Here is a 144,179-nt window from a genome sequence, read left to right as displayed (position 1 = left end):
AAAACACCACCCACACATCAAATCGTACTTGCTGTTTCAAAACCAACAACTTTAATGATTACGTAGTCGACTGCTGACATTACTTTCGGTAAGCAATTCACTCAAGTATAAGTCTCTATGTGGTGTACGTAATAAAACGCCGTGAATATTTTTTTCATTTTATTAGAAATTATACCCGGCATGTGACGGGAAAATATACTCCATCTACAATCGCTACCTTCTTCTAATTGGCTGATTTGTCCTTTTCCCAGGTGTTTAAGTGCATCACTGTCGAGGTTGATGCTACGACGGCTTTTGGGGAAAGTGCGTGCGTTACGTGCAGCAGGGACGGATAGAATAAGAATAAGTCACAATATGGACTGCTATTAGTTTCATAAGTGTGCATCGAACGATCGTGCATAATCTCAACTCTAAAGGCGCCGACCCTAGACGTTCTATTTTTCACCAGATCACCAGCAAAGTTATTGCCGACGGTTTCTCTCAGGTCTTTTGTAGATTTTCGTGTACAAAGCAGGTAAGATAAACTTTCTCTGCACTCAGGAATTACTTCAGGGCGTCGATGACGAATAAAAAAAGAAAATGCTCTTTAAAAAAGTCATCGTTGAAATAATATCAGTGCAATCCTTTTATCGTAACTCACCACAAATCCCCCCCCCCCCCCCGCTCAAAAAAAAATATGGGTATAGTATTTGACTTTGATTTCAATGTCATAATCGATATCTCGCACATCTATCACAAACTGTACCTCAGGAATGGATTTGAGATTTGGTCCGCTAACCTCTCTGCTACCAAGGTAGCGTCCGAGTTAACACAACATGGTTCCACAGCAAATAGGCCTAATACACTGCCATCCTAAGTGGTTTATCACAGCCAAGATGAATAGATTTCCTGCATTGAAACCTCAAACATTGTTCTTAACTTTAAAAAGAAAACACGCTATAAATTGTTTATTTCCATTAATTTTGTTACTTTATCATGTAGATTACATTACATGTTGACAGGAACTGGGAGTGCCTGTAATTTACGGTGGACGAGGTTACCATATTAGTGACCCATCTTGTATGGTTATTGTTGAGGCTTCTTTTCTACAACCTAGTATCCAAGGACAAAATATGTATCTTAACATTTACGACATTTTCTTGGAAGAGTCGGGAGTATGAAGGGATCTACTGCTGTCACTTTAGCTGAGGGACAGTCACCGGCAGGAAGGTACTCACGTCTGGACCTTGAGCTCTTTAATTTGGAGCCAAGTATTCCTTTAAGTCCATGTGAACACAGTTAATTGAACTGCCACTGCCAATTTACGTCTATTGAGCAAAATACCCGATGCTGCTCAAAACTCGAGTAAGGGAGAATAAGCTTCCTGTTATTCTTCAGAATAGAATCATTCCTTGTGGGAGATGAGTTATTTGAAAGGAAACAGAAAGCGACTCAGTCTAGTGCAGGCGTATTACTGTTGGGATAGTTGGGTACAGATTAAAGGAAAACCTGGGATTTATAAAATAACGGATTATGCAAAGGCAGAGCTAAGTTAGTACATGGTTGCTGGCAAAGTCGGTATTTGGAGCAATGGCGTTGGGCTCACCGCTTAGGGGGGGGGGGGGGATCCAAATGTTAGATGCTTCTTCTATTTTCTATGGATTTGGGACTTTCCTCGTCGACTCTTCCAGATCGAAAATACTGGATAATTATCCATTGCAATAAAATCTGCTTCATCTCTCATCAACCTATCAGAGATAATGTTATAACAACGTTGTTTCTCTACATTCAGATACAAGTAATGTTCGGACTTCATGCGCTGCAGTTGGTTTGATATTCAGAGCATGATCGGAGAAACAATCCCTACAGCTACTACCACTATTAGCTTGATGTATATTATATTATATATATTATATATTAAATATAATATTTAAGCACGATACTTCATGCATTGTCCACACGCTGTAGCTGGAGATCATAGGAAAAAATAAAAAAGAAACATAATAATTATGTTTCTCTCTGATTTCGATATTCATCCCGATCTCAACGGTAAAAAAATGTTCATTGATTTTTTTTTCTTTCTCCCTCACTACTAAAAAGAATTGTGTCTCATGTATAAAATTATGTTAAAGAAAGTAAATCAAACAAACAACTAAATGAACAAACAATTCTGCTGGCAACGCAGGTTCTGGTCCTAGGTATTCTTATAATTTGCGATTGCTGATGTCTGGAATGCACTTTTTTTCACTAAGCCCCTTTCATCCCTTTCCTTTCATACGATATGTTAATATTATACTAACGTTTCGTTTTAGATAAATTGAACTTCATCTTGCCGAATACAGAGTACATTGTACCTCCTTGGCATGACCTCCATCTTCTCGTATCCTTGAGTGTTTGTTATTTTTGGTTACGTTTTTCGTTGCCAATTCTGTTTATTACAGGGAAGTATATGAGAAATAATAATGTATATTATACGTTGAATTTAAGCTTTAATATTGGAATGTGGATAACATTTCAATAAAAAGTGAGCAGTTACTAATGAGTACCGTGTTGTTTATAGATAGGGGTTATCAGTGTCTCAGCAAAGGAAACTATTAATATGAATTGTTTGTTCGTTAAACCATATTGAACGAAATTTTCACACAAAGACTTCAGTGGTTAAAGACAGATGACAAACCTTGCAATTCATACTAAAAGAAAAAAAAAGAAGTATTAACAGAAGAAAAATGACAAGAACTGATATAGCGATCAACTAAACAATAATGCATGGTACTGAATTCTCTATGTCTGTCTTCCGAAACTAATCAACGGTCCATATACAGTAGGCGTGTATATGCGACATTTGCCTTTCAGTCACTTCATGTGAGCGTATGTGTGGTGAGATATTAGAAAAAAAGAATGAGAAGAAGATCACAGAGAAAGCAAAGAGTCTTATGACAGATGAAGAAATTCGAGATACTAATTCCGAATAATTGATGTTCGGGTGACAGATGGCTCTGGATCAAAGCAATTGACCGTCTGGGAATGTTGCAATTCATTTTATTACTTATTGATTGCATTTAGTTTGTTTTGTTGTTTATCATTACAAAGGCAAGTATACTGTCATTTTCTGAGATGAAATATCTTTTAGCTTCTATTATACAAAGCAGAGATTCGGAATCCTCTGCCATCTGTTCTGCTCAAGCGAGTCAAGTAAAGCAGCTGCACAAGAAGATGTTCCGCGCGCCGTACCAGATCAAGCTGTGTTTGACCTGATTTCGCTTACAGAGATCGTCGCAAGGTTTCATTGCGAACGAGTGCAGACAACAAGCCAGGAACGTCGCCATTGGCAAGGTGATTTGGAAATGTCCGACAGCCGCCGGCGCGAACTAGTCAGCAGGAAAGGGATGTTTTTTATTTGATTTGTTTTAGTTTTCCGTGAGTTCCCACGTGGAATTATGACAGATCCTCGGCCTCTTACAACTGGCCATCAAGCGTCTGGTCGTCGAGGGTCATATGTCCGGCCAATCTAACGAGGAAGCTAGGAGTCTCGATCCATGCGCACTATCAAGGACTGGAGACAGTTAACAAGGGACATCGCGGTAGAATACTTCCTAAGCAACCTAGAACGTATTACGTGGCCATAGCGTCGTCACTGTGATCGACGAGTCAACTGTTTTATCGAATTTGAGAGGAAATAAGAGAAGAGGATATCTTGATGAGGGTGTTGAGACGGGATGTAGCCACACCGTCTTGCAATAGCTTCAACCGTGAGGACCGACATGTAGGCAATACAGTTTAACCTCCTTCCACATGTGGGCTACCATCACGGCACGGTTAACCACGCCATCCCCTTTGTGCGTCCACACACTGGCGTGACAACGAAAAGGGTAGAGGTCATGTGGTCCAGTGCTAAGGATAAATTGAAGGCATGGCGACTACCCACAAAGAGGGACATGGTAGCCGACTACCTCGCAGAATTCATGTGTTACCGATGTTCACAGGGGTTCAGGGGAGATTCGGTTTTTCTTCCACTTCTACCTGCAAGTTGCAGGAGACCTATACCCTTTATAAGAGTGGCAAACACCCACGGGCTCTTTTCAGAACGAGCCAACTAAATTCTGAAGAAAGATGCAGAAGGTTGTTCGACTCTATAAACATAGAGTATTTTCTTGCACTTGTGCTAATCTTGTTTGGATCGCTTCAAACATGAATGAGTAGTTTCAAAGTTGTTTGGCTATAAAATTTTGTATGATTTGGATTGAATTATTGTTGCCATGACAACACCATGGCAACACTTTTTCTACACTCACAAAAAGTTGTCTGGCACGTATACATATAAGGTCATAATATGTCCTAAATTCAAACTCAAAAGCTCAGAAACCGAGAGGGGCGTTCAAAGGGCAAGACTTTATTGGGTTTATAATTTATTATAGAAATGTTTGTGCCAAGGCAACACATTTATCGATACAGATTAAATAAATGTCTTGCACAATTAATACTTTTGTAGTAAACATTGACCACTGTGCCAAATTTTAGCACCAAAACCAGTTATCAAAATGGCTCAAAACTTATCTTCCACTACTTGCAATATATCGAGACAAACTACCAAGAAATTTGGTTGGCTGACGCGATTTACTATGAAAATGAGCTGTTCTGGAATACTTTGCGATCAAAGTATATACCAAGCCATAACTTTGATAGTACGCGAACAACTTTTATCCCGGACGATGTATTCTCCACACTTAGTAGTGCGTACGTAGAACGGCACGTGATGATCAATCTTGCGCTAGCAATCACATTTTTTTGGCAAGGTTCCTGCGATTCACTTCAGCGCAGAAGACCGGTGGATGCTGCTTTGATTTGTCAATAACCGATTATCGATTACCAACAAATAGATAAATTGAGTATATGAATATAAGAACGACCCAAGTCCATGGAAGATCATTTCGAGTAAACTAAAAAAAAACTTCATATTTTTTTTATTTGTCCAATAATATTCCATTTAACTGTGGTGGGAAAGCAACATTGTATATACAAATTAGAACACATATTATATTATGTACAAATTAGAACATTATGACAATTAACATTTACATTAATTGTGGAGAGGCCATTTTGTGTGGTGGACTTGGGTCGTTCTTTGATTCATATGGACTTGGGTCGTTCTTTGATTCATATACATGATATTCTGCTATAGAGATGGGAGAAGGATGAGAGAGGGCGCTATTATATGAATGTAAGAATGACCCAAGTCCTTCTTTCTTACATTAATATAAGATTTAACTCATTCATTTCAGGCACTTCCGGGGGTAATTAGGATTTATCATTTGCACACAAGATGAGTCCATGCATAAGCTACAATTTCCCATGTCAAACTGAATTTGGCCTAAAATTGGACTTGGGTCGTTCTTATATTCATATACTCAATTAATACGTAGGAAACCATCTTCGGGCATGATCTGAGATTAAATGATCGTTGTTTTATTCATTTAATTCGTTGGCAATATTTCGCATTTCCGTCGTCATCAAACTGAAATCTAATTATTGTACCGTTATTTTACACATTTTCTTATACACACTTTAGAGCAAAATTCGTCAGTTAAGCATGATAAGAGCTACGTCTTCCCTTAACACACCATGACTGAGAGGGAAGAGTCGATAGTTCGATCTATATTAATACATTTAGTAGTATATTCATAATATGATTTTTGAAGATAAAAATAGTTACTCTGGAATCAACATTCATTTTAGCAAATTGGAGCAACATTACAGATTGAACTTTCTTCCTTTGAAGCAATGCATAATTGAGGTAATGACCGAGTAGTCGTTCTCATGAAATTAATCTCTAGGGAAAGTGCGAATTCTAATAAACGATATTCATATCTCGAGGGCAAGTAAAATTGATGCTTGCCACATCATCAGCTATTAAGTCTAGGCAGAAATTATACAGTGTTGTATTTGCAACATACACGTGCAGTACAGGCCTATTCATAAATATTAATGAAAAGTATCACATACTTTGTAAATCGAGTATAATTATAAAGACTTTCTATAAAATAATATTACATAACGCAAATTAAATACAAATCAGTCAAAAGTTCCTCAAATTTATATTCCATTATTAAGATCGTGGGCAATGGAATCTACAAAGAAGTAGGTGGTTGTGGTCTCCAGAAATCTCGCGCACACACACACTGCAAGCACGCAAGTGCACTTGGACAAGCTTGCGTGCACAAACACACACAACAAACTGAAACGATTAAAAAAAGAAGGAGACTGTGAAATCACGAAAACCACCGTCATATGGACAGCATAAATAATGACGGTGCCTGCAGTTAAGCGAGAAAAAAAATTTGGAAGAAGACAAGATTGTTAGGAGTTCATTTGAACTTGTGTAGCAACCATGCCAAACAGTCTAAATCAATATCAATTATTTCAAATCAAAGAGTAATCACGTTCAACCAACATGTCTTAGTGCCATGGTTTCCACTGATGAAGAAAGAAAAGTAATACAGATTATTCTTTGACAGCATTACTCTTGCATAATTTATGCATTTTCGGTTGATTTTCAGGAAAATGCAATCGTCACATGAAGACAGCATTTGAGGTTCTATGTTTTGGTTGAACTTCCCTTCCATTTACTTAGGCAATCTTTGAATTATGGTGAATTTGATATATTTAGGTGTTAAACATGCACAGTATGGTTATTGGCTATTGCTTGCGTAGAGGCAAAATTACATGTAAAGTTTACATTGAGATAAACATTTCCATTTTGACCCTAGGGATGGGTACTGGACTTGTTTGTTGTGGCATGTAATTCGGTATCTGAATTGTGAGGAAAACCTCAGCAATGCTTATATAAGTTTACTTATTTCCATACATAAATTTAGTTAGGGTCAATAGTTTGGGAGAATCTTTTAACATTGTAAGAAGGCAAAAATTAAGGTGGTGGTCTAAAAACAGCGATTCGAATCAGCTTTTCTTTTGAACGTGCGTCAGATATGTATTTAGAATAAGATGGATTTTGCAATTTAATATTGGAGATATACAGTTTGATAAAGAGTGGTGGCTCGCAAGTACCCTTGTATAGTAAAATCATTGTCATATTTGGTTTTACCCCCTTTTTATTTGCTTTCTTTTGCACAGAGTACGACAAGGTCAGCAAGAAATATGCCTTTGAATGACAGCGCGTCTCTCATCCTGCTCATTTCAATACACGTAATCATCTTCTTGACTACAATGAAGACGATGTCTACAGAAGATCCATCCAGGCAGTGTAGCATTATCCTTGAAAGCCGGCAGGTATTCTGCATCAGAATAGGACTGTCTTCCGTGCCAAGTCATCTGCCCGACAACACCGAGTTGCTTGATCTGAGTTTCAACCGGATTACCACCTTGCACAACTCGTCATTCTTTATCTACAAACAATTAAAAGTGCTGAGGATTACCTACAACGATATTGGGATCATAGAGAGCGGCACGTTCTTGGGGCTGTCACATCTGAGAGTACTTGATCTATCGAAAAATCCACGTCTCCCGGTACTTCAAAGGCGCATGTTTGCCAGCAATGACCTAACGAGCATTCAGCTAAATTATACTAATGTTGCACATGTTTCGGATGATCTCTTTGGGGCCATGGTCACAACGTCCATACTGACGAACGTCAGCTGGACAGACTGCCACGACGTGGCATTTCTCTTCGTGACACTTTCAAATAACAATTTTTCTGAGCTTTCGGAAAAGTCTTTTGTGATGCAATGCAGCGTCGAGTATCTCGATATGTCCTCAAACCCGATAAGACTCGTTAGCCCTGCTACAATTTCATCCCTAAATGTCCGAAGCCTTGAAATGGACGGGATTGAGTTACCAGAGAAAGAGCTCTATCACCTCTCCCAGGGTGTACGGTCTTCGTCAACAATAACATCATTATACATTACAAATATAGGCATCACTTCCTTACGACCTGGACTAATGAGTGCATTACAGGGAAAATATCTCCGTACTCTAAACTTTGCCTTGAATAAACTTACACAGCTTATCCCAAGAGCATTCGAAAATTTGACAGGAGTCTGTGAACTGAACTTTAAGGAAAATTTCCTGAAAGCAATTGATCCTAGCCACTTTTCCGGTATGTCCTCCCTACAAGTGTTGTCCTTAGAGAGAAACAACATTTCTGTAGTGAATACGAACAGCTGGTTGTGGAATACGAATCTAACAACACTTAAACTCGGGGGGAATAACTTCGTTAGAGTAGGGGCCCATGCATTTAATGGACTAAAGAATTTGAAGATTTTAGATTTATCTCACAGCCCTTTGAGCCCATTAAAGCATGTTTCATTCTCGGATCTACAGTCATTGAATACTCTGTGTTTGGCTTTCTGCACCATTACCAGTAAACTTCAACTGAATGTGCACTCGCTGGAAATCTTAGACTTAAGTAAAGCTCAGGACATCGACCCAATCATGTTTTTTCCTGAGACTCTCCAAAAAGACACACCACTCCTCCAGATAATAAACCTTCAGGATACTGGCATATCATCTGCTTTTCTATGGGATTCCAGTAAAGGTATATCTTCCTTTGAAGGGCTGCAGGAATTACGTGAATTGAAACTTGCCGGTACTCGCATGTCAACTCCAACCGGTCCTATGTTTCGAAACTTGACCAATTTGCGAGAGTTGTCTCTAGATAGAAGCCAGTTGGACGTAACAACAATGCTGCTTGAAGGGCTTTTCAGTGTACAAATTCTCAGTCTGGAAAAAAACGGACTTCGCTCTATTCCCGAAAATTTCCTAAAGGATACCATTCAACTGCGAGAATTGTCATTAGCTTCAAATAATCTACTGTTCTTGTACGGCGATCTTTTTCGAAATATTTTGAATCTCACCCGATTAGATCTTTCGTCTAATTATCTGGTCACGTTGGACATCACAATATTTGAGCCTATACTGCAAACTCTCTCGGAAATAAATCTGAGAGACAATCCGTGGAGTTGCAATTGTTCCCTTGACTGGTTACCTAAATGGATCACAGAGAGGTCTATCAAGCTTGATGAAAATACCAGCTCATCCGAATGTGCTCATCCTGGATCATTCAAATCCGCTGCAGGAAAGCCTTTAATTAATTTTAATCCAGTCAGCGAGTGTGGTCCACAGTTTGTGCTCTACGTGTTGATAGTAGTCTGCGCTTTTTTTTACTACACTTGCTCTGATCCTGATCTACTACAATCGCTGGAAAATCAGGTACGGGCTTTTTCTGTGCAAGATTCACTTCATAGGTTATATGGAAATCGTCGCTCGACAGCAGCGGGCAGATTTCCAGTATGATATGTTCATCATTACCCACGATGAAGACGAAGAGTGGACGGATGATATCTTCCGACGTGGTCTGGAAGAGAATCTGCCTCAATATGACCGGCTAGCCATTGGAGATGAGGCCCTAATGCTTGGGATGTATTACTTGGATTCCGTCAGTCATCTAGTGGAAAGAAGCTTCAAGGTGGTGTTTCTAATTAGCGCAAATTCTCTCAAAAACCACCTGTTCCTTCTTAAATTTCGACTCGTCCTGGATCATGTCAATGAGGTACAGGTAGAAAAGATCGTGCTTGTGTTTCTCGAAGAAATACCGGACGCCGACCTGCCATTTCTAGTTCGTCTCTTCCTCAGTGATAATCGGGCATACCTCATGTGGCCTCGAGATCCTGAAGGGCAGGGCTACTTTTGGGAGAAGCTGGCAAAATACATGACCGTCAACAGAAATTGTAACCCACTTGTTCCCCCATAACGGATGTTTCTGTTCAGTTACTAAAAATCTGAGACGGCATGGTCTGTTACTTGTTTATATAACGCGCAGGGCTGGCCATGAGGCTACAACTCAATCCCCCCCCCCCCTCCCCAATACACACACACGCGCGCAATCATTTTTTAATTTGTTTTGTTTTGTTTCATGCGCTTGCTCCGCCCCCTAAAACTTAAAAAAAAAATAAACGTAACAACTGGAGGAAAAAAAAAGCACAAAGAATATCACTTAGGCCACTACTTTCTTGTTCCGCTTGCTGATTCTTCATGAGTAAGTGTGTGTGCTTGTGTGTTTATTTATTTATTTATTTATTTATATGTTTTATTTTCACAGGGTGGCTCCATCAGTGGGTTAAACACTGTTGTTCTTGGAGGCCCTGCATGAACACATACATACAAATAAACACATGATAATCATACAATACCAACATCAAAATCAAATTTGCAGTATCAAATCTGTATATATCTTAGTATACTTTATACTGATATATATTAAACTCAAAATTTAACAAATATTATGCAACACATTACATCCTCATATCCTTAAATTTCCCCTACCTCAGAAAGAAAGAAAAAAAACAGAAAAAAACAACAACAACAGAACTATACTTGGGCACAGTGGAGTGCCCTCCAAAATTGGGCTGAGAACGAATGTTTAGCTGGGGCATGCCTTAAGTTTATTGGTAAACTATTCCATTCGAGTGCTGCGGTGTATGAAAAAGACCCAGCATTAGTTCGAGTTCTAGTAACTATTAGCCCGCCAGAGACTGCTGATCTAGTCTGGTAGTTGTGTGTATTACAAACTTTCTGAAACAAGAGTGACAGGTACTCTGGAGCGTCCCCATTTAGTGCCCTGTAAACCAGTTTGCACCTTTGAAGCTTCCACCTATCCTCTATCGTGGTCCAGTTTAGTTGACTTAGTACGTAGTCAGTAGATGTACGTGTGTCTACCCCTAAGACTATTCTGGCCATTCGTTTGTGTTGTCTCACAATAATATCTTTCGTAGTAGAGGGACATTTTGACCAGGCGATGCTGCAGTAGTCAAACAATGGAAGAACTAAAGAGTTTGCAAGAAGTTTTAGTGAATTCAGAGGTAGGGATTTTCTCAGACGACTCATCAAACTTAATCTGGAACTTATTTTCTTACTTGTATAATATACATGTTCCTTCCAGTTAAGAGCCGGGTCTAAGTGTACCCCAAGATATTTGTAAGACTTTACTTGCGAGAGTGTGTGACTCTCCAGCTTTATGTTGACAAGATTTGGGATAGCAGCTAGTTTTTGAGGCGTTCCGAAAATCATAAATTGTGTCTTACTAGGGTTAAGTGTGAGGCCATTTTCTTGTACCAAGTTGTTAACAAGATCAAAATCCTTATTTAGATGAAATTCAAGTTCATCTAGGCCTACATGCTTAGCACTGTATATTAAAACAGTGTCGTCAGCATACATTATGACCTTGCTCTTGAAGGTGACACTGGGTAAGTCATTTACCATTATGGTGAACAGTAGGGGTCCGAGGATTGAGCCCTGCGGTACCCCTGACAGTATTGTACCCCAAGTTGACGCAGAATCCCCAACTGTTGTTTTTTGCTGGCGGTTTGAGAGATAATTTGTAAACCATATGAGTTTAACCCCTTTTATTCCATAGGCTGTCATTTTCTGTAGGAGTATTTCATGGTTTACCGAATCGAATGCTTTTCGGAAGTCTAAAAACACCCCTCCAGTAAGTAAACGTTCATCCATGTTCTTATACAATAGATCAGTAAGAAAAGCTAAAACAGTGTCTGCACTATGATTTTTTTCGAAAACCTGATTGTTCGGGTGCCAGCATTTCATGTGCCACAAGATACTCGGTCAGATGGAGGTGCACGGCTCTTTCAAAGACCTTCATTACAACAGAAATAACTGATATGGGTATGTAATCATTTGTATCGTCTGCGTTGCCCCCTTTGTGTATGGGGGTGACACATGCTCTCTTCCATTCTTCAGGGATGAGCCCAGTACGCATTGAAACATTAAACAGGTGAGCTAGATTGCTGGAAATGATAGAGGCAGCTGCCTTCAGCAGTTTTGGATGTATCCCATCAGGACCGGTTGATTTAGACGTTTGTAAGTTTTGTAGTTCCTTTTGTACAAATGCTTCATCAACTTCATGAAAGGCAAAAACTGAATTCACATAATTTCTTTCATAGGGCTTATCACATGTTGCGATGCTATTTTTGTCTTTACAACTTGACCTTGCACCGACAGATATGAAGAACTTATTGAACTCTTCAGCTATCTTTCCTTCATCCAGCTCAGATGCACCATCAATGATTAAAGGGGATGGCTAGTAACCGATCAATGGGAATCAGTGGGAATGCTGGGGGATGATTGTTCCAATCCTTGTGGGGTTCATTTAAGAGTACATTATACATCTACTGTTGTGTTAAAATTATTTGCTTCAGAACGGTCTCATATTCAAGTAATGTGCAGATTAATGCTCCGTCACTGACCAGGCACGCTAACCTGAAAACATTAAACTGCACATTACTTGAATATGACACCATTCTGAAGCAAACAATTTTCACACAACAATAGATATATAATGTACTCTTAAATGAATCCCACAAGGATTGGAACAATCATCCTCCAGCATCCCCACTGATTCCCACTGATCAGCTACTAGCCATCCCCTTTAAAGAATTCACCTTCCTATTTAATTTCTTACAGGGTGTTACAGTTTTGAGAATTTTCCATAATTCTTTGGAGTTTCTACGGTTTTCAACAATACTTGTATGATAGTATTCTTTCTTGAGTATCTTCCCTAAATTATTTACATGATTTCGTATCTGTTTACACTGCGCCCATTGAGCAGGATTGTTTCCAGAGTCTACAAGCTTTTTCAGTCTATCCCGCTCGTGAGAGAGCTTGATATATTCATCATTGACCCAGGGAGTTTTCTTTCCCCTTACCCTACGTGTTACCACAGGAGCAAACTTATTACATATATCGAGGAATTTTTGTTTCCAAACTTCCCAAGCAGTGTTAGGATTTTCTTCCAGTAAAACTGGCGACCAGTCTACGTCCTGCAGGGCTAGTATGAATGCGTTATCATCAAATCGTTTAAATAAGCGGTATCTTATGGTACGAGGAGGTAACTTTGGTTTATACAATCTTCTAATTACATAAACAAGATTATGATCACTGACACCAAGAGATATAGCATTACTTTCCCTAACATTCTGTGGATTGCTGGTAAGTATTACGTCCAAAAGAGTACAACTTGTCTCTGTCATTCTGGTTGGAGACTCAATTAACTGATGCAAACTATTCTGGTTACAGAGTCTCTTTATTGGTTTTGATTCTGTGGTACATAACATGTATAATTTAAATCACCGAGTACAATCAATTCTACGTTTGAGTCTGACACTCTAGAAATCATCTGTTCAATAAGTAACTGGTACTCACACGGTGCCCTTGGTGGCCTATAAATTGTTCGAATAAGTATACCTTTACAGTTCTTAATCTTTACTTCTATCCAGAGGGCTTCAATGCCGCTGCGTTCCAAATCAATTCTACGGTGATAGGATATTGATTCGTCCACGTATACTGCTACTCCACCACCACGGCAATTTCTGTCCAGCCTTTCAAGGCAGAATCCTTCAAAAGCAACTTCCGAGTCCGAGACGGTTGAGTCCAAGTGCGTCTCTGATATGGTTATGATGTCAAAAGGCCGATTGATAAATTTTTCCTTCAAATTATCATACTTTGCGGTGAGGCTGCAAACGTTAAGGTGAGCAATTTTAAGTCCTTTCTCCTTTAGGTGGATAGCACCCCCCGTGTCCAGTAGCTCTTCCCGTATGGGACCTTCCTCGAATTCCAGTGTGGGAGGTAAGTTTGTAGGAGGTAAGTTTGTAGTTTGAACATTTTTTCGTTTCCCCCTTCTAGTCTTGTGTCGTCGGGCGATTCCGAGTTCAGATATTGTCTTCCACAGTTCATGTGGAAGTCGCTGATGCTGGCATATGTTCTGATTTACGTTGAGGCTTTGCAGGTATTTAGTGTCGTAACATATTCTATCTGTTCGCTGTGAACTGTGTTCACTGACGTGTTGTTCACTTTTACCTTTCGAATTGGGACCAGGGTTAGGATGTATGTCACCCGATTTCAAAAGCAACTGGTGGGTTGCAGTAGAGTTTGCGTAGTATTGTATCCTTGCTTTCCCATATTTACATAAGAGTTTGCACATTAGTTCACTAGGCACTTCATGGGGGCTACAGTCAGTCAATGCCTGACAATCTTGGCTTTGACTTATCAAAAGGATGACAGCAAGTACAATTGTGAAAGTTCTATAGAGCTCCATCCTACTTACAGGTGCACAGTGGTTCAGTGAATAGAGAGTTGATAGCTGGTCCCTCCTTTAACAATGCAGACATTCAGTGATTGGCACAGTCATCCTTGCAAGGGTGAGTGGGCAGAAAGTCACTGAAGTATATCCATGTGTTGTAGTATGGCTCCCTGCAGTCTCAACCATACCAAAACATCGAAACTGTAAACTCCAAATAATACTTTCCCTCAGAAATCAGAAGCACTCATGTTGGTCCTGCTTGTTCCAAGACTCCAACATCAAACACCAGTTACAAAAACACAGGGTGACAGCACAAGACAAACACCAAAAACACAGGTAGGACAGAGAGCTTGGAGAGGAGCTGCCTAGGCGCTCACTCAGCTCACTCAGCTCAGAGTGTGTGTGTGTGGGTGTGGGTGTATTCTCGCGGGCTCGAGCGCGCGTGTGTGTGCGTACGTGTTAGATGCGTTCCCTTCCCAGCAAACACATAACGTTTTCAGAACGTTTCCTAAACAATTTTTTATTACTATTATTTTTTTAGTTTCCGTAGGTCGTCGTATAAAATGGACGTTTTACAAACCTAAAGTTGGGACTTAGAATTCAGCACAAAGCACATGGTTTTTTGAAAATGTTTTAAAAACTTCAATGGACGTTACAAAACGACTTAATTATGTCTGCTACGTCTTCGTCATTTATAAATGTCCACAAAACGTTTTAGGTCTGCTTCGTCGACTTCGTCTTTAATGAACATAAAAAAAAAAAACGTTTTTATTTGGTCCGCTCCATCCTCGTCATTGGTTTCTTTATCATGAACATTCATGCATGTTTATGAATATTTGCATAAGTAACGATAAAATTTGAAAATAAGAGGAAATAGATAAAAGACATTTAAATCTAAGATATTTATGCTGCGTTCAAACTTTTTTGCTAAAGATTGTACCTACGTTACTGTTCAGTTATTCCAACTTTTAACTTGTGTTATTAAGAGGAGCGTGATCTAAGTTTAGCAACCTTGTCTTCATGCATTACAACATTTTTGGCGATATATAGAATAATGTGATTTCGATACATCAACTGAAATAGGATGTAGTAGGTATAGGTGATACCACATTACGAACAGCTATAGGGTAGAATTATAAAGGATTAAGATTAGGGTACATAATTTCGAGATTGTGCCTGTATTATCTCATAACTATACTTTTTTATGCCATATTTAAAATAAACAAGACTTTCTGAAAGGTTTTCTGAACGTTCTTGACGGATATGAAAGATTATATAAACATTCTGGAAAGGGTAATATGACTTTTTAGACGTTCTTTAACCGTTTTAAACGTTCTAGACTGTTTTCAAAAGTTTCCTAGACGTCCGCAGTTACTAATGGTCCACAGTGCAATGACAATGATGTAATTACTTCCAACATCAGTGTATCTGTAATGTGATTGGCCAAGAAGAGTTCGTTACAGACGTGTAACTGTTCACCAGTACCTCGGTGAGGAAATATTTTGTCATGCCTGACAATCCTTAATGCCTTAATCTGATAATCCCCTCAATATTGTTTTTCCTCCAGCCATAGCACAGTTATCACGGCACAGTTCTTATACTTCGGAGTCTCTTTTCTCAAAGCACACTTTTTTCAGAATTTGTGGGGCTTTTTTAATAATTACATAGAATTACAGAGACCATTTGAAGTTGAAAGCTTAAAGTCTGCTCTATCAGTTTCTGCCCTTAAATAAACTCAATTTCTGTTTGATGATTTGAAGGAAACTGGCTGCATTGGAAAGCAATACATACAGAGAATAAATAAATCACATCATTAATGCACGAAAATAAATTATGCACGCCAGTGGATTTCTATGCCTGTACATCAGTAATCAGGAGGGTCATGGGTTCGAATTCCAACCGAGTGTGTACGTGATTTTGTTATAATAGCTAGTAGCCCTACTAAGGCACGAAATTATATGAGATTATATTGCTCAATAAAGGGAAACTTAGAAAAATGTCAATACAATTGCCCTGTTAGAAAGAAAAAGCATACGTTATGTCACAAATCCAGCAAAATTATAAGACATAACATCATTGCTTGAAGAGAATTTAAATCACGGGGAATGAAATAAAAAAGCATGTGAGTTTTTTTCTCGTTGTCATCAAAAGTTGAATTAGCACCTTTCCAAACGAAACTTCATATGTGTACAAAATGAACAAGGCTGTATGAAATGAAACCGCACATGTAATACATGTAATATCAACAATATTACACGCAAACTATATTAAACACAACTCTTTCCGTCTGTACGTGAGAACCGAAGGATATGATACAATTATGATTTAAGGAAAGCGAATAAATACATGTGTATGGTTTACATAAAGAATACAACTCACTATGTATCATTATCTGTCATGTATCTTTGACTTGTATTTTGCGCTGACATTTTTACTTTCATTTCTCATGTACATCGAGTTAATATTAAACTATGTAAACATTTTAATTTGTTATGATATTATTTTAAGTTTCCTCAGCCGCGATCTAGGTCGAGAAAGGCCGAAATTTTGGAAGAAAAAAAAATATTTAAAAAATGGTATGTCACCTTGTTCATTATATCTTCGTTTCGTTTCCTACTGAGATATCATTCTTTATGTATGAATACATATTGCATTTTGAGAGGGAGGTGACGAATGTATTCAAGGTGTGGTTTACCTTGAGTGTTTGAGTGTGCGCGTGTGTGCGTGTGTGTGTGTGTGTGTGTGTGTGTGTGTGTGTGTGTGGCGTACTTGCGCGTGAAGACATGATTATACTGCTGCTGCAGCTGAGGATGAATTCAAACTTCCTTGTTACATGTATTCTTGCTGATCATTTTTTATATTGATCACTAATAAGATTATAAGCAAATTAATGGAGCCTCATTTTCTAACTCCTTACGCATCAGGAGTCATACCAAAACTAACCATTCAAATAGATGCTGGAGCAAAGCAGTAAGGTGAACGTCACGATTTCCTCAACCATTAGTTATAGAGCCCACGAGCCATAAATTCCACGAGCTCGGTGCATGCAAATAAGATCCAAGAGTCCAATACTGGAAAATGAGCGGAGTGAGAAGAAAATATTCATGTTGAAGTTTGGTTTTTTCTTCATTTTGGTGACCGTTTTTAATAGCCCTAGACCCTACAAAATGCAAAAGATGCATCAGGCAGACTCAGTTACAGCACCGAAATAAGGTTGAAACCATGAAACTACATGATAATTCAATCTTTTTTTACCAGGTTTATTTTAAAGGGAAATTCGTTTGAATGTCTGATTGATGGCCGTTTCGACAGTGATCTTCAATATCTCAAAAGTCGTAAGGATTCAAAAGTTGCACCATGCAGCTCCGGATTCAGCATCCTCGAAATAAGGTAAAACCTCTAAATGTCTTCCATGGAAATAAATGCAAGATAAAGATGTCTCATATTTGCGGCCATTTTGGAGGCCATTTTGAATACAGTGTATCGCAAAATCCTCAAGGATGCAAGAATTGCATCATCCAGATTTCGATTCAGCGCCCTAAAAATATGGTAAAAATGTCAACAACAAAAAAAAAAACATCGGGGAGATAGCGAAACAAGGTTCAGCCCCTGGCACCAAGACAACAATCATCTCTGACAATATCCAATCAGAACATATCACGCTGTCTGAACTTTATTTGATTAATATTGCATCCATTCTCAATTCATGTTTTAAAACCTACGACAATTAATCAATCAGTCCAATGCCTGGAGATACTTTCGGCAATCAATTCAAAATGTAAGGGGAAGAGCTTGCGTTATGTGTATCTATTAGACTTGATAAAAATAATGGGTTATGAATAATTGTGCGTCGGAAGTAAATCGTTACAAAGTATTTAAAAAAAAGTTGTCGACATGAATATATGTGTAAATAAATTATTAAAGTATTCATTGTCAAACATAATTTCAAACATTTTCTTGAGTACCCAAATAAGAAGTGTAATTATGACTATTGCATTTGATCTTTGATCTCAATACCATAATCGATGTCACGCATATCGATCACACGCCTTACCTCAAGCATTTGAGATTTCTATCACATGGTAGTGTCAGACTTTTGCTAAGCTTTATGTTACCGAGATATGAGCTGTGTAAACACAGCATGGCTCCACAGCTAATCCTATACGCTGTTGACCCTTTTGATTTATGATGCAAAAAGAAAAGAAAAAAATACACATCAAGTAATCATAAATCACAGACAAAACTAACAACTCTCAACTGTAAGTTAATCATGTAGTCTATATTAAATGTCGACAGGAACTATGATGAAGGGTTGTAATTAGGGATGACGAAGAAACCATGCGAGTTGCTCTTCAAGTTTAATGTTCACGTTTCTTTGCTGCAACGTAATGTATATATTAGGGCAACATCCAGTCACCAGAGATTCTTAAACCATTCCGTATGGGAACTTGGCTGCCTGTATATTAAATCAATAGGAATTTTAGACTTCAGCATGGAAAGGGTTAACTGAAGTGTGATGGGAAATGGTATGTTCTTAAGTGATAATTGGTTTATGAATAATGGTACCTGACTGAGAGTGAAACATATTAGTTTATATTGTTGCTCGAGTCAAACGTTTTAAGGTTTTCAAAAGGTAGGGTTTTTATCAAATGTGACCGTGCACCTCAAAACGAACATAAAGTCGCACACCCTGATTTTGCGTGAGGACTGAAAATAAGTGAAATGGGTCAACCTAGCCGAACTTGACTTTTTCATATTTTCTGAAAGAGCGGGTCTTCTTTTACATTATGCTAAAATTTGGTATCATAAAACGGGCAGGAAAGTGTGTTTTTTTAGCAGTTTATCTCGAACGTTTTTGGCAGAATAGTGTGATCAGGTGCGTCTTTCGAATCCCTTTTTCATTTCTGAAAAACCTTGTCCACACTCTTCACTTTCAACTCTAATAACTTTTGAAAGGATAGTGCTACTACTTTGAAAGTTGGCATTAATTATGGACAGAATGTGTTAATGAGGCATGCTTAATTTCAATTTAATCTGATAATCCCTTCATTGTTGTTACTCTGGTGGTTTACTTCCTGTTTTTTGTCCCATTCATCGCACAGCCAGCACGGTTTGGTATTATAAGCGCTTGAATAGACACTGTACTTCAGAGCCTCTTTTCTCAGTTCACACTTTTCCTGAGTTTGTGCTTTCTTTCCAATATTTAGATAGGTTAGGAGAGTCCATTTGATTTGAGTTATACATCATTTTAAAGCTTAAAGTCTGCTCTTTCAGAATATGGTCTTAACTAAAAATTTATATCTGGCGACTTTTTGTTTGTTTTGAGGTGCACTGTCACAAATATACCTCCGACTATAATAGTCGCCGGCGTGTCAACTTCGCATATTCCACTCAAACGCACTTACCCCTCCCCCTTGATCCAATCGATAAATTGCCAAATGTCGCATGTCAGTGAAAACGTTTCTCGTTCTTTCGTCCCTCTCGTTTGTAGCTTGCATTTCATGTGGTGATTGAATAAAAGCAGTGTTTCGAACTGGATTTGCAGGCAAATTCTAAGTTTCTGTCAATGCTTTGCGTGCAAAAGTTATACATTTACCGTATTGTATCTACTGGGCATTTGAAAGAAAAACAATTATAGATTTGTCATAAAACTTACATCAATACAAAGCTTGGCGTTTTCTTTACAATCTTGCTCACTTCGTCTACAATTCAAAATAAATCTGTAAAAGTTATATAAATTTGAAAAACAAAATGTTTTCTCAGCGCATGACTATGTTGGTGTCTCAGAACAATGTGGCACACGATGGGTCAAAGATAAAAAAGAGAGAAACGAAATGTCTACAACAAAACTTCGGAACTACAGATCTCATATCGTCTTCGGATAAGAGAATTTTTAGGAATAACAAACCTTGTCCGAATATAAAACGAACCTTTAGGACAACAAATCGTCCGAATGGCGAACCTAAGGAATAAGTAGCCACAAGAATAAGGAACGTTCGTAATAACAAACTTCAGTTCAGTTCAGTTCGATTTAGAAATGATGAACCTTTTGTATAATATATTCAAATCTTTTATCGATTCCTAAATAATCACTGTATACATGTATTTTCAAACTATAGGTATGGAAGAACCAACATCTTTTTTTATTTTGCTCTCTCTCTCTCTCTCTTTTAAATGTAACATTAAACGAAAAACAATATCCTTTTGTGAGGTTTCTTGCATTAAATATACTGACTATTCTATAAACGACATATATAGGACCTACGTATGGTTTGACAGTTTCATCGCATATTGTATTTGTTCCGTTCAAACGAAATGTCGCTATCACAAAAAATAAGATTTTGCTATAAAGGAGTGCACTTTTTATGGACCAATGTATAGTCTGAAACTAGAGATAGTAGGTAAGAGTAAATAATTATGAATAAAACTATGCGTGAACACACATGTCGGGTAGAGAGAGTTGGCAAAGAGTTGATTTTTTTTTTAATGATGCAATTGAAGGCATATATATAAAAACGTCCCAAGTCCAATTTTTGGCCAAATTTAGTTTGACATGGGAAATTGTACCTTATGCATAGACTCATTTTGTGTGTAAATGATAAATCCTAATTACCCCCGGAATTGCCCGAAATGAATTAGAGAAAACTTATATGAATGTAAGAATGACCCAAGTCCTGGTCATTCTTACATTCATATTATAGCGCCCTCTCATATCACCGCTCCTCTCATCTCATATATCAGCCTATCCTGTATATGATTCAAAGAACGACCCAAGTCCATCACTCAAAATGGCTTCTCCACAACCAATGTAAATGTTAATTGTCATAATGTTTTAAGTTGTATATACAATGCTGCTTTTCCGTCACAGTTAAATAGAATATTATTAGACAAATAAAAAAGGTATGAAGTTTTTTAAATTTTACTCGAAATGGCCTTCTATGGACTTGGGTCGTTCTTATATTCAGACACTACAATGTATGTATATAAATTTATTGTTGTAATACGTAATCATTTCCCTCTTGAACTTGTATCAACATAAATATGCTTTTTGATATAAAATTTCATTTGAATTGAATAGACCTGAAATAGAATTTCATTTGAATTGAATTGGATTTAATTTAATTTAATTTAATTTAATTTAATTTAATTTAATTTAATTTAATTCAATTTAATTTAATTTAATTTAATTGAATAATTGAAACTCTTCCTATTTGTGCATCCTCCCATTAAAACATGGAGACGATCCGGGACACTGGATACGTTCATGATGATAACCAATGAACCAATACAAAGTCATATGATGGTTCCCAATAAGGATGCAGAAGCACAAATCTAACCCTTTGCCAAATATTACAGTCTTGGTACCCTTCAACCAAAGTGAGTATCATTATGTCAGTATGCATCCTTTTCAGAATCGCGTCTTCCCATCCTTGTTTAATATAAGACGTCCGAATCACACACACACACAAAAAAAAAAAACGTGCTTTTGGAGGAAGCACGTCACGGCATCCGTAACAAATAACAGAGAGAATTAAAAAAGAATGATAAAATGAATATAAAACATATATAATGGTCTCTTACAACCAATCTGCGTACTTCGACATGCTTTTTCTCGTTTATTAAAAGGTATCTTCTCAAGGGTCATGTTATCATCGGAAATCTCAAGGCTATGTTCTATCATAAAAATAAGAGAACACTTGCAATGTATGACATTGTTAATGATATGACGGCTACTAATTACCCCTTTCAATCCAGCCATAGATTGTGAAACATCTTAACTGCGTTATGTTATTAGTGTTCCTACAAAATAAATGTAATTCCAAACAAAGTCACGCGAACAACAAGCGCCATCTCTCGCGTATAGGAAATTACACCGCACTGAAGTATTGTTTATAGCTCCAGCCTATTCCTAGGATATCAACAATTGAGTATTCCGTCAAACGAATTAAAATGCAGGAGAGAGAGAGAGAGAGAAACACCGATCATATTGGGACAAACATTCGGTGCTGTCAAAGTTTTTAATCGCTCGAGTGTGTGTGTGTGTGTGTGTCTGCGCGCCCGTATGTATGTGTATTATGCTGTATTCTCAATTGAGTGTGAGGGAGTGTATGTTATGAAGCGGATATTAATTAATTTGATCAAGTTGATTAAGATTGTTTTTTTTCTTTAAGAGTTATGCTGCATTTCATATGATTTTTTAAAAAAGAGTGTGCTCTGCAAAAAAGAAAAGAAAAGTATGTTTAAGAAGAAGGTATTTCAGTAGCACAAGTTGTTGTATTTTTGTGTGTAATGGGGATATGGATTTGCTTGATTATCTTGATCAAGATAGCTTTTTCTGAGAGTCATACAAAATTTCATGTCATTTCTTTTATACAAACATGGTATTATTTGTACTAAAAACCTCAAAATAATTATGTTGCATTGTATTTTGGAAAAAATGATTTAGCAGCACAAGAAAAAAGATTACAGTCGCTTATTTCTCTTTTTTTTCATGTTAATTTCGTTGTTAACGTGAACCTGATATCAAATGAAATTGAAAAAAAGAATATCATAGAACAAAAAGTGTGTCTTTATGAATTATTAAGCGCTGTACCACGTTAGATCATACGTTGGAAAGTTCTGGATCTCCGTAGCATCACTGTACGTGCGCGAGTCGTTTTCGGATCGTGAAGACATTGTACTTGTCACCGGAACTGCAAGACTTAGTAGTAATAAACTCTTTGACCTACTTATTCCAGTCAAGGTGATCTTTAGACGCGCAAAGACGATGAAAACGATAACGCCTGAATAAATAAAGAGGAAGGCGTAGAGGAACTCGATGACCGGGTCGCTAATGATGGGAGCGACGATGAGATACAGGGAGGATACGACAAAAATAATTGGAAGTACAAGAGGGACCTGCAAAGAAAAAGTTTTGAAGGATTTTAATTAAGAAAGAAGTTATTTTTTGTTGATACTCGATAATGACATTATGAATAAGTGCTATGTACTGCAAAATCGGAAAATAGCATTCAACACAGATACACTAAAGCTTTTCGACGTGCACTCATCAGAGTAAAATCGCATGTATGAACAGAAACTGATGTTGTTGTTCTTTTAAATTTGTTGAGCTCTCGGCAATTTGCTCCAAAAAAGCATATTTATTCAAATACACCCTTAAATTAAATTATAAAAACCTACACTACTTCTAACTATCTAAAAAAGAAAAACTAATCACATTTATTCCTAACATTTACAAGCAATATATTTACACAGGAATAAAAGGGGACAGGTTTTCGGAAAAGATGTCACCTGCCTTTGAACAGAAAGCCAGAAATGAAACAAAATAAAGGAAGCGAAGGAAACCATACGGGCGAAATGGCGAGCTGGGATGAGCTGTCAAGGTAAACAAAATTAGCCTTGCTGCCAACCGTTAGGTTGATTAATGCTAGAATGTGGTGAGCAATGGCCGAATTGCCACCATCCAGCGCAGTACACACATTAGGCTGTCTACATGCGCACGAAGGTAGGGAACGCACGTTAATTTTGATATTCCGGATTGAGGCGGGCACATGTTGGTTCATGCGATCTATGTGGTATATCTAATAAACGCCGTGGATATTTTTCATTTCTTAGAAATTATACCCGTCATGTGACGGAAAATATACTCCGCCTACAATTGCAACGCTTTTTTAATTGGCTGATTTGTCCTTTTCCCAGGTGCTTAAGTGCATCACTGAGGTTGATGCTAAACGGCTCTGGGGAAAGCGTGTTCGTTACATGCAGCAGGTACGGATAGAATAAGAATAAGTCACAGTATGGACTACACATAATCTTATAAGTGTCCATCGAATGATGGTGCATAACCTCAACTCTAAGGCGTCTACCCTTGCCGTTCTATTTGTCACCAAATCGCCATCAAAGCTATTGTCGACGGTTTTTTTTTCAGGTTTTTTGAAGAATTCCGTGTACAAAGCAGGTAAGATAAACTTTCTCTGCACTCAGGAATTACCTCAGGGTGTTGTTAACAAAAGAAAAGAAAATGCTCTCAACAGAATTCCTCGTTGAAATAATATCAGTGCACTCCTTGTTATATGGTAACTCACCCCAAATCCCCTCCCCGCTCAAAAGAATATATATATATATATATATATATATATATATATATATGTATATATATATATATATATATATATATATATACATTTCTTTAGCTATGGCTATAGCTATGGCTAAAGCATTTTGACTTTGGTTTCAACGTCATAATCTATATCTCGCACATCTATCACACACTGTATGTCAGGAATGGATTTAAGATTTCGGGCCCTATTTGAGATTTGGTCCGGTAACCTCTTTATAGCTGCTACCAAGGTAGCGTCCCAGTTACCACAGCATGGTTCCACAGCAAATAATACACTGCCATCCTAAGTGGTTTATCACAGGCAAGATAAGTAATTTTCCTGCGTTGAAACCTCGAACTTTACCTGTCTATAAAAAAAAAAACGTAGTACTTACGAACTGTTGTGTGTTACTTTTCATTTTTAGCCTGCATTACATGTTGATAGGAAGTGGAAGAGGTTGTACCTTACGGGCCGAGGAGGGTGCCATCTCAGTGGCTCCTCGATAGTTATTGCTGCGATTTTTTTTTTCTACAGCCTATTATCTAAGGACAACATTCATTTAAGAGTACATTCTATCGTTGCGTGAAAATCATTTGCTTCATAATGGTCTCATATTCATTCGCAAGTCATGTGCAGTTACTGGTTCCAGGCTAGCATGACTGTACAGTGACGGGGCATTAAACTGCGCATTTCTATTACTATACGTCGTTGGCTGAGAAAAAAAAAAGAGTCGTAGGCAATCATGCAAATTTATGTAATTAGTTGAACAGTTTCTAACGAATTGTTCAATTTTGTTGTAATCATTTCAATCCAATAATATGTGCTTTTGTGGAAGTTCATTAGATTAGGTTAAAATGGATTGAAATTAACGAAAATAAACTCTTCTTAATGATTTTACGTAGTACGATCCACCTATAAAGGGATGGTAAATTGAAACAAGGAATTTCCCGTAGTATTACATTGTCAATGTGCTTTGGACACAAATTATTACAGGCCTTGAATAGAATTAGAATTAAAACAGATCAACACAAAATGAAACTATGGACTCATACCTATAAATGTTCAACTATGTAAAAAGTGTACAGTGAAAAGGGAACATGAATCTTTAAGGGTATTCAAATATGTTTCTTGTATTCTTTTTTTTTCATACCTTGGCACAGATATGCATTTTAAGGCCAGCGCCCGCCTCGTCCTGTTCACTTTTATGCACGACCTCATCTCTTTCTCTACAATGAAGACGGTATGTGCATCAGATCGATCCGAGAACTGTGAAGTCGACCGGGATTCTCGCAGGGCGATGTGTATGGATATGGGGCTGTCTGCGGTGCCGGATTATCTGCCTGACAACATTGAGAGTCTCAATTTGGGATTAAACCATATCACCGCCTTGCACAATGCATCATTCTCTACTTACAAACAACTACGTAATCTGGTTATTGACAGAAACAACATTTCAATTATAGAAAGTGGCACGTTTTTGATGCTGTCATTTCTGAACATTCTAAATCTATCAGACAACCCACTCCTTCCGGTGCTAAGAGCGGACATGTTTGCAAGCACTAACCTCACGACTATCGCTTTAAATGGTAATAACCTAAAAAATGTTTCTAGTGGTCTTTTTAGGGCGTTGGTTACAAGCTCCAATCTACTCTTGAGTGACAACCTTGTGGAGAACGTCAACTGGACCGACTGTCATAAAGTGACATTTCTTTCTGTGTCACTTTCAAATAACAAGATCCTAGAGCTTTCAGAAAAGTCTTTTGTGATAAACTGCAGTGCTAATTTTCTCGATCTGTCCTTCAACCCTATACGTCTCGTCAGCCCAGCCACAATTACCTCCCTCAAGATCCGAGGCCTTGCTATGAAGGGAATACTTCCAGAGGAAGAACTTCATCACCTCTTTGAGGGTGTAGGGTCGTCGTCAACAATAACATCTTTACATATCAGAAATATAGGTCTCACCTCCGTACGACCCGGACTCTTCGATGCATTATATGGAAAAAAGCTTCGTGTGCTAGAGCTTAGCTGGGGTAAACTTCAACAACTCATTCCAGGAGGGTTCGAAAATTTAACAGACGTATCTGAACTCTCCCTTATCCAAAACCGACTGCGACATATTGAACCCAGCCACTTTTTCGGTATGACTGCGCTGCAAGTGCTGGATCTCAGATGGAACAGTATATCTGTTCTTAATTCCCACAATCGCGTTTGGCATGCAAATCTCACCAATCTTCTCCTCGCGTTGAACGACTTTGAGCAAATAGGGACTCACGCATTTAACGGACTGAATAGTCTGAAGGTTTTAGACTTAACTCAGAACAATTTTAACAAACTCACAAACTTGTCTCTTTCGGAATTAGAATCGCTGAATACTCTCACTTTGGTCGGCTGCTCTTTCACAGGTGTAATTCATCTAAACGTGCACTCGCTGAAAGTCATAGACTTTGAAGGAAGCGATCGAATCCCCCGAGATATGATTTCCCCCGGAATATTCCAAAGAAACACTCCTCTTCTCCAGACGATAAACCTTTGCGATACTGGGATAAACGCCGAATATCTTTGGGATTATGGTGAAGGTATATCTTCCTTTGAAGGTCTACGTGATTTACGTGTGTTGAACCTTGCATTAACCGATATGGTATTTGCACCACCTGTTCTCTTCAAAAACTTGACCAGTTTGAGAGAGTTATACCTTGATAACAGCAAATTATCTGTAAGGCCTCCGCTGGTTAATGGGCTTTTTAATCTACAAATTCTCAGTCTAGAATACAATGAGTTACAAGAAATTCCACACAATTTCTTTAGCGATACAACTAAACTGCGGGAACTGTCATTGGGTAATAATGATCTATCATTTTTGCACGGTGACGTGTTTCGACACCTTGTGAACCTAACCCGATTGGATCTTACATTCAATCGTCTCGTCACGCTTGAATTCACAACATTTGAGCCTATAATGCAAACTCTGTCAGAAATTAGTTTGGCACAAAATCCATGGATTTGCAACTGTTCCCTTCAATGGTTACCCAAGTGGATTGCTGAGAAGTCTATTAATGTCGAAACTAGTTTTGGAACTGTATGTTCGGACGACGGTTCGATCAAGTCAGCTGCAGGAAAACTGTTGATGGACTTTGATCCAGTTAGAGAGTGTGGTCCGCAGTTTATACTGTACTTCTCAGTGGTAGTCAGTGTGATGTGTACTACACTAGTTATAATCCTGGTCTATTTCAATCGCTGGAAAATCAGGTACGGGCTCTTTCTATGCAAGATCCACTTCATTGGTTATCGGGAAATAGTCCCACGACAGCAGCGAGAAGATTTTCATTACGATATGTTCGTTGTTTTCCACGACGAGGACGAAGAGTGGGCAGATGAGAATTTTCGGCGTGATCTGGAAGACAATCTGCCTGAATATGACCGACTTGCCTTTGGAGATGAGGCCCTAAGGCTTGGGATGTACTACCTGGATTCCGTCAGCCTACTTGTGGAAAACAGCTTCAAGGTGGTCTTTCTCATCAGCGCAGATGCTCTCAGGAACCACATGTTCCTTCTCAAATTCCGACTGGCCCTGGACCATGTTAATGAGGTCAAGGTAGAAAAGATCATGCTTGTGTTTCTAGAGGAAATACCGAACGCCGAATTGCCATTTCTGATCCGTCTATTCCTCAGTGATAATCGAGCGTACCTCATGTGGCCACAAGACCCCGAAGCGCAGCCCTACTTCTGGGAGAAAATAGCAAAATACATGACCGTCAACAGAAAATGCAACCCACTTGTTCCCCCATAACAGATGTTTCTGTGCAGTTACTAAAATTCTAAGACTGTACCGTCTGTTACTTGTTTATATAGGGGCATCAAACCTGCGGGCAGAGGACTGGTCTTAAGGCTACAGCTCTACCCCCAAGAGCGCCCCCCCCCCCCCACACACACACACACAAACTATCACATTTGCTTTGTTTTGTTTTGTTTTGTTTTTTGTTTCTTCCACTCATGTCTTCCCTCCCCTCCCCCCACCCACCCCCCCCCCCCAAAAAAAAAGAGAAAAACAAAACAAAAATCGCACAAAGAATATTACTTACGCCACGACTTTCTGGTTCCGCTTGCTAATTCTTCCTGTGAATGTGTGTGTGTGTGTGTGTGTGTGTGTGTGTGTGTATTCTCGCGGGCTTGCGCGCGTACGTTGATTGTCAGATGTGGTCCATTGACCTCGACCACAGTCCTCCGTCTCAGAACCGTCTGCAGCCCTTCTCATCCTAAAAAGAAGTTCCGGGTAATATGACATTATACATGAATTGGAATTACGATGACAAGGATTTAAGCTATGTTCTTTCAGACAGGGATATATTCTATCATGACATTTCGATTGCCATATCAAATTCCTGGCATAATAAAGGTGCCACACGATAAGCTTAAAGCAAATCCTTTTTGCATGCAAATTTTTGAAAAATTGGTGAGAACACTTAGGTATTGAAGAAAACACTATTTGCAAACCTCCTGTAAATTTTGAACTCAAGAGGGTCTTTATTTGTTCAGATAAACACCGTTAAGATTTGAATAATTTTTTTTTCGGACTACGAAAAATTACAAATCTAAACTACTAGTCTAGTTTTACAGACCTGTGTGATGCACTTAGTTGCACATGTAGTTCATGTAGTGGTGTGTTGTTATGTGCCATCGATAACAAAGTAAGAGAAGCTAGTGAATTCTTCTTTTCTGACAGCTTTAACATGCATATCTTTTGTTCGAAGTAAGTATTATATTACAACCACAGGAGGATTAATGTATGCAGCTGTGCCTAGTACACAGAATACGTTACGGTGAGCGTTTGGTGCATTATTTGAATTTTAACGGCTAACAGCCTTCAAATATCACAGAAATGTTATAGTTTTACAATAGTCTTGTCATTCTGGTGGAATTATCATGTTCTGTGCTATTTCGGAAGGAATGCAAAAGGGATGGACCATCTTTAATGTCACTCGTTCATTCCTGCACCATGCATTGATACTTATGACACCAGAACGTCAGTCTTCTCTAAAGCCCCGTATAACAGGCCACAAAACGCAGGTTACCCTCGGGGTAGCATCGGGCGAAGATTGTTCCCGGGAAAGATTGTTCCTGTTAAGACGCAACACAGTGAACAAACTTGGGGTAGCCTCCGGCGAGCCTGCCGGGGGCTAGCCCGCGAAGTTGTCTGGTAAGACGCTCGCGGGTTGATTCTTCCCCGGATTCGTCATGTGACCAGCAATATTAAAGTCAGGTGACCTTTTGCTGTGTATAATCCCGGCCAGGCACGGTGTCTTCTGCACAGCGTCATTATAGCGTTTGTGCACTTCCTATACAGTTGTCACACTCGTCAACTTCTGTGGGTTGAACGGTGTCGTAGAAGGCGTGCTATGATTGTGAAACATGTGCCTCAGCTTGTTTATGTTTATAAGATTATATTCTTCGTTTGATATGCAAGAGATGAATGGTGTTGTAAGATTATAGTGTTTATCTGTACAGATGTGGATAATGCGCGTGTGCACATGTGTGTACGTGTTTATGCGTGTATGTGCGTGTGCGTGCGCATGTATATGTTGATAACTATGCTTATCATTTTACAGTAATACATTTTGTATGGAAATTGGAATGGACTACTGTATTTATCCTTTTGATGCTGTATATTCTTATGTAATCGGTATTAGTCATTGTTGAAACGTTCATACGATGTAATTTATATGTTATCAATGTGATGCATTATAATTTAGCCTTTGTGCTGCTACTACTGTGCATGTTTGTTTCAATAATCCATTATCAAATCAAAACAAATCAAATCAAATCAATGACTTATAGATTCAGTTAGCATGGAATAGACGTTCATCTTGGAGTATCCTTTCTCAAAGCGCACTTTTCCAGAAGATGTGCTTTCTTTTCAATAATAAAATAGGATTTCACAGACCATTTCAATTTTTAAGTTTAAAGTCTGCTTTTCCAGTGTCTTCCCTTATAGGAGAGGCTACTATGTAATCCCGTGAGATTTTTGTGCCAAAATTGATTTTATTAGCTAACTTTGTCAATTTGGGGGTACTGAATCAAAAAAACTTTGGTTCCATTTTTTCCAACCACGTCTTCAGCCGCCATTTTGAATTTCAAAATGGCCGCCATACCAAACTGTATTTTGACCCATATTTCATAAAGTGAGCATTGTAGAAGCTTCAAATTTGGTGCAAAATGCATGAGTGTGATGTCAGACACTCTGATATATCTTTTTCTGATATTGTGGATTGTTTTGATACAATTTGTAGGCTGCCATCTTGAATTTCAAAATGGCCGCCATGTAGCAAACTGTAATTTGACCCATATCTCATAAAGTGAGTATTGTAGAAGCTTCAAATTTGGTGCAAAATGCATCGTTGTGGGATATCAGACACTCTGATATATCTTTTTCTGATATTGTGGATTGTTTTGTACAGTTTGTAGGCTGCCATCTTGAAATTCAAAATGGCCGCCATAACGTTTTTACCCATATCTCACGTTGCAATTGAAGCATCAAATTTTCAAGAATGCACATGCTTGTGGTGTCCAACATACCAGTACAGCTGTTTCCTAATTGTGGATCATTAGACAGGCCACCATGTTGAAATTCAAGATGGCTGCCATAGAAAACATATTATACCGGGTACTGTTGTAAGCGCCTTAGATGAACTTGCAAAAATTGTTCTAGATAGACCGAATTCATTTCCAGGTCAAGCAGAATGACAGCCATCTCTCAATTCAAAATGGTCGCCGTAAATTCAAAATGTAAGGACGAGGTTCCAATGACGTCATCAAGCCATGCTGAGGGGCAAAAACTGCGTATGGGGGGAGTGGGCATACCACTGTCCCATACTTGTGGGCAAGCGTGTAAGCGTTACATCCCATATAGCCAGGCGGGTATATGCGGTTCGCGAACTGCACTCTAAAGCGGTTTGTTTTTGCCTCTCGGGGAACACATTATTTTGCATCGTGGAACCTCGTCAATGATTATATTTCAGCCCAGTCAATAAAATATTTGTACAAAAGTAAGCATTGATACAACTGAAGGTGATCTTCAAAAACTTGATGCTGCCTCAAGAGAATGAAGACAAACAAGGAAAAGTCTCGCAATGGCCAATGGCAAGAAATGACATGGTCACCCTAACAGGCATCCCATTCACAAGCTTGTTTGTTGGCCACAAACTGAAACAAGATTTGCTAGACACTAGATCTATTTCTGGAATAATACAGAATGAATAAGGAATGAGTAGGCTTTTTCCTGATTGCCTTTAAGTGGGTCATCTTCAATTATTAAGACTTCCAAAATGCTTACTGCTGTACAGCCAATGATTCTAACACAACAAAGGAGCAATAATAGCTCGGTTCTGTGGCGCTTTGCATGCATCAGAATTCCTCCACAATTTAGAAGACCATCACATGAGGGTAATCTAAAGAATTGTCACTGCCTTGAAGCTGATGAATGTGGTGTTTGGCAATCAGCTATCGGAAACATTCAAGGGGGATTTTTCTCGAAAGAGATGAAAAGGGAAGTTTTCATGTTCTGTACTAAGAATTTGTATCTAGGAGAATTGAAATATATTAATCTCTGGGATAGTATGAAAAAGGACAGACATTCAACTCGTGCAATTAAAATACACCATGTAAGATTGGATCCAAAGTCATTAAGCTTAAGAGGATCACCAACTTCTCATAACATTTCTACTGGCTCTACAGTCTGATAGACCTTTCATTATCCAGTCATTGCTGAACGATACAATTATCGGAAGGTATAAGTTCTATTAATTCCACAATCACTCTTCATCTCATAATTTCATGGCCTTCTCCTCATTCTCACTAACAAAGGTTCATTTTCCATACCCATGCCTTAGAAACCCAAAAAACTGAACCATATAATCAGCCTGAAAGTTGAAATACTGAGCAGTCATTTCCATCTGACACAGAGACCACATCACGGAAAGAAAAGAAACAAAGGGTTCATGAAAGATGCCATGGGAGCTGTCACCCGTCACTCACAACGAGGAAACGGATAGCCTCATTCCATTGTATGTAGATGCTACTTCAAGAGCAACGGGAAAATCAGAGATATTGATGATTATTACGTAGACACTGACATTTCAATTCTCCTCATGGATCTTGTAAGTTTGCTTTACTTACTGGATTGCATGATATCTGCTCCATCACTGGAAAAGGAAATGATAAAAGTACAACTGACATTATTGAGAGATTATGTTCTGCAGTTCGTTGCGAAAAAAAACAAAGGTCTGCTTTTTCATGCCTTTTACTGGTGCTGGCTGAAGTTGAAAATTTGAGGATATCTCAAAGAGCAGATGGACCAAGATATCTAAACCTGGAATCATGCAGAATGTGCAATGACACAGTCTATGCCTTCCAGAAGTTTGGCGTGGATGCGTATGACTTCAACCAGGACAATCTCCCGCTCTACCCTCGCAGAGTCTTGATAAAACAAATCCAGAGAGCAAAGCTCGTAAACTCTCACAACCTACAAGTAATTTGTGCCTCTACTACAAGGAAATATGATATTTACATTGTAGTTATTTCCAGAGGGTATGCATAAAATGTTCAATTAAATGCTTTGAGCTTCCTACACCAACGGTGGCCACAGAATTCATTATCATGCTCAGAGCAAGAAATGCAAAAGTCACTGTTTCTGGAAGAATTTTATAGAACCAATTCTCCCTTGTGTGCAGCCTTAAAGGGGATGACTAGTAGCTGATCAGTGGGAATCAGTGGGAATGCTGAGGGATGATTGTTCCAATCCTTGTGGGATTCATTTAAGAGTACATTTTATATCTACTGTTGTTATGTGAAAATTATTAGGTGATCCGAGTATCCTCTCATATAACCTTCTGTATCTGTACTGATTCTTTGTTCTTCTTCTTCTTTTTCTTCTTCTTTCTCCGCAAAAGTTGTGTGTCGCTAATCTCAGAAAGTCCTCTTCCTATCAATGTCAAAATTATACCATACATGTATAATGTCCCAAAGACGATCCTTCAAATAAAATCATAGTGATTAGTCGACCATGACGTCACTATGATGTCATTATATGAAAAAACATTCTCAATCAAAACTCTTTAATGGAATGAAAATTTTCAATGAAATTTACGTCACATATATTTCAAGTCAAGCGCATTCTACTCATATAATCAAAATTCATATTTTCTCTTCAAACGTGCGCGTACGCGCGCGTTGAAATATTTGTATGCTCAAATCGAGCTCAATTTTTTTTGCACACGTTTCAGACCAATTGGAGCATTTTCTGAAAAATTTAAAAAATTGGACGGGCGCGTACGCGCGCGCACATATACGCACGCACAGCTCATACGCAATAGAAATTTCTCGTCTTTTCACACTTATCAGATGCCTGAAATGTCAAGGAATATTTCTACCAAGTTTCAAGTCAATCCGACTCAATATGACGTCACACGAGCCCGTCAAAGTTGAAATTCTGCGCGCGCGTCAATGGCGATATACAGTGCAACAATGCAAAAAAAAAAAAACCGCCAATATTAAATCCGATTTCACTCGTCAGGATGGACAATGACCCCCAATTTTCTTGACATATTCTGAAAGCTGATGAGTTGTACATGTCATTTCATGGGTTGGCGATGCTGGAAAAATGATGAAAAGATATCAAATTTCTTAATGAAGTAAAAAAAGTAAATTGTCAAAATGACGTCATCAAATTTTAAGTTCACTCAAGCGTATCTCACTTATTCTTTTGTTGATTTTCGTCCAAATTTCAATATGTTGTAGCTTATTAAATGGTCTTTCAGTAATATCATAACAACATTTTGATTGGATGACGGCATCACCTCGTAAAAATGGATTAAAAGTAACATTGTCAAATTTGACCAGTTTACGTGTTATCTCTATGGGAGTGCAGTTTTTCTGAAAATGTAAACTGACATGACTATCTTTATCGAGCACTAGCTCACTTATGATTCGGTGAATTTCTCCCATATTTTAGTATGTTGTAGCTGAGACTTTGGGCTATTGTAATAAGTCCTTCGTTTTTCAATACGGAGTCGGCATCACGTCCAAAAACTTGGTTGAAATTAAAGCTTATCTTCGATGTATTGAAATATTTCTTCCTTTCTGCAACCTTCTTTGCAATAACTCAAGAAAAACATATCCTATCACCACCATATTTTGCACATGTTTAGTTCATGTCACGTACATTATTTCACAAACTAACAACTTCTTGATCAGACACCATCTTGGGTATGTAAATTAGGGTCAAAGGTCATAAATATTTTATCCTGTATCTTGGTGAATACATGTCCTATCTTTCCCATTTTTTAGCTCACTTACCCTTCGGTGAATTTCTTCCAGATTTTAGTATGTTGTAGCCAATTTAATACTCTTTAAGTTTTGTTGAATCAAAGTTTTAATCGGATGATGTCTTCACCTCGTGAAAATAGATATAATGTAACATTGTCAAATTTAACCAGTTTACGTGTTATCTCTATGGGAGGGAATTTTTCTGGAAATGAAAATTGACATGACGGTCTTTATCGAGCACTAGCTCACCTACTCTTCTGTGAATTTCTCCCAGATTTTAATATGTTGTAGCTGTTTCATCCTGTATCTTGGTGAATACATGTCTTATCTTTCCCATATTCTGCACACGCAAAGACCATGTTACAAGAATCATTTCACAAAATAACCACTCTTTGCTCAGATGCCATCTTCGGGGTGCAAAGTGGGGTCAAAGGTCAAATAAACTTCATTCTGCATCTTTGATAGTGTATACGGAATTCGGTACCCAAGATGGCAGGTCTGACTCCCTTTTCAAAATGAGAATCCAAACATCACACGACCAATGTCCCTAATCTCAGGTGAAAACTCGAATCATTGATTAAAAAAAAAATCGGATCACCTAATTTGTCAGTCTTGACAAATTCCGGGTCTAGTTTGCTTTAGAACGGTCTCATATTCAAGTAATGTGCAGATTAATGCCCTGTCACTGACCAGGCACGCTAACCTGGAAACATTAAACTGCACATTACTTGAATATGAGACCATTCTGAAGCAACTAATTTTCACACAACAATAGATATAATGTACTCTTAAATGAATCCCACAAGGATTGGAACAATCATCCTCCAGCATTCCCACTGATTCCCACCGATCGGTTACTAGCCATCCCCTTTAAAGTGCGGTGACTTCAAAAACATATGCAGGGAATCAGCCTAGAAGACATTATCTATTAAAGTGACTATCCCATGAATTTTTAGAATGTAGGGCTAATGTTGTAAACTCTACAACGAAATCGTCTAAATAGGGCAATTAGTCACTCAGACACAGTTATTAAGAGGTTCTTTTAAAATTCATTTGTTTTGACGTCAGAATCACATGATTTCCCATTCACAATTTTTACCCAAACGCAATGCTTTTAAAGGAATATTTTCCATGGCAGCCATTTTGCATTTCAACATGGCAGTGTATACCTACAGGACAGGAAGCAGTCCCGCCTACGCAATTCACTGAAGTGATTGACTTACGTTATGAGTGTTCCAGCATGCTTGGGTTTGCAGTTAAAGATCTTACAGCACCAAATATGGTCGAAATCCATCTTGAATTTCAAGAGTGGCGGCCAATGCGAATAATCCATTATTACAGAATGTACAGGCCCTATGTGTGTTTTTTAAAAGAATGTATACTGCACACCACCATAAACATTCATATGTCTAAAAGTTGCTTGTAACCAGAGATATTAGCTGAAAAGCAGCCATTTTGAATGTTAAGATGGCCGCCTTGATAGTGATCTGCAATTTAAGGGAGGGAAAAAGTGCATCTGAATGGTCAACATCATGAACCCGGTTTATGCCCGAAATATGAACTTTCTTTATTGCTTATACAACATGAGATATGGGTCAAAATATACGTTCTGGTGTGGCGGCCATTTTGAATTTCAAGATGGCCACCTTCAATATCAAAATGAACCATCGTTTCAGAAAAAGATGTTTCAGAATGTCTGATAGCATACGCATGCTCTTTGCCCCTAATTAGAACCTTACACAATGTATGCGATATGAGGTACAGGCCCAATTACACTTTTAATTGTGGCCATTTTGAATTTCAAGATGGCCGCCAATGAAAATGATCCATCATTTAAAACAAAATGTATAGCTTGTCTGACATCACAGGCATGCTTTTTGCCCCAAATTTATACTTTCCATAATGCTTACAACCTTAGATATGGGTAAAATATATATTTAGCAATGGAGGCCATTTTGAATTTCAAGATGGCTGTTAAAAGACTGTATCAAAACTATCTACGGTACCAGAAAATGGTGCATCAGAATGTCTGACATCATAAACATGCTTTTTGCATCAAATTTGAACCTTCTATGATGCTCACATTATGAGAATTGGGTCAAATTACAGTTTGCTATGGCGGCCATTTTGAAATTCAAAATGGCGGCTGAAGACGTGGTCGGAAAAAATGGAACCAAAGTTTTTTGGATTCAGCACCCCCAAATTGACCAAGTTAGCTTAAAAAATCAATTTTGGCACGAAAATCTCACGGGACCCATTATTTCGACATAGCAGACTGTACTATTACCTAAAATCCATTTCTATTTGATGATATTGATGGAAACTGGTGGCATTGCAGAGTAATGCATACAGAGCATAAATAAAGCAATAATGCACTAAAACAAATTACGCACGCCAGTGGATATCAATGCCTGTACATCAGTAATCAAAATTACTTGGTTCGAATTCCAACCGAGTGTCTACGTACCCGTGTGCGTGAGCATGTATATGTTGATAACTATGCTTATCATTTTACAGTAATACATTTTGTATGAAAATTGGAATGAACTACTGTATGTATCCTTTTGATATGATGCTGTATATTTTTTATGTAATCGGTATTAGTCATTGTTGAAACGTTCATACGATGTAATTGATATGTTTTCAATGTGATGCATTATAATTTAGCCTTTGTGCTGCTACTACTGTGCATGTTTGTTTCAATAATCCATTATCAAATCAAAACAAATCAAATCAAATCAATGACTTATAGATTCAGTTAGCATGGAATAGACGTTCATTTTGGAGTATCTTTTCTCAAAGCGCACTTTTCCAGAAGATGTGCTTTCTTTTCAATAATAAAATAGGATTTCAGAGACCATTTCAATTTTTAAGTTTAAAGTCTGCTTTTCCAGTGTCTGCCCTTACCTAAAATCCATTTCTGTTTGATGATATTGATGGAAACTGGTGGCATTGCAGAGTAATGCATACAGAGCATAAATAAAGCAATAATGCACTAAAACAAATTACGCACGTCATTGGATATCAATGCCTGTACATCAGTAATCAAAATTACTTGGTTCGAATTCCAACCGAGTGTCTACGTAATTTTGTTATCATTGCTGGTACTCAGAACCGAAATCCTTTTGTGTTTGTATTAGTCAATAAAGGGCATTTTATAGATTTTATAGATGCAATTTATAATTTAATGTATTGGACTGTTAGAAAAATATGCATGCGTTTTGTCACAAAATCAATAACATTATCAATTCTTTAAAATGTGATGTAGACTTTTTTTTTACGATTGATAATACTATCATTGTGTGAAAACAATTAAAAGCATGTGAAAAAATTCTCCTTGCTATCCACAGTTAACTTAACACCTTTTACTCAGACCCGAAATCATTTGTGTTTGTTTAAGTCAATAATGGGCATATGAGCTCCCACGTGGAGACTATATATATATTATACATATACACACACACACACACACATATATATATATATATATATATATATATATATATATATATATATTTGATAATTTTGTTTATATCTCTCTAAGGTTTCTAATGTTTGTTTTATGTTAAGTGCTGTCTAGGGCAAATTATTTGTACAGGTACCCATTTTCTCTCTCTTCTTTCTTTCTATAAAAATTATGATAACAACAACACCTTTTGGAAAGAAACTACATTTATAAGGCTGTACGATATGAAACTGCACATGTAATACATAAACATGTAATATCAAAAATACTACACGCAAACTATATGAAACAGAACTCGTTCGGTATGTACGTGAGAACCGAAGGATATGATGCAATTATGATTTTAGCAATGCGAATTAATAGATGTGTATGGTTTACATAAAGAATTACAACTCAATATGATTTTGCCGCACCGGATGCCGTTTAACTTCCACCATATTTGAATCATTGGACGTCGTGTTTGTTTGATCTGTATCTTACGCTGACACTTTTTTCTTTCATGTCTCATATACATCCAGTTATTAGTACATTTTGTCTCCATTTTAATAGTTATGATATTTTCACGTGTACACCGCCGCAAAAATTCGGAATAAATGAAAAAATGGTATGTCCCCTCGTTCATTGTATCTCCGTTTCTTTTCTTATCGAGATATCATTCTTTATGTACGAATGTATACTGCATAATAAGATACTGAAAAGAAGAGGAAATTATTCAATGTGTGATTTATCTTTAGTGTTTGAGTGTGTTTGTGTGTGTGAGTGTGTGTGCGTGTGTGTGTGGCGTGCTTACGCGTGAAGACATAATTATATTGCTGCTGCAGCTGAGGATTAATTCAAACTTCCTTGTTACATTTATTCTTGTTGATCATTTTTAATATTGATCACTAATACAATTATAAGCAAATTAATGGAGCCCCATTTTGTAACTCCTTGCGCATCAGGAGTCATTCCAAAGCTAACCATTCAAATAGATGCTGGAGCAAAACAGTATGGTGAACGTCACGATTTCCGCACCAATTAGTTATACAGCCCACGAGCCATAAATTCCACGAGCTCGGTGCATGTATCAGATCCAAGAGTCCAATACTGGAAAATGTGCGGAGTGAGAAGAAAACATTCATGTTGAAGTTTGATTTTTTTTTTTTTCATTTTGGTGACCGCTTTTAATAGCCCCAAACCCTACAAAATGCAAAAGATGCACCAGGCAGATTCAGGTACAGCACCTTCGAAATAAGATTACAACCATGAAACTATAATGATTCTATCTCTTTTTTTTACCAGGTTTATTTTAGAGAGAAAATCGTGTCATATATATAATTTTTTCTATAGAAAAAGGTGTATTTCCAGATAGTCTAAAAGAAGCTAAAGTTATACCAATATATGAAAAAGGAGAGAAGAGTATCATATCAAATTATAGACCAATTTCTATTCTCTCTGTGTTTTCTAAAATATTTTAGAAACTTATTCATACTCGTCTTATGTCTTATCTTTCCCAAAATAATATATTATTCAACAAACAATTTGGATTTCGACAAAAATACTCCACTTATATGGCATTATTAGATTTTATTGACAAAATTACAACTTCTATTGAGAACAAAAATCTGTTAGGACTTTTCTTTGATTTGTCGAAGGCTTTTGATTGCATTGACCACACTATATTGTTGAGTAAACTGCAGTTTTATGGTATAAGAGGTACAGCCTTCAATTGGCTTAAGAGTTATCTTTTAAACCGTGTGCAGTATGTAACATATCATGATTTTTCTTCTCCCCGTGTGAATGTAGATATTGGTGTACCTCAGGGGTCGGTTTTAGGTCCATTACTTTTTTATTCTTTATATAAATGACTCATGGCATGCTAGCAAGTATTTGGAGTTGATCTCATATGCAGATGATACTAGTTTGTTTTGTTTTTTTCATGTAAAGATATACAAAGTATCAGTAGAATCTTAAGTTGTGAATTAGAGAAAGTTAATCAGTGGTTCATAGCCAATGAATTGGAATTAAATGCAGACAAAACATCATGCATGATATTTAGACCAAAAAATAAAGTAGTAAATACTGATGATTTTGATGTTAAGATTGCTGATTTTAAAATTTCAGTCGTAGGTTTTACCAAATTTCTTGGAGTTATCATTGACGATCTTTTAACATGGAGATATCACGTTCATGAAGTATGCTGTAAAGTCTCCAGAGCAATAGGTGCAATCAATAGTATACGTGTAATCATGTCCTCTGAAATTCTTTTAAAGTTATATTACACTTTGATTATGGCTCATTTATCTTACTGTAACGTAGTTTGGGGAAATTGTGCAAAGTATCTTATAGAGATTATTTCTATCTCACAAAAGCGTGCAATCCGTATGATAAGTAATAGACCATTTTTTAAGCCACACACGTCTTTTATTCAAAGAACATAATTCATTGACGATTTTTGATGTGAACAAATTCTTTCTAGCTGTTTTTATGTACTCATATATGAACAACATTTTGCCAAGGTTTCTTGATACTTCTTTTATTCAAAACAAGAATAAATATAATACTAGACAGATTGATAGATTGTATATCCCAAATTTTAAGTACTGTATTTCAAGATACACTTTCAAATATATGGGACCTGTTTAATGGAATGATTTACCAAATGCGATGAAGTTGTCTAATAGACTTTCAATATTTCAAAGAAGTTATAAATTTTTTCTTGTACATAAAGATATAAGATAACTTTCAAGTTTTGTTCATTGTATAAGCACCACACTTTGATGACTCCTGCCTTCTTATATGTATAGTGTTCTCTCTGTCGTATAGTTCTCTATTTCTATTGCATTAATGTAATCTATTTTAGCTGTAATACTTGGGATCAGCCATAGAAAGACCAATGGCATATGTTGATCCCCCACAAATTGAAATTATTGCTTAATGTTATGTTTGTTTGTTGTGTAATTGTAACAGGTTCAACATTTCATCTATTGTTCCAAGTATCGTTCCCAATATTCTTTGTAAATGCTTTTTATCAGGATGTGGGAATAAATGAAATGAAAATGAAATGAAGATAGATCAGAGCTAATCTTATAGTATGCTGTTGACCCATTTGATTTATGATACAAAGAAATAAGTTATTACCTTCCCACGAACATTACACAGCAACTAATCATAAATCAGAGACGAAACTGACAACTCACAACTCACAACTCTATAAAGTTAATCATGTAGTCTATATTAAATGTCGACAGGAACTATGAAGGGCTGCAATTAGGGATGACAAAGTAAGCCTATGAGTTGCTTTTGAAGCTTAACGTTCACGCTTCTTTGCTGCAGCGTAAAACAATTAGGGCAAATTTCAGTCACCAGAGATTCTTAACTCATTCCGTATGGGAAACTGGCGGCCTGTGTATAAAATGTATAGGGATTTTAAAATTCGGCATGGAAAGGGTTAAGCGGAGTGTGACTGCAGAGGGTAACTGCGGTTGGACTTTACTTGTGGTTCATGTATATTAGTGATTCTTCAGTGATAATTTGAGGGTTATAAATGTTGGTACGTGATGGAGTGAATCATACCAGTTTATATTGTCGATCGAGTCAAATGTTTAGACGTTTTCAAAATGTAGGGTTTTTATCACATATGTTAATAAATAAACCCATATCACGGGTTAATCAAGAACAGATAATCCATGTAAGAGCTATTCTTCTTGTAAAAGCATCCTTCTTTTAGATACATTGCACTCCCAATATAACACGGTTATAACGAAGTAAAACAAATAATTAGTGATTGCCTATGAAAACATGTTAAAACCATTCTTCTGTGAATATTGTAAATACGTTGTATTATAATCTATATCATTGCAAGGACTGGCCTCGACTAGCCTGCACGCTATTGCCAGTTCTTTTTTTTTAAACTATATTTCAACTATCCATTGTTGTAACTTTGTTCACGATGCTTGTTTGTTTGTTTGTTTGTTTGTTTGGTAAATAAATCTTATTTTATTTCATTTCATTTCATTTCAAATCATTATTAAAGTTTATGATACAAAAGTCCTAATAACTAACACGGTTATTGGGAGGTTTTCCTTATAACAAAATCTTTTCTGAGCGCCATTGGCGGAGAAGAAACACAAAAATTAAACGCAGATCGCATAAGAAGATTGATAGCGGAACAAGCATCTACAGAGCGTCTCTGCATGGGCGCACGTCTCATGCCATCTCTGCGTTCACTCCCTGTTGCCCGTCCTCTTTCTAAGGAGAGCTTGTATTATCATGATACATTAATCCGAAAGAGAGCAAGGTTTGTTGTTCAAAAACACACAAATTCTGATAAACCTAGATATTGGATATTAACACCATAAGGAATGTCTTTTATTTCTGTCTTTTCGACACGTAATACTCAATATCACACAAAATATTTTTGACAAACTTAAGTGTAGGCCTAAATGTAATAAGTTACATTAGTGACGATCAAACATCATGTATAAAGAACAAAACATAAGCATAAACAAACTTTAATTGTGCTTGGATGATAGAAACTAACATCGCTGTCGGAATTGCCACGTGGTAGGTTGGGCTGGACATCACGTCCAAAATAAAACCTGAGGAAATGACCGGCCTTATTTGAAAGTGACGTGCAAGAAGGTCGCATTGATCACAAATCTATTTGAAGATGTAAATAGTAGTAGACAGGATCGTGTAATGTGGTAGTACCTGCCATTGCCTGTTCGTGCTGCTGATGGTGTACTCGGGCATTTCTAGCAAATTCAATATCATAGTAGTTGATTTCTAAATATTTTTTTTTTCAAATGATAGAGTTTATTGACTTCTCGAAGCAACACAATTACACAGAGGATGGATGAAATACAAAATTATTACTTCAACACAAAGTCATCTCTTTAATACAAACAATTTAAACACTTACCTGTGTCTTATATGATCTCTAAACATGCTTATGATCAATTTAGACCTCATGTATTACCATCATTATTCAAGAAAATCAAATTATCAGTCAAATGCTGGGCAAAGTAACTTTTTTAGTGTGTTAAAAGGAAATATTGGGACTCTAAAGTCATATTATCCTTTGTAGGAAGGGTGTTCTTAATAACTAGACCAATGAACTGAAAAAGATTTATTAGCTTTAAAAAGGTTGGGCACGTTCAGGTGTAAACAATGAAAACGATGACATACGTATGAATGAGTGTTTTCATTAGCAATCACGAAACACAAAAAAAACCTTTAAAATACAGGTATTATCCACATTTATTGGTAGGAATGAATGAAATATTTAAAGCAGTCTTGAACTGATACAGATTTCAAACGTGGACTGAACGCGGCGTGTAAGTATGGAGGTATGTTCAATTGAAGTGAATGCAAACTAAGTGGTTTGTATTGGTAACGCCATTAGATGGAAATATTGATTGCAAATTTAGTTCTAACATGCCATCAATATGTGTAGAGGAGACGTTTATCACATTTTATTTAAGGAGTTCTCCGATTAATCCCCGATTCTGAATCCTCTTTTTTTTTAGGGGGGGCGATGGATTTCTCTTTTTTTTTCTTAGGAGATATAATTGAGTTTGCTTACAAACAACAAAAATAACTGATTTTAGTCATTCGTTCAAGTCATTATCATAATTTCTCAAATGAAAAATGAAAATACGTTGTCATTGCTGATGATGCTATCGTGTGTTCAGGTGGCTCTTGTCCACATCGTTGTAAAAGCTTTGCAAAATCAGAGAGGGCGGAGAGAGGTGGCGGGGGAAATATCATTTCCAACAACACAATCATTTTGAACATAAGTTTCACATTTACAGTATATGTGTATATATCATTTTTGAAATGCCTTGTACTCTTCCCCCTTGAGCTTGTATCAACAACAGCAATCATGTTTTTTTGGCAATAACATCTCACTTGAATTGAATCGAATCGAAATGAATTGAATATAATTGAATTGAATTGAATTGAATGATTGCTCCTCTTTCTATTTGTGCATCCTCCCATTAAAACATGGAGACGATCCGGGACACTAGATACGGTCGTGATGATTACCAGTGAACCAATACGAAGTCATAAGATGGTTCCCAATAAGGATGCACAGGTACAAATCTAACCCTTTGCCTAATATCACAGTCTTGTTAAACTTCAATCAAAGTGAGTATGTATCAGTGAGCCTCCTTTTCATATTTGCGTCTTCTCGTCCTTGTCATACGACGTCCGAATCACAAAGAGGAGCTTTTGCAGGAAACACGTGACGGCATCTAAAAAATGATAGTGATAAGAGAAAAAGAGAAAAGAAATGAATATAAAATACATATCATAGCCTCATACACCCCATCTGCGTACTTCCACAATATTTTTTCATGTTTACCAATTTATATCTTCTCAGTGATCACGTAATCATCGGAAATCTAAAGAGTATGTTTTATTATTAGAATAAGATCACACTTAATGTAATGTATGGCATTATCAATATGTCGTCTACTAATTCCTCTTTTCGTTTGCCATCCATTCATTGAGTAACATCTTAATGACGTCTGTGTTGGTGTTGCTTTAAATGAATGTTGTTCCAAACGAAATTACGCAAACAAAAGTGCGCCCTCTCTCGCACAGGAAATTACACTGCCTTGAAGTTCTATACAGCTTATTATTCGGATTTTAACAAAGTATTTCCGTCAAAAGGAAGAAAGAGAGAATGGTTGAATATGAAGTTAGTGGTGCTGTTGCTGCTTTGTGGGTAGCGAAAGGTAGAGGTGGGGAGAGTCAGAAAGAGAAAGAGAGAGAGAGACGTAGTTGAAAAAAAATGAGAAAAGTGAAGAAAGGAGAGGAGAAAAACACCAAACTTATTTTGATAAACTTTGTAAATCCACACGTGATGCTTTCTGCGCTGTGAAAGTTTTCAACCGGTTCGTGTGTGTGTGTGTGTGTGTGTGTGTTTGTTTGTGTGCGTTTGGGTGTGAGTGTGTGTGCGTGTGTGTTTTTGTGTGTGGGCTTCAAAAATGTTTAAGTCATTTACACCATAGACCATTTTATACTTTGGGAAGTTTTGGATTTACAGTCATTTAACTCAGCGCGAATTGTCACTTGAACGCAACAGCGGAACATTGTAGTCATAAAGTCTTTGACTTACTTATTCCAGGCAAGGTGATCTTAAGACGAACAAAGACGATGTAAACGATGACGCCTGAGAGAATAAAGAGGAAGGCGTAGAGGAACTCGATGACCGGGTCGCTAATAATGGGAGCGACGATGAGATACAGGGAGGATATGACAAAGATGATTGGAAGCACAAGAGGGACCTGCAAAGAAAAAAGTTTCGAAGGATTTTCATTAAGAAAGAAGTTATTGTTTATTCGATAATTACATTATAATTACAAAGCTTCACGGCGTCGGGAGCACATTTTCTTTCTTTTTTTAAGAACTACTAACCTTTCTTCTTATGTAACTGAAGTTGCTCCGCCTTTTAATAATTTTGGTTAGAAAATCATTGTAAAGTTGTTTTTACGCAATGTGTGCGTGTATCTGTGTGCCTCAGAGTTCAGAATGATTATATTTCCATATAAAGTAACACAAAGCCATATACATAACGCTTACATGAGTACATAATATGTGACCGTGCACCTCAAAACGAACATAAAGTCGCACACACTGATTTTGCGTGAGGACTGAAAATAAGTGAAATGGGTCAACCTAGCCGAACTTGACTTTTTCATATTTTCTGAAAGAGCGGGTCTTCTTTTACATTATGCTAAAATTTGGTATCATAAAACGGGCAGGAAAGTGTGTTTTTTAGCAGTTTATCTCGAACATTTTTGGTAGAATAGTGTGATTAGGTGTGTCTTTGGATTCCCTTTTTCATTTCTGAAATACCTTGTCCACACTCTTCACTTTCAACTCTAATAACTTTTGAAAGGATAGTGCTACTGCTTGAAAGTTGGCATTAATTATGGACAGAATGTGTTCATGAGGCATGCTTAATTTCAGTTTAATCTGATAATCCCTTCATTGTTGTTACTCTGGTGGTTTACTTCCTGTTTTATGTTCCATTCATCGCACAGCCAGCACGGTTTGGTAAGGATTAAGCGCTTGAATAGACACTGTACTTCAGAGCCTCTTTTCTCAGTTCACACTTTTCCTGAGTTTGTGCTTTCTTTCCAATAGTTAGATAGGTTAGGAGAGACCATTTGATTTGAGTTATACATCATTTTAAAGTTTAAAGTCTGCTCTTTCAGAATATGGTCTTAACTAAAAATTCATGTCTGGCGACTTTTTGTTTGTTTTGAGGTGCAGGGTCACATATATATTACGGTACTTTAAATATTTTAAGGGACTTTACATATTTTAAGGAACCTTAACTGTGCTTCATTGCATATCTTTTCCACGCTACCCCTCCTTACTCTTTTTTGTTACAAACCATGCTATAGCCATGTTTATGATCGTGTTTATTCTCTCCTACAATGATAACTATATGGACATACGACGACATAGTATTCACCTTAATCGGTCTTTCGCTATCAGGATGAGTTCGTCGCAACACAAGCAGGGAAGTAACGGTAAGCCCGTAAAACATCCAGACGGCGAAGCTGAAATAGTTGAGGAGCGAGTCGAAGTTGCCCATGAAAATGAGCACGGAAGCTGTAATCGACTGCCAAGATCGAAGAGAAATGATCAGTAGTATGATAACTTATAAACTTTCCGTCCCTTACTCCACAATGTGGGACGAAAACACCAGTCAATAATTGTTCTTCCTAAAACTTCTCATGGGATGTGCATTACTGCCGAATTTTAGAGAAACGACCCATTAGTCTTATCTGTTTATGTACAGACTCCAATCACCCCATTATGGCAATAGGAGTAGCATTAATAGTACCAGTAGTGTAGTAGAAATAACAATGTTGATAGAGACAATACTTTTAATAACGAGGTTAGTGTTAGTAATAATTAGCAAATAATCAACGTTGTGAAGGTGATGGGACAAACTATCACTTCCGAGGCGATCTGGACGTAGCTATCTTTCCGAAGCGCAACTGAGGAAAAATAGCGTACACATTCAGATCGCCGAGGAAGTGATAGTTTGTCTCATTGCCTGAAACTAAAAGTTGATAATTTGCTTTATTTATTCCACATATAGGGTCCTAGAATTTCCCATTTTATTAACCATCTAAAATAGTTTTAGTTGTCTTTAGGTATCCTTATTAGGGCTTAGGCTAAGTGTGCGCGTAGATGACAAAAACAATGAATTTGCTGCGCGCACCGCGCGGCACCGAAGCGAAAGTGCGTTGCACTGTGTACTATCAAGTGACCTAGGTCACATGATAGTCCACAGTGCAACGCACTTTTATTTCGCGCGTACTCATCTTGCGTTAGGACTGTGTGGACTGTGTGGAGATCAGCGAAACAAAGGGACTATCAACATAGAAAGTAACGAACTTTTCTTCTCAGGTGATGTGATTGGCAAAACTACGCTTCATCACGTGGTCAGCTCTGGACCAATCCTATTGCAACATTCTTAGTACGTGGAATATAACAAAAAATGTTATAGAAAGATTATTAGTAATAATAATAATAACAATTATAATAATAATAACAATAATAATAATGATAATGATAATAGTAAGAATAACAATGATGATAACTATATCAAAAACAAAATTATACTTGATACTCAATTTTTCTTGATCCAATGGCAGCCTATAGAGTGTTGCAATTGGTGCATGCCAGGATCGTGGGATAATAAACATCATTCGGCTGGCAGGAAACGAGTTATATCGATTAGTCAAAAGGGATATGGTGAGTTTAAATAAAATTTGGTTAATGCGGATTCAAATTCGAGAACTCCAACTGAAAGTCAAGAGGAATTCCTCAAAGAGGAGCGCCTTGACAAAATTTAAGATGGGCGTAAGCACCACCCTCAACATTTTCTGTTTATGTATTTTATTCTTTACAAAAAAACAAAGGAGGGCACGCCCGGTGCGCTCCCCCCCCCCCCCCCCCCATCTGCACTGGACTGCGCCACAGTAATCCTACATGCAGATAATCGCAATTCCCCCCCCCCCAAAAAAAAAAAAAAAAAAATTAATAATAATAATAATAATAATAATAATAAATAAACAAATAATTATAATAATAATAATAAAAAATAATTAAAAAAAATTAAACATGGAATCGTCACTGCTTACGACAAAAATGATGGCGGGCTGCGGAGTAAATCTCTTGGCGTGAACCATGCTCAGTATCTGGACCATGTGACCTTCTCTAGCCGCAACGAAGGGTAGCCTGGATCAGGAAAAAGAAAATAAAAGAAAGCGAAAAAGAAATGTCAGCGACACTTGAATGAAGTAGATATAATAACGACCTCCAGCGAGGTAAAATCAACACTGAGGGTTGAAAGACGTATGGTAGTAGATAGGAAATATCTCAGGGGTAAATGAGTGATCTAACAACGAAACCAAAAATTTGCCAGATTCTTCTAGGCGTTTCGAGGAGGGGTTGTGAGCACCAAAATAGAGGGCGCTATCCGTCCTCACTCCTCTTTCTCGTACGGAATTACAATCACGTATTGTCCCATGCCTTTGGGTCATTTTTTACCTCCACCAACAGGAAGGGGGAGGTGTTTCTTATAGTGATCATTGGCGTTGGTTTGTCTCCGTGCAAAATAACTAAAACACGTGTACACGAATTTGAATGAAAATAAATTTGTGTAGTGATCCGGGAATTTTTAGTGAGTATTTAAAGACACTCAGTCGTGGCGAGTGGTTTGTGCGGCACGGAGACGAACGCAACACGCTGCCTCCCCCATTCTGTATCAAATGTAGTGACCCCCGAATGAGAATAGCGCTGGCTCAATGGGTCAGCGAAAATACGGTAGGCTACAAGAAAGCTCCCTGTGCTTATCTCCTAACCCAAAATGGCTGTCCCAGCGAGCCACGAGAGCTTCCGAATGGACGCCCACTCTCAGTGCGCATGCGCATGAAGAGAGGCCAAAAGAGCCACGCGTCTTCTGGCCTCTCTCTTCCAATCACCGCAGCTCGCGGTGACAATATTTGTGTATGATGCGTACACACACACACGCACACACACACACACACACACACACACGCCGCAGCGTCTTCTGGCCTCTCTCCTCCAATCACCGCAGCTCGCGGTGACAATGTTTGTGTATGATGCGTACACACACACGCACACACACACACTTGTCTCAGTGGTAGCATTGCGCAATTGCATGCACAAACTTCGGTCGTTCGGAGTTTACGTACCATTAGGGACGGCGATCGGCTGCCTTTAAAGGATGATTGATCTTTTGCAATTATTAGTTCATAAACTTGGGAGTTCTAGCTGCGCATATTTTAGGCTTACATGCGCGCATCAAAGCGAGCGACAATGACCAATGACAATGCCAAGTTACTCATTCAATGTAACCATGACTGGTATCGGGGATATACAATTTGTTATAATCAATCAAAAAGATTATCATTAACAATATTTAAAAAGTATATTTAGATTGTGTCTTCTGTATGTACTTTAATACGCCTAACATTCGAATGCAATCGACCCTATATTGATAAATAAACTGATAGATAGTAGTGCCGTATATATTGAAAGATAGTAAACAAAACAGTGAAGAAAAGACATGGCGACTTCCTAGTCTGTCGCGCAGCTGGAAGCTAATGACGTAACAAAGGTTTCTATATTGTAAACTGAAAAATTCGATGCCTGTATGGGTGGAAATTAGGTGCTGGCTTTGCGGTGGTCTGTGCCTTTCTACTTATTATTCTTAAATAATTGATGTCACTGGACAGTGTGATATCGGTATATGGGTGAATCGTATTCTTCTGGACGGATAACATTATCAATTTCAACTGAAAAGTCAGTTTCCTTTGTGTGGGAGAAATGGACTTATGACTGCATAAGGAAAATTGATTATATAATGAAGCGTTTAACGTATAGTATATATACGTTGTCTGCAGTAACAAGGCGACAGTTATACATGATATGCCTACGTATTTGTGTTTTTTTGTCCGGTTTCTCTTTGAGTTGCTACCGCTTTTCTGCTTCCTGACAATGATCCAAAAGTATTGAAGCAAAAGAGATCTACAATTTAAGTGAATGCATAGTTGACTGCGATTTGAAATGTTGTCCAAAGCCAACGAAGGGGAAATATTTTATGATGCATGATATTCTTTTAGTTTCCATTATTTTCAATTTTCACGTTACAGTCAAGAATTAGTCTATAATAGATGATTGATCAAAGTGACACATATTGTATTGCTCTGATGGCATCATTACTTTCCAACAGTGGTAATAATTATGATTATGAATCACTGAAGTAATGAAAACGTTTATGATTCTGCTATCAACTACATACAGATTTTCTGTCGTGTGATTGTTCAGTGTTTATCTTTTACGTTCAAGTTTGTATAATATAGTAATTTCTTGTTTGACGGCAGCCTATTAAATTCAGGCATATTTGTGGTGTTTTTGTTTTTCCTTACTGTCAAATAAAAAAACAAACAAAACAAACAAAGAGTGCTGTAGCTCTTCCTTGCATCAATGAAAGTGAAACCGAGGCTTGCCGGGTTGAATATACAATTCTGAAGTGTTTTATTGTGCATTATGCGATTGATGCTCGTGTGTGTCCAGGCAATATATGTGTGGTTACCGCATGCTTCTTTGAACATTTTCTACCCGTTTTCAATACAGCGGAATGCCTTCTATTTGTGATTGTGCATCACAAAACAAACAACAAACAAAAAATCGCAGACACTGATTTTTTTTTTTTTTTTGTCATAGCCAAAATAGGTGAGATTGGTCATCCTGGTCAATCTTAAATTTTCCATATTTTCTGAAAAAGAAAAACTTCATCTACATTATGGTAAAAATTCTTATCATAAAACAAATGGAAAATTGTGTTTTTGCAGTTTTTCTAGAAAACCTTTTCTTGCAGAATAGTATGATTAGGTCTGTCTTAAAGTCCCCTTTTCATTTCTTTAAAAAAAAATCAAACACTCTTCACTTTCAACTCTAGTAACTTAAAAAAGTGATGCTACTGCTTTGAAAATCAGTATAGGTCATGGGCAGAATGTGTCGATAGAATGAATAATTCAAGCTCAATTTGATAATCCCTTCACTGCTTATGCTGCGGAGTTTTACTTTTTTTTTTGATCTCAATCATTGCAAGGCTATCAAGGCTTGGTAAGATTAAGCACTTGAATAGACCAAGGAGGTACTAGGCGACCTCTTTGAATAGACCTTGTACTTCAGAGCCTGTTTTTCTCACCAAACACTTTTCCATGCAGAGTGTGAGCTTTCTTATCAATATTTAGATAGGTTAGCAGAGTCTATTTGAAGTGGGTTGTGCATCATTTCCAAGCTTAGAGTCTGCTTTTTCAGTATCTGTCCTTAACTAAAATTCTATGTCAGGCGTCTTTTTGTTGGTTTTGTGTTGCAGGGTCACATTTCCCCTTGTATTAAGGGACGTGTTTGGGGCAAGCTGTTCCAACAGTTCTTAGAATCTAACAAACTGCAGTAAGATTTTATCCCCATCCCAACCCTCATCGCCCTTACAATTCTTCTACACATTGCGAGTTGTGTATCCTATTAGCACTATGTATGTGTTATGGAAAATGTGATTTTTAAATTCATCATTAAATATCAGAGGGTGTTCTTTGCTGACAACCCGGAAATGATCATGCCACTCTCTCTTGAGAATAGTCTAATCAAGAGTACGATCTGATTGATGGACGCCACACTACAATTGCCTAGCAACAAATGGACGTTAAGTATCCCATTAACATTCTCCAATCGAAGCGAAAGTAAAAGATATTCAAATTCTCGAGTGCTCTTATCGTAAACATGATGTGGTCACTGTTGATGGAAAGATTTTTGGAGCAAGCTGCACATAATATGTTCCTCAGCGGCAATTCTTTACTTAGAAATGACATATTTTAATAACTTTCACGGTATAAAGGCTAAAGGATTACCGTGCATAAAACAAAATGGAAATTGGTAATGTATTTTTTTTTCATTTTCTTAATGAAACTCATTGTTTAGGATCCATAGCCTGGTTGTACCATTCTGTCTGGATCAAAGCTGCGTCATGTTTAACTTTAGTTTACCGAAGAAACCACGCAAGCAGGTAGGATACAAGAGCTAATAATGTTTTATCGGAATTGGAATCCGAAAAAAATTAATATTATGCGGTTTTAAAACAACTTCCACTTGGTTCTGACAAAAATGATATGAGTCATATAAGCTGAAAGCCACGTACATTAAAGGAGAAGATGCTGAAATGGTGTCACGCATCGCAAAATCGACCAGAAAAAAAAATCTTCACCTTTTCAAGTGTGTCTGTGTGTATTTTCCTCTTTCTTTCCCTTTTTTGCGTTTTGGTGCAAAAGTCAAATGAAGATATCTGAAGTAGAGGTATCGCCATGTTGGCTCTCAATGTAATATCTTTATTGGTGAAACAATGTGAAACTTTCATATATTCTTTCATATTCTTCATTTTGAAAGTGTATCATAAACATATGCCAGATTGAATTTGGAAATCATCGAATACAGACGAATACACCAAATGAGAGAACTAATAGCCCCTACAGCTATATGGAATATGAGGAATGAACGCCTTTTTAGAAGCCTTAAAGTCATAATTTACCATTTGCAGATGAAACCTAGCATTAGTGCTTCAAAATAGTTATAAAATGTGAATTAGGAATAAGAATAACCAATGTCAAAATTTGAGCCAGTATAATCGATGTTAAATACTGTTAAATATACGAAATGTGAACAATAGTTAGTTATATTATACAAATATTTACAGACTAAACCGTCTACAGTTATACAGTTGATGAAACAAATAGTGATATCTCCTAATATTTTAGGCTTCATTGCAGAAATTTATATGGTAGGATGTTTCATGATACAACTAACCTACATATTTGCATCAAAAGTGATATCCTGAATATTTTTTTTTTTCATCACTGCTCCCAAACAAATTGCCAAAGGTAAACGAGACCTTTAAATTCTGACATGAAATTCATCGTCGTAAAGAAAAACAGAGTGAAATGTATACGTTGGATGATTATAACACAGGGATGGACATCACATGTCAGTACAACGGAGAGGCATGATCATGATGATCAGAGCAACAGTACCATGAATCACTAATAATATGCTACACATAATACCATAACTTCCTTAATTTCAATCCGATATTTGTAATTCGTCTACAATCCTGTGCCTTTAATCTTATTATATTGTTTCATGACAGCCAACTTGGTACAATAATGGTGAAGCTTTACCCATACTGTTCAAGGAAACCGGCGCTGATATTATCTTAGCGACACAAGGCTCATGAATATCTGAGAGAAAACGATGTTTAAGATAGAAGCGATGCGTCACCGAGACTGAAACAATACAATAATGAATGAGCTTTTGTTCTAGCCTTCGATCAAGGCGCTTTCGATTGACCTCTCACTGCGTGCCAACTTTTCATCCTCAGTCTGAGATGAACACTCCACTTGCCTCAGAGGCTGAGGATTATGCTGCCCGGGAGAACGTTTGGTATCGAGACTAGTAACATAGTAATAACTTCTAGTACTATAATTTCTGCATAATGTATTGTTTGGCCTCTTTGATGTAAAATGCAATTTCCCATCGCTTACAAGCCTCACGTATATAGACCAACGATATCATGTTTTGAGGTATCATGGATTTTTACCGACAATCTCGAAGTTACAATGAAAATTTCAGTTTGGAAAAAGGAATTACTTTTAACGGACTTAAGTGCGTATTATGGATGGCAACAACAGAGAATATAAAATGGACTATAAGTGCAAATGCCACAGGAATATCGTGAGTTGCATAACGTTTTCTTATTGACTGATCATTTTCGGAAAAACAAAATATACAGCTGAAAAACGAGATATTCGGAAGAGAGCGCCAGCTTCGGTAAACCATTGTTGGCATTCTATAAACAACCCTGAAGTAATATATGATCATTTTTGTTTTGTATACATCAAGGTCATTTCATGTAAAATAATGCTTTTTCTCTTTTGACGCTGAAATAATACATAGAGCATGGAATCGACGTTGACGAAAACAAATAAGGGATGCCATTGAACAATGATACAAAATGATATGTATAGGTGAAAGGTAAAAATTCTGATGTTAGATAAACCTGAGAACCACGGCATTATTTCGGGGTTTCGGTTAGCAGTACGTTTTTAGTTGTATGTTAGGAAATAGATGAGGCATTTCTGGCTTCAAAGGGGAGGATATAAAGAGAGGAAGACACGGATAAATGAAATGAGAAAATACATTGACTGCCAAAGGTTGCAATACTAGTCTGCGGCAAGTTAAGTTTGGATTAACGCTGATATCCACGCTTGCCATTCAATGGAATCACATTTCCAGTGCACAACAACATTATTGTATTATTTTGCCTTTTCGTCGTGCTTGATTAATGATTCCGTGTTTCAAAATGTCTGAAAACCGGGTTTTTCTCCTCCTTACATAATAATCCAAAGAGCGGCGAATGACGTCCTTGCCGCGTCGTCGAGTATTCTAACACACAGAAGATCCATAGTTCGCAATGAGGTCATAATGTGCATGCTCAAAACGCGCGCATTTTCCCATTCATAACGTATAGACGTGTGCTCGCATTGGCCACCTGTCGCAAGTAAGGTAGAGAGGTAAAGGCAATTTTTCTGAATTTTCCAGAAAAAGAATATGCCTTCAAGCTAATGAAAGCCATATGCGCCTGCACTACAGCATCATTTGAAATAACTACCCGGTTGGGTCGATAACGTCTTGAAGTGATTGCCCACTATGTCACAGTGTTCTGGAATTCATTAAAAAAGGCATAATATTAACGGCATTTTGCCTGGAAGATCTTGATGTGCCAGTGTCTGTTGACCTGCGGCCGAGAATCACAGCTTTGATCGGAAATCTCCTCATTATGCACGCTTTGCGGCGAGGATTTATTTTCCTTTTATTGATATGATTGCCTTTGGGCTCTTCTTTTATGATCTTAGCGGTCATTCATGAGAAGCCAAATAAAATTGTCTGACTTAGAAGATGCATTCAAAGAGGGGACGCCGGCAGGGGAATAGCCGCAAGCAGGGTACTCGACGGTAGTATATGCTCTATATAGGTCAGTGTGAATGCAACACATTCTATCAGATATTTGTAGATTGTTTCTCACTTTGAATAGTCATCGTTATTTCTAAAATGAAAGAAACACTTAATGTCTTAACCCTGTGCAGAAATAACGCAGGGATAACAAGCTGTAACCATATAGGAGCACAGTCATTGCTATAATAATCTACGAGGAAAGACACATTTATTTTCTTAACTCTGTGCAGAACGACTTGGGATATGATAAGAGGTAACCTTACCGGAGCAAATTTGAAGACATTGAATTAATATTTCAGTGGATAATATCTTATGGGATTAAATTATTAATCCTAATGTGAATTCCTTGGCTAATGTTTAGACGCCACATTACGCCACATCGCCGTTTTGTGGTTTTCTATTGGGACACTAAACTTGTGGCTTAAATTGTCAAAACTGAATAAAAGCACGGACCGAAGACAATGTTTTATGTAGAAGTCTATTTTAGTAGACCAACTCGTAAGTTTTTAGAATAATATAAAAAATGCGAAATAAGGTCATGATTTTATGGAAACGTGGTTTACTAGACCGATAGCAGCACAGAAAAACAAAAAGAGCAGTACGTTCTAAGGGTCGAAAGAACATTCTTGTGCAACAAATATAAGATTAAAGTTTTAGTAGGGTATTTTTTACAATGATTATAAGGAGTGCAGCGTCGGTGATACACAATTAACCACGAAGGGTACCGGCACCAGTGTGCGTGATGCTATTGATTTACGACAATATTCACGATTTCATTTTTCATATTGATTTATCCTCAATAAATTGAATAGAGGTAATAGCAATACCCTATCTAGACCCTAGTCGATTTCACTGAAGGGAGGATCCAAAAATCAGAAAATTGGTTGTTTTCCACACGTTCACAGAATTGAGACAGCGGCCTGTGTTTGCCGTACCGCGGCTCGCTGTGTAAAACACTAAGAAATAGTCAGAGATCACGATGACGTCATCATGTGAGCGCTGAAAACGCGCGTACTTTCTCGTTCCTAATATACAGGCGTGCCCGCATTGGCCACCTGACGCACACGGAGGGGCATATCAAGTTCCTAATTTCCCTCAATTAACGCCTTTTTTCCGAGCAAAATCCCTGATAAATAAGACTCTGAACTATCACCTAAAGCCCCAGTAGTCAATGTCCTATCCGCTGTACTGATGTGGAATATATATTTATATTAAATACGTTTGGTATATTAAAAGAGAATTTAAAACAAAATGAAATCAGCCAGCTTTTCTTGTCAATCACGCTGGTGTGCTCATGTACACAACGTCCGGCCAGGCATCAAAATTTTTCATAGAAAACCGTTTACGTTTACCTTTAGGAAGTAGAAAAGGTCTTTTCCCGTATTTCACTGTAATTTAAAAGGTACTATTTTACAAGTAACTTCGTCTGTAGGGCCAGACGAACTCAGAATTTCTCGGTTATAGAATTTAAAGAAAAGATGACGCTGACAGGGAAGTAGCCGCAGTCATGGCACTCGACGGTAGTACCTGGTCTAGTCATGTCATTAAAAAGAAGCAAACTCACATTAAGTTTTAATTATCACCTTACACCTAATCACCTTATTACCCCCCCCCCCTTTTAAATCGACCAACTCGTAATCGCTTGGAATAATATGAAAAAGTGTGAAATAATAAAGTCATGATTTTAGGGAAGCATGGTTTAATAGACTGATCACAGCACTGAAACAGAGAGCAATACATTCTAGCTAGGGGTCAAAGGAACTTTCTTGTCTATCAAATATGTGATAAAAATTTTTGTAGGATATTTCTTTTTACAAAGATTATAATTGAGTGCAGCGTCGGTGGTGCACAATTAACCACGAAGGGTACCAGCACCAATGTGCGTGATGCTATTGATTAACGACAATATTCACGATTTTATTTTTCATATTGATTTATCCTCAATAAACTGAACTAGAGGTAATAGCAATACCCTATCTAGACCCTAGTCGATTTCACTGAAGGGAGGATCCAAAAATCAGAAAATTGGGTGTTTTCCACACGTTCACAGAATTGAGACAGCGGCCTGTGTTTGCCGTACCGCGGCTCGCTGTGTAAAACACTAAGAAATAGTCAGAGATCACGATGACGTCATCATGTGAGCGCTGAAAACGCGCGTACTTTCTCGTTCCTAATATACAGGCGTGCCCGCATTGGCCACCTGACGCATACGGAGGTGCATATCATGTTATCGTTTTCCCCAAATAACACATTTTCCGAGCAAAATTTCTGATATAGAAGACTCTTAACAATCAGCTGAAGCCTCAGTAGTCGTTGTCCTTTCTTCGCTGTACTGATGTGAAATATATTTTTAAATATTGTTGGTACATTAAAAGAGAATTTAAAACAAAATGATAATAGCCTGCTTTTCTTGTCAATCACGCTAGTATTCTCATGTACACAAACGTCCGGCCAGGCATCACAATTGTTCAAGAAAACCGTTTATGTTTACCTTTGTGAAGTAATTTCATTTTCTTTTGTATTTCCACTGTCATTCAAAAGGGCTAACTTAATAAGGAGCTCGTCTGTAGGGCCAGACGAACTCAGAATTTCTCGGTTATAGAATTTAAAGAAAAGATGACGCTGACAGGGAAGTAGCCGCAGTCATGGCACTCGACGGTAGTACCTGGTCTAGTCATGTCATTAAAAAGAAGCAAACTCACATTAAGTTTTAATTATCACCTTACACCTAATCACCTTATTACCCCCCCCCCTTTTAAATCGACCAACTCGTAATCGCTTGGAATAATATGAAAAAGTGTGAAATAATAAAGTCATGATTTTAGGGAAGCATGGTTTAATAGACTGATCACAGCACTGAAACAGAGAGCAATACATTCTAGCTAGGGGTCAAAGGAACTTTCTTGTCTGTCAAATATGTAATAAAAGATTTTGTAGGATATTTCTTTTTACAAAGATTATAATTGAGTGCAGCGTCGGTGGTGCACAATTAACCACGAAGGGTACCGGCACCAATGTGCGTGATGCTATTGATTTACGACAATATTCACGATTTCATTTTTCATATTGATTTATCCTCAATAAATTGAATAGAGGTAATAGCAATACCCTATCTAGACCCTAGTCGATTTCACTGAAGGGAGGAACCAAAAATCAGAAAATTGGGTGTTTTCCACACGTTCACAGAATTGAGACAGCGGCCTGTGTTTGCCGTACCGCGGCTCGCTGTGTAAAACACTAAGAAATAGTCAGAGATCACGATGACGTCATCATGTGAGCGCTGAAAACGCGCGTACTTTCTCGTTCCTAATATACAGGCGTGCCCGCATTGGCCACCTGACGCATACGGAGGTGCATATCATGTTATCGTTTTCCCCAAATAACACATTTTCCGAGCAAAATTTCTGATAAAGAAGAATCTTAACAATCAGCTGAAGCCTCAGTAGTCGTTGTCCTTTCTTCGCTGTACTGATGTGAAATATATTTTAAATATTATTGGTACATTAAAAGAGAATTTAAACCAAAATGATAATAGCCTGCTTTTCTTGTCAATCACGCTGATGTTCTCATGTACACAAACGTCCGGCCAGGCATCACAAATTTTCATAGAAAACCGTTTATGTTTACCTTTGTGAAGTAATTTCATTTTCTTTTGTATTTCCACTGTCATTCAAAAGGGCTAACTTAATAAGGAGCTCGTCTGTAGGGCCAGACGAACTCAGAATTTCTCGGTTATAGAATTTAAAGAAAAGATGACGCTGACAGGGAAGTAGCCGCAGTCATGGCACTCGACGGTAGTACCTGGTCTAGTCATGTCATTAAAAAGAAGCAAACTCACATTAAGTTTTAATTATCACCTTACACCTAATCACCTTATTACCCCCCCCCCCCTTTTAAATGGACCAACTCGTAATCGCTTGGAATAATATGAAAAAGTGTGAAATAATAAAGTCATGATTTTAGGGAAGCATGGTTTAATAGACTGATCACAGCACTGAAACAGAGAGCAATATATTCTAGCTAGGGGTCAAAGGAACTTTCTTGTCTGTCAAATATGATAAAATTTTTTGTAGGGTATTTCTTTTTACAAAGATTATAATTGAGTGCAGCGTCGGTGGTGCACAATTAACCACGAAGGGTACCAGCACCAATGTGCGTGATGCTATTGATTAACGACAATATTCACGATTTTATTTTTCATATTGATTTATCCTCAATAAACTGAACTAGAGGTAATAGCAATACCCTATCTAGACCCTAGTCGATTTCACTGAAGGGAGGATCCAAAAATCAGAAAATTGGGTGTTTTCCACACGTTCACAGAATTGAGACAGCGGCCTGTGTTTGCCGTACCGCGGCTCGCTGTGTAAAACACTAAGAAATAGTCAGAGATCACGATGACGTCATCATGTGAGCGCTGAAAACGCGCGTACTTTCTCGTTCCTAATATACAGGCGTGCCCGCATTGGCCACCTGACGCATACGGAGGTGCATATCATGTTATCGTTTTCCCCAAATAACACATTTTCCGAGCAAAATTTCTGATATAGAAGACTCTTAACAATCAGCTGAAGCCTCAGTAGTCGTTGTCCTTTCTTCGCTGTACTGATGTGAAATATATTTTTAAATATTGTTGGTACATTAAAAGAGAATTTAAAACAAAATGATAATAGCCTGCTTTTCTTGTCAATCACGCTAGTATTCTCATGTACACAAACGTCCGGCCAGGCATCACAATTGTTCAAGAAAACCGTATATGTTTACCTTTGTGAAGTAATTTCATTTTCTTTTGTATTTCCACTGTCATTCAAAAGGGCTAACTTAATAAGGAGCTCGTCTGTAGGGCCAGACGAACTCAGAATTTCTCGGTTATAGAATTTAAAGAAAAGATGACGCTGACAGGGAAGTAGCCGCAGTCATGGCACTCGACGGTAGTACCTGGTCTAGTCATGTCATTAAAAAGAAGCAAACTCACATTAAGTTTTAATTATCACCTTACACCTAATCACCTTATTACCCCCCCCCTTTTAAATCGACCAACTCGTAATCGCTTGGAATAATATGAAAAAGTGTGAAATAATAAAGTCATGATTTTAGGGAAGCATGGTTTAATAGACTGATCACAGCACTGAAACAGAGAGCAATACATTCTAGCTAGGGGTCAAAGGAACTTTCTTGTCTATCAAATATGTGATAAAAATTTTTGTAGGATATTTCTTTTTACAAAGATTATAATTGAGTGCAGCGTCGGTGGTGCACAATTAACCACGAAGGGTACCAGCACCAATGTGCGTGATGCTATTGATTAACGACAATATTCACGATTTTATTTTTCATATTGATTTATCCTCAATAAACTGAACTAGAGGTAATAGCAATACCCTATCTAGACCCTAGTCGATTTCACTGAAGGGAGGATCCAAAAATCAGAAAATTGGGTGTTTTCCACACGTTCACAGAATTGAGACAGCGGCCTGTGTTTGCCGTACCGCGGCTCGCTGTGTAAAACACTAAGAAATAGTCAGAGATCACGATGACGTCATCATGTGAGCGCTGAAAACGCGCGTACTTTCTCGTTCCTAATATACAGGCGTGCCCGCATTGGCCACCTGACGCATACGGAGGTGCATATCATGTTATCGTTTTCCCCAAATAACACATTTTCCGAGCAAAATTTCTGATATAGAAGACTCTTAACAATCAGCTGAAGCCTCAGTAGTCGTTGTCCTTTCTTCGCTGTACTGATGTGAAATATATTTTTAAATATTGTTGGTACATTAAAAGAGAATTTAAAACAAAATGATAATAGCCTGCTTTTCTTGTCAATCACGCTAGTATTCTCATGTACACAAACGTCCGGCCAGGCATCACAATTGTTCAAGAAAACCGTTTATGTTTACCTTTGTGAAGTAATTTCATTTTCTTTTGTATTTCCACTGTCATTCAAAAGGGCTAACTTAATAAGGAGCTCGTCTGTAGGGCCAGACGAACTCAGAATTTCTCGGTTATAGAATTTAAAGAAAAGATGACGCTGACAGGGAAGTAGCCGCAGTCATGGCACTCGACGGTAGTACCTGGTCTAGTCATGTCATTAAAAAGAAGCAAACTCACATTAAGTTTTAATTATCACCTTACACCTAATCACCTTATTACCCCCCCCCCCCTTTTAAATCGACCAACTCGTAATCGCTTGGAATAATATGAAAAAGTGTGAAATAATAAAGTCATGATTTTAGGGAAGCATGGTTTAATAGACTGATCACAGCACTGAAACAGAGAGCAATACATTCTAGCTAGGGGTCAAAGGAACTTTCTTGTCTGTCAAATATGTAATAAAAGATTTTGTAGGATATTTCTTTTTACAAAGATTATAATTGAGTGCAGCGTCGGTGGTGCACAATTAACCACGAAGGGTACCGGCACCAATGTGCGTGATGCTATTGATTTACGACAATATTCACGATTTCATTTTTCATATTGATTTATCCTCAATAAATTGAATAGAGGTAATAGCAATACCCTATCTAGACCCTAGTCGATTTCACTGAAGGGAGGAACCAAAAATCAGAAAATTGGGTGTTTTCCACACGTTCACAGAATTGAGACAGCGGCCTGTGTTTGCCGTACCGCGGCTCGCTGTGTAAAACACTAAGAAATAGTCAGAGATCACGATGACGTCATCATGTGAGCGCTGAAAACGCGCGTACTTTCTCGTTCCTAATATACAGGCGTGCCCGCATTGGCCACCTGACGCATACGGAGGTGCATATCATGTTATCGTTTTCCCCAAATAACACATTTTCCGAGCAAAATTTCTGATATAGAAGGCTCTTAACAATCAGCTGAAGCCTCAGTAGTCGTTGTCCTTTCTTCGCTGTACTGATGTGAAATATATTTTTAAATATTATTGGTACATTAAAAGAGAATTTAAACCAAAATGATAATAGCCTGCTTTTCTTGTCAATCACGCTGATGTTCTCATGTACACAAACGTCCGGCCAGGCATCACAAATTTTCATAGAAAACCGTTTATGTTTACCTTTGTGAAGTAATTTCATTTTCTTTTGTATTTCCACTGTCATTCAAAAGGGCTAACTTAATAAGGAGCTCGTCTGTAGGGCCAGACGAACTCAGAATTTCTCGGTTATAGAATTTAAAGAAAAGATGACGCTGACAGGGAAGTAGCCGCAGTCATGGCACTCGACGGTAGTACCTGGTCTAGTCATGTCATTAAAAAGAAGCAAACTCACATTAAGTTTTAATTATCACCTTACACCTAATCACCTTATTACCCCCCCCCCTTTTAAATCGACCAACTCGTAATCGCTTGGAATAATATGAAAAAGTGTGAAATAATAAAGTCATGATTTTAGGGAAGCATGGTTTAATAGACTGATCACAGCACTGAAACAGAGAGCAATATATTCTAGCTAGGGGTCAAAGGAACTTTCTTGTCTGTCAAATATGATAAAATTTTTTGTAGGGTATTTCTTTTTACAAAGATTATAATTGAGTGCAGCGTCGGTGGTGCACAATTAACCACGAAGGGTACCAGCACCAATGTGCGTGATGCTATTGATTAACGACAATATTCACGATTTTATTTTTCATATTGATTTATCCTCAATAAACTGAACTAGAGGTAATAGCAATACCCTATCTAGACCCTAGTCGATTTCACTGAAGGGAGGATCCAAAAATCAGAAAATTGGGTGTTTTCCACACGTTCACAGAATTGAGACAGCGGCCTGTGTTTGCCGTACCGCGGCTCGCTGTGTAAAACACTAAGAAATAGTCAGAGATCACGATGACGTCATCATGTGAGCGCTGAAAACGCGCGTACTTTCTCGTTCCTAATATACAGGCGTGCCGCATTGGCCACCTGACGCATACGGAGGTGCATATCATGTTATCGTTTTCCCCAAATAACACATTTTCCGAGCAAAATTTCTGATATAGAAGACTCTTAACAATCAGCTGAAGCCTCAGTAGTCGTTGTCCTTTCTTCGCTGTACTGATGTGAAATATATTTTTAAATATTGTTGGTACATTAAAAGAGAATTTAAAACAAAATGATAATAGCCTGCTTTTCTTGTCAATCACGCTAGTATTCTCATGTACACAAACGTCCGGCCAGGCATCACAATTGTTCAAGAAAACCGTTTATGTTTACCTTTGTGAAGTAATTTCATTTTCTTTTGTATTTCCACTGTCATTCAAAAGGGCTAACTTAATAAGGAGCTCGTCTGTAGGGCCAGACGAACTCAGAATTTCTCGGTTATAGAATTTAAAGAAAAGATGACGCTGACAGGGAAGTAGCCGCAGTCATGGCACTCGACGGTAGTACCTGGTCTAGTCATGTCATTAAAAAGAAGCAAACTCACATTAAGTTTTAATTATCACCTTACACCTAATCACCTTATTACCCCCCCCCCTTTTAAATCGACCAACTCGTAATCGCTTGGAATAATATGAAAAAGTGTGAAATAAAAAAGTCATGATTTTAGGGAAGCATGGTTTAATAGACTGATCACAGCACTGAAACAGAGAGCAATACATTCTAGCTAGGGGTCAAAGGAACTTTCTTGTCTATCAAATATGTGATAAAAATTTTTGTAGGATATTTCTTTTTACAAAGATTATAATTGAGTGCAGCGTCGGTGGTGCACAATTAACCACGAAGGGTACCAGCACCAATGTGCGTGATGCTATTGATTAACGACAATATTCACGATTTTATTTTTCATATTGATTTATCCTCAATAAACTGAACTAGAGGTAATAGCAATACCCTATCTAGACCCTAGTCGATTTCACTGAAGGGAGGATCCAAAAATCAGAAAATTGGGTGTTTTCCACACGTTCACACAATTGAGACAGCGGCCTGTGTTTGCCGTACCGCGGCTCGCTGTGTAAAAACACTAAGAAATAGTCAGAGATCACGATGACGTCATCATGTGAGCGCTGAAAACGCGCGTACTTTCTCGTTCCTAATATACAGGCGTGCCCGCATTGGCCACCTGACGCATACGGAGGTGCATATCATGTTATCGTTTTCCCCAAATAACACATTTTCCGAGCAAAATTTCTGATAAAGAAGAATCTTAACAATCAGCTGAAGCCTCAGTAGTCGTTGTCCTTTCTTCGCTGTACTGATGTGAAATATATTTTTAAATATTGTTGGTACATTAAAAGAGAATTTAAAACAAAATGATAATAGCCTGCTTTTCTTGTCAATCACGCTAGTATTCTCATGTACACAAACGTCCGGCCAGGCATCACAATTGTTCAAGAAAACCGTTTATGTTTACCTTTGTGAAGTAATTTCATTTTCTTTTGTATTTCCACTGTCATTCAAAAGGGCTAACTTAATAAGGAGCTCGTCTGTAGGGCCAGACGAACTCAGAATTTCTCGGTTATAGAATTTAAAGAAAAGATGACGCTGACAGGGAAGTAGCCGCAGTCATGGCACTCGACGGTAGTACCTGGTCTAGTCATGTCATTAAAAAGAAGCAAACTCACATTAAGTTTTAATTATCACCTTACACCTAGTCACCTTATTACCCCTCCCCCTTTTAAATGGACCAACTCGTAATCACTTGGAATAATATAAAAAAGTGTGAAATAATAAAGTCATGATTTTAGGGAAGCATGGTTTAATAGACTGATCACAGCACTGAAACAGAGAGCAATATATTCTAGCTAGGGGTCAAAGGAACTTTCTTGTCTGTCAAATATGATAAAATTTTTTGTAGGGTATTTCTTTTTACAAAGATTATAATTGAGTGCAGCGCCGGTGGTGCACAATTAACCACGAAGGGTACCAGCACCAATGTGCGTGATGCTATTGATTTACGACAATATTCACGATTTTATTTTTCATACTGATTTATCCTCAATAAACTGAATAGAGGTAATAGCAATACTCTATATAAAACCTAGTCGATTTCACTTAAGGGAGGATCCAGAAATCAGAAAATTTGGTGTTTTCCCCACGTTCACAGAAATTTAGACAGCGGCCTGTGTTTGCCGTACCGCGGCAAACAGTTCAAACACAAGGGAATAGTCAGAGATCACGATGACGTCATCATGTGAGTGCTGAAAACGCGCGTACTCTCTGATTCCTAATATACAGACGTGTCCGCAGTGGCCACCTGACGCATATACGGAGGTGCATATCATGTTCTCATTTTCCCCAAATAACACATTTTCCGAGCAAAATTTTTCATATAGAAGACTCTTAACAATCAGCTGAATCCCCCATAGTCGTTGTCCTTTCTCCGCTGTACTGATGTGAAATATATTGTTAAATATGTTTGGTACACTAAAAGAGAATTTAAAACAAAATGATGTCATCCTGCTTTTCATGTCAATCACGCTGATGCGCTCATGTACACAAACGTCCGGCCAGGCATCACAAATTTTCATAGAAAACCGTGCATGTTTACCTTTGTGAAGTAAACAATTTCTTTTTTTGTATTCCCACTGTCATATAAAAGGTGCTGTATTAATAGGGAGCTCGTCTGTAGGGCTAGACGAACTCAGAAGTTCTCGGTTACAGAATTTAATGAAAATATGACGCCGTCAGGGATGTAGCCGCAGTCATGGCACTCGACGGTAGTACCAGGTATAGGTCTAGTCATGTCATCAAAAAAGAAGGAAACTCTCATGTAATTCTCACTGTACAAAGTCACCATTAAATTAGTAGCAACCGTCACATCAATTGCTGACCCCATGTATAAAATAAATTGGTGTATGTAGGTATCAGAATAATATAATAGGTAAACTAATGGTATACTGATGGACACCATACATCATATTGTGTATACATAGCTTTCTTAGATTCATGATAGAAAAATAAATAAAAAGAAAATGGCGGCGGTCGTCCCTGGGACATTACCAGTGAATAAAACCACAAGGGTAGATGATCTGGTATGCGAACTATCAACAATGGACATACATTAAGATCCCTTTTCCTTTTTAATCAGGGCAAAAGTGGTTATGATATTGATAAATTAGTTATTTGTGAATGAAATAAGTGTTGATTTCACAGTTAAATCTTTTCAAACTGTTAAAATCTATTTGTATATACTTTCGTAAAATGAACCCATGAGCGGCGTAGATTTCCGAAGACGCGGCACGGAATACCACACAATGGAGATTTCACGTATTGCTATGACGTCATGATGTGCGTTCTGAAAATGCGCGCACTTTTCCAACTGTAATGTACAGGTGTGCGCTCATTATTGACCAGCCGCAAACGGAAGTACAAGCGGTTTTCTGATTTGTTTCAAATTTTCATTTTTACAAGCAAAAATTTTCATACGAGTCTATTCGTCGATTCGTGGCATCAACAGATTGTTGTCTTTGCGAGTTATCCCTAAGTAGCCAGTATTGTAGTAAACGTTTAAATCAGCTTAAAGATAGTGAATAGTGTATAAAACCCTCATTCTCTTCATATTCCGGTGCTAATGTCTCTTTCTATCTTCAATGTTCCTGCGGCCGTGCCCAAAGCTCAAGTAATATTCTAAAGCTAGCAGTTATTTCAGGGTAATATCTATTTAATATTTGATTAATATCAATGTCTTTTAAATAAATTTTGATATTTCAGATGGGAAAAATCTAAAATACTTTGGCTTTAAGGGGATGATGTAAAATGAGACGCCGGTAGGGATAGGGCCGCGAATATGGGGCTCGACGGTAACACCTTACCTGTCCAGCATACAAGTTCCGTTCATGCCATATACATGATATAAAAATAGATAGATAAATAAATAGATGAATAAATGAATAAATAAACTTTTAGGTTTCCATGTGAACTTATTAAGTCGCCAAAGAATTTCTTTTTATCGATGCTACGTGAACTGGTCCCTACATTTGAAATATATAATACTGCTTGTATACTGCTCGTTCTACTCTTATGGATATCAGACGTTATTGGTTGCGTGTAATCATTGCCTCCTCATAGAAAACACAAATCGAAATTGCTGAGGATAATTCTATGGACACAGAATGGGACAAAAACATGAACTACAAAGGGTAGATGTTCTGGTCTGCGGTGTATCATCAGTGGATCCACCCTGACATTCCATTTATCTTTTTTCACCTACACGTATCGTGGTTATGGTATTGACATTTCAATGATTTGTATCACTGTATTTGACTGCTGGGTATTTTCAAATTTGTTGAAAATTACAAGCAGGCCCTATTTATTTTCTTTAAAAGATTCCCATGAGCGGCGTAGATTTTCAAAGCCGCGGCACTGGACCCTACAATACTATGGGCATTTCATAGAACTCGATAACTACATAAATTCAGTTCAATTCAATTCAATTCAATTCAATTCAATTCAATTCAAGTTCATATTTCTCAATGAAGGAATGTACATCAAATATAATAAAAACATAGTGAATCATAATATCCGGCTTGGATGCACAGTAAATTAATGTAAACATATAAAACATAGCGGTCAATCATCATACGTTTGGTTCTATGTATAACACTAAAGAAATATATATGATGGAACCTACTTAAAAGCGAGCTTGTTAAGCGTAGGTCCCAAATTCTGAACAGAGTGTAAGATAAAGATGAGGAGCACGGATGCAACGTAGGACCAAAATAAAGAAAAACAAAAATGAAAGGCAAAAATACCCGGGGCAATAACAGAATCATCTCAATACAAATAGTGATATACAGACAACCACATTCTGCCGATGTAAGAACAGTTGATTTAGCAATGTTGACAATAGTGTGATAATATGATTTGAATAATGCTGAAAAGAGAACAACTCGACATGCGAGTCCTCGGAAGAGATACGGGAAACCTAAAGAGTGAACATACAAGTACTAACATTCAAAGAAGAATTAGAATTAGAATTACCAGCCAGTATAGCACTGAGATGAATACAACAAGCCAGCTGTTCACGTAGGGTACGAAAAAGTGTACTGGTGTTGAGGAATTTAAGAGCGCAAACAGAGAGGCTAAACTGATTTGAATGACAACAACCAACACAGCACAAATAATCTATGAGTTCTAATGGGGGAGATCGTTCCAGTATTTCGGCCCTGTATACATAATTGTGTTGTTTTTTCGCAAAAATGGTTCGGGTACGTGGTAGGTGATAATCATCACGTTGGCGGGTGGGATAATTATGAATAGAATAATTTCTTTTAAACATATGCAGAAAAAAAAAATTCAGGAAGATCATTTTGGGATAATTTATACATGAATATCCCTAAATTGTAATAAAACAAATCTGACAATTTCAAAATGTTGTTCTTATGGAAAGATTCATCTGTATGAGATAAATACCCAGTCTTATTAATCATTCTAATAGCGCGCTTTTGTAAAAGAAAGAGCGAGTCAAACAAAGATTGAGACGTGTTACCCCATGCCAGTATTCCGTAGTTGAGGTAAGGGGAAATCATAGTTGAGTAATATACTGGTGGGGAAGTAATCTTTCAGTTTGTTTAGAATTCCTGCATTCCTAGGTAAAACTTTGGTTAAAAAGTTGATGTGAGATTTCCAAGATAAATCGCTATCAATATACAGTCCTAAAAACTTAACACTATCAACCTTCTTTAAATTAATGCCATTAATTTAGACATGACCAGGAATAAATTGCAAAGAGTTACTGAACAGCATATTATCATATGTTTTATCAATATTTACTGATAACTTGTTGGCATGAATCCAGGACTGAACAAGTTTCAGTTCGTTGTTTAACATATGAATAAGCGTATAAGAATTACGATGTGAAATAAATAAATTTGTGTCATCTGCAAAGCATATAAAAGAAAGAATCTGTGAAGAATTTTGGAGGTCATTTATGTACAAGATGAATAATAGCGGGCCGAGTAGGGAATTGATTTCAGGAAGGACTCATGACCATTTAAATAAACATACTGTACTGCTTTCTATCAGTAAGATAATCTCTAATCCATTCTAAAGCCGTCCTGCGAATGCCTTAATGGCCTAACTTATAAAGGAAAATATCATGGTCTATCGTGTCAAAAGCCTTCCAGAAATCAATAAAAGCACCGATGGTGTGTGAAGCATCGTCAAGAGCATGTGCCACTTTATCAATAAAAGCCAATAAAGCGTGGGTAGTGCTGTGTTGCTTTCTGATACCGAACGGAAAATTCGAAAGAATATTACAATTAACAAGGAATCTAAGAGTTCTTTTATGGACAAGCTTTTCCAAAATCTTGGAAGTTGAAGTTAAAAGAGATATCAGGCGATAATTATCAACATTGTTCTTTTGAAACCGTTTTGTATAAAGGAACAAATCTAGCGACTTTGATCTTATCAGGAAACTTTCCGCTTGATAAAAATTGATTGAAAATATAGACGACAGGAGAAACTATATCATTTATCACATTTTTAAAAGAAAAATTTAAATACCATCACCACCTGTACTCTTCTTATTAGTCATTTACGAACAACTTCTTTAATTTCATCATCAACAATAGGGACTAAAAAGAAAGTCAGTGCGTTCCTATCCCCTAAGAACGAATGAAAAGGTGTCTGTGTACGCGGTATTTTGCTGGCAAGATCTGGCCCGAGGTTAACGAAGAAGTCGTGAAACACATCCGCCATCGCCCCTGGTTCATCTACTAAACAACGGTCTTTAAAAATGGAATTGGGGAATTTTTATCTTCAGTGAATTTTAAAGCTGTGTTAATCAACTTCCACGTACCCTTTATATGGAACTTACATTTGTCAAACTGGTTGCAGAAATACTGTTGCTTAGCTGTACGTAAAGTAGATGTAAGCGTATTTCGAAAACGAATATAAGAAGATTTGTTTGAAGCATTCCAGGATTTACGGTATCTACAATATAATCTATTTTTCTTATTAATAGACTTAAGGAGAGATCTCGTGATCCTTAGTTGTCTTGGTATTTTCTTATAATTTGATCTAGATCGTTTTATTTATGGTATATAACTATCATAATTTGTTGTTAAAATATTCACGAAAATTTCAAAAGGCGCATTTATATTTCCAGAACTGTAAATAGGAGACCAGTCAACTGACCTCAATCCCTCCCTTAAGTCTATTTATATTACATTCAGACATATCACGAAAACCAGAGTTATGAGTTGGTGTTCTTCTGGTGAAGTACTGGGAAATGAGTGCGAATACTGGGAAGTGATTTGAAAGATCTGATACCAGGTGTAACATCAAGAGATAAATTATAAATAAATATATTATCAATGAGAGAAGAAGTAGCATCAGATATACGAGTAGGTTTTCTTATAATGGGAATTTACGATTTTGACAATATAAGGTTTTGAAAACGAGTGCACTTTTGTACATGTGAAGGCGCATTACTGACCATCTGCATACAGTTAGAGAGAAGCGATTTTTTTCTAATTTCTTTATTATTTCAAGATAAGGTTTTCCATATGTTCCCATACCCGTCGATTCGTCTGAACTTAAAAGATTGTTTTCTTGTATCTTTACCTTTAAGTTGTAAATACTTTATAGTATTCGCCAAAGTTAGCTAAATGTTAGAAACAATAATTATATAACACTGTCATGATACCTCTCTTGTGTGTTATGATAACAAGGGTTTTTTTGTCGATATGAGTTCTAACAGCTGATATCGAAGTAGACGCAAGATCCACGAAGGGTAGTGTTCCTAGTCTGCGGGAAGTTAGGCATTAAAGTATATCAATAGCAAGGACCCATCTTTGAATTATGTAATTTTTTATGAGAGTAATATAAATGCAGGAATTCTATGTCAATAACTCACCGGAAAACACAGTGGGATATTTATAAACCTGAGAAAATTAGAATTTTGCCTCATGTTCAGAAAAATCTGGAAAGCGGCGTACGAATACCGTGCCGCCTCAACAGTCAAAAACACATGAATTTTCGTAGGCTGTGATGACGTCATGATGTGAGTGCTGAAAACGCGCGCACTTTCTCATTCCTTGTGTACAGGGGTGCTCGCAGTGGCCATCTGTCGCATACAGAGGTACAAATCATTCTCATATTTTCCCAGAACTCGCTTTTCAGAACAATAATTCTCAAATAGGTCCTCCCTTGAAACATTTAAAAGTGCAATTACAGTTTGTTTCTTTATTCTTTAATGTTGTGATCCAACTCTTACATTTTGTCAGAGTGCGTAAAAAATGAAAAGAGATAATTTTATATCACCTTCTATTTCCGTTGTCTGTATTATAGTTGTGCTCATGTGTTTTAACTTACGGCCGGGTGTCACAATTTCTAACAGAAAAGGGTATTTCACCCTGGTTGGGTAAAAATATGATTTTCCGTATTTTCGCCATCGTTAATAGGTCAGTATTTTTACCTGGGAATCTGTCAGATGGGCCAGTCGAGCTCAGACATTTTTGAAATTTAGGATTTTATGAAATGACGACGCCGACAGGGACACAGCCGCGAATATGGGACTTGACGGTGTATCTTGTTTATAGCTCGTGATATATGGAGTTTGACTTCTAGTCTTGTCGTTTAAAGATTGGAGCTTGATTGCAATTTTGGAATATTTCTGATGACAGGCCCATTATCCCTTGACTACAAGAAAGGAATACAATGAACTTATGTGTCTGTTAACTGATGCGATAGACCTTGATTCAGCACTGGCTACGAAGTTCAATGGGTCACGTATGCTTCGTGTGTCCTTGATTGGGGATGAATAACTTTTGCTAAAAATATGTCTTTTTGATAAACTACAGCATCAAAAGGAATTAGCGAAGGTGATGGTCGAGATCTTATTTTTTGATCCTTCATTTTTTGCGATGTTTTTTCTTAAGTCATGGCCATAATCTGCTAAAATTTCATTTCCATTTCCATCAACTCCCACTTTTGTTTTACTGCTAACAAAAATGATAATCATTTATGCTGCAGAGGATGTACTCATTGGGAAATGATTCCGTTGGTTTAGATTTAGGAACTATCATTAAACCCCACCAAAAATTTTCGCAGGAAGAAATGGTATACAACTGATATCGTGGTACCATATTATTATTGTGGTAATAAAGTAAGTTCCATTTCATATTCAATAACGTGAAAGTATGAGAACTTAACAACCAAGATCCATTCATGAAAACAATAATGGATTTAACATTAATCAAAGTGTAAGAGTATAATGTTTTATCAAAGTGTCATAGAAGCTCTTTTGCGATGTGTAGGCAAAACAATGCTAATTCCGTTGTTGAAAAGATAGTCCGTCTTAAACACTTTCGAGACTTCCCTACGCGCACGGTCGCACGTCCGACTCAGTCGACGGCGAGCCAACTTCGCATATGCATTCTGCTCAAACCCACAAACCCGACAAAACCGATCAATAAATAGCAAAATGCCGCATTGCAATGACAGCTATTTTTCTTTTCTTTTTTTGCGCTGCCATTCGTCTCACGTTTATACCTTGCACTTTATGTGGTGATTGACTATCAATAATGTTCCCTAATAGATTTGCCTGTAAATTCAAAGTCTGTCGATGGTTTGTGCACAAAACTCATGCTTTTACAGCTTTTGGTTATTTCAAAGAAAGGTGATCATCTATTTGTCATACAATTTCCATCAATTTAAAGTAAAACTTCGCACAATCTCTACAACTTTACTCACTACAAGTCCAGTTAAACAGAAATCTATAGAAGTTACATATATTTGAAAAACAATATGTTTTATCAAAGCATGACTACGTTGGTGCCTCAGAATAATGTCACACACAGGGTGTTACCACGATGGCAAATAAAGAGTTAACAGGATGGTATAGTTTCGATGAGATGAAGGATATTGATTTTAACCTTTTGCGAGATAAACATAAATCATTTATGAATAAAGGGCATACAATACTAAGCGGAGATCAAAGCCTGTTCGATGAATATTGGTTTTAAAATGGCCAAGATATCCAAGAAGAAAGTAAAACAAAGTGGTTCTTATAAAAAGTAGGTTCCCCCTTTAACTAGAATTCTTTTTTTTTCGGATATCTTAGCCATTTTCATACCAGATTTTCATCAAATGAATTATTAATTTACTGTAGAATGTATTGTGTGTTCCTAAATGTTTCATAGCATGTTTCTCCCAACTCGTACAAAGTGGGAAACCTGAAGCCCCATCTCAACCAGAACAATTCAATCTTTTTGAAGGAACAAAAACAAGAAATGAAAATAACTCAGAAATTGAAAAACAGAAAATAATGGAAGGTCAGAAACGCAAAATACGACAAATAAAATATCTTTGCTGGGAATAAAACGTGTGTAATAAACGCTATAACCGAAACAGAGAAGAGTGATGTCCATTCAGTGGTGGTTATCTTTTTGTATAATGCAGATTTGATTAATGAAAATAAAGGCCGATAATGCTGCCACTGCTTTTTGTTTTGCCTGATTGTATGTGTGTATGTGTGTGTGTGTATGTGTGTGTGTGTGTGTGTGTGTGTGTGTGTGTGTGTGTGTGTGTCCAAGGTTCGTTGTTGCACTATAGAGTAGACCGAAACACACACTGGCATTGCAAAGGGTAGAGTTGCCAGTCTGCGGGATGTGAAGATTTCATTAAGCCCATATTTATCTTTCCTCTTCCAGCAGTTCATAACGTGCATGGTGTTATAAAACCTTTGAATATACTGTAATAAAAACACTGTTTACTAGCAGTATTTGATCATCCAGTGCTTTCAAGGGTCCCGAAACTGACAACATTTGTCGAGATAGACCGATTCTAAGAAGCGGCCCACATCTGCCGCGCCGCGGCACTACGTACACAACTCATAGATCTTACGTGTCTCACAGTGACGTCAAAATGTGTGTGCTGAAAACGCACGCATTTTCTCCCATTTACAATGTACGCATTCGCCACCTGACGCTCACTGAGGCTAGACCCAAATGTCACTTTTCAAAGGAAAGTTTATCATAAACGCTTTACATCTGAGCATATTTGTGATCAAAGAAACGTGCATTTATATATACTGTTATAGAGTTATCAATAACTGAATTTCCGTGAGTTGAGGCCCTCCGTAATATTGTGACAGCATGTGATTTTATCCTTCTGTCAAGACACTAGCGCTGATGTTGCAATGACGATACTAGAGTTTTTGCGGCCTAGTTTCCAAATTCATATCAAATACTGCGTGTTTTGATCATACCACACAGAGATATTTACAGAGCTCTTCTTTTTGGAGCTGATGTGAGAGTTTGTTTTAGTGTTACCTTTGACAAGAAAACGAAAACGCCTTATTTCTCGCCAATTCACGGATTTATACGGCGCCACTCCGTGGCAGGGGCGCAGCCGCGAATAGGCGACTCGACGTTGAGATAACAGTCTTGAGTTCGAAGCAAAATCATCAAATCAGACATGTTTTTATCATACATTATATTCATGTAAAAGCAGCAACAGAAATACATGACTCATGTTTATTTCCGAATGATAAAGGTAGGTCGCAAAGTCAAAGAAAACCATGACAGAATAAGCATGATATAATGTTTGAATTTTCATACTGAAATGCATTTTTTTTTTGGGGGGGGGGGGGTGGAGGGTCGCAAACTTTGATGATTCACATATGTATTTACAGAACAAACTACTCTTGTCTGCATATAGGGTATATGAATTTGGGCATAAAAAAGCCTTAACAAGGCCTGCCAATAAACAAGTAGGCATTTTTCCGTTGTTTTTTTTTTTTGGCGTTGCTTTGATATCACCTGGTTTGATGTCACCAGAAACAGAATTATGATGAATGACCGTAACCTTGTCTTGTCATTGATGTTTTAAACCCCTTTTATCTACTTTCGTATATAGGAGGGTGACTCAGTCATGTTACGTTTAAACAATTTTACTTCAATGGCCCTGCTCTATGAAGGAGAACATTCATATGTTGTTGTTGTTACATCATAATTAATAGTTGAGACGTCGTACTTTCCGATTAAACCTTTACTTTAAAAAAAATTAACCCTCTTCTGATGACGTTCTGCAATTTTGTGATGGAGTTCCACATACATTTAGTGTTCAAACACAAGCACAGCTGGAATGATCAGAAGTTGATTTTAGAGAATTGAACCATTTCGCTTAATGTTTCAATTGCCATTGATACGTTTGATTTAAAAAGGAAATGTTGTTTCCTTAACGTGCAATAGAAATCAGTACAGTACGGGGTCTTTCAAGTTAGAAGTGGTTTTCCAGGAAAAGTGCAGCTCACTAACGTGCATTAGACTTGAGAGGTTAATATGAACAATGAACACACGTACATCTACTTACATTATAAGACTCCACAGATTATAAAAAGAAGGTCAGCATAATGACATAATGCATGTGCCTCTTTTAAGGTGTTGTGTACAAAAAGCAATAGGAGACTTGTAAGGTACAGATCAGGTGACAATCATGGCCTTTAAATTTACTTGGGACACTGCTTGCATAGTGCCGATTCATTTTCATGAAAATCGAGGTTACAAAGGTATACTTATTTTAGTAATGCAGACACCATGTTCTGAGTTTCCTTCAATAACGCGTTTACTTGCTCAAGCAGCGTTACAAATGGTTGTGAAATAGGTCCTTACGTTTAGACGGTGATCCTCAATCTCGAGGATAAGCTACCTTCGAGGATAAGCTCTATATGGTGCAGAGCGTCGCACGTGCTATTTCGTTACGAAATCATCGGTCATTTCGTCTGCAAAATGATCCGTTGCGTCACGAAATTGACCGTGTGACACTTGGCGAAATGTAAAACTTATCGTCGAAGTTATAGCTGATCCTCGAGGGTAATGATCACCGTCTAAACTTAACTTCTCATCATTAAGATGCAGAAGACAACACGGAAAGATTGCAGGAGCTACAAACGGTGTATCAAACAGAAACGACGAAGACACTCGGAGATGAATAGCGAAGACAGGCAAAGGGTAATACCCATTTTGGGAACAGACTACCGACTAGATATGTGATAATTTCATAGAACTACATTGTTTAGTGTGAAGCACGAATAACTGTATTTCTTTGGAAGCATTGCATTCCCAGAAGTGAGCATACTATTGCGTAAGTTTCGGATACTTGCAATCGGCGACAAATAAGAATAATGAAAAAGGTCCTCTCGCTGAATTAAAAGCAAAACTCAGCGAATCCTTCAAATGCCATAACTTCCCTACATTTACTCAGACTCATTTACTCGACATTACTAAGATTCTGTTCAAATCTCCACTGTTTGTTTATATTGTACTCATTCTTTTCAGAATAACTGTAACCTGCTTTGGAGCTCACCTTTAATTGGTACAGAACGAAGCAGACGAGCACAAGGTTGTCACGAGGAGACACAATCAATCGACGGGAAGACTGAGAAAGACCAAAGGAAATGGCTGCCCTATATATAGACCCATCCAAATACCTGAGCTTTCGCATCTACAGTATGTCCCCAAAAGAATTACAATCAAAGTTTCGCATTGATAACACCCAATATGATTAATCTGTCTAAATGCTATCCTTCAGGGTCTTAAAATATAACATCTTAGCTCTATTTTGCAGAAAACCCCACTCAATTTGGTTAAGCGGTCACAGAAAAATGAGGAATGTTGTAAAGCATGCCATGAGTCTGATTCTCCCAAGTTTAGCACTTCGGTGTGAATACAATAGACAGAACTTGGAGGGAAGAAATTCTTGGCATCCTCGACAAAATTCATCATTTCTCTTTGACCACTGAAGCAAATCGAATGGGGTTTTTTGTAAGATGTGGGCAATGAGTTATAATTTCATAACCTGAATTTTTACTTGGATTGATTCACTACTTTTGAAGATATTGCGGAGGGTTCCGTTGTACTTTTTTTTTGGGGGGGGCGGACATACAGTACATCAGCGTCTTTTGCGACGAGTGCCTTGTAGAAAAACTCACTTCAAATCAGCAAAACCATTGATCCAACAAAGTTCAGGCATAATACATCTTCGCACTGAAGACTGACGAGCGAATCTGCCAATTATATTGATTGAAATTACACGCTGGATTACTATTGAGTTGGAGTGGTCCGCATGCAGAAGCTAGGTTTTCTACCCGGTGGTGATTGTCAAAAGGCATACCGCACTCATGTTCTCAGTTCGGCTCTCTTTTATACTTATTCAAGTACACACTCTAGGTTCTCTTACATCGCGATAGTCTTAACAAGAGGCTTTATTCAACACAGGACAAAATAGGTAAGAACACGACTTTAAGGCAAGATCAGCGTAATTTGCACTCCGATGTCTCCGAAAGCATCACCATCTTTTAATGAACAGACAATGTTGACACATAAATACTAATCATAGTGGGTAGAGATTGATAAGCAAATGTATGCCATCCAAACTATCAAACTATTTAAAGTGAATATAATTTGAGTTTCCAATATAAAATAAAGTCACCCCCTCAGGAAGTTCTACTACTCCTATTCTCAGTCCCTCCCCCCCCCACCTTTAAGAACCCCGTATTTACTGGGGCCTCAGTATAACGACAGGAAGAGGAGAAAATGAAACAAGCAGAAGTTAAGAATGGGATGTGGACCTTGTATACAGTCTTTTTATACGCCACTATTGCTAACGTGTAGTACACGTACACGGCTGAATAAGACTTCCGTTAAAGCAAAACTGATATTGTGTGAATGATTTCATTTGACAGTGCTTATCTGATGAAACCAAACGACTAAATGCAACAAAAAAAAAATACACAAATAACATGCACACGTATTCATATCTACTCTCGAAAATCAGGCATTCTTGTCAGTATTAATGCGCTATCATCATTTCCCGATCGTTTTCAACCAGATGCCGAGGTGCTTGGCAGCTGTAGTGGTTTTTTTGGCGATGTTAAAGTGGATCCTTTACTATTGAGGAAGACTTCTCATTACACACAAAAGAAAAGAATATAACTTAGCCTGTCGCTATATAAGAATGATGATCATACATGCAATATTTAGGTGCTATGCCTACGTTTTTGAGTTCCAAGATTTATGATAATCAATTCATACAGTGGTACATAGATATTTTGAGGAACTCTAATACGTCACTACAGCCAATGGTAGCGTCGAGCTTCCAGTGCGCGGATATTCCCCTGCCGGCGTCCCCTTTCTATCTAGAACTGAAAATTCAAAATATCCAAACCTGTATGAAGAAATTTTCTTTGAGAAACGACACCTTAACTATTCTCACATGAAATGATGGAAAGGAAATTATTATCTAAACCAACACGAAGTATAACTAATCAGAAGTTAAGTCACAGGGACTAACGAGTGGTCGGAAGTCATGACATTTCGCAGTATCAAAGACTTCAGATTCAAAGGGTAATATGAAATTCTTTGATGGCCTAGAGCACTATCATGAATTTCCAGCTTGCGCCAAAATAAAAAATTGAAAGAAAAACTAACCTTGAAATAGTTGAAGAGATATGCAGAATTAACAGAGTCAAGGCTATTTGCCCAAAAAAGATGAAGTTTTAGGACAAATCAGAAAGTCGCCGGTACCTCCGTGTGCGTCCGATGGCCCATCCGGGCACACGGGTGCATCTTGGAATAAGAAGTTGCGTACGTCGTCAGAACGCGCTTTATTACGTCATCACGAGCTACTGTTCAGTAGTACAACACTATTCAGTACCGCGGCACGGAAAACACCAGCCGCTTTTTGATCTCTTTTCTGCAGGAGGAACATCGTTACTTTTGTCCAATTAAGAAGCGCCAATTCCTGATATCAACATAACTTTTGGTGAAATATTGACAATCTTGACAGTTTATGAAGAATTAGCTTCTCTAGAAGAACCAACATTGGTGTTTTTTTAGACTGTCGGCTAACATGCCGCAGATACGGAGTACGACCTTGGGCGGTCCATGTGTTCGTGTTTGTTCCTAACTTTTACAATTTGTTTGTTTGTTTGTTTGTTTGTTTGTTTGTTTGTTTGTTTGTTTTTTTTCCAGCCTTAAAGGCGCCATTTTATATCAACGTCAATTGGAATTTTACCTTCCAGATGGATGTGCTACCAAGCTTTATAATAATATGTTTGTTGGTGTGTTTGTTTTTTTTTTTTTTTTTTGCTGAAATATATTACGCCACGAGATTTGTCACGTTGACTTATAATTATTTCCTACTGTTTTCGTTAATCCGTTCAGTTGTCTAATTGTGCGTTGTTCATTATCCTCTCCAATTTGAAGATTTCCAAGTCTCTTCTACACAGCATCCACATCATTATTATTCATTCTATTCATATAACAACCAGTATCACACTATATTTGAAGAATATCTATCAATCAGATATCCGGAGAAGTTTGATTAAGAAGAAGGGTCATTGAAAAGCATATCAGGAAAAGTACCTCCATCCCGGACATTTACTCCCGGCTAAATACCAGTAAGTAATAGGGTTAAAGTAAAGATTAAGGTTTTGGTAGGGTCAGGTATTGGGGATTTAAATTTTGGTAAGGGTTAGGATTTTGTTCAGGGTTAGGATTAGGGTTAGGATCATGGTAAGGGTCTGGTGTAATTGCCTAGGGGGTAATTGTCCTAGAACCACTGGAAAGTTTTGAAAGTGACACATTCACTTGCACAGTAAATGACAGCTTATTGATTATCGTCATTCGACGAAAGTTTTCCGATTGTTGTTGTTGTTTTTTTTTTTTTTTTGGGGGGGGGGTCAAATTTTCTGTTAGTCATAATCTTGCAAATGTTGAGGAGGAAAATGATTTACTGTCACCTCCTTACTTCTCTCTTCTGAATGCTATTGTTGTACAATCGTCCTTTAACGGTATTATTTACCTTTGGATACAGTGATTTTAAAAATTTTCAAGATATGACATTTAATACATATGTGTAGGTATGTTGTACCACAAAACATCCTATCATATAAAATTTGCGCGAAAAAGCCTAAAATATAAAGAGATATCTATATTTTTGTCAATAAACCGAAACTATAGACGGTTTAGTCTGGAAGCATTTTATTATAAGTATTGTTCTCATTTTGTATATCTAACAACACTTAAAGGTAGGGGATACCTTTTACAGACCTCCCAAAATGCAGCAAAACATTAAATATGAACCTCAGGGGACTTGTTTAGGCCACTGCTGAGAAATTTGGAAGTCAACAGTTATCTACAATTTGAATAATGCACAAAACTCAACTACTCAGTAGTTCTGTGTGTCAGCCACACTTAAGCCTTTTTGTTGTAGTCTTCTATATTTTTTATCTATAAACACAAATCTAAAAGTATAAAAGCTGATGTAATAACATATAGAGTGCGTGGCAAGAATGTATGTAGAAATGTTTGTAAGTTTTGATGAACTTTCTTTACAAAAATACATGATGGACACACATGCAATGCATGGGTCTGCAAAGCTAGCCTAGTAATGTACTGGAATTTACGGTGAGCCCCGAAAAAAAATTCAATTCAAAATCTAACGGTCAATAAAAATGTACTAAATGTTACCTTCCACTTCCAATACTTTATGGGAGTTTCTAAAATGATACTCTCTTCAACATACCACTGTATTTATCCAACTCTTCATTTAAGGCATGTAAATGGGATTCCCTACCTTTAACATCGGTTTTACCCATTCAAATTTTTACATTGGTTGTTTCTATCCCTAACTCACATTTTAGAACGATTTTAAAGCACTAATGCTGAGTTTTGGTTTCATCTGCAAATGGTAAATCATGCTCTTAAAGGTCACAGTAGGGATCGCGTCCATCCAGCAAAGTGCAATAAAATCTGTCTTGTCGATACTCAGCGATCCTTTCAAAACTGCTTGACTATTATGAAGTAATTGTACATAGTAAGGGGTGGGGTGAATACCGCCTAGACTCGACTCCAAGGCGTTTTCGCCTGTGATCATTTTGGCCTCTTCATCGCCACCGATTCCCAACTTGTTGGTTGCCGAGGGTTGTTATAATCTGAAGAACTTCAGATAATATCTGTTTGCATGGACGACTTCGACCTTTGACCAACGGCAAAAGTGATGATTCAGCAAATCAACAATTCTGTGTCATTTCCAACCATTATGAAGATATTCAAGTAGGAGGCAAATTAAAACGTGCCTAAAATCGTGTTGCTCCAACTGGGGAGGTTGGTGTACTGGAGTCACCTGTTTACTGTTGAAATTCTATATTTTCTTACAAATACCACATGGACGTTCAAACAGTATTTTTAGTTAATAAAAACAAAAGAATCCATTGTGACAGGTAGAATTTGCATGTTTATCATCGAACGAGTGTTTTTTTTTTCTTTTAACAAAGCCTCTCATGTATTCAAGCAATAAATCTTCCACTGAATGGGTAGTGTCTAATTAATGGGAAGTTGCCCATCATGATACTGATACATTAAATGTCTCACCTTGAACAGGAATGAACGTCGTTAAATACTAGACTTTACCAAGAATGAGGAAGTGCCTTAAAAATCTTGTTAGACGACAGAACCGTCTATTCATCCGCTGACTATCGTGTGAATCGGACAGTTGTTAAATAAAAAACAACAACTTAGAAACTCGGAAGCGTGGATGTGTTGCATTAAATGTAAAATTGAATTAAAAAAGACAAAGAAAAAGAAATTACTGATCGCATATCAAATACAAGAAATGTTGCATAAAGGGCCACCTCATCTACTATGCCCAAAAGAAGAAAAGGATGAATTCCGAAAAACAAATGAAAATACGTTGGGAGTCCAAATTGACGACATATGTAGCAGGGGGACGTTCACATTAAGCAAAATGTGCAGAAAGTATACCTTCAAACATTCAAGGGTTCACTAGGAATATTTTCTAAAGGTGAATGGATTTACATTTTTTCTAAATTTCTACCCTGCCACCTAGTTTTCACCACGGCGATGTAATTCGTAGCAATTAACAAACAGTCAATTTTTTTCTCAACTCGAAAAGACCCAAATCAATGGCGGGAAAGTTATTTTGAAAATTGACCTTTATACACCTACCTCTAGTGAGGTCAACTTTTTTTTCGATGAAATACCCTATTTCACAGAAAAACAATCAATCTATTAACATGGAAATAAGAATTTTTGAGATACAGTACACAAAGATGTGCATTTTTTTCAAATATGATTGACAAAGTATGACCTTATTTTTCATTCATTCATTAAAAATGTGTTGTCCGCCTCAGCATAGAAATTTTTTACATTATCTAAGAGGATAGGAAGATTTAAAAAAAGAGAATAGTGAGTTTTTATGTTTCATACTGATCTACCTCTACCTTTATGTTTAACATGAACACAACCTACGATGTCTACTTGAGTATTCTTGACACGTATACGGTCTATTAACCTCATGACACTTTTTTTTACATGTATTTCAAAATAAGATGTTGCAATTTAAAGTATGATTGTATATTTTCATATCTATTTGGCATTATGTTTTTGCTCCATATTTGACCACAATAATTGTAACATTCGAAATCATTTTGGCCACAAGTTATAACGACTGCCACTCCTGTTGATGCCCTGCAATGCCATAATTATAATGTATAACGGTTTGTGCCTTTACGCCCATTGCGGTGCATAATGGTTTATATTACAAACAATGGTATAAACATATCATTCAGGTGAACACACGACATCCATACCGGGATAGAACTGTAGAGGAATAAGCGTGCAATGCATTACATCAGCATGCGTTGCAAAAAGGGAAACGATAGCATATCAAGGTTTCAGGATATGATTGATATCTGGAGTAACAATATAGGGTAATGTTACACCATGAAAATCAAGGGAATGCTGACCCTTAACCAGGATTTCAATTGAATACCGGCATCTCACATAGTGGGTTCGTCGTTCTTTGAGCAAGCGAAACTGATTTATTATAGTGACTGATAGTGATTTGGCCTAACCATAAACCATGCTTCAGATAACTATCCGTAAACTGTATGTAATGTTGTATCTGCGTTCGTGAATTGCAAAAAGACATACGGCTTACATGATCAGAGCGTTACCACTGACAGCAGCTGTAAATGAAAAACATGCGAAACACTTACGGTCTGTGATTGGTAATACCGTCGAGGCACCAGTTCGCGGACGTTCCCCTGCCGGCGTTACATTAACAGAAAACCCATACGTCGGAATATTTCCAAGCGATGTGTGACAGAATTTAGTGGGAATATTACTTCTGGCCAATCATTTTATAATTAGTAGGCAAGAAAAGTGAGATTTTATCAAAACAAGATTGCAAATTTCAGACATCCGAATACACGTTTGATAAACGGCCGCGAGCCTATAAGCACCACCAAATAAGAATCAACGACATGCACGATGAAGGTCAATGATAATTTCTTCCTTTTGGTCTGAAGAAAACTTGTGATGAAGCTTCCAGTAACATAAAAAGAACAAAGAATAAACAAACAAACGAGACTGAGATCAGGCTGATTCCATAAATGGGTGCATGTTTGGATATTTTGCCTTAAAGGTGAACATTTAGGGCAAATTAGAAAGTTCATTGTTACCTCCTCATGCGTCCGGCGGCCAATGCGCGCACACGCGTACAGTAGGAATGAGAAACTGCGTACGTTTTCAGCACGCGCGCAATGACGTCATTGTGGATTTCGACTTCACTGTAGTTTGAGTGCTTGGTGCCGCGGCACGGAAAAGGCAGGCCGTTATTTGAACTCACTGATAGGTGGGAAAATATGGCTATTTTCTAGAATGTCAATAAATGATTCGCAACATCAGTATATGGAGTTGCGAAATATGCATATAAACTTTCTTTTAGACGGTCAAAGAATTTTCTGGATGTTATTCATCATCGATCTTATCGTTAAATGGCACTAAACATGCCGCAGACTAGGAGTTCGGCCTTGATTGTAAGGACATTGATGTATGTTCCCCACCTTAACTATTTTTATGGACCTCAGTTCTCAGTCATTTGGAATTATTCTTAAAAGGTTCACGACGACTTGCTACCCCAAATGTACTTTATAATCTGCAACATAATAGCTGAAACAGATGTGAGGTTTATGCAACGTGATTTGCCATACCTCCGTCAGAAATTTTTCAGATTCTTCCAAGTCTTTGTTTGTTCGTTTGTTTGTTTTCATTGTCCGTGTTTGAAGCTTTTTATTTTGGCTTCTAAAAGAAAACTTTTCACATCATTTTTATACTATTTTCTTTAGACGTTTATTCAGGTAATATCAGACTTAACATTTATTAAGTCACCCTGTAAAATTGAACAAGAACAAAGTACTTTGTTTCTGAGTATTAACGTCTTTCGGCCGAAATGAAAGGACACAAATTTTGTCTTGATTTCAATTATCGGAACACCACAAGTTGTTGTCGTTCTTGCCCATATCCACTCTACAATACAACAAAGAATATTTTGTATCTGATGGTGATCATTCCTGAAAACCCCAATTAAGAATCCCATAAAGGCAACCATCTCTGTACGCAGTCGTTTGAAACTCCAAGGCTATTCATCATTTGGAATACGAAACTGTGCATCTGACGATCATGCCTAGACTCGACATACAGGCTTTTTTTTGTCTTGGAGCCTTCTTTAATTTACACATTGCCAATATTGCCTGATGGTGGAGCTCGCAATAGATTATTTGAAGCTTATATTTTGCTTTCCTTAACGAGTTTTACCTGAGGGCTTTTTTAAAAATGTAAACGACAAACGCATTGTCAATCATCACATGGAGGGATTATTGTGTCAGTATGACTTTTTTCACCAGGGTAGAGATTTCCAGTTTCAATCAGAAGTAAATTTTCAAAAGCTACATTATCTTAAGTCGGTGATAATAAGTAATCTTTTTTTCTTTTCGCAAGATTAAAAAAAAAAAGATTTCACAAATAAAATGTAATATTGCAACAGTTAAATTGTCTTAAGTCTGCGATAATAACTAATCTAGTTGAACAATGAATACTACCTGTTCGTGGTTGTCTAATTAAAAGGAAAGGGGGAGAGCAGATCATAAAGTACTTTGGTTGAGAAATAAATGTAGGTTCAAGTTCATGTTGTCTCTCTTCAAGATATATCAACAAAGAATACGCATATTCTTGCAAAAGAAATCAACACACAGTCAATGACAGTACAGATATTACACAAAATTAAGCAAAAATGTGGCGGAGTAGGTCTAAGGAGAACACTATCTAATTTACTGAATTCCCCCTAAATCTCAGTTTTTTTATTTTGTTTGACACTATAAAAGTATCCAAGGAATACAGAACAAGAACCTAGTAATGCTACACGGAGTGCAGACTGCAGTGCCAGCGCAGTAAATGTAAACGTTTGGAAAGATAAAACGCAGAATTGAATAAAATGAATAGTTTTGGAAGTGAATACTCAAAATGAGCCTGGCCTTTAGTCAGTATTGCAATGTCAGATCAGTGTGAATCCCACAAAGTATGGCTGTACATCATTCTGAACACGGGAAACTAATATCTGAGCCCCGTTTTATCAAAAGCTTAATCGATTCTAGTTTCCTTACCACCCAGGATGCCATATATAGACTTACCATAGAAATCAACTGTATAATAAGTTATAATTCTTCATAAAACAGGGCCCAGTTGGTGCGATGGTATTTCTGATAGTGCCTGTCTACTCTACACCAAATGCTATAAATCTTGCAGAAGTAAATCAAAACCCAGTCATGTTTAGTCTTGACAGCCGCGTGGTTTTTGTCTATATCATTCTGTATCACCTCATCCCCACAGAAGCAGCTAAGATGTCACTTGGTCGCTTCAGTTGTGCTTTCGCGTTGCAGGAGATTTTACTTTTTCGCACGGGAGGAAAGGGCCTTCTATAAGAGTGACTAGAGCAAACTGTAACTTGAAATTGATGATGCAAATGTTATTTACATATAATTTTGTATGATTGCATATTGTTTCTGCCACTATTCCAAAGTATTTGCTGTAAGGTAAATGTATCAGGTGATAAACAATAAACAATGAAATTATTTCACTGTAAATATACATTCGTGAATTATTATTTGATACAAAAAACATCGTTTGATAGAAATACATGCAAATTTGAATACTGCAGGTGGCAAGACTATCTTGCGATCTTCCATATATTTCAACAATTGTTTTCCTATAAAGAATTTTATGATTAACCACTCATATGAAAGGCACCTCTGAAAGATGCGAATAGATATGTTGACTCTCCTACCACAGCGAGGGGTAGCGTAGAGCCGCCTGTTCGCGGATTACCCCCTGCCGGCGTCACCTTAAAATAAAAACCAAGGTTTAGGAGTATCCGAGCCCGAAAAGTGACAATGCTTGTGGGGAAATCCTCAAGAACCATTATCAGATCATTGAAACAAATAAAATACTACATTTCTACCAAGATGAAATTAAATATTTCAAGAAACTAGACCACAGTTGTTGTGCACTGCCGCAAGGTAATAAACATCAACACAAAAGTGATTACAGCCTTGAGTTGAAGGTGACTGAAATGTATGATTGGCATGATCTCAAGAATTCCTTGAGAAATTTCTAACAAAGTCAAGGCAGGAAATATTAAAACGAGCAAACCTTTGTAACAGTTTGTGGTATATGCAGGGGTACATAGGCTAGGCGATTTTCATTCAAAAAGGTGACGTTTCTTGAGAAATCGGAAGGTCGCCTGTACCTCCGAATGCGTCTGGTGGCCATTTCGCGCACTCGCGTACATTATGAATTAGAAATTGCGTACGTCGTCAGAACGCACTTTATCACGTCATTACCAGCTACTGTTCTGTGACAACAGATAACCTTGTGCCGCGGCCCGGAAAACAGAAGCCGCTTTTTGAACTCCCTGCAGCAGAATAAACAACGCTATTTTCTGCAATTTGGAATCGCCAATCCGTGATAGCAACACGATTCATGGTGAAATATTGGTATATCCTCGCTAGTATATGAAGAGTTAGCTGTAAATGGAGACTCAACGTTGATATTATAGTTAATTTTTGCGTAACATGCCGCAGACTTGGTGTGAGACCTTGGCGGTCGTTGCAATCATTTTAGGAGGTTCTTACCGTTTTGTTTGTTTGTTTTTGTTTTGTTTGTTTTGTTTGCTTCATTTTTGTTTGTTTCATTTTCTATCTGAGAAGATGACTGGATAGTACATGATTAGCTGCGCAAGCTGGTCTTCCATGGGGTCCAGAAGATGTGATGAGGACCACTTCACGGGATTATGCACCCTGCTCGATGTGATGGATGAATGAGCGAAGTGGGATTTTTTTTTTTTTTTACGTGCATGAGTTGTGACTCTCTAACTCGAGAGACGTCCATTGTATGTCTTAACCAAGGGAGAGAGTGCTTTGACTCTCACCAGATGGGACGGTATGATTCAACAACAACAACAAAGACCAAAAAAAAAAAGAGAAAAATGATTAGCTAGCCACGAGAATCGATCCTGTGTCACTCTGCTTGGGAGCCAGACGAACTATATAACCGACTGCGCCAAATCACCGCTCTCGATGTCGAGAAATGTCATTTAGAGGGTCATTCAAAATTTTAGAAACAAAATCGTTTGGAAACGTTTCGACCCGAGGGACTTGAGGAACCTGAGCAACCGAAGATGAAGGACACCATTATTTCTGAAGTAATGTTTCATCCACGAGTTTCGCCCGATTGACATACTCGTTTTCCTACTGTTTTCGTAAATCGTGTCAGTGTCTTCAGGCGCTATGTCCATTCTCTGTCCACGCTGCTAATTTCTCTCTCCCTTCTCGACAACATTCTCATCATCATCATCATCATCACAGTACTCATCGAGTATGTTCATTTCAAGACACGGTGCATGGGATTCAATATGTGGAGACATTCATTCGATGCCCAGCGGGGTACATACGAAGAGTTTGTTCGCAAAAACCGATAAGTCCCTTTTTGAAGATTTTGAAGTATGGTCTCTGTCATAAAGTACAAAATAATACCTTTTAAATGATATATTGGTCACTACATATAAAGGTACATTTTTGAAGTTATGGTCAAAAGAAGCAAACATTTTCTTATTATTCTCCTCATTTTTCTTGACCTTTAATCGCAAATATCTCCATCTGGCAAATATCGACTTATCGGTGTTTGCGAACAAACTCTTCATACAAAAACCACAAACAGCATAGGTCAGTGCACCATGTGCGTCAAAGAATGCGCTTATTGGTAACGGTCGACTCTAGTCTGTGTGTACCTTCATTTCATTTATTTTTACATAATTATCTATTTCCATTCTCTAACATGTCCAGGATGGTAATAATGACAATTCACCTTTTTAAACAAGTCGTTTAATGCAAATACAAAAACAAGCAATAATGCACATGTACATACACAAAAGTAATGTTAGTTATAGCCGCAAAAATATACAAGCACATAATTATGAATACACGTAATGTACATTTACATCATTACAAAGATCAGTGGTATAACTTTGATTTACACATTTCGTTGCGGGGGTTCTCGAATATATCCGAGCAGGACCATCCTTGTCACCTTATGATATTCCCACATTACGGAGTCTTCAACAGTCAACATTACATGCGTAGATTATGTCTTTATATCAATTTTCAGTGTTTATTTTAATAATTAGGAATACGTGTCATTTTAGGTTTATGAACGTACCATGTACCTTCTCGATCTTTATCAGTTAAGATAGATACGTAAGGAGAATTTGTTTTAATACTAGCTCAAACGCAAACAGAAAAACTGACCAGAAATTAATATTATTTATTAATGGAAAATTGAGCAAAGAAAATGAGAATCCAGCGGGATGGAATCACCCGATGGAATCCCATTTTCTTTGCTCAATTTTCCATTTATACTAGCTCGTATACTTTCTACTTTTGAAGATTTCTTTGTAGTTACTGTTGGATGATTTATAGTCATGCTTGATTAATTACAGAACGCATCATCATTGTAGAATATACTGAATGATTATTACTGCAATGACTCTTAGTAGAGTTTTTTATTCTCAGTACTGTCTAATGTGTTGGTAAATTTATATTTATATAGTTATATGTATAGGAGTTTGCAGCGTGGTGGGTACGGAAGACAAATGATACATTTGATTAGGAAATTTTTATGTATTTTATGCATGCTAGGAAACCCCACTTTTTCCATACTGCACTCAAAGTTAATTTTTTTTTTTTTTTTTTTTTGGGGGGGGGGTAATTTTATTATAATTATGTTATATTGTTAAAAGGCTGCGGTATTTTAAGGTATACCCGACTGTAAAGAGTGCAGATTTTCTGTTTACAGCGGTAATGAGGCGATATATCGTATTTTTTGTAGTTTTGGGGATAGTTGTTAGACATTTACACAATGTACAATACATGTAGGTGGGCCTGTCTTTAAACGTGCACTTAGCACATGTACATTGTATGGGCGTGTGTTGGGTGTGGTCTTGTGGACATGACGGTGCTTGTGTGTGTGTGTGAGTAATGTATGTGTGTGTGTGTTTATGTGTGTGTGTGTTTGTAGCTGCAATATGTGTGTGTGTGTTTTCCCTGTGTGTACGTATAGTGTATATGTGTGTAAATGTATGCGCGTGAATGTGAGTGTGTACATACGTTGTATTGTACATCGAGCATGTGCACTGTGTTTATGCTCATGCGCGTTTGTGAGTGTTGTACAGATATGCGATCTACACATCAATGTACAGTACTGTATGTGTGCATGTGTGTGTGTGTGTGTGTGAGAGAGAGAGAGAGAGAGAGACAGAGAGAGTATGCCAGTGAGAAATGCTTTAGGTATGAGTGGGTAGTGAATGTGTGTACATTACGGGGGAGGGGGATGATCACCTCACCAACAAAATAATGTTACTGCAAGTATTTGTGGAATGTATAGTGTAGGTTGTTGACGCGTCTTTCCAACCACACTGCAAACTCCTGTACTCCCTTTTGTATCTGTAGAAGAGCTTACATTTTTTTCTTCTTCTTCTTTCGACAATGAGTTGAGTAGCCCTGAGTGTTTCTTCCTTTTCTTTTTTTTTTCTGTGAAAAAAAAATGAGGAGTGTACCGCTACTGTTTATAAAATGTCCATTCATTTTCTTTTTCTTTTTGTATTTATATAACAATCTGTAGCGTTAAAAATGTATTAGTTGTGTATACAGAATGTTTGAATGTAATGTATTTTTTTATGTATTATGATTATGTTATTATTTCATCTGTTTTGCTGTATAATAATCTCTGTATATCTGTGTAATTCGACTTTTAGTCGCCGACTCAGATTTTATTTGAATAAAGACCTTTTAATCAATCAATCAATCAATCAGAATGATGTGGGTGTATATAATGTGTTCGATACTCAGCATTGCCTTTCTAAACCACAAGGCTATTCATTGTACGTCGCAACGGCGCTTCTGAGGGCTTTGCCTAGCCTCAATTCCCAGGCGCTCGGAAGATGGCCACCAACGATTGACGTGGTATCAAATAGACTTGCTGGCAGGTGAAAACGTATATAACAGTGGCGGATCCAGAGGGGGCGCAACAGGCGCACGCCCCCCCCCCCCCTTTATTTTCGTTAAAAACAAAAGAAATAAAAAGAAAAAAAATGACATGAAACCCAGAAGTGGCACAAGAAATGTTAGTCACCCCCCCCCCCCCCCCCCTTACAGAATTCCTGGATCCGCCCCTGTATAACATGGCGCTGATGAGGCTAGGTAAGTAGTTGTTAAGAGGTCGTCAAAGACATGGCCCACGAAGGATCGTGATTTGAATCATAATCATTACTAATAGCATTGTCGACACCACTAGGGCGGCAGTAATCACTCTCCATAGAAGTTTGAGCACGCGAAACTGATATCTGGCGAAGCATCTATATTATTGATAATGCCTTCAGTTAACAAAACGTTTTGAATACATGTATTCAAGTATACGCCACGCGTTTATGTTTAGTTTCGAGAGCTGGTCGTTCTAGTTGGTATTCAACTGTGTTGCCATGCAGGAACCGACTATAGGGAATGTTGGCTGCCATCAGCTGAAGAAGTCCCTTTACAATGCAAATATGATTCGATGCAAAGTCATGACAACTAGAAATGACCTCACCAGCTACTTCCAGATTGTGTGTTGTGCTGATGATAATTCTGGTTATTACGAATACTTCATAATGAAACATTAATTATACGAGAAGTAAAACCGTGACTGACAGTTTGTTTGTATAAGTTCACACGGATCTCGATTATCTCTTTTCGGACATGCCGGACTTCTCTAGAATCCGGACGTGTTCGTGGATTGGAGACCAAAAAAACAAACAAACAAACAAACAAACAAACAAATAAACGAACAAACAAACAAACAAAACGTAAAACAAAACAAGCCAAAAACGAAAACAATAGGAAAGAATGAATAAATCAATCAATCAATCAATGAAAATTCCCATAAACTCACGATCTACCTACAATGGATTGAATCTGATCGGATCAAATTAACGCCACAAAAAATGTTAGCTGTAATAATTATAACCTTCACTATAAACAGCATGAACACAAGTAAATTCTTATGGTGACATACAACTATTACCCAATGGGCGAGGCATGCCGGCCGTCGCCAGATAGCGTGCCGGTTGTGCGATTTCTGTGTATCATTAGTACAGTGCACATGTAAACGTTCTTTCTCTTTTATCCTGCCACATCGCTTATCACGGAGGGCGCCGTTCCCTGCATGGTCGGATATTGAACAGAAATCGGACGGTATGTCGTACTTTAGGTTATCAACGACGATTGCTACCGTCTGGCACCGTGCTCGCGGATTGTCCCCTGCCGAGTGGGACACCATGTTCTTGAAGAAACTCCAATGCTCATGTCAAAATATCTAAGCAATTATGTGACCGAATATACAGCGAAAATAACTTTTTAAGCAGTTTTCAGATAAAAAGAAGAGAAGAAAGTGAAAAAAAGGAAAAAAATATGTTGCCATAATGATATTCGATGAGGGTTGGGTTGATAGGCTGAAAGTTTATAAACAGTGAGAAAACAGTGACAAAAGTGACAAATTCTTAAACGAAGGCTGTAGTCAAATACTTCGTATCACCAAAAGAGTAAATGATAAATGCCATAGTAACATTCACATTAGACGGAATGATAATTCAAGCAAAGCAAGTTATGACTACAGTGCCTCCAGAAGCAAGGGTAGTATGTGGAAATATTGGGATTTGGGGAAAATCAAAAGGTTGCTTGTACCTCTGCATACGTCCGTAGGCATGTGTGCATACACATACAGTTATAATAGGGAGCTTTAGATTTTCACGACGGGGACGTTCAGAGGGGAAAAAATGTTCTGCGCATGTGCAAAACGCGCGTAAAGTCAATCTATTTATAACTTGCATCGTCTGAGTTTTTCACTACGCGTTCTGGGTTATATAAATTCTTCTTCTTCTTCTTCTTCTTCTGATTAAGTCTGCCTCCTTCAATAGACTGAAGATTCTTGCAGACTGGTGCTATTTACATTATAATACAATTTATTTACAGATATATACAAGCACACAGAAAATTTCACGAAAATACTAGCCACTGTGATCAACCGTTAGACGGTTTCGAAATGATCCCACAGATGGCGCTGAAACAATTTCTGACGACAGGGAATTCCAGTTCCTTACAGTTCTTGGGAAGAACGAATGGCGATGCGATTCAGTTCTCGAATATGGTACCTGATAGGAGTGTGGTTGCGAGGCTCTCGTTAACTGAGTAGCCTGTTTGATGATATAGTCCTGTGCTGAAAGAGGAGTGAGATTATTGTGTATTTTGTACATCATAATTAGCCTGTCATTTTCTCTGCGCTGTTCCAGAGTGGTCCAATTAAGTTCTTGTAGCATTTTGGTGACACTCGAGGTGTTATGGTAGCGATTTAAAGTGAATCGCGCAGCTCTTCTCTGGACCATTTCCACTTGGTGGATTAGATTCTTGGTAGATGGGTCCCAAACTGTGGAAGCATACTCAACAATTGGTCGAACCAACGTTTTGTAAGCTGTGGCTTTAACATCAGAAGATTTTATGCGAAGATTGCGTTTTAGAAATGCAAGCACGTTATTGGCTTTATTGACAGTATTGTTGATGTGTTGGGTCCACTTCAAATCAGAAGTGATGGTTACACCCAAGTACTTCACGGATTCAACAGATTCAAGAGGGGCGTTATTTAGATGATACACGTGTTGCACCTTACTTCTTTTCCTGGATATTGTCAAAACCTTACACTTATCTGTGTTCAAATCCATCATCCATTTTTTCGCCCAGTCACCAATTTTGTTTAGGTCCTCTTGAAGATTTTGCGTATGATGTTGATTGTCGATGGTCATGTAAGAAATTGCATCATCGGCAAAAAGGCGAACCTTTGACGCGAGACCATCAGGCAAGTCATTGATGTAAAGTAGAAAGAGGCAAGGCCCAAGAACCGACCCCTGAGGCACTCCAGATCCTAGGGGGTCGGTTCTTGAGACGTCGGTTCTTGAGACGTCGGTTCTTGAGACGTCGGTTCTTACGTCCGCTCAATTCATGACAACGAAGAGAACTACTTCTTGCACCGATCATATAGGGGCACCATTTTATTTTGTTTATACGTTGCGTCCCAGCGTAATCTAAAGCTACTTCAGGTCCGAGAACGTCCAGCTCAAGCGGCCGTCGTCTCAAGCGTCCGCGCCGCAAATCTAAAGCTCCCTACCGTGTGAGAAAATGCGCGCGTTGTCAGCATGCACTTATGACGTCATCAAAAGCTCTATCTGTGGTACGAGTATTCAATGCCGCGGCGCGGAAAACTTTAGCCGCCCTTTAAACTCCTAACAACTGCAAGGCTAAATATCGTCCTTTTATGAACATTTGAGAAATATTATGTTCGACTTGAACACATCTTTTTGGTAAGATTTTCATAACAGTTTGTCGTCCGACAAAATTTCTGTAATGAAGAGGGCGTTAATTGGCGTTATACATGTAGTTGAATTTCGCCTAACATGTCGCAAACTCCAGAGTTCGAAATTTGAAGGACTCTTCATTGATGTTATTTGTTCCCCTTGTTAACCCATTGCCATATTATACCACAAAAATATCACAGTCATTTTGTCATCTCGTATCCTTTTCGTTGCTGACATCACTTAATTCTTACACGATAACTTGTCGGAATTTTTTTTTACTAATTTCATTTTGATCCTTGTTCTGCTTAATTGCCTTTATACTTTACTATAGATAAAAGATTGTCCTTTTTTATCAACTCACCTTTTTCATCATCATTATGTTATTCCTTATGGGTCTACTCGGTTATTGGTAATATCAAACTTGCGGAAAGTTTCAAATCTTGTTAATTCATTTTTTAAGTTTATTTAATCAAAAACGTCTTCTTGGTACTATTGCATATATTGTATCACTTTCATTTATACCAGATGTAAATTTACAGGCCATTCTCATAAGTGTTACTAACCGAAGGCAGAGTAGTTAAAGAGGAATAAAATGTTTCTACAGCGATCTACATATCCCACGAACGGCAGCGATTTAAGAAACGTCGACGAAACAGTAGTAACAACTTCCGGGATGAACACCCAATAAAAAGTGGTACTATAATCGTCAGACGAATCCCTTGAGGCATAGCGGCATTTGATACAAAGATCAAGCGGATATTTATCCAGTATTTCACATCGATATCATATTCATAGTGCATCGATGATGGTTGCATAGCGTTCTGTCCACGTGAAACTAATGATTAGGGTAAGATGTGGTTTGCCAACTCGTGCCCATCTAAACCAAACGGTAGGCCAATACAGTATGTATCTTGCAAAATATGAATCACCAGTGCACGACCATGCTTAGTCTTAACAGCCAGGTGTTCTCTTCTGTATCATTAGATCCCCCACCGTATTACACTAGCTGCTTTGGTTGTTCTTTTGCTCGTCAAGGGATTCCAGGTATCCGATGCAGATCATAAAAAATGAAATGTAGCTTGAGCAAAGCCTACACTCATGTAAGATGATCATTCATGAGATATACAGGATGACACGTCTATTCCTTCAAATTTCATGATGGTAATTTATATGAAAATCAACACTATTTCTAATCATTTGTATTCATTCCCTCCTCCCTTCCTTCCTTCATTAATTCATTAATTCATTCCGCCAAAATATAAAACAATACACAACTTACAAGCCATTACAAAGAAACAAATACATGCCAGGACTCCTAAGAGGCAATTATGTTCTTGACGATGGAGCCCTCAACAAAAAAGACAAAATACAATCAACCAACACTTGTTGTGACATGAACCGGAAGAAGATTAGTCCAAATTAGAATAGCACATAATTTCATAAATTATCAACATTTCTGTGTAACACCTAAACACTCATCTTAATTCCAGCAAATGACATCATCTTTCTAATTCCCCCATTAGAGAAATTTCATTTATTATTTTTTTTTCTTTACAAGATCTTGATAATTCTACATTCTTACATTATATTATATATCTCAAACCATAATAATTTTTTTAATACAAAACATTTCATAAACTGAAAAGGCATCTTTCCTTCTCAGTATAGGCCTCTGATGTGAACGGCTGGATTTCAAGGATAGGGATTTTAATGCACAGTTATTTGCAACACTGCTTGTAATGTATGGCGCGGTTGTATGCGTGGCCATCACTTCCTTTACAACTAGTTCTAGTATTGCAAGCATGGAATTCTATGCACCATACCCACAGCATAGTGTATTATTTCGTTCTCGTATAAAATGGGCAATTTCCGTCCGGGGTGGGGAGTTGTGGCAGTAATAGACAGGCAACCTCTCTCAGTATAGATTATTTTTCGTTTCATCCATTTCATTTCCACCCCCCCCCCCAAAAAAAACAATTGCAATAACACATTTTGGCATAAAATATGACACAAAAAATCATATTTTCGTCTTTTTTGGGCACAGCTTTATATCTACTTCGATCAAAAAATATGTGTCGTCATCGCAATCGGATAAAAAAAATGTTATTCCTCGTTGTTGATATTGATGATTCTACGTATTCTCCTCAATTGTACGTAATCATATTATAATACTTTAGGATTTACATATGCTTGCCTTATGTATTCTATTTTCAAAGAGATCAAACAATGGGGTCATGTAATGCATACTCTGCATTTTGTTTTACTCAAAAATGAAGTGACCAATCAAATATGATTATGCATGCTTTGTACCTTGTTTTACTCGTTGGTGGATGGAAAATAAATGAGACTGAACTGAACTGAATATTTCATTATGTCAAGGTTTACAGAAAGGCGTCTTGCGGGAATTTCGTCACTGCAAGCAAAGTCTACCTTTTCTTTGCTCTGATGGATTACTACTTTACCTATGCCAGGTTGCGAGATCCGCGTTAGCGGGTAACCACGGTAAAGATCAATGGCAGTCATTCATCTATGGGTCATCCACTGGCGAGAACGCCTGGGATTCAAGTCTAGATGTTATCTTTTGATACAGTTTCTCTTCTTCAAAATGCATGGTTTTGATATTGCCGTATAGGTTTGTGTACGTTCTGGCTGCATACCTATTATATCCTTACAGAAAAGCGAACAAAGATAACATGCAACTGTACCAGTGATGAACTCCTTCCACACAGTAAGTAATCACATGTAATTATTAACAAATAAACATAAATAGATGTTACATAATACCAAAACCTGTAAAAATGGAGGAAACTTTCCTTAAGGATCTGTTCGTTATAATGAAGATTGTTTAAAAAAAAGCTGCATATTGAACACTGGCAAATGGGAACCACACCCATTGAACACATTCAGCAGTACTGAATGTTTTATGTGTATATTGTATTTTCTCCTGATCATCGTTAGAGTGAATTTAAGTGGCCTTTTCTATTAATTTTGGACTAAACAAACTTAAAGGACCACTCGAAAAGACTTATTTAACGTCAAAAATAGAGTTGTTGCAGTTGGGCATAACAAACTGTGAACATCAACCCAGAAGAGAAAATAACCGTCAAGCAGTGGAACGCCGGCACCTCAGTTTAAAGGAGTGTTCAGTAGAACTATCATATCAGCAAAGAAAATATTACGAAGTCCCCTAACCGCCTTCTTTACACATGACATGCCATGATTTGAAAAGGTGAAGAATGTGTCATTTTCAAATTACTCGTCACTGTCACGACCAATGGGCATTATCATAATCAATACCAGAGAAAAATCAGTACACTGTAACAGCGAAAGGTCAACCTCCCACTCTGCGGCCTGTTAAGCTATATTTAACGATAGCATCCATGTTGACTCTTCCATTAAATCAGACACATGATGCATTAACAAGATTAAATCAAAATCTCACCGATAGATGCGTTGTTGTCGCTATGTGACGTGCCAAAATTTCAAATTTTCCCGTACGAATAAAAATCCGAATGGCGGCATATTGCTTTCCGTGCCGAGGCACTATGTACCAATACCATGAATCCACCATAGACCGCAAATGACGTCATGATGTGAATGCTGAAAACGCGCACATTTTCCCATACCTAATGTATGCGCGTGCGAGCTTTGGCAGCCTGACGCACACCGAGTACTATCAATTTCAAATAGTGCTCAACAAATCTACTTTTGAATCCCAAAGTTTTATCCTTCGAATTACTTTGAATATTATTTGAACCCATGCTATACTACAGATGTTTACTCATGTCCCCAAATCTCAACACTTTTTGAATTCTTCAAATTTGCTTTATAACATGAAACAGCCGCGTGAACGACGTGTTTACCTTCCTGTCAGTGCCTGTTGTGTTCATGTTGTGATGAAGCGTACTGATTTGCGGCCAGACATCATAAATCAAGTCACATCTTTTAGCGTTTTTAAATACTGACAGTAACATTCCATTCTTTATTCTGTGTGATCTCATTCACTGGTTATCTGCTTCCATTAAGTTGTCACTTTATTAGTTGAGGCCGACCGTAGATATCAGGGCTTTAAGGTTTTATTCGTTAGCATGACGCCGGCAGGGGAGAAGCCGCATACTGGCGACCCGACGTTTATAACATGTCAAGATCGTGGTAAGGATATGCAGTTTTCTTTTCTGATTTTTGATGGTTTGCATTCTTTCTCGATTACAACTTTTATTGCTTTCTTACACGGAGAGGAATTAGCAATATATCCATGGCAGTGCATTAAATTCTTAAATTCAGAGATTGGCAAAGGCAGGGTCAGATAGGGTAAGCAACGCAAAAGTGTCCCTCTGCCTACCCCCAACCCCCCCCCAAAAAAAGAGAATTAATACCTTTTAGGGATCGTGTAAGCATGTATTTTAGCGTATGCTATAGCTATCCTACAGTACAGAGAGAACAACTGATGGAAAAGCCTGGGTTTCACACCTAGTTGTCATGCATAATATTTGCATATAATGCATACTGTATGACCTACTTCTTATTTGTAACATGACCGTTAACAGTTTACGGTTTCGATTGGCATCGATACTTCTGGCACTCGTAATCACTTTTGCTCGCACGGAATATATTGTCCTTCGCCATTGCAGCATTGATATTGCATGATGTTACTAAACTTGAGGTCCAATGTTTTGAATACGGACACACACTCAGTATATCACATTGTATAAGATTCAGGGAAGGCTAACGTACGAAGCCACAGTTTTGCAGATGAAATAGCTCCTTGTAATCAGTTTTGCTCGCACGGAATTGTGTTACTTGATGTCCAGTGTTTTGAATACGAACACACAGTATGTTACATAGCATATGATCCACAGGGGAGGTTAACAGTAGTTTTACATAGTTACTATAGCCCATTGCTTTCCCATCCATTTTCTCTTTCTCGCTCATGCGCCCAAGGGACCTGTGTTCTACAAAAAATTTAACCAAAAAAAAGTTTTCCGGTTTCTCTCCTTAACATTAGCAAGATTTAGGTTATTGCATCAATATTCCTATTTCAACATGATGTTCTTTTTCCGCGTATTATTATGTTGTATGTATGTATTTTGTTACGGTGCATTCAAGCTGAACGTCATGCTTCATTCTACTTTGTTGTATATGATGATTTTTGTTTTCATTGAGAAATATGACAAGAAATTGAAGTGAAGTCAGATCATGTCAGATAAACGTGAGACTGTATACTTTAAAGGGGATGGCTAGTAATCGATCTGTGGGAATCAGTGGGAATGCTAAGGGATGATTGTTCCAATCCTTGTGGGATTCAATTAAGAGTACATTATATATCTACTGTTGTGTGAAAATTATTTGCTTCAGAACGGTCTCATATTCAAGTAATGTGCAGATTAATGCCCCGTCACTGACCAGGCACGCTAACCTGGAAACATTAAACTGCACATTACTTGAATATGAGACCATTCTGAAGCAAATAATTTTCACACAACAATAGATATATAATGTACTCTTAAATGAATCCCACAAGGATTGGAACAATCATCCTCCAGCATTCCCACTGATTCACACTGATCACTTACTAGCCATCCCCTTTAACGTTTTCATCGGTAATATGTAAGGGGAACCCGGGGCAAAGAGGGACACAGGGCAAAGTGAAACACCCCCATTAAACCTATAAATATTCAATCTTGCGAATCTAAAGCTCAAGCACCAAGATCCCTCTAGGGATGCTCCATCTTTTGATATCAGAGCTGTGTAAATAAATAATTGTATGTGTGTCTTTCGGGAAACTATCTCTTTTGCATACCTCAAAACCAACAATTGATGACTATATATTTTATGCCAAATTATCATGCTTATCTGAAATAGTATCTCGAAAACCATGGTAACAACGATGCATGGTTTTCAATTCAATTCAATTCAGTTCAAAATGATTTTATTTCCATATAAAGTAATACAAAGTAATTTAAGCTTCCATAAATCGTGATATCAAGACCAGCAAATTTGGCCGACGTCACAGTGACGCATGTTGGGAAAAATTATACATGGTTGGGGCAAAGTGGACGGGGCAAGGTGGAACATGTTAACTAATGGGCTTGTGGGTAAAATGAATTTTGGTGCGTTTCCACGCACGCCGCATGCCTTGCGTTGTGTATTCCACTTTGCCCCAATGGACTGGGGCAAAGTGGAATTTTCTTACTTTTTCAAAATCACAGTAATTGATAAAAAAGATAGTTTGAAAACAAATTTTACTGCCATTTTGTTAGCGGAAGTCCTCAGGTAATAGTATAAACAACAAATCTTGCTTTACTCCGCTTTGAATTCCCGTTTTGGCAGGACAAACATTTCTGGTCCACTTTGCCCCGGGTTCCTGCCTACTTGTAATTGTGTTTGCCAGTAATGTTCCAAACTTCAATGCGTTTGGTTTGTAGGTAAAAGCAATATCCATAGTGTGATTAAAAGGACTCAGCATGGATCTATGAAAGCTGATCAACTGGAGTTCTATGTCTCTTTTGGCACAAAAAAGTGAAGTGTCTGTCTTTAACTTAGTTTTTGTACAAGTTTTTGAATAAAAGAAATTAAAAAAACTATTTCACGATAAACAAATACAGCAATATCTCGAAAAAAAAAAAATATTGCCTTGGTGATATCAATTACTTAGTTTAAGCTTCAATCAGTTGCCTTTTTTTTTTTCTCCTGTTAAAGTTTGAATGCCCATCACTGCAGCCATACTTCATAATCAATTCGTAGGTCAAAGTGAGTGATCACAAACTTTATGCTGTACTTGGTTTTGGTGATATCTACACTCAGCACCAGCGACATTCATTCTCGAACTTAAAGTCAGTCTGTGTGAGCAAATTGACCTCTAAAACAAGGATAGTAGTTGCGGTGATCCTGCTGTTCATAATATTATATTAACCTGATCCCTACCTGAACCTTGTGGTTTATGTAATATCGAAAGTCAATTGGGATTTCGGAATTCAGTATGGAAAGGGTTAAAAAGATGTTATTTGCCGATTCGAGATCCGCTCTTCTTTGCGATTTCCGAGGGTTCCGTCCCCCCCCCCCCCCCCCCCTCCCCCTCCCCATTTATGAAGAACAGCACCACCGGCCTATCAAAAATGTCATTTCAATTATTTGGTTTTGGCGATGCTGATACATATTTCCCATAAATACGATAATAGATTATGAGAGAGAGGGAGAGATTAAGAAAGGAAGAGAGAGACAGAGAGAGAGAGAGACAGACAGACAAAAAGAGCGCTATTAAGATATTCCTTGTATGCCATTTGTACGCGGCTAATATTTTTCATCCGAGACTGAACGAGTTGTTATGACGTTTCGGGATGTCACATAGTAGCTACATCGTCCGAAAAAAAGAAGAAGAAGAAGAAGAAGAAATGGCTGACTAGCCCTGGCCCCATGTGAGGCAGCTGCAACAGCAAACATAGACGACGATGTCGACTGCCCTCTTTATAATAATGTGGTACATGATTTCAAACGTTGTCGACTGCCCTCTTGCGATGGACTGTGATTCACACTATCAACGTTCGTCTGTATATAGTAGAGGTCATATTTCTTAATTGAGTTTTTAACATCATAAATGTGTTTCTGATGATATTTTCCCTTACATCATATGAGAAATTGCACATTGAAGGTTTGCGAAGCTTATCAAAGGGACACTTTTGAAAATGATGCCCTTTGGGTTTTTGTTTTTTTTTTTCGAAAGTAAATCTTGTAGTATTGATTAGTTCTTCATAAGATGAATACAATGATGCAGGCAGGTATCCTTGATTAAGGGGTTGTTATCATCACCTTATTGCCTACAAAGTACAGTAAAAGACTTTAATTTATCAAACAAATTAACTTTATGTATTTTGAGCTGTTTCAGTGGTAGCCAAAACAAAGAAATACATCAAAATACAACAATCATTCAAAGTTGTGTGATACTGATGACTACTATGTACTAAGATCTATTACCACAAGAACATAATAAGAAAGCAAATTGTAGTTAAGCAGAGTTGGGAGGGGCAGAGGAGGGGGTGGGGGCAGGGTGGGGGAGGAGGGGGGAAGTAGGGTGGGGGAGGGAGGGAGTTGACAGAATAGATCTACATAAACCAGCAGAACTTGTATGGGATGGATACTTCCCATAGACTTGTGTGCATTACATGCATTCTCTATAGGGCTCACACGGTTTAATAAATCCCCATAGAGACGTGTGCTAAAATTCAAAAAAAAAAAAAAGAATCTCTAAAATAGCTGGGAGAAATGAGGTGTACCATCTTCAATAACCTGGATAACTGAAATATACCCTTTCATCCATCAAATTCCAAAGGCAGGTTCTTCAGCTCAAACTCTGCCCAAGGGTCCGCAAAGCCAGAATACGAGTTCTTTTCACTCAAAAATCACCTATTTTCTGCAAATGCACCCAATGAAATAGTCCCTTTAAATTCCATGAGAAAAACTTTTATCTTCCAACCAAAGTGCAGTTTGTAGAGGATTTCATACTCAATATCTGCAGCTATTTTTTTTTTTGGCCGAACTGCATTATTGATTTCTTTTTTCATCATTTATTTTGGTATCTTTGGTACGATTTTGTGAAGGGTTCTGGGACATTCCATTTTATTTACAGATGTGAGCCCTGTAATACTTCTCATTTATTTATTGTTTTCATTGAATCGTTACATTGATCCTTGTATAATGTAACTTACTAGTTAATTACTAGGTAAATAACATAGGCAAAATAAGAGACTGGTCACGTGGTTGCTATTGGCCAATCATTTAGTTAGGATCAATATTACCATTTTACAATAATCTTTCATTATCAACAATGATCAAAATATCAGGATTTTTTGTCTGACCATGCGGAGTATAAGCTGGTCTACCCTCTTCTAAAAAAACTCTTTTTTAACATCTACAATTATTTTCAATGTATCCTTCTCTCGCGATATCACCCAGGTCTAAACAACAACAACAACAACAATAACAACAACAACAACACCACAACAATAACAACAACAACAACAACATCAACAACAACGCTTCTTTAAAAGAAACTAGAAATGTCGCTACGGCGACTGGTATGCCTCCGCCATAATGCATGGTTCTCCTAATAGGTCTATAGTACAATGTCTTGACAATGTGTGATGACAGTTTCACACAACTGGCAAAATATTAAAATGACAGGTTTGCCACAAATGTGCTGAATGTTCACTTTCCTAGAACTAGGTTCAGTTGGATGAATGATTAAAACGTCAGAGTGAAGGTATTTGGGGAACTGATGATTTTTATTTGACTTTTGACCCTTTCATAAGTTTATGCATTGAGTAATTTTCAAGGTATTGAGAAAATTTCAGTATCAAATGTGACCGTGCACCTCAAAACGAACATAAAGTCGCACACACTGATTTTGCGTGAGGACTGAAAATAAGTGAAATGGGTCAACTTAGCCGAACTTGACTTTTTCATATTTTCTGAAAGAGCGGGTCTTCTTTTACATTATGCTAAAATTTGGTATCATAAAACGGGCAGGAAAGTGTGTCTTTACAGCAGTTTATCTCGAACATTTTTTTTTTTTGTAGAATAGTGTTATTAGGTGTGTCTTTAGAATCCCTGAAAACCCTTGTCCACACTCTTCACTTTCAACTCTAATAACTTTTGAAAGGATAGTGCTACTGCTTTGAAAGTTGGGATTAATTATGGACAGAATGTGTTAATGAGGCATTCGTAATTTCAGTTTAATTTGATAATCCTTTCATTGTTGTTAATCTGGTGGTTTGCTTCCTCTTTTTTGTCCCAATCATCGCACAGCCAGCACGGTTTGGTAAAGATTAAGCACTTGAATAGACACTGTACTTCAGGGCCTCTTTTTCTCAGTTCACACTTTTTTTGGGTTTGTGCTCTCTTTCCAATATTTATGTAGGTTAGGAGAGTCCATTTGATTTGAGTTATACACCATTTTAAAGCTTAAAGTCTGCTCTTTCAGAATATTGTCTTAACTAAAAATTCATGTCTGGCGACTTTTTGTTTGTTTTGAGGTGCAGTGTCACAAATGGTAAAATAGTATTATCTAAACCTGGCCTTTGACCTTTGACCTCACAGTTCCAAAGAGAATCACTGTTAGGTAGAACATGCATAAATATGTAAGTTTTATGATGATACCTTGAGTTACTTTCGAGATATGGAGGAGGAAAAAGTGCAATTTAGCACTTTCAATTGACTTTTGACCTTTTGGCAAGAAACTTCCCACATAATATATTATATTGGGTAATACATGCATACATCAAGTTTAAAAAAATCCTTCAGGCATTGCATAAATATAAGGAAAGTAGTGATATTTTGAGGAGTTGACCTTGACCTTTGACCTCCTGACCTTTGACCCATGACCACCTGACCTTTGACCCATGACCCCCAACTTCCCGAGAGAATCACTGCCCATCGGTACATGCATATATACTAAGTTCCATGAAGATACCTTGAACCATATGGAGAAAAACATGAAATTTCAACCTTTTTTTTCACAAAATCACCTGTGACCTTTGACCTTTGCCCCCGTGACCCTAAAATCCAAAGAAAGTATCATCCCCCCAGGATATACCCTCATACTAAGTTTGATGTAAAACCACCACACGGTTCTTGAGATATCGACAAAAACAAAACGGGACGGACGTACAGACGTACGGACGTACGTACGTACGTACGGACGGACGGACGGACGACCCGAAAACATAATGCCTCCGGCCATTTCGTTGGCGGAGGCATAAAAAAAAAGGTTCGTGTGCAAGCAGCGCTGCGAATGGTTTCCTTTGGGAAATCAGTTCCTGTTACATTGCGACTCTAAAGTTTTAAAAAAAGAAGAATATCCCTAATATCTTGTAGATTGGCTTTGAAATGCGTTGTCATCTATTTTTATCAATGATCAATGACTTGATGCAAGAAGAACACCCCAGTAGGTACCTAAGCAATCGCGCAAATACTAGAACAACTACTCTGCGGTAAGTTAGGAAATGACTTGGAATAATACACACATTTTCTTGAAAGAGCAAATCCCACTGTGTTAGAAAAGAGACGTCATGTTGATATTTTACAAGTCTATGTGTCTGAAGCAGGTTTTGAAATAGTTTAAAATAGCGAAAATCATATTTTCCCCTCCAATGAAGAATCCCAAGTAGCGGCATATGTTTACCGTGTCACCGGCACTGATTTTACACCATTGAGTTTTCATGTCTTGCAATGACATTTTGATGTTCGTGCTGACAACGCACGCACTTTACCATTCCTAAACCGTGTGTACACACGCAACGGCCATCTGTCGCACGTAGAGTACAAACATTCGTCCGGAAAACCTGATCTTTTTACAAAGAAAATTTCACGCACATGATTTCTTTCAAATCTTTGATAAGCGTGGAATGGTTGCCCCTTTCATATTGGATATGGTTATTTAATACTCAATGACATTCTTTCAATGATAAAAAAAGGTGAGGAGTATCGCATCTTTCTTACATTGTTTAATCATGTACTGCTGATCTTTCTTGGCCGACAGATTGGTGCGTAATGACTGGTGAAATGATTCAATGTATTTTCTTTATCACAGTCAAATGACAGTTTGTATGTTTAATGTTTCTTATTAAAGTGAATGTTGGCCATTAATTTTACTTCTGGCACATTCAAAGCTGATGTATTTTGTCTACAGAAAATTAATTAGAAAGGATGGCGCTGACAGAGGTTAAGCCGCAAACAGGAGTCTCCACTATCATGAATTTAGCCCACTTGAGGACAATTTCTTGCTGTATTAATTCTCCTTTTCAATAACTCATTTAGATAATCGCAAAACACAGACACCATTCCTCTAGCTCACCCAGGAAACGTAGCGTACAGTCACGAAATTTATGTTGGCGATAGATCTGTAATATACTGCAATAAACCTGCGCTGATAACAATGCACACGGTACAGCGTCTTTTTATTTGCGTGACTATGTCAAAATACGAGTGCTATTCGCTCGCAGTTTCGAAAGGTATACGTGCATGTTTCAGATAATAAACCGATACGGAAAGAGTTATGGCGCGATATTTGAATTTGCGGCATAAATATAAATCTCAACTAACAGCGATGATGTAAAGAGTCTTAGATATGAAGACCTTTCTATCAAAAATGATTTTTTACATGAAGTGATGGCAGGGGAAGTCAAGCCTACTACTCAAATACTATATATAGTTTTCGTCTTGAAAATGAAACTCTCTGAAAACAAGGACGTGTTAGTGTCATAAAGATGGAGAAATAACTAACTCGTTCCTTTGAAGCCATGCTCGGCACCACTAAGAATTTAACATGCGTCATCGTATTGGCGTAGAAATAACAATCTATCCAAACAATTTTATTCCAACGCAAGGTATACATAATAAAATGCTCCATACGGTTATCAAGTGGACATTCATACCACTCCGATTTCGACTAGCTCTAGAAAACGACACTCTATCAAAACATCATACAGCTTTCAAGTGGTAAGTTGCTTTCCCTGCATCGTCTTTGGCTCCTAAATGGCATTTTATTAATACAGCTTCTCTTCGAGATGTTGCGTATGAATGCCGTATACGATTTCGCTTATTAAGCAATTTCTTGATACATTACAATGACTCCAAGACATATAACAAGAATATTCCTCATATCTCGTAGGCTGGCTTCGAAATGCGTAGTCATCTTTTATCAATCATTAATGAAGAAATTACAGACTAAAACCAGAAAGTAATCTAGTAAAGACTAGAACAACCACTGTGCGGTATGTTTGGTAACAGTTTACGATGATATCCAATCTTTATTGAATAATCAGTCGTGTCTTGGTAGAATGCAGAAATCATATCGATATTTCACAAATCGATGTGTCAATAGCACGCCTTGTAACTATTAAACATCTAGAAAATCATATTATCCCGGCTAGGAAGAACCGATACAGCGGCATCCGTTTACCCTGTTACCGGCACCGAGTTTACAACATTGAGATTTTAAATCTTACGATGACGTCATGATGTGCGTGCTGAAAACGCACACACGTCACCGTTCTTAGACTGTGTGTACGCACGCATCGTACAGCTGCCGCATATTGAGTACGAGAAATCGTCCCCAAAATCTAATTTTTCAAGGGGAAATTTCACTCACTTTCATTTCTTCATATTTCTTGCTGAGTACGGAACTGTTGTATTCTTTTATTCATAAATATATATTGACTTCCGTCAATTATTTGAAATACAAAAAGGTGAAAAATATTACATTTTCTTCTAGAGTGGTCACTAAAGTGGCACTGATCTTTTTCTACTGTTTGCATACCGGCGGCCGTGTTCAGAATGAATGGTCGTGAAATGTCATTGACCTGTCTGTCTTGTTCCTGTCACTGTCAAATACCATTCTGTATGGTTTGAATGCTTATTTTAAAAGGAATGTTTGACATAATTGAATACACTGTTTGGCGCAGTCCCAGGTTAAGAATCTCTTAGCCGGAGGATTGGTTAGAAAGGATGCCGCTGGCAGGGGTGTAGCCGCAAACACGAGTCTCTACGTTCATGGAATGAGCCCTTTTAAGTAAAGATCCTGCATCTACACTTCCTTAAATGATACACCACGATACTCGCTGTAAAAAAAGAAGAGGCATTAGTCATCTAGCTCACCCATGTACATCATCAGACGTATCCTGGATATCTTAAGTGATAGAATATATGTCGGATAATACAGTTGTATTCACATAACTGCTTAGCAGAATACAGCTGACGCAATACAGAAAACGGAATACATTCTGCAAAAGATATGAAACTCCTGTCTCTTAGGATATCCGTTTGCAGCTTTGAGTATCCGTGCGCGCGTCATGATTTAATCTTGACTTGTCGTTACGTTGAAGAAAGTACCAGACAGACGTTAAAGACCTTTGTGACATCAGTGACACTCTGCCATCAGGAGTAGGCCTATGAGTTTGTACAAGTGGATTTGTGTATGCACTTCTCCATCACTGCCTTGGTCTGGAATATGACATCCTATCGAAACAACCTTTATTCATTCCACAAGGTGCGTATATGAATGCATCATCCGTTTAGAGGAATGAATATGTCTACTATACTGTAATATCTCCTTGGAGTAGGAAATTTCACCGTATCGAACTAGCAATGCAAGTTTACTTGAAGATGGTTTATATCAATGTGGCATTGAATTTTTCTTGGTAAAACGATTCCTTACATGTGTCAAATTAGATTATACATAAATAAACTGGTTTGATTTTCTTTTTAGATTATGTCTACGTTTCGGTCACAGCAGAGGCTCTTGCATTCTACTGTAACCAATAAGAACATTACGAAAAAAAAAAATATCCAAAGTTGCCATTTCCTCACAACGACAGCAACAACAACAATAATAAAATAAATTGAATATGATTACAATGGAAATTTCTTAATAACAATGTCATGACTTATCCTTTTAATACTTCTTGTGAATAAAAGGGATGGTGAATAACATTGGCACTTACCTTTCCACAATTTCAATATAAATGCAAGGAGATACACTCGAACTTTGAAAATGCGAACTCTGAAAAAGCGTGAAACTCTTGGACAGATTATAATTTGACGCTTGACATTAAAGATGCAATGTTTGTAAAATCCAATGGCTGGGGTCAGGATGTCAACAGAGTGAATAAGGGTGGAATATGCTAGACAATTGCTTTATGTTTGGCATGCCTATCCATCTTTATCCCAGTTTGCGAATAATTCTAAGATAGATATATATATATATATATACACATATATATATATATATATATATATATATATATATATATGTAGATTTATTTAATGTGCGCCGGCACTTTTCTTCTCTTCATCAAAGTTAAATGAAAGAATGAAAAATCGAAATTAGAAAGGTAATCGCAAAGACTAGAAGGATTAGTCTGCGGTAGGTTTAGTCCTGATTTACGATATTATGCGTCTTTTCATTCTTAAAACAAATCTTATTTCGGCAGACTACAGAATTCATCTAAAGATTTCAGTAGTGTATTGTAAATAGCAGGGCTTGCAATGATAAAATGATGAAAAACGATATTTGCCTCTGCTCTGAAGAAACGAAACAGCGGCATGGATTCACCATGTCACCGGCAATGACTTTACACCATTAACGTGTTGAATCCTTCGTGACGTCATGATGTGCGTGCTGAAAAGGAACACGTTATCCCATTAGCAGTGTACATGTACGTACGCATTGGCCACCTGTCGCATTTGGAGTCTAAAGAATTGTCTCTGAAATCTTATCTTTTAAATGACAATTTTACACACATGCTTTTTCAACAATTTGTCGATAATCATGAAATGGCTATGCTTCTTATTTTCATATTTGTTAATTTTACTTTGTCGTTCAAAGACCATGTTTGAATAAAATAAAAGGTGACAAATATTAAGTTTTTCTTTCTACAGTGGCTAATAATGTAGTGATGCTTTGTGACAGGCGGCCGGGTTCGGAATGCTCGTCAAATGATCATTTGTCCTTTTCGTAACAGGGTCAGAATTTTCTTTTCGTAGATGAAGGCTTATTTCAAAGTGAATAATGACCATTTTTTTTTCAGTCTTGCACTCTTCAATATCAAATAATTTCGCAGAGATTGATTAATAAGAAAGGATGACGCTGACAGGGTCGTAGCCGCAAACACGAGTCTCTACCTTCAAGGAATGAACCCTCTTAAGTAAAGATCCTGCGTCTACACTTCTTTGAATGCTACACCACGGTACTCGCTATAAAAAGAAAGATACATCGATCCTCTAGCCCACCCATGTACATCATCTCGTATCCTGGATATCTTATGTGATGGAATAGATGTCGGAGATAATCAGAAGTATTCACGGGACTGGAGAATACAGCTGACAGAATACAGAAAACAGAAAAAAAACTCTGCAAACGATATTTGACTTGTATATATATCTGTAAGGATATTCGAGTGGAAACGATGAAATGGACTGCTTGCAGCTCCGAATATCCGTGCGCCCGTCATGATTTAAATCCCAATCTTGACTTGTCGTTACGTTGAGAAAGTATCACACAGGCATTAATGACCTCTTTGTCATCAGTGATTCTCGGCCATCAGGAATAGGCCTATGGGTATGTACAAGTGGATCATTCTGTATAGGTATACTTCTGTATCAATCATTGCCTTGGTCTGGAATATGACATCCTATCGAAACAACCTTTATTCCGCAAGGTGCGTATATGAATGCATTATCCGGTTTAGAGGACTCAATTTGTCTACTATACGGTGATATCTCCTTGATGTAGACAATTTCACCGTATCGAACTATCAAAGCAAGTTCCCCTGGAGACGGTTCGTATCATTGTGACATGGAGTTTTTCTTGGTAAAACGATTCCTTATATGTCGAATTAGGTAACAAAGATTTAAACTATTTATTTTCTTCATTTTGAATATTTACTTTTGTCTACTTTTATAGGTCACAGCAGAGCCTCTTGCATTCTTTTGTTACCAATTCGAACATTAAGAAAAAAGATCCGAAGTTTCTATTTCCTCACAACCAAAAAACAACAACAATAAATTGGATATGATTATAGTGGAATTTTCTAAGGAATAATGACATAACTTATCCTAATAATAGTCCTCGTTAATAAAAGAGAGGGTAGATATCATTGGCACTTACCTTTCCACAATTTCAATATAAATACAATCAGATTTACTAGAACCTTGAAACCAGCTTTTATAAGCGTGAAAATCTTGGACCGATTATAATTTTTGACATTAAGATGGAATGTTTGCTAATTCCAATGACTGGGGTCAGGGTTCCAACAAAGTGAGTAAGGGTAAAGCATACTATAGGCGATTGCTGCTGATTTGGATGAAAATATACACATTGATATATCCATGTATCATCTATGTATTATTTTCATCCCAGTTTATATATCTTTCGTATTTTGTAGATTAGAAGACTAGAACGACCAGTTTGCGGTAAGTTTCGTCCTTATTTACGATATCATCCGTATTTTCATGCTTAAGTAAATCATAAACCGGCAGACTGTAGAATTCATCTAAATATTTCAATGATAGATGTGTTAATAGCAGGGCTTGCAATGTTAAAAAGTAAAAAAAAAATTGATATTTTCCTCTGCTATGAAGAACCGAAACAGCGGCATGGATTCACCGTGTCACCGGCAATGACTTTACACCACTGACGTGTTGAATCCTTCATGACGTCTTGATGTGCATGCTGAAAACGAACACATTTCCCCATTAGCAGCCTACGTGTACGTACGCATTGACCACCTGTCGCATTTGGAGTATAAACAATTGTCTCTGAAATCTTATCTTTTTAAATGACAATTTTACATCCACGCTTTTTCAACAATTTGTCTATAAGCATGTAATGGCTATATTTTCTTATTTCCATATTTGTTTATTTTACTTTGTAGTTCAAAGGTTTTGCTGAATGACATACAATGTGACAAATGTTTATTCTTTCTTTCTATAGTGGCTAATAATATGGTGAGATTTTGTGACAGGCGGCCGGGTTCAAAACTTTCGTTAAATGATCAATATGTCCTTTTCGTATTATAGGGTCATTTTTTTTCTCTTAACAGATGAAGGTTCATTTCGAAGTGAATGATGACCGTTAAAATCTTGTATTGCACTCTACACTGTCATTTTTTTTTTCTGCTGTTGATTGATAAGAAAGAATGACGCTGGCAGGGGTGTTGCCGCAAACACGAGTCTCTACCTTCATGGAATAAGCTTTTTTGAATAAGATCCTGCATCTACTCTTCCGTGAATGATACAAAACGATTCTTGTTGTAAAAAGAGAAAGCGAGAGATAGAGACATCGTTACGTATCCTGGATATATGTCGGGGATTATCAGAAGTACTCATTACAGAGCTGCAGAACAAGCTGACAGAATACAGAAAACAGAATACGGCAAATCTGCAAAAGAAATTTGACTCGTACATCGACATTCGATTAGAAACGGATCTTTGCAGCTTTGAATATCCGTGCGCGCAACATGATTTAATCTTGACTTGTCTTTACGTTTAAGAAAGCACCAGACGTTAAAGACCTTTGTGACATCAGTGACACTCTGCCATCAGGAGTAGGCCTATGAGTTTGTACAAGTGGATTTGTGTATGCACCTCTCCATTATTGCCTTGGTGTGGAATATGACATCCTATCGAAACAACCTTTATTCATTCCACAAGGTGCGTATATGAATGCATCATCCGGTTTAGGGGACTGGATTTGTCTACTATACTGTAATATCTCCTTGGTGCAGACAATTTCACCGTATCGGACTATCAAGCAAGTTTGCATGGAGACGGTTCGTATCATTGTGGCACGGAGATCTTCTTGATGACAAGATTACTTACATGAGTCAAAAAAGATTATGCAGACTTAAACTGGTTTTGATTTTCTTATTGAATTCTGTCTACGTTTCGGTCACAGCAGAGGCTCTTGCGTTCTATTGTTACCAATATTCGAACATTAAAGAAAACAATCCCCAGTTGTTATATCCTCACAACCCAAAAAAAAAAACCAAAACCAAAACCAATAAATTTGATATGATTATAGTGGCATTTTCTTAGGAATAATGACATAACTTATAATAATAATAGTCCTCGTTAATAAAAGGGAGGGTGGATATCATTGTCACTTACCTTTCGACAATTTCAATATAAATGCAATTAGGTTTACTCAAACTTTGAAACCAACTTTGATAAGCGTGAAAATCTTGGACAGATTATAATTTTTGACATTAAGATGCAATGTTTGCTAAATCCAATGACTGGGGTCAGGATTCTCACAAAATGAATAAGGGTAAAGCATTATACTATAGACATTTGCTACTGATTTGGATGAAAATATACAAATTGATATATCAATGTATAATCCATGCATATAATTATTTTCATGACAGTTTATATATCTTTCGTATTTTGAAGATTCAATGAATGTGCGCCGGCACTTTTTCACCAATATCAAATGAGGGGATGAAAACAAAAGTAGAGAAGTATCCGCAAAGACTAGAACCACCAGTTTGCGATAACTTTAGTCCTCATTTACGATATTATCCGTATTTTCATGCTTAAGCAAATCATAACCCAGCAGAGTGTAGAATTCATCTGAATATTTCAATGATAGATGTGTTAATAGCAGGGCTTGAAATTTTGATATGACAAAAATGGATATTTTCCTCTGCTTTGAAGAACCGAAATTGCGGCATGTATTCACCGTGTCACCGGCAATGACTTTATACCATTAACGTGTTGAATCGTTTGATGACGTCATAATGTGCGTGCTGAAAACGAACACATTATCCCATTAGCAGTCTATGTATATGTACGCATTGGCCATCTGTCGCATTTGGAGTATAAAGAATTGTCTCTGAAATCTTATCTTTTTAAATGACAATTTCGCACACATGATTTCTCATAATTTGTCAATAAGTTAGTATAGAAAGGCTGTGTTGCTTAGTCTTAGATTTCTTGTCCTTAGTTCTTAATTCAATGACGGTTTTTGAATGATAAACACGTGACAATTATTATGTTTTTGTTTTACTGTGGCTTACAATAATTGTTGTATTTTGTAGCAGGCGGCCGGGTTCGGAATGTTCGTTAAATTATCACTATGTCCTTTTCGTGACAGGATCAGAATTTTCTTTTTTATAGATTAAGGCTTAATTCAAAGTGAATGATGACCATTGATGTTTCCAGTCTTGCACTCTTCAATGTCAAATAACTTCGCAGACTGGAGATTAATTAATGATAAAGGATGGCGCTGACAGGGGTTTAGCCGCAAAAAGGAGCCTCTACGTTCCCAATTTAACATACTTGAGAAAATTTACTGCGTTTATATTCGTCTTTATAAGATTAATCACGAGAAAACAAGGCCATTATTCCTCCAGGTAATGCGATAACTATGTTAATTGTGTAAACTGATACAATGCATTTTACTCTATAAGATTTTTTGTATGTATTTTCTATTATTGTGAATGAGAGGTGCCAATGCCATTTTTTTCACATTGTTGCATGCAAACGCGCAGAATATCAAGAGATTTTTTTTTAAACGTTTGACATTGCTTACAAATCGGCACCAGCATCGATTCTTTGAGGAATTTGACCGCGATAAGGAAATATGTCAGGCGGCAGTAACTTTACCGTTTGTGATACGAGAGAATTGATCAGTTTACGAGTTACAGTAAGATGTTCCAGAAAAAGAATACTCTTAATTTTTGAATTCACGTTTACAAAATAATAACATCCGTAGTGATGGCCAACAAAAACGAAACATCAACAGCAGAAAAGTAGAATCACCAGTAGGCGGATTTCCAAGAAATCTTTTACGATATCTTCCGTATCCTCTTCTCAATCGAACCTTTTCCTTGCAAGTCTGGGAAAGTCTTATCGAAATCTTAAAATTAGACATGCCGATATCACTGCATTGAAATGTTTTGATATCTACAAAATAGATTTTTATCTTGCTGAGAAGACTGCAAGCAGCGGCATATGTTTACCGTGTCATCGGCACCGAGTTCACAATATGGGTGTTTTTAACTTTACATGACGTCATGATGTGCATGCTGAAAATGCGCACAATTCCCCATTCCTAATACATGGTCACGCACGCAATGAACATCTGACGCATATAGAATATGAAAAGATTGTCCCTCAAACATTATTTTTCAGGCAAAAAAACCCTGGACAAACCTCTTTCCGAATCAATTTAGAACCATGCAATGGTCATGCACTTGAACAATTGGCGTGCCGACTAGATGGATGCATTTTGTGACGGTCCTTGAAGGACTGAATGAGAATTAAAAGTGAAATATTCTTTTGACGAAAATATTAGTGTGTCGCTACTGTTTCTTGATTTGCGGCAGGTTTTAACACTATTCTTATGACCTATCTGAATATTTTTGTCTTTGATACATTCAGATTTAGTTTAAAAAGGGGATACAGTTTGTCAATCAATTCTTACTGTGAATCAAGTTCCCAATCTCGGGCAGGGCTCAGAAAAAAAAATGGATTTGGGAGTGTCTTATGAGAAATGTGATGCAAACAGGGGGGCGGCCGCAAACAGGCGACTCGACGGTCACACGAAATAAACGTTTCCTCTAAATCTAACTTACTTCGATAAAAGTTTTACATTCCCATTATTGTACCTCCATCAAATGATTTTGGTCAGGTGATCATTATGAAGAACAGTCCATAAGTGCAGAAGAAAGATTTCCACTACAGAATTGAAACACACATACACACACGCACAACAAGCTTGCAATAGCTTTATGCTGGCTTAAGCTAAATGTTTTACAAACGGTGAAGACATTTCGGAAATTTTCGACTTTATAGCCTTCAATAAGTGAAAGAAAAACCCAATGTTACATCGATATTCGCCATTCAGTATACCTTGGGAAAGGTAAACACGATACCACTTGACTTGGGATTGAAAATTCCTACCAAGCACTTTAAATCTGTATCTTTGTTAAAACTCTTATCACAGCAGTTTTGTTTTACAAGGTTATATTTAATGTTGTGTAATGTTTCACATTTGAAAGCATATGAAGAGTTTGTTCGCAAAAACCGATAAGTCCATATTTGCGAAATGGAGATATTTGCGATTAAAGGTCAAGAAAAATAAAGAGAAGAATAAGAAAATGTGTGCTTCTTTTGACCATAACTTCAAAAATGTACCTTTATGCAGTGACCAATATATCGTTTAAAAGGTATTATTTTGTACTTTATGACAGAGACCGTACTTCAAAATCTTCAAAAATGGACTTATCGGTTTTTGCGAACAAACTCTTCATATTTCGATATCAGTTTTATAAGATTTGCATCTCTTCATGAAATAGTAAACATAAACAGTTTCCAAACACAATCATGAAATGACACTGGCTCTGGAAAACACGGGGTTTAATATTAAATCTGTCTTCCTACAGCGTTTAATAATGTATTGCTGGTGTTTGTTGACCTGCAGCCTGGTGCGTAATGCCTGTGAAATGATCTAATGTCTTTTCTCTTTCATAGTCAAATAATGTCAGTATGTCTGGTTTAAGGTTTATATCAAAGTGAATGCTGGCCCATTTATTTCACTGTCTGGCATATTCAGAGTTGATATATTTTGTCTTCTGCAAATTAGTTCGAAAGAAGAATGGCGCTGACAGAGGTTTAGCCGCAAACAGGAGTCTCAACTATCATGAATTTATTCATTCGTTTTATTTAATCAAGGTATTAACATCAGCAAAGGCTGTTTTTCAGTTAGTCCACTTGAGAAAAGTTTCTTGCTGTGTTAATTCTCCTTTTTAATAACTCATTACGGCAATCTAAAAAAAAAACAACAACAACAACAACACAGACAACATTCCTCTAGCTCACCCAGGAATAACGAAGTTTGTTTTCATGTATCAAAAGTCACGGAATTTATGTTGGCGATAGATATGGAATATTCTAAAATACCCTGTGAGTACTGCAATAATAGTTGCACTGATAACAATGCACACGGTACAGTGTCTTTTTCATTTGCGTGACTATGTCAAAATACGAGCGCTAAATTCTCTTGAAGTATCGAAAGGTATGCATGCATGCTTCAGATAATAATGCGGAAAGAGTTATGGCGCGATATTTGAATTTGCGGCATAAATATAAATCTCAACTAACAGCGATGATGTAAAGAATCTTAGATATGAAGACCTTTCTATCAAAAATGATTTTATGCATGAAGTGATGGCAGGGGAAGTCAAGCCTACTACTGAAATACTGTATATAGTTTTCGTCTTGAAAATGAAACTCTCTGAAAACAATGACGTGTTAGTGTCATAAAGATGGAGAAATAACTAACTCGTCCCTTTGAAGCCATGCTCGGCACCACTAAGAATTTAACATGCGTCATCGTTTTGGCGTAGAAATAACAATCTATCCAAACAATTTTATTGCAACGCCAAGTATGAATGATAAAATGACCATACATTTTTTTTTTTTCAAGTGGTCATTCATTCTACTAACTCCGATATGAACTAGCTCTAGAAAACGACATTCAATCAAAACATCAAGGCTTTCAAGTGGGTTTGCTTGCTTCTCCGGCATCGCTTTTGCCTCCTAGCTGGCATTGTACTAAAACAGCTTCTCTTCGAGATGTTGCGTATGAATGCAGTATACGCTTTCGTTTGTAAAACAATAATCTTGTTTTTACATTAACATGACTCCAAGACATATAAAAAGAATATCCCTCATATCTCGTAGGCTGGCTTCGAAAAGCGTCGTCATCTTTTATCAATCATTAATGAAAGAAAAATTACAGACTAAAACCAGAAAGTAACCTAGCAAAGACTAGAACAACCACTGTGCGGTATGTTTGGTAACGGTTTACGATGATATCCAATCTTTATTGAATAATCAGTCGTGTCTTGGTAGAATGCAGAATTCATATCGATATTTCACAAATCGATGTGTCAGTAGCACGCCTTTTAACCATCAAACATCTAGAAAATCATATTTTCCCGGCTAGGAAGAACCGATACAGCGGCCTCTGTTTACCCTGTCACCGGCACTGAGTTTACAACATTGAGATTTTAAATCTTACGATGACATCATGATGTGCGTGCTGAAAACGCAGACACGTCTCCGTTCTTAAACTGCGTGCACGCACGCAACGGACAACTGTCGCATATTGAGTACGAAAAATTGTTCCGAAAACCTAATTTTTCAAGGGAAAATTTCATTCACTTTTATTTCTTCGTATCTTTTGGTGAGTATGGATCGGTTGTATTCTGTTATTTGTAAAGATAAATCGACTTCCGTCAATTATTCAAAATACAAGAAGGTAAGAAATATTACATTTTCTCCTAGAGTGGTCACTAAAGTGGCACTGATCTTTTTTTCTACTTAGTAGACCGGCGGCCGTGTTCAGAGTGGTCGTGAAAATGACTTACGGTATATCTTGTTCTTGTCACGGTCAAATGCCATTCTGTTTGTATGATTTAACTGCTTATTTCAAAATGAATGTTGGTCATTGATTACACTGTTTGGCACAGTCCCAGGTCAAGAATCTCTTCCACGAAAGATTGATTAGAAGGGATGACGCTGGCAGGTGTGTAGCCGCAAACACGAGTCTCTACGTTCATGGAATGAGCCCTCTTAAAAGTAAAGATCCTGCATCTACACTTCTTTGAATGATGCACCACGATACTCGCTATAAAAAAGGGGGGAAACTTCGATCCTCTAGCTCACCAGTGTACATCATCTCGTATCCTGGATATCTTATGTGATGGAATATATGTCGGATATTGCAGTTGTATTCACATAACCAGCTCAGCAGAATACGGTATGTCTCAAGACCCATCTCTTCAAATTGAAAAACTAGCCAATGTGTAAGAATGTATGTTTACACATTTGGAGACAATTACTTCCTGGAACTATTTCTTTTTATTTTAACTGTCATATCACAAGCGGTGCACCCATGAAATTTAAGCTGAATTATGTATTTATTTTGGAGCAAGCGCCATGAGCACCTGACTTGGCGGATACCGGCGCTATACAAGACTTCATTATTATTATTATTATTAATACAGCTGACAGAATACAGAAAACGGAATGCATTCTGCATAAGATATTAAACTCGTACGTCTGTTAGGATATTCCGAATGGAAACGGGGAAATGGATCGTTTGCAGCTTCGAATATCCGTGCGCGCGTCATGTTTTAAATCTTAATCTTGACTTGTCGTTACGTTGAAGAAAGTACCAGACAGACGTTAAAGACCTTTGTGACATCAGTGACACTCTGCCATCAGGAGTAGGCCTATGAGTTTGTACAAGTGGATTTGTGTATGCACCTCTCCATTATTGCCTTGGTCTGGAATATGACATCTTTTCGAAACAACTTTTATTCCACAAGGTGCGTATATGAATGCATCATCCGGTTTTGAAGACTGGATTTGTCTACTATACTGTAATATCTCCTTGGTTTAGGAAATTTCACCGTATCGAACTACCAAAGCAAGTTTGCCTGGAGGCGGATCGTATCATTGTGGCATGGAGTTTTTCTTGGTAAAACGATTCCTTATAATATGTCGAAGTAGGTTATACAGATTTAAACAATTTTTTTTTTCATTTTCTTATTAAGTTTTGTCTACGTTTCGGTCACAGCAGAGGCTCGTACGTTCTACTGTAACAAATAAGAACATTACGAAAAAAAAGATCAAAGTTATTATTTGTTCATAACAAAAATAAAAACAATAGAGTGAACGTGATTATAATGGATTTTCCTAACAATAATGTCATGACTTATCCCTCTAAAAAAAATCCTCGTTAATAAGAAGGATGGTGGATACCCTTGGCGCTAACCTTTCCACAATGTCAATATAAATGCAAACAGATGTACTCGAACAAATGGAAATAACTTTCATTCCCATTTTTGAAAAGCGTGAAATTCTTGGACCGATTATTTATTTATTTATTTATTTATTGGACATTAAGATGTAATCTTTGTAAAATGCAGTGATTGGGGCCAGGATTTTAACAGAGTGGGTAAGGATGGAATATGCTAGACAATTGCTTTACGTTGGCATGCATGTCTATCCATGTCTGTTTGTTTTTTATCACAGTTTACGAATAATTCTATGATATAAAACCAATGTCTCTCGTATCTTGTAGACTTATTCAATGTACGCCGGTGTTTATTTTTTTCATCATCAATGTTAAATTACAGGATGAAAAAACGAAATTAAAGAAGTAATGGCAAAGACTAGAACAACCAGTCTGCGGTAAATTTAGTCCTGATTTACAATGTTATCAGTATTGTCATTCTTTAAACAAAATATAATTCGGCAGACTACACAATATTCATCTGAAGATTTCAATAATGTATGCGTAAATAGGAGAGCTTGAAACGTTAAAATGACAAAAATAGATATTTTCCTCTGCTATGGGAAACCGAAATTGCGGCATGTATTCACCGTGTCACCGGCAATGACTTTACACCACTGACGTGTTGAATCGTTTGATGACGTCATGATGTGCGTGCTGAAAACGAACACATTTCCTCATTAGCAGTCTACGTGTTCGTACGCATTGGCCACCTGTCGCATTTGGAGTACAAAAAAATTGTCTCTGAAATCGTATCTTTTGAATGACAATTTTACACCCATGCTTTTTCAAAGATTTGTCGATAAGCATGAAATGGCTATGTTTTTTTATTTTCATATTTGTTGATTTAACTTTGTAGTTCAAAGATTTTGTTGAATGACATAAAAGGTGACATTTATATTAAGTCTTTCTTCTTACAGTGGCTAAATAATGGTGATGTTTCATGACAGGCGGCCGGGTTTAAAATGTTTGTAAAATGGTCAATACGTCCTTTTTGTATACCAGATCATTTCTTTCCCTCTTAATAGTCTAAGGTGCACTTCGAAGTAAATGATGACCAACAAAAGTCTTGTCTTGCAGTCCTCAATGTCAAATATTTTTGCTGCCGTTGATTAATTAGAAAGAATGCCGCTGACAGGGATTTAGCCGCAAACAGGAGCCTCTACGGTCGTAATCTAACTCACCTCAAAAAATTTCCTTCATTTATATTCGTCTTTGAATGATTTCGCACGGTTAACGCCATTGTCACGGTATTTTCTCACATTGAATATATGCAAAAGCGCAGAAAGTCAAGAGAATTTGGGTTTGTTATTTAATATGACACGAATTACTAATCGACATATGCATCGAATTCGTGACGAATTTGGGAGCGATAATCGAGATGATGTTAGACGGCAGTCCGTTTACCGTTTGTGATACCAGAGAATTTATCAGTGTACGAGTTAGAGAAAAATGTAAAAGAAAAAAAGAAATACTCTAGATTTTCGAATGTTCAACACGAGAAGACACTTTTACAAAATTATAATTTCTGTAGTGATGGCGAACGAAAACGAAACATCAACCACAACAAGTAGATTCACCAGTAGGCGTTCTTGCAAGACATCTTTTACGATGTCAATCGTATCATCTATTCAATTGAATCCTTTATTGTGTACAGCTGGGACCGTTTAATCAGGATCTTTGAATTAGACATGTTGATATCACTGCATTGAGATTGTTGATATTTAACAAATTAGATTTTTACCATGCTGAGAAGACTACAAGCAGCGGCATATGTTTACCGTGCCTCCGGCACCCATTTCACAATATAGATGTTTTATCACTTTACATGACGTCATGATATGCATGCTGAAAACGCACACGATTCCCCATTCCTAATACATGGGCACGCATGCAATGAAAATCTGACGCATATGGAATATGAAAAAAATCTTCCCGCAAACATTATTTTTCAGCCAAAAAAAAAAAAAAAAATCCTGATCAAACCTCTTTCCGAATCAATGCAATGGCCATGTACTTGAACAATTGGCGTGCCGACTAGTTGGATGCATTCTATATCGGTCCTTGAAGGACTAAACAAGAATTAAAAGTGAAGTATTCTTTTGACGAAAGTATTAGTGTGTCGCTACTGTTTCTTGATTTGCGGCAGGTTTTAACACTATTCTAATGACTTATCTGAATATTATTTCTTTGCTACACTCAGATTTAGTTTAAAAAGGGGATAAAGTTTGTCAATCAATTCTAACTGTCGATCAAGTTCCCAATCTCGGGCAGGGCTCAGCATAACTGGATTCGGGAGTGTCTTATGAGAAATGTGAAGTAAACAGGGGAGCGGCTGCAATCAGGTGACTCCACGGTCATAAGAAATAAACGTTTATTCTAAATTTAACTTACTTCGATAAAAGTTTTACATTCCCATTATTGTACCTCGATCAAATGATCTTGGTCACGTAATTATTATGGAGAATAGTTCATAAGTGTACAAGAAGATATTTCCACTACAGAATTGAAACACACACACAATAAACTTGAAATAGCTTTATGCTGGCTTTTGTTAATACATTGCAGATGGTGAAGACATTTTGGACATTTTCGACATTATAGCCTACAATAAGTGAAAAAAAAATTACATCGATATTCGCCACTTGATATACCTTGGGCAAGGTAAACACAATACCACTTAATTCTCCACTTGGGACTGATAATTTGTAGAAACTACTTCAAATCTGTATCTTTGTTAAAACTCATATTACAGCAGTTTGGTTTTACAAGGTGATAAAATGTAGTATAGTGTTTCACTTTTGAAAGCATATATCGATATCAGTTTCGTTAAGATTTTCTTATAGATCCTCTACGTGTTCAATACTGTGAGTCAAATCACCTCCCTGGAATTTGAGAACATGTAGCTGACAGAGTTAAGATTGCCAATAGGCACTTTTGCGATAGACTCTTCTTCAATCTGTTTGCTAAAAAAAAAAAAATCCTTCCAAGAATGGGAATCTTGAGTGTGATTTTAAAACATATGCTGTGAAAACTAATGGAATGAATTGGGACTTCTTGATTTCGTCGTGGACGTGGCCGTCCAGGAAATGACGTCATCTTAAGGAAGTTCGCATGCTCCAGTCTCGCCAGCACGTCCAACGCAAGAATCGTGAACGGCGTCCAAGGATTTCACGTCCCCTAGATTCATGACGTGATGACGTCATCGCGTAGCGCAACCAATCGCCAGCCCGCTGGAGGGGACGGGGGGCATGACGTCATAGCAGTATGTCGCGAACGGCGTGCACTGAAAATCGAAATGGTGATAAAACCTTGACCGCGGACGTGACGAGTGCACCGCAGCCATTTACAGTCGTTCTCGTACGAGACTGGCGGCCACGTTCACACAATCAAAAAGTCCTTATTACCTGGAGGAGAGACGTCTTCGACGTTCGAAATATTTTTCCTATAATAGTAGACACAAACACAGTTTTCAAACACAATCACAAAATCACAGTGGCTCTGGAAACTTCTAAAACTTTCAGACAAGGTAAGATGCAGTTTTGTCATTATGGCATTTTAATGTGCAACCGTGTGAAATTTGTCACACGGTATTCAATAAAAAGGGAAAGGAAAGTTTAGCGACAGAAAACGTTTACCCCTCTTTAGTTGTTAGAAAAAAAAATGAAGTTAATTGCCTCACGAGTGACGATATAGCAAGCCCTATGTGAGACAAAATACCATGGATTTCCTGTGGGGTTGTTTTTAAGACTAGTGGTCACTTTTTACCGACGCCTATTTCTGGAGATGGAGATCGAAATGAATCACAGCGACGGGAATTGACAAATGTTGATAGTCAAATCTACTTCATAGAGTATACATATTTCGATTTAGGAGGGCCTATGAAAAGACGTTCTTTCCCTGTCCTGAAGTGTGTTCGTGCATCGCGTTTGTTTCAAACGATGTCCACTGCACAACGGCAAAGCTGGACTTTGCATCTTTTGAATATTTACTTTTATTTATTCATTATGACTCAATGATGAGCTAGCTGAAAGCAGGCATGCCTTTTACTAGACGAAGTATACGCACATGAGTTATACAATGTTATAACATTCTGTACTTCGAGGTCTGGCGCGGTAGTTTAATAATGGGTTTATTGTTGGAGTTCTGCAAAATAGTATCTTTTAGATTGTGTGAACACGGAAGGCAGCCCGAAAGTGCGAGCCAACCGTTCCCGGCGACTCCCGTCTACGCCAGAGCAAAACCATTTTAAATTTCAGTCAACGGTGAGTACGAGTCCGACATATGTGGTGACGTATAATATCGTCATGCTAAATACAAGCTGCGCACGCTGCCCGTCCTCAATCTGGGAGGACGTGAATCCGTCGAGGACGCGTTCTTGATACTTGCGACGGACGTGCCAGAAACTCTGGAACATGCGCAGTACCATGAAATGACGTCATCACGTCGCAGTCCACGACCTGGATGCGAAATCTAAAAGTCCCTAATGTTTCTGGACATCAGCCGTGGTAAAATGATCTTCATACTTCGGAGCTTCTCTGCCTGAAACGGTGAGTCTTCAAAAATAGAGTGAATGCATTAATTTGTAGGATTCGGCAAATTCTTCAATAGTCTTTTTGTTCATTGATGTATCTTTAAATCAATTCGAACAAAACAAATGGGGCACAGAGTTATAATTTTCTACGAGAGTATGTGTGTTCAGAGTCACGTGTATCACTTAATTAATGTGAACATAGAGCCGCCTGATTGTAGTTCACAAAAGGGAAAAAAAATGTTCTCAACTTCATCCGTCTATTCTATCCATTATCGTACGGAGAAAAGTTAGACCATTTCCCCACAATCACAAAACTCGTATGTATTAAGATTACGGTTTCGCTATCTCGTTTTTGTAATGAATTGCACTGCCAAACGAAATTCACGACATAGGTTAATGACATTACAGGGCATAGTTAAAGAAGTAAGAACGGTAAGTCTCATGCTGATTTCGGACACTTATCGATAGTAGCATGCAGGCTTGCCTTTAACATGAGCCTCTCATCTTTAGCGATACAATGATTTGGGAGAAAAAAAAATGTTTTATACCTATGCATATATAATTTTGTTTCATATTCTCTTGTAACTGTGTTTGGGAAAAAGTGATATTGGAGATAAATTTGATTTGAATTGAATACATGCAACATTATGAGATTGACGTTGGGAACATAACAAATGCAAAAAGGAACATAGTGTGTACCAGATTTACCTTTGGATGTGGGTAAAATGTAAATTAATACTTTACATTTGACTATGAAATGTGGAAAGGGGATCTTCGGCTTCCTTACTAGTTCGATGAAATGAGAATGGTAATTTTTGAATGACAATTCTTAGGATAACGAACAAAAGCGAAACATCAATAACAAAAGCGTAGAACTACTAGTCTGCGGTAAGTTATCATTACTTCAGGCTAATGTTCATGTTTTTTTGTTTATGAAGTCATAGTTTTGCTTCATATACTGACATAATATCGAGACCACACAATTTTCAATGATTTGCATTTGGGTTTAGCACAGGTATTCTGCGAAAGTAGGGTTTTTCCTCAGCTAAAAAAGAATCCCCAGAGCGGCATCTATGTGCCGTGTCGCCGGCACTGAATTTACAACATGGATTTTGTAATGACGTCACACAGTGCGTTCTGAAAACGCGCACACTTTCCCATGCCCAATGCACGCAAACGCATGCGCTGGCCACCTGTCGCATATCGAGAACAAAGGATCTTCCCAAAAACATTATTTTAGGACAAAAAAAAATATAAGGCACAAGTTTTCCCAATCACGTTTGATCATGAAATTATTGTCTCTTTCTATTTTTCATGGAAATAGCTCATTGCTAAATTCCTTGACGTTCGCTGGAGATTGTGACAACTTATAAATGTTGGAGCTTTCATTTCACAATGATTTTATAACATAGAAGTGACTTTGTTGATTTGCGGCCTATCTTCACAATTTGAACTCCCTATTCAAATACCTTCTCTTTGTTTTGTTTATAATTTTTGTTTTGTTCAAAGCTTATTTGTAAATCAAAAAAAAAAATCGTTGTTAAGCATACTCCGAGTACAAATGTTTGCTTTTTGGGGTTGTTGAAGAATAGTGACGCCGGCAGGAAACCAGACGCAAATCGGAGACACGACGGTCATCATCCTATAGGCTAATTTTGCGCCATATAGCCTGCGTTTTTATATCTTGTGTACATCTCATTTTAATTCATTGCATCAGTATGATACTTAAAAGTCAGAGAGAGACGGCATTCCTCCATGGCATTCATTAAAAAAACATAAACAAACAAAGTAATAACGCCTACGTTTTATAAGACATACGACCTAAATTCGGGAAGTTCAGCCGGATCGTGCCTTTACAGGTTCACTGACGGTAAGCCAACATTAATTGTTCTAGTCTTGATGTTCTGAATTTTACATGGAAACGGGGGCTATTTTCTAGCTTAATACCTGATACCTAATCACGATACCTAATACTGAAAACCGATATCACGCACTATGTTTCGCCGCGGTAAAAACGGGGAGAGCATGAACTTTCAGCCATGTTGTAAAGAATCCTCAAAGTTTGCGAACCCTCTGTCTTTGGTTATTTTTCGATTTGTAAGGGATGCATTATGATTGAATGGATTCGGGGAGTTTGCAACATTGCCTCAGTTTGAAAAAAAAGAGGAGCACTTCGGTAATTCGTTATATCAAAACAATTTGGCAGGTCAAAAAAAAGAGAAAAACAATAGAAATAAAGAAAGGCTAAGTGAATGAAAGACAATATCACTATCATATAATAAGGCCATTCAAAACTTTGCACGGATAAAGAGACGATTTTTTTTTTTAAGGAGGAAGGGAGAGAATAACATGAAATAAACGAGCTAATTCAAATAACATTAATATTACAGTTCGTCTTACCTTCCAGCTGTAAAGAGACTTGCGTTGGCTGCACCGAATGTAGATATGCACACACCAACAGGCACAATCCATGCAAAAATTCCCATGGTTCGTTGCGCGAAGGTCTAAAACGCAGGAAAGGAAAAAAAAAAAACAACAACCCACAAATGTTATTTCAACTCGCGTTTCAAAATGCATGAATTTACCTACGTTACTACGTAACAAAAAAAAAAGATTATTATTATGAGATTTAGGGCTAAATCTATTCTTCTCGTGAAGTGCTGTGATCCACGCTTTCCTAGTGTATTGAAGTACAACGATTCACTTGGTGTCCTCAGTCTGAAATTATTATATTGTTATTTTGACATACACTATGATATTACGATTCTATACGTTGAAGATGTTTGCTAATGTGCTGCCTTATGTTGGCTAGAAAGGCCGAAGGAGCATAGCTGAATGATATAATTGGGTTGTCACTCTGTACAGAGACTCCCACGCCCACTGACTGTCCACGGTTTTGGTTGAAGGCGTTTCCAACAACCCCGCGCGGCGGAAATATGAAAGAACCGCCTATTTGCTCCTTAACGCAATAATTGCACGTTCACAAAAGACAGTTAATCGGTGCGTCCGGAGCGAAACCATGCAATTAATCCTCCAAAGCACCTCAGTGAACAGAATTGTCAAACCTATTGAAAGTTTGACTGTCAAATGCCTGTTTCTTTTCTTCTTCGTTGTCTTCTTCTTTCTATCGGCATATCAAGAGTGGTCAGGTCAGGGGAGAGGGAATACAAGCCGGGCAACAGTCGGGGTTTCTTGGCTATAAACGAAGATGTAACAACAGTTTTCCTCTGCATTACCACTTTTTCCTTTTCAGTGCGATCGCTAACTTGTACATTGTTTGGTTGTTGTTGTTGTTGATGATGATGTTGTTGCTTGTGGTTTCCTGTTTTTGTTTTTTCTTCGTGTTTGCTTTAAAAAACAGACGGCACATTAAAATATTATGATTTATGTTAAAGGAGAACAATATCTTGCAATGTCTTGCAAAAATAAAATTTTCGACAAAATGGACCTACTAATGACCAATGAACTTACAATGGCAACGGCTTTTGATACCATGAGTTCCGCTGGTGTGATGACAGTGAAGTAGGCGATATTGACGACGATATAAATCAGTGTCACGACTGGAATTCCTATCATGACGGCCAGAGGGAGGTTTCTGATAATTAAATAAATATACAAATAGATAGAAAAAAAACACGATTGAATAAAGACATGTACTTTGCTAAAAGTACATGGTGAAATAAACGTAAATCGATAAATTCATAATATAAATAGTATTTATGATCGATAAAAATCTATAGTAGATATCAAAAGTTATTTACAGTAGATTTAAAGAAATATATATACGGAGACTGATAAAGAAAGAAAGACAAGAGGTAAAGTAGACAGTACAAAATAACTGTATAGATAATGATTAAATATGAAATGTAGTCCTGAAAGGGGAGAAAGGAATGAAGAATTACTCGTGTATATTTTATTGTACCTTTTCTCCTACCACCCCCCCCCCCATTTGTGTACATGAGTCAGGACTAAACTTTCGATCATTACTCTTACGCTCCCGCAGCTCTTTCCGTCTGCAGTCCATCCGAACCCTTGATTGTCAGTCTATTCTTTCTTACAACTCTGCCTGTTTTCTTATTCCGCCGTCTCTATATTACGTGATATTAGGCCTTGCACATTACAACTTCAAATTCCAGTTCACCGTTGCCCCTTAATGCTCAATATTTGTCTTCCTTACACTCTCTATATCTCGCTTCCCTCCTCCACCGATTCTCCTCATTTTAGGCTCTTATTTCCCCCAAGCAACAGTCCCTACAAGCAGTGACAAGGATTACATTTACGTGGTGTTACTATCGACTTTATCCACGCTGTCTTTGCAATAAAAAGCTGTATACTTTGCAATTACATGGAACGTGTTCTGATTGATATTTGATGATGTCGCTTGAATAGTAACATGTAAATCGAAACAACTAAGACAATGAATATCAATGCAGTTTCAACCGATGTGTGATTGTACTTTTTTGTGATATCTAAATATTTTCCCCATCCATACGATCCTGGAAAAATATCAATAATATTATATCAATATATCCATATATTAATTGTAATACATATAGATATGTTACTTGTAAAGCGCATTTGTAAAGCGTATTTCCAAGTCTGAAATGCGCTATACTAATGTTAGAAATTTGCTGTTATTATCATTATTATTATTATCATTATTATTATTATCATTATTATCATTGTTTGATAAAAGAACAATTGTGCTATATCAAGTTCAATAAGAAGATACCCATTTATTATGGTAATGTTGGCCGGTGAGATTTCCGACTAGTTTAAAGTGTACACATCCACAAGAAGTTAATACGTTTACCTTCGAGGATTCTTCAATTCTTCTGTCAGCGAATTGAGATATGTCCTGTGTGGGTTAATGTAAATGCCGCATTAGAAACTAAAATAATTGGTCGTGTGTGCAGAACTTTCCCAAGGTGACACAAAGACATACTTTCTGTAGGTAACTTCATTTGGGTTTGCCCTAACCATCGGGCAAAAAAAAAAAGAAATTGAATAATGACGATGCCATTGAGAAAAGATTATTGCCGATGCCATTGAGAAAAGATTATTGCCGATGTAGGCCTGTGGGTAGAAAGAATGTTGCATTTGGTTTACTTTCCTCGTTATGTCTCTGTCTCTTATTCTCAAGGCAACAAAGAAAACCTACCGACTTTAGACAAATTGAGTATTTGTAATAATAACACTTGACACTGTAACATTGTCATCGTATCAAGATATTCTTCCCACAGAACAAATCTTACAGTGCAGTGCAGTGTTGGTTGACGTGAGGATTCCGGTTTTAAGCTTTTGCTAGATGCTTAGAAACCATTTTATAGAATGTTAAAAAGCATTCTTATTCTAATAGGAATTCAACATTTGTTTTCTGATGAAAATCGGTTTTTGAAACGGCTGAGATATCTAGACAGAAAATAAACCAAAGCGGTCATAATAAAAGGTTTTTTCCCCACATTTTATTAGGATCGCTCTTGCTTGGATATTTCAGCCATTTCATGGCCAATTTTTATTAAATAAACTTTGATTTCAATTGTATGCTCTTTCATACTTTATAAGAGGTTTCTTATTATCTCAAGTAAAAAAAAAAAAAAAAAAAAAATATATATATATATATATATATATATAATAAAAAAAAACAATGGAAACATGAAGCCTCAGCTCAACCGATACTGTACCTTCCAATTAAACAGTAGATTGAAACGAAATGATAGAACTTACCATCCCTCATAAGCCCAAAGTCCTTGGTAAAACGCCAGAGCATAAGAGGACACATCCGGGGCACTGCCCTTGAACGACTCCGAAGGAACGAGCAAGTTTGTCTCTCCTGCAAACACAGCAGCATGCAAGTGACACTGTACGTCAGTATTAACTATATTATGTAATCGCTACCTAATGCTGTTACAAAATATGCACTGTTAAAGGGGCATTCCAGACGATTTTCATAATTTCACATCATGTAGTTTGTTTGTTTGTTTGTTTGTTTTTATTTCTGCATTCAGTCAGATACAATTTGAATACAAACTTCCAAAAGTACAAAGACAAAGAATAACAAGTGCAGTGAAATAAATCGATAACAGTACATAAATAGATACACATAGGTGATTACATTGAGCAATGTAGATACATAGAAACATAAATTAAGATATACAGTATTTTTCAGTAAACAACAGAGATCATTGAATGCAGGAGACCACCATCGTAAGCGGTTACTACCGAGCTTGAAATGGATGGAGGCCTCACATCATGTAGTACATAATATCAACAGCTCCATTTGTATTGTGAAATGTATTTTGGTTCTTGAGCAGAGAAACCATATTTTGAAAAACCTTAAACAAATTACACTGAACAAGGATGATGACATAGTAGGCTCACATATTTCAGAAATGTAGCAGTGTAATTCCATTACAATACCGCCTGCTTGCGATTTCACCTGTGTATAATCTATGCATGCCTTCTTTTGTGCTGCTTCCATGAGGCCCAACTCATGCATTTTTATGGTTGACCTGCCATGTCATCATCCGTTTTCATTGCAATTTCTTATAAATTCCAAATATATTCTTGTTCTTCATCTCAATTATCATAAATTCTGAAACTCTGTCCTCAGTATAACTATAAAAGAATCTATTGTTCAAATATAAAAATCTGAAGGTCGCCTTTAATGACATTATTGCCAATAATATCATTTTCTCTGTACGCTCAAATTTGACTATACTTTGTACATTGTCAAGGCCTACTGTGTCTAAGTAACCGGATATTGAAAATTGATTTGTGAAGGCCTACATTGTGAAAAAAAGCTAAGAAACACTATTGCATCGGTGCAAACCTGGTAAACTGGACAAAGAACATTATCGTGATTATCATAATTCTTATCTACGATGTTGATCAAGACTGAAAGACATGTAAGTTCGTCACACTCTAAAAATGAAATGGTAAATTCACATTGTGACCCCTTCAACAACCTGTTGTTAAATGTTAAATTTAACACTCAAACAGCTGAAAGGGGACCTCCGGATGATTTTCAGACTTTAAAATTTGAACAACTATGAATTAGTTAAACTGAGTACAGAGTTTCAAAATTCATAGTGATTGGAATGAGGAATGAGTATGTTTTTTCACAATTTATATCAAATTGCAATGAACAAGGACGATGACAAGGCAGTCTCACCATAAGAATGCATGAGTTGGAGCTCAAGGAAGCAGAACAAAAGAAGAAGGCATACATAGATTCTTCACAGGTGAACTTTGAACAAGGACGATGACAAGGCAATGTGCAGTCTCACCATAAGAATGCATGAGTTGGAGCTCAAGGAAGCAGAACAAAAGAAGAAGGCATACATAGATTCCTCACAGGTGAACTTGTTGATCAAGCAGTATCGTAATGGAATCACACTGCTACATTTCTGAAATATGTGAGGCTCTGATGTCATCAACACTGTTCAGTGTAATTTATTTAAGATTTTTCTCTGCTCAAGAACCACAATAAATTCCACGAATCTATACATGAAGCTGTCGATTTATGTACTACATGATGTGAAATTATGAAAATCATCTGGAATGCCCCTTTAATGTAACACTCAAAATATTGATCTACATTTTGACCTACACTTTGAGGGTTGAATTTAATATTATTGTACCAAAATAGAAGTTGGCGGAACGACAAATCTTCTAATGTTGAAATACCAGTCAATCCTCATTCTTTATTGCATAGTACAATTTGAAGTGTGTTGACTACAGTGTGTAAGGTCTTAATTTAGAGGTGTAAAGTTTTATTTTGTGCTGTGTGTCTAGAATGCTTCATAGTATTGACTTAATGCAAACTCCTCTAGCACTATACATTACCCACCTCGTGCAATGTTAACAAATCCAATTGCAATGATGATAAAACATAGAAGTGTCTTGGCGATCGTGAAGACAATATTCAGCTGGTTGGCCGCTTTCACACTGTACGAATTGATGAATGTCAACAACACTGAAAAGGAAAAGTGGCAAATTTCAGATACTATTCAGACAAAGAGCACAAGTTTAGTTTTACGGATTTTCCATTTTCTATCTATTGAACTCGGTCGACTGCATGATTGCTGTCTTGAACAATCTATAATCAATGATAATTATTTGCGTTTGGGTTTTATCTGTCATCTATAATTATGGTTACAAGACCGAAAAAGGATACGTGCGCCATATGCACCATCATACAAAATAAAGCGTAAAATCTAATAGTAAAACGATACCGAAATGATATGATGTTGTGTTAGATCAAAACAGAATGCGTGCACATCATTAAGTATTATTAAGGCTGCGTTCACATAGAAGTATTCGGTATTCGCTATTCGCTATTCGCTATTCGCTATTCGGGCACCGAGTTCACTATCACCCGCACCGTCAACTCACCATCCCATGCAGTGAGGATTTCTTCCTCCTACATCCCAGCAAATCTTATTAACAATTTCTAAACTGTATCAGAATGTCAGTCTACATGCTTATTTTTGCTAAAGGGCAGATCCAGACCAAAATTGTCATTATTTCATAAACGAGAGACGGTATACGCTGCAAGAAAATCGAACAAGCTCAATTCCCACTTTGCTATAATATTCGCAGCTATTCGGTACTTTCGAATAGTGCCCTCTTATGTGAACCGGTGTGAGGAAATCCTATCGTTCGATTCAAGCTATTCGCGTGCCCTCGAAAACTAGCCCCGAATACCCGAATAGTATACTTCTATGTGAACGCAGCCTTATGATTGCATTCTACCTTTGGCCATTTTCCTTTATGTTCAACACTGTTCAAATGGAGAAATCTCTTTGCCCATTTGTTTCCTAAATCATAAAAGAATAGTAGAATGTGGCTGTCATCATTATGTCATAATCACTATGATGGTAACGTTGATTGGACGATAGTAGGGCCTACTGGTATACTCACGCAGAGCGAGGATGGCGAACAGTTTGGCCACGCCCTCTTTCTCCACACATTCACCCGGCACGGTGTACTCGGCTGTATAAGTGCCGAAGACGAGACAGAGAATAGCCACTGTGGCGGGACGGATGATGAATACGAAGGTCCAGGAGAACAGAAATGCGGGCAAATCGCCCAAACTCGCCAAAAGGTAGGCGTAGTCCCCGCCGGACTTCGGAATCATCGTACCGAGTTCAGCGTAGCAGAGACAGCCTGTCGAAGAAAAGACACAGAAACAATTCACGTCTTTGAAATGTACAAGTCTATCTCCTACCTGATTGTGACAAGTAGGCCATTCTATATCTAAAGAAAAAAAAATAAACAGTTTTGTTTGAAGGGTAAGGATGCAGTAATGTGTATCCATAAACGCTATCGCACGTATAGAATCGAAAGAAAAGCCGAAAAATACCCCCCAAAATAATAACATTTCCGGAATCCTGTAACCCGAGTTCCTTGCATATCCAGTAGGCATGTATGTGCCGACTTGTTCATCGTCAAAGGGGAGAATTCAACTCGGATATCAATGTTCCTTGAACGAATGCAGAATTACCACTAGTACATATCAGTACAGTTTTAGGAGATTCGAACGCTCCGTTCACAGGTTGTACTTTTTAGAAATTCAGGATCCGTCATTGCTCAATAGGCGTTTTCACATCAGCCCGATAAAAATCCAAGCTCGAGATATTTTCCAATTTCCCAAGTCAGAAAATAGCGCGCTATTTCGAAACATCGGGCTGATGTGAAAACGCCTAATGAGGCTACGACGCTAACGATAGATATTTGAGTGGGCAACAGTATAAAGTATAAGATATTCGAGTTCCACAAGATTTTGTTGTTTTGTTTTCAATCATTGAAAGGTATAATACACCTTTCGCAGACTTGTAACTTGACATAGCTATGCCTATATGTGGGAGAAATTTTTTCTTCCTGGCTTCTGGAACAATTAGATTTGTAAGGCAAAATTCATGAAAGCAGACCGAGTCATCCTCGCCCGAGTCAAAGTTAATTAGACAGGACAAATCTTCAATTCAATTCAATTCATTCATTTTTCATTCTTCTTTTTCCAACAAAACATAACGCATGATATATTTGGAATTACATCATAAACATAAACATTCGACTTTGTAAAAGATAAATGATACAAATAAACAAAAGAATGCATACTGGCAAAAAAAGTCCAAAGTTATGCTTCAGTTGAGAAAAAAAAAGAACTGAGAGGTCCACTAAAAAGTAAGCTTGTATGTTGTGAACCACTCAAAAAATGAACAAACTTATGAATTACTTATTAACAAATACTTATCACAGATATAATTTACGACAGAACGGAACAAGACAGGAGAAATACAAAAGACATGACACGACTTGACAAAAAAGACGGAAAGAATGGAGAGAGCGAAAGGAAAAGAAAAAAAGAGAACTTAAGAGATCTTAACTCGGCTTACCCCCCCCCCCCCCACCTTTAATAAGGCAGGAAAAAATGGTGTAATTTTTCTTCGATTTAGCTACTTTTTTATGTGAGGTTAATGCGAGGTTGACTATAAGTAATGTGGTATTCGCATAATATTTCCTTTAGCATCATTCTTGTGATGGCGGGAGTCTGAAAGCAAGAGACAATACGGCTTAAGGCTGGAGAGAACTTTATACGAAACTATCTTTCGATCTCTCTCTCTCTCTCTCTCTCTCTCTCTCTCTCTTTCTCTCTCCTTTTTCTGTTAGTGATTGGATCACTATCCTGTTTAATGATAGCCTTCTTATGAAGGACCTTATATAATAATTATCATCTTGGTGCAACCAGAGACTCAGGCCCGAATTCACGAAGGTGCTTCAAATTAAACCATAGTTTAAACCATGGACAGAAACCATAGTTTAAACCATGGACAAAAACCATGGAGCGCCAAGTGTTGCACGGAATATTTCGTTACAAAATTGATCATCTCTTCGACAAAATGACCGTTTCGTTAATGAAATTATCATTTCGTGGACAAAATTTTCATTTAGTTAAAAAATTCTGTCATTTCGTTACAAACTTTCGTTACAAAAATCATTTCATCGACGGAATGACTGATTTCATAACGAAATATTCCATGCGACACTTGGCGCTCCATGGTTTTTGCCGATGGTTTAAGCCATGGTTTCATTGTACCACCTTCGTGAATCTGGGCCTCATTGTGCACTCAAGGACTATCCAGACTGCAGAGATTGTCTAGTAACACCAAGAATGTGTCATGCCGATCGAGATATTCCCACAGTCGCAAGAGTTCTATGATGTAGTTCCACCATCTCACCCACCAATTGCCCACATTTGTGTTGTTTGGAACCGTCTTTTGTTTCTTTGTTACTGTACAATGTTTACCATTCATTGGTAATGTTACATAAACAAAAACATCAATGGAAAATCATTTACATTTAAGCCTCTTTTTGGGGGATGATTGTTCTTCTTGAATGAGTAATATTTGTAAGGCTCTTAATTTCCCATGAAATTCGTACATCTGTGTCTGTTTAGTAACACAATGGAGAAAATTAGAATGCTACCTTGGATTTTCTCGGTGTTTGTGTCTCATCGGTAATTCCTTGAATGCAGCTCTGATTTTGCGCATATTTGGTAAATTTATCGTGTTCCATCTTATCTTTCTGATATGGATTATGGGCCCTATAGGGTAGTAATGAATTGAAGTTCAGCGGGGCTTTAATGATAGCGAGGTTTCGATCTACAACGCCAGCGCTATAGACGACGCAGCCTCACGGGTTGAGCAACGGAATCAGCTTCCTCGCGCATGTGCATGACACCATTCTTAGCCCAATAGCGTTGTCATTAGCGTTCGCGTTGCCGGTGAAAAGCTAGTTAGTGACAAGACGAGAATGTCCGCACGCAGAGTATCCCGAGCTAGGTGGGATCAGGGAGGTGAGGGGGGAACATGTCAACAGATATCAACAGACCGGTTTTTACCTGTCACTACCAGAAGCCCACAGAGGAGCCAGACCACGAGACTCATGCCGACGCTCTCCGTCTCCCGGAGGACACCGACCGGCGACACAAAGATGCCCGAACCGATCATCCCGCCGATCACGAAGGCGATGCCGCCAACGAGCCCGACCTCGCGTTTGAGTTTGACATCGCCGTCGACGTTGCCGTTCTGGTCGGCTTTGTGAATTTTACCAGACATAGCAGATGCTGTTCACCTGTACCCCCGCCAATCTCCCGGTAAAGCGTGTACTGTGTAGGGAGGAGCCCCGGGCCATAAAGTACTGTCGAATTGATGTTGCATGAGTCGTCTGCTAAAACGAGTGCTGTAGCCAGTGTATGAAACCCTGTCCTGTATTGCCACAAAAATACAGATTAGAGTGGAAAAATTCAATAGCGAAATGAGATGCCATCAGTTCAATATGTTGACTGGAATTCCTTTGAATAATCTCCCTTGAATAATGATGATCACTCAAGCATTTTGGGCTATTCTCAGGTAAATGTTTATGCAGAATTATTATGGTGTGTGCATACTTATGAAACGTGGAGTCACAGAGACTGGTATTTCCAGCCAGCTAGGTCAGAATGCCAATGAAGCATGATCACCTGGTTTCATGTTTCGTGAATGTGATTTGTGTTCATTAAAGGAAATCAAAACCCACAGAACAGTGTGGATAGAGTGAGAGCAGCAACATTAGTATAACACATCAGTGGAAGTTTAAGGAAAATCTGACAATCGATGCAAAAGTTATTGATTTTAAAAGTTTTAGCGTCGTAATCACTGGATAAGGAGACTACTAGAGTTCATGACGTCATGTTTGGACAACAATAACACAATGATACAACAATACAATATTAATATAAAGAGAATTCCACAAAAATTCATTTTTCATGAAAATTACACATTCCATCAACTTGATACTGACATAAAAGGATAGTAGTTATTCCCTCTACTTCCTGAAGAAGATTTGTCAAGTAGTCTCCTTTTACAGTATCCAGTGGTTCCAACACCAAAACTTTGAAAATGCATAACTTTTGCATCGATTGACAAATTTTCCTCAAACTTGCAATATATTCTACTCATGTTGCTGCTTTCACTCAATCCACATTTCTGTTTGGGGTTTGGTTTCCTTTAAGAGAAGAGAAATGAAAAAAAAAGAACCACGCAGTAACAACAAAACATGAACATTGCTTCAGAATGATCGGCATTTATGTTGTATTGAGATTCTATAACACACATACACAAAAAAAAGTTAAGTAAAATGATTGTGAATCGCTTCAGGAAAATAGCGATGTAAAAAATGATTGGAGAGGTTAACTTCACACACAGACAAACACACACGTACATCCCTCACACACATATACACACACAAAAAAAAAAACATAAGAGCATCCGATCTCTACAAGACTTAAAAGACGAATGCGGAAAAATTATAAGCGCTGGGCTTACTTTCAAAGTTAACAGACTATGCAGACACCGTCAATATAAATCCAAAAGCTCCTGCGAGAATAAACGCATTATGCTTTAATACATGTCTCAAAAGTAAAAAACAAACAAACAAAAAACAAACAAACAACGACACTCACATAATTATAAGGGGATGAATGTGAGGAAGAAATGATTATGCAGTTGCGAATCAGAAGTCATCATTTCAAAGACTCTCTTTAATTCAGTCCTCTTATACAACTATAATAATGTAAACTCTCGTCAGCTTTTTTTATAAAGTTTTCTTTCATATTGTATGAAAATATCCATATTGGTTGATCTATGGGAAAAATCATACTGATTCTTTGACTTTCGGCCTACAAGTAAAACAACCCCCTCCCCGCCACACGCACACACACACACACACACACACACACACACACACACACGTACACACACACACAAAAAAAAAGGTGCCGTGACCCTGGATTATGCATACATTAATTCTTCCTTCACAAAAGTCCAGAGCAGCAGCGACACTATTGTAACAAGACAAGCACACAGTTTATAAAAAAGAAAAGAAAACAAACAACAACAACAACAACTTAAAAAAAAAAAGATTATAAACAAGGATGATGACAAAGCAATTCACGCTCGGGGAATGTGGGTTTGGGGGAAGCATTGGAAAAGAAAACCTTCAAGCAACCATTACAGGAGACAATGCATTATTTTTGTATGCCATTAACCCCCTGCTTGCCACAGTAATCACTATAGTGTGGAATGCGTGTACATTTGAATTATTTACAGCACAGAAAAGGTTCATCATACCATTCTTCAATAAGTCACGCAACTTAGAAAAAGAGACGCCAGAAGTTTATTTTATTTAGTTCATTTTATGAGGCGTCTTTCTTCTTCCCTGCTCGACACAATTCGATTTGAATGTCTGAAGCTCGTCTGGTATTTTGAGCAGCAGCAATTCAGCAGAGTAATGAAATAAATTCGTGACTTTTCACGGTCACGCGTGATGATCAGGGTTTAAATCTGCTCGACAAAGGGGCAGATTGTCTATTATTTTTCATTGGTAAACAAAAGGAAAGAAGAAAATAGTGGAAAGGGTACTGTGTATGAATCTTTTTTTTTCTTCTTCTTTTTTTTTAGCATCGTTTATCCCAGTAACCACTTATCTCCGTTTAAAAGTAACTAATCTTCTTCTTTCGTAAATACTTTCGGCAATATTCCTTGTGTTAGACTCGCCCGGATAGTGTTCACTCCAGTGTGCGGTCACTTTACTCGGTGTCCGCTAATATTCTTTTTCATTTGTTTGTTTGTTTTTGGTTTGTTTGTTTTATTTTTTTGCATCAAATTGGGCAGTTCATGTCAACGCTTCACTTTCTTCTTCTTTCACTTTCTTCAAGTAAGTGATAGTGTTCACTCCAGTGTGCCAGCATTCTCGGTGTACGCTCAGCAGTTTTGCTTTGGTTTTGTTGTTGTTGTTGTTGTTGTTGTTGTTGTTGTTGTTGTTGTTTACATCGAATTGGGCAGTTCATGCCCACGCTTCCCGTTTTTTCTTTTTTTCACGCTCTTCAATATAATAAACTTGAGTTTTTATTCTCCTTTCAGAGAGGGAGTGATAGACTGAGACTCTGAGAGGAGGTGAAGGTCATTCCATGGCGTGACGTCATCAGTCAAACACGTCTTACAACCTAGTGTTTGTGCCAGGGAATATGGACAGTGTGCATAATGCTCTGAGGATTCTGTCCAAGTCGGCACTAAACATCGCTGAAGGCGCGTATCCAGTTTTCGCTGACAATTCTGAACCCATTTCTTTTTTCATTTCTATTTGAAAATTTACGCACACAATCTCACTCTTTGAAACAAGGATTCAAATACGTGTTAGCAAATAGCTTCTTTTTTTGGGGGGGGGGTGGAGACAAAGCGGTTATCAAACAGTTGGAATAAATAATTATGCAAATGAGCTCCAATATCTGCTTTCCTCCCTATTTAAACGAATGACCATAAACATGCAGAATATTCACAAGAAGATGTCACAAGAATAACGTAAAGAGAAGCTGATGTATGGTAATCTTCTTCTCCTCAATCTCCTCCCGAAATCTCTTTCTTTATTGATCTTTTTCTCGCTATCTACATCTTCATATTTTTGTCCATCTATCTCATATTTCTTTTCCCTCAATCTATTCGCCTTTTTTTCTCTCTATGAAATGTATGATATATACATATTTTATTTGAATACATACGTATGAAGTTTTATTGGAAAATGAGGTAAGCAACATTTCAAAGTAAGTCCACTGTATCAGATAGAGCAAAATTTAACCTTTCCAGTGGTACCTTACTTGTAAATTAACAAGAAATACTCTATGACGTTATGATTAAAATTATCCTGTATTTCCTTATTATTTTCTTTATCTTTCGCAGCTGTAATGACACATATCTCAACTTAACATGAATGGAATTAGTAGAGCAGATAAGCCGAAAAATTATGCAAACTTTGACTAAAGCATGAAACTTTCACCAGTGTTAGTACATGTTATAAGATTCATTTTAAAATCGGGAGGTAAGTCTGAATTGACCTCTGATGACCTCCGAAGTTCAATGACCTCAAAATTTGATAAGAATTGATATTTTGCGTCATTGATTAATGTTAAATATGGTAATGATGTACTAAAAACTCATTTTTGTTACAGTGGAATTGTCTTCATGCTCCATAGAACCCTGACAGGTTTCTGCCTTTGACCTCTGATGACCTCCAGAGGTCAATGACCTCAAAATTTGATAGAAATTGATATTTTGCATCATTGATTAATGTTAAATATGGTAATGATGTACTAAAAACTCATTTTTGTTACAGTGGAATTGTCTTCATGTTCCATAGATCCTTGACAGGTTTCTACCTTTCACCTCTAATGACCTCCAGAGGTCAATGACCTCAAATTATCAGAATTTTGATATTTGGTGCAATTGGTTGATGACAAACATAACGATGTCCTAAAAATTCATTTGTGTTACAACTGAATCGTTTTCCTATTCCTCAGATCAAGGGATATTATTTACGCGTCTTTGCCTTTGCCCTCTGAGGACTATGACAGGTCAATGACCTCAAAATATCAAAATATTTATATTTATATTCAATAGTTGACTGTATGCCAGGGCCCCATTTCATAAAAGATGTTAGGATGGCAACTCTTGCTGGAATGGCAACTTCCAATAGCAACAGCCAATCAGGAAGCTGGATTCCTGCCGTTACTATGACAATTGTCATTCCAGCAAGAGTTGCTATCACATCAACTTTTCAAGAAATGGGGCCTTGGTGTGCAATCATGCAATATGCTATTAGCATTTATACTACAAGAAGTGTCTTCTCATTCCACAGAACATTGGTCATTACCCTGTGTATATCCAACTTTGACCTCTAAGGACAACGTGAGGTCAGACTTTTAGAATATCAAAATTTGTGTAGGATTGCAAATATTGAAGTTTGGCTTCATTGGTTTAATCCTATATGTTTAATCATGTACAAATCACGCCTTGACGTTATAATCAAAGTATGTATGCACATTCCACAAAGCATTGGTTCATCACGGTAACAGGTCTCAGGAATGTGAGCGGTCAATTACTTCAGAAATGAAGCTTACGTGTCTTCAGTGATGGCAGTGATCTCAAATATAATATTTATATTTGGGTTAGTTATGCAGACTAGCTTGCATGAAATTATGTGCAACATTATCCCATTTGCACTGGACAAAATTTGTATGCTTAAAAATGGAAGGTGGGGGTGAGGAGTACCATATTTTGGGTTGATGCTTAAAGGGGATGGCTAGTAACCTATCAGTAGGAATCAGTGGGAATGCTGAGGGATGATTGTTCCAATCCTTGTGGGATTCATTTAAGAGCACATTTTATATCTACTGTTGTGTGAAGATTATTTGCTTCACAACGGTCTCATATTAAGTAATGTGCAGATTAATGCCCCGTCACTGACCAGGCACACTAACCTGGGAACATTAAACCGCACACTACTTGAATATGAGACCATTCTGAAGCAAATAATTTTCACACAACAATAGATATATTATGTACTCTTAAATGAATCCCACAAGGATTGGAACAATCATCGTCCAGCATTCCCACTGATTTCCAGTGATCAGTTACTAGCCATCCCCTTTAATAGTTTGTGAACAGGCATATGGCAAAGTCCCTTGAACTGGATGAAAGGGTGACAGATGCCAACCAGAAAACAACAGGCCCACCTCATCAGATGTACGTCACGAGTCAAAACAACCCGAGTCATACATCCCGTGACCTAAACACTAGATGAACAAGGTCAATGAGCCCGACATCAAATATAATAGGCCCATAAGCTGTGCGGTTCTCGAGCTCGACACTCGAGGAAAACAAGACCCACGAGATTGATATATGTATTACATCAGAAAGCTTAATCAATTCAGTGTAGGTCTTGTGGACCTCCCCCTCTCCCCATGTCTCGGACTCTTTTGGGCCTGGTTTGCCTAAGTGTCAGGCTCATGGCAACTCATGGGCAATGCTACCAAGTTTCGAGCTGGCGGGCCTGTGTCGGTCAGTGTCAAGTTCGTGGGCTGTATGGTTCCGATGAATGACTCATGGTCCTGGAGCATGCAGTGACGTCATGGACCATCTGGAAAGCGATATACTGTGAGACATAACCTGCATTCCACATGAAGCAACCCTGTGTCTTGCAATTTGCTATTGTCATCCAATTAGGTTTGGGTCATTACGTCAGGCAATTTGGGGCATTTTTTCAATGACTTGTTTAGGTACCTCAATTCCAAATAGGAGTGGAACTACTATTTACTCTAATAGTCTTCTTTATGCTCGATGCTCCTTAACACTTGGGCCTGATGGCCAAGAGTTGTGCCCCCATGCCCAAATATTGGTTGTTTCCAATATGGCCGCCATCCGTTTTGCATCCAATGTGTGAATCAGGGTACGCTGGCAGCGGGTAATATCACCTGCATGATCCGGTTAAGACTCTCTGCCAGCAAGTGATGATTCAGTGTAACCTGCTGAAATTGGTCTAGATCTATACCCTCGTTCTCTTTCAAGACAGGGCAGCATCTGCGTCTTCAGTGAAGCACGCGATTGAGCCTACGTACATTGCACGGATCGGCACACAGATCTCCTCCACGACTAAACTGGATAGACATCCTGAGGTCAGACCAGCGTTCTTATAGGTGCACAGCCACTGTATGCGATCATCAGAGTCTTCCACTGGCAATATCTAAACAGTTAGGGTGAAGGCAAGCTTGTCTCTATGATAAGTGCATTGCGCATAGAGTACAGGATGTACGAGATGATAAGAAATCTTCTTTTTGACTCACGGGATAGGCTACAATCCTTTCTCAGGCAGAGGTTCTGAATTATCGGGTCGTGCTCAGTCTGCACACAGTGAGCTGAACACCATATCAAGTATACGTGTGTAATGATTGTGTGTAATGATATGGGAAAAATGCGTGGAAAAATCAAAATACATGTTTCATGTATTTTACGTGGAATATCAGTTCCTGTCTGTTGTCTTGGCAGAAATGCATCAATCTAGCAATGTTATTGTTTATTATTTTCCCTCTCCATCACGAGTATTATGGAACGTGTTGATCAAAGTTTTTGCGATGTCGGAAAATGCGAGGCATTATTGCAGGTGGCCTATTGCAGGTGGCCTTCAATTTGTTTTTCACAGTATATTGGCATGTTTAACAGACTGTAACTCACCAAGATGCCTCTTGAAATGTTTTGAAAAACTTCTGCTTGATTTCACATGAGCAGATGATTATCAGTTGTCTTTCTGCTACCATCTTGTGTGAAACAAAGTATTGTTTCTCTTCAAAAGATAGCGTGCCAATTAATCTGCACTTACTGTTGGTGCTCTATCGACCCTATAGACATTCAAACCCACCTTCAGCCTAGACATCCGTAGGCGTTGTGGTGTCGAGCGGGATCTGAACATCTCTTATGAAGCGAGACTTCTCTTTTCTTTTCTTTTCCCCGCTAACGATGTGAAACAAAGATATCCGTAGGCGTTGTGGTATGTAGACATGGTAGAGCGAGACTTCTCCTCTCTTTTCTTTCCTTTTCCCCACTGACAAACAAGTTTAGCAGGAAACATAGAAACACTCGCACATACTGTTTACATTTCTCATCACATGCTTTTAACATCGGAATTTTCATGTACAGATTTTGCCTGGAGAAGAATTACCAAGAACTTTTCAACACAATACATGTTCAAGAGAAGCCATTTGGTTCATATAATACCTAATATTACTCGACAGAGTGATTTATAGAGGCCTACTCATCACTGTCCACGTACTCGAACAGTTTTCGCTAAAGATACAAGTATGTTCACAAGACTGCAAACAGTAGAATGATTTTCCCCTTAACATATCAGACTACTACATCTCTTGAAATGTCTTCAAACGTAAATTAAAGTCATTCCTCTTAAATGATTACTCTCGGTCGACGAATGTGGTCCTTGTCTGCAAGTCATTGTCGATCTCGTCAGTGTGACTGGGCCGTCCGTTGAGCGGTCTGCCGTCACGCTGTCAGTATTCTCTTCGTCACCATCACTCTCCACTTTGTATCAGTCTGACAGGGCGCTTCAACATCTCCAATGACACCACTATTGAGAGTTTGTAATTGCACTCCAAATTGGCGTAAACCAAAGTTTTGTCTTATCATGACTCATGGTTTTTCCTAATGTCCTGCTGCTCGCCGGTTCAGTCATGACAGTTAGATCCTCATCACATTCACAGCGTAGGTCGATGGTGCATTCAACGAAAGATTACTTGGTTGACTTGGAGGGGGGGGGGGCATAATGTACCAAGAAAGGGGAACTCCTGACAATATCTCTGTGGTCTCCAACTATTCTCAATGTTCCTCAAAATTTCAAAATACTCTGCAGCCTTTGCTTCACTACATAGTGTGAAGCCGCTCCCACTGTGCCTGCCACTCTAACTGATTTTTCGGCTGAGACATGTTTTTTTTTTAAATAACTAATTTACTTACAAACTTCCTTTTCCTAAAGCATTTCATTGACTCAATCTTATATTGGGGTGCGGTGTTCACTAGAAATTAATTTCTTACTTGTCAAATGTTCAATTTGCTCCTCCTATTCG

The 144,179-nt window shown here is 37.6% G+C and overlaps 2 protein-coding genes across 2 annotated transcripts; one reads left to right on the top strand and one right to left on the bottom strand.

The window, feature by feature from the left end:
• The first annotated feature begins 9,241 nt into the window (after positions 1–9,241).
• Positions 9,242–9,742, top strand: LOC139733839 (toll-like receptor 2 type-2). The gene has a single exon (XM_071644645.1). It carries the CDS (start codon positions 9,242–9,244, stop codon positions 9,740–9,742), a length of 501 nt encoding a protein of 166 aa, XP_071500746.1.
• A 34,069-nt stretch (positions 9,743–43,811) lies between these two features.
• LOC139733838 (b(0,+)-type amino acid transporter 1-like) lies at positions 43,812–135,795 on the bottom strand. The gene is made up of 11 exons (XM_071644644.1): positions 135,579–135,795; positions 132,599–132,844; positions 131,526–131,651; positions 129,401–129,506; positions 128,487–128,531; positions 127,145–127,268; positions 126,074–126,177; positions 48,124–48,220; positions 46,440–46,589; positions 45,075–45,243; positions 43,812–44,205 (listed from the first exon to the last, which is right to left on the bottom strand). The coding sequence occupies exons 1-11, from the start codon at positions 135,793–135,795 to the stop codon at positions 44,126–44,128; spliced, it is 1,464 nt and encodes a 487-aa protein (XP_071500745.1). The 3' UTR covers positions 43,812–44,125.
• Between the last annotated feature and the right edge of the window lie 8,384 nt (positions 135,796–144,179).

This window comes from Diadema antillarum, unplaced genomic scaffold (assembly GCF_040938485.1).
Source record: "Diadema antillarum isolate AM-2024a unplaced genomic scaffold, OU_Dant_1.0 seq00000498_RagTag, whole genome shotgun sequence".
Lineage (NCBI taxonomy): Eukaryota > Metazoa > Echinodermata > Echinoidea > Diadematoida > Diadematidae > Diadema > Diadema antillarum.
The sequence above is the reverse complement of the archived record's forward strand: the minus strand, read 5'-3'. Positions and strand labels throughout refer to the sequence as shown.

Excerpts from the sequence above, each read along its gene's own strand:
- LOC139733839 (XM_071644645.1), top strand. The coding sequence starts at position 9,242 with ATGGAAATCGTCGCTCGACAGCAGCGGGCAGATTTCCAGTATGATATG.
- LOC139733838 (XM_071644644.1), bottom strand. The coding sequence starts at position 135,795 with ATGTCTGGTAAAATTCACAAAGCCGACCAGAACGGCAACGTCGACGGC. Across the intron at positions 132,845-135,578 it reads TGGGCTTCTGGTAGTGACAG|GCTGTCTCTGCTACGCTGAA; the intron begins GTAAAAACCGGT and ends TTTCTTCGACAG. Across the intron at positions 127,269-128,486 it reads GAATTGAAGAATCCTCGAAG|AAACCTCCCTCTGGCCGTCA; the intron begins GTAAACGTATTA and ends TTTAATTATCAG.